The 123,718-nt window shown below is 41.5% G+C and overlaps 1 protein-coding gene and 1 long non-coding RNA gene across 8 annotated transcripts; one reads left to right on the top strand and one right to left on the bottom strand.

The window, feature by feature from the left end:
• Window positions 1-7,538: 7,538 nt before the first annotated feature.
• On the top strand, window positions 7,539-15,709 carry LOC106738760 (uncharacterized). The gene is made up of 3 exons (XR_001371907.3): window positions 7,539-8,468; window positions 8,721-8,848; window positions 12,206-15,709. It is a non-coding gene; the product is annotated as an uncharacterized LOC106738760 (long non-coding RNA).
• Window positions 15,710-36,602: 20,893 nt separating this feature from the next.
• Window positions 36,603-122,977, bottom strand: MARK3 (microtubule affinity regulating kinase 3). 7 transcript variants are annotated; one of them, XM_014596417.2, is made up of 19 exons: window positions 122,490-122,976; window positions 113,994-114,032; window positions 107,517-107,708; window positions 99,625-99,678; window positions 88,731-88,779; window positions 84,081-84,146; window positions 80,951-81,021; window positions 75,726-75,782; window positions 74,935-75,171; window positions 74,705-74,824; window positions 72,865-72,964; window positions 71,692-71,804; window positions 70,045-70,198; window positions 66,275-66,492; window positions 58,640-58,743; window positions 51,537-51,794; window positions 48,953-48,979; window positions 41,530-41,574; window positions 36,603-39,208 (listed from the first exon to the last, which is right to left on the bottom strand). In XM_014596417.2, exons 1-19 carry the CDS (start codon window positions 122,538-122,540, stop codon window positions 38,863-38,865), a joined length of 2,301 nt encoding a protein of 766 aa, XP_014451903.1. In that variant the 5' UTR covers window positions 122,541-122,976; the 3' UTR covers window positions 36,603-38,862. The 7 variants fall into 7 exon arrangements, with proteins under 7 accessions (XP_014451903.1, XP_059579236.1, XP_019337101.1 ...); XM_059723253.1 differs by having other exon boundaries at window positions 74,974-75,171; XM_059723254.1 differs by lacking the exon at window positions 41,530-41,574 and adding an exon at window positions 45,273-45,418 and having other exon boundaries at window positions 39,120-39,208; window positions 122,490-122,977.
• Window positions 122,978-123,718: the final 741 nt, after the last annotated feature.

Below are 123,718 nucleotides of genomic sequence, written 5' to 3'. Positions count from 1 at the left end.
GCTTATTAACCTACCCTCCCACCCCCATTTATAAAAAGCCTCTTCTGTATAGAAGAAGTATGATAAAAGCTGATATACAGATTTGTACATGTTAAGACTTCACTGGGAGCAGCAGGAACCAGTTTGGTATTGGCTTACCTGGCCCAATCTTCCTTCTGCTCTATGGTTTAGAAATGTCATAACCAGCTCCAGTCTCACTTTGTGGATTAAGTTTGACACTCAAATTTTGGTTGGAGGTAAGCTAAATTAGCAATAAATCTTGACAAGGACAGACTGAGTGAGTCCTTGGATGTTATTGCTTTTTTGGAATATTTGGTAAGAATTTAATGAGTGTGGAGAGAATCTTCACAAGAGCTCTTCATCCATTTCATGTGCTAAGTCCAATGTTTAAATAGCTGAGTGAATTAGCACTCAGGAAAGGATTTTTCCTATACCAGGTTTTTTATACCCTTGCCCTGTTTCAATCTACTTTACTGCTTTATATACTTGGGACCCCTCTGACTCTTTCATTATTCCACATGTACTTGGCACGCAGCTGGTATCTCATCTAGTAATCAAGGAGCTTTAATTTAACAGTGGCTGTCATCACCCCACCCAACAGCACTACTCTAATCAGTGCAAATGTAAATCTAGTTATGGCACCTTCATAATAACACTCAGGGCTTATTTCCTGCAGTCTTCTAGATGCTAGGCAGAATCAGTGAGTGGATCAGAATTGTAGGCAAAATAGCAGGATGGTTATTCTTGATACTGTCTAAGAAATTAATTCTCTTTAGCTTTCTTTCCTACCCAGACCATTAGCTCTGTTCTCTTATGTGTGCTATGAAGATTAATAACAGCCTGCTTTTGTTTGAGTCTGTACAGAACAATTAAAAATATTCTAGTGAACAAACCTGTTGTGGCAGAAGGCTGGATAACAGTGACCAAACAGAATTGGTAGGTGCCTAACACCTGTGATCCTGGAATGAAACAAAAGCTATCGCTATGCCACCTTAAAAGCTTTAAAACAAAGTTTTGTTCCTGGCATTATTCTCAGCTAGCCCTTTTCTACCAGATAAAGCTCAGGGGGCCTGATGATTAGCTAGGCCTGAAAATATTGTGATCTTATGAGGCAGGCCAGATGGTAAAGGTGACTAGATAATGTCACAGAGAAGGATGGGATATATAGTCCAAACAGCCAGAGTGTGAGGGAAGCTCATAAGTTGCTAGCGTTGTTAATGTTGTACCAATGCAAAACTGTTACTAATTGATCTGTTAATGCCACTTGGCTCCATTAACAGCAGTGAAGAACTGGTATGGCTTGAAGAAACTGCTAATGTACCATTTATTTTATTCCTGCCTTGTGACCAAAGTGATGTGATTGGTCTTAACAGTTCCTAACAAGCAGGTGTTCCTGTTGGCCACAAGGGTCTCTACAAGCTCCTTTGTTCCCTGGTTCAATTTTTCTTCCTATTTTGATAGCTTTAAACTTTCACCCTAACATTTAACTTTTCTCACCTACATGTTAACAGTTTTGTTTTCTGTGTCCTTACTGGCAGGGTGAACAGCTGACCCAGCTGCCTTTCTAGCATCCCCTTCCATGCCTGGAGATGATTGCCATGTTGCCCCCCAGTTGTGTGCTCCTCCACCTAATGGTATAGGACCTCCTCATCAATTTTTTAAATCTTCTCCGACTAGTCTTTTTTTACAGTGTTCAGCCTCAGTGAGCACAGGACTCATTCAGGGTAACACTGGCACAGCAAAGAACAACAATTGCATGCTGCTCCTATTTAACCCTGGGTATCTAATATGTTTTCCATTTGTGCAAGTACTGCACTGTTGACTCATGTTCAGTGCCTCAGCCCAGTAGAGCTCCAGGCTCTTTACTTGACAAGACCCTTGTTCTATGCTTATTGGCCCAAAATATGCACTAATAGGTTCTGTTCAATAGTTCCTGTTGCAGATTTTTAGGTATCTTGCAACCCCCAAGTTCGGTGCCCAGGGGGAGTGGCAGAAAATAGCATGCTGAGCAGGGAGCTGCCTAAGCTAGCCAATGGGAAATGGAGGGTGTGGCTTAGGTCCTGACCCCTTTAAGGTGACTCATGTATTTAAGGGAGACGAATGAGATGTCTATCTTCACAGACATGATCCTTTCCTGTACTTGGGTACCTCAGACATGTCAGGCTTTTCAAAAGTGCAGAAGTGGTAGCTGTGGCACTGCCCTTAACTGAATAGTTTATTGGTTACACCATTCCTTTGGGGGCATGGGTGTGCGTGCATGTGTGGTGGATGGGTACATTGGCCTATGTGGACTTGGGCCTGTTAGGACACAATGGACACATCTACATGAGACCCGTAATGAGCAGAAGATTAATTCTACTGCGCATGAGCGTGGCAGGCATAGCTTGTGCTACTACACAATAGATTTAGTCTAATGCACAGTAGCATCACAAAAAAACTTCATTTGCACTAATGTGCAGTAGCAGCAATTATAGCGCATTAAGTTAGTACCTGTCATTACAGGTACTAAAAACTTAATGCGCCATAATTACAGCACATTAATGAATGTGTATATGCACCCGCTGTATTCTGGGGCAGGATGTTTCCAGTCTCTCCTGTTGCAGTTGTTTCCTGTTGCGTGGATCAATGGACTATTCACTGGACCCAGATGAGAATGAATGGTTTCCAATGCAGTGGAGAGTGCAGTGGTTAGTGCTCTCAGCTGAGAGAGGGCAGGGCAGGAGCCAGGGATCTAGTCCCTGCTCAGACAGGTATTTGTGTAAGTATTTTATATGAAATGGAATAGGAAAGGTGGAGTGATTCTTCCCTACCCCTTTGCCACCATCTCAGCATATCCTGTAGCCTAGTGGTTAGGTCACCCTTCTGGGATGTAGGGGCCAGTTCAGACACTTCTTCATCTCTTATTTCCTCTTTCTAAGGTAGGCAGCAGCCAAGCCAGTTCTCATGACATCTGTTGTTACTTTACTGTTTTGCCTTCTACTCAACCTCTAGATCTTAGACTTGCTTTTATTTCAGGTTGAAAGGCCTATGCTATCAGCTAATCCATTCATCTGGCAGGGTGGGAGTGCTTCTTACGTATATATCATATGCTTTGTCAAGTTTGGTTTTAAGTGCCTGGAGTGAGGGGGGGTTTTCATCACATCCCTAGGAACACTATTCTGTAGCCTATTATAGTTTACTGCCTGGATAATTTTTCTGATCCAGTTTCTCTTAGTTACTGCATGCCTTCCCTCCCTCTCCCTCAGCTGGCTGACAGAGAGGCAGTGCTGTCCTGGGGACAGAGCACCTGCCTCTGACAGCAGATGTGCATACTATTTCTGGCTCTGACACTGACCTATTGTGTGAACTTGGGCAAGGCACTTCACCTCTGTTTCTTATCTTGTTTCTCAGTTCAGGAGCTCTTGTGACCCATGTACAGTCCCTTACCATGTGTTTGTCTGGGGACCTTCATCTCGGCTGGGGGCCTCACATGCTACTGTAATGGAAATAAACCACAATGATTATTTATCTGCTGTTTGTATAGGGCCTGGCACAAGGGGACTGGTGGTGCCTTTACGTGTTGCAGAGATGCAGACAAGTAGTGCATATTTTTTCTTTGTCCATGTTATTCAGACCCCCTTCTACTTAAAGCCTGCAATTTGATTTTAAACATGTAGCTATTATTCACTAGAGCAGTATTGCAAAGACAGAATCAGTTTTCACCTCCCAGGAAGACTTTTGAGGCTTCAGAATTTCCTTCTGTGCAGAAACAAGCTGAACATTTCACAAAACTTTCATAAACTGAAAATGTGAAAAACAAAACTCAGCTTGGATCCACTGAAATGCTGGAGTTCATGACTCCTTAAAGCATTTGTTTTGGTTTTGACAGGTTTTTAATAATAGCTTGTATTATCATTTAGCCAAATGTCTAAATGAATATTTGGATTTGGGGCTTTTTTTTTTTCCTGTGGGCTGAAATATTTTCTTGAAACATTTTTAAGAAGGGAACTTCCAATACTTTTGCAACTATTTGTAAATAAAAATAAGTCAAGTAATTCATCAAAAGCTATAGCTTCAGTTTCAATTATTTGAGGAAAATGTGTTTTACTGGAAGTTTTCCAACCACCCCTACCTAAAAACATATCACACTGCTATATTTATGTCTGTACCTATCCATGCATCTTGGGTTGCTGTTGTACCTATATAACTAATACGTTTAGTGAAACGGGTTTCTTTACACAGGAAAACATCATAAGGTTTTAGATGCCTGGAGTCTTCTTTATGTTCCTCTTTCTGTGTGAGGAATGCATTTCTTACATGAATAGCAGTTGCCCCCTGCTTTTTGAAGGCTCCTTTCTGTTGCATGAGTGACACAGCCCCAAGACCTAAGAGTCGGCATTTTCCTTCCACAATGTGATTCCAATTGTTAAATTGGCAGCATGCCCACAGACCAGAGTTAACAATTTATGTGGAGAATCTGCACTTAACTGACAAGTTAAAAATAAGCGGAGAGAAACCTCAAAGCCCAACTGGTATCAGGAAACATGCAATTAGCTAAGCAAAGGTATCTGAAAGGCATAGAAATAATTTCAAGGTGTGCAGAGGATCATATTTATCCTCTGAGAGGTAGTGGTGGTTGATAGTGTGAAGCTGATGATTGAAATGGAAAAACAACTTGAAAATGGTCAGTCTGTTAATGATCTCATCCCAGCCCAGAAATAAAAGCACTTTAATTCCATGCTTCCTAACTTATTGGATGAATAACAAATATCGCTCCAACCCCCAGGGTTGAAACCTACTTAGTAACACTGTAGAAAAATCTTCCATCCATCTGTGGATGGAAGCAGAGAGAAACCTCGAAACCTAACTGATATCAGGAAATGTGTCATCAGCTAGAAAAAAGTATCAGAAAGTCACAGAAATAATTTAAAGGTGTATAGAGGATCACATTTATCCCCTGAGAGCATGAGGTGGATTCAATATTCAGGATGACTCTAGTAGCTCCGAACATTTTTTAAATGCAACTTTAAATGGACAGCACGGAGTTACTTCTGATGTAATTTTAAATTCAAGAATCAGAAAATGAATTTGGGAGTGAGGGGCCTATTAGAAAGGTATGCTGACATCCATGTGAAGGAACAGCATTGCCTTTAATACTCACGTTCTGCAGCTTGATGCATAGTTGGGATATATCTATTGTAGTTTGATTGCACATTCTGAATACATTATTTATGATCAGAGTATGAAACGGAGAATATGCCAGACTCGATAAGCAATCAGAAAATATAACCTTTTGCAGAGACTCGTTGCCTGGGGTGTTAAATAGTGGTATCCAAATACAGCAACAGTTTCCTGGGTTACTGGATAATGAATGAGTCTCTGAGGCAAGAATGTCTCTTAACTCAAACAAGGTTGCTTAGGACAATGAGACTAATTTTCAGCCTTGTAAGATTAGAATCCTGAGCACACTGAGGAGTATAGTTCATCCTCTTGAGGCTCACGGTTATACCAAAAAAGAGTTATCCTTGCCTTCAGTATCCTTTAAGTTAACATGCTGCTACTTTGATAAGAAGGGATGTTGTCAGGAAGTTTGGGCCTGAAAGTTAAGCTTTACAAGAGAGAAGTAGGTTTTTACAAAATCTAACAGCAAGAGAAATGTTGTCATGGAAAATAAAAGTGAGGGGAAAATGAAGGTTTTGTTTGGATTTAAACATTTCTCTGTTTGCAATTCAAACATGATGGATGTGTTCCAAGTGCACTGGGACCAGAAAGCAAAACCAACTATGGTTAAAATCATGCTTTAGCAAAGTGGTGCTAAACCTTTTTGCCCAATGAGTCAGAGGAGCAGTGCTGGTCCACCAGTGGGCTGGATCCAGCCAACAGTCCCCATCTGGCACCAAAGGTTGGCACAGCGGGGCTTCATCAGGGGGGGCAGCCCAACCCCAGCCCAGCCCTGTGGGTGAGGAGGGAGCGAGGGTACATGGTTCAACCCCAACGTGGCCCTGTGGGGGAAAGGATAATGACCTGGCCCCAACCAGTCCCCGCAGTGTCGAGGGGGCATGACCCAGCCATGTGGGGCCAAGGGTTTGGGCATTTGACTGTGGGAAAGGGTGGCCATATTAGTTGCTACTGCTCCCCTGCTGCCAAATTTTCCAACTGGGGGTGGGGAGGGGTGGAGCTCCATGGGCTAGCTTTGGCCCGCAGGCCAGAAGTTGAGCACTCCTGCTCTAGTAGAAAGTAGGGTCGATTTACACCTTACAGACTAACTAAAGTAGATCTCTATGTATAGCATGACTGTTCATGAACTGAAACTCAGTTCATCAGATGCTGTGAAAGGAGGGACAGAAAGCAGAGTATAAGGAGAAATTAGAATACAGAAGACAAGGGAGGTGGGGGAGAGCGAGAGGGAGATGGAGGGAAGGGAGCAGTGCGGGGAGAGACAAGCAAACAAGCATTAAACCCATAGGAACAAAGGAGTCACCAAAGTTAACTCAGATAATGGGCTAAGAGCCCACAGTCCCTATCTAAACTACATTTAACAATCCAGTCTGGATGATTTCTTCTTCAGCAAAATCCTGTTCCACAAAAAAGCCAAGCTAACAAGAATGTTGCCACTGACTTAGACAGGGCCAGGATTTCACTATTTTCATTGTTCAAGTGGCACAAAATGCACAGGTAAACTTCTTGGTGGGCTGATAATCTAAGATAAGAAAATTGGTGTTTCAATTAGTACATTGTGCCTCTATTCTACCCCCTGGGCTCTCTCATTTCACACTGAACAACCATTATGAAGTCACCTGCATCGCCAGCAATTACAACCAGGGTTGCCTGCACCTTCAGGCTGTTTCCCAACATGGTTTTGTGCCACTAGGAGAATGAGCGGGTATTTCTCACAATGGAGACCAAAATACTGTTTTATAAGCAGGTTATTGAGCAATTTCAAAGCTGAACAAGAATGTGAACAAGTATGCTTGGGGTCTCCCTTCTAACAGGGAGGCTGAGGCAGGGGAAAGAGGCAAAGACTGCAGGAGTCCACTTGCATGTCATGCTGCAGGATTAGACCACTCTTGGCAAAGGGCAAGTGCATCATCAGCACATGATTGTATCAAGCTGCAGCAGGACAACAATCTCCAAGAAACATCCCCGTTTTATTTGTGCAGGAGCAGCTGATTCCCAATGCGCTAATTGGAATTAGCAGGACAGGAGAACTCCAGATGGTCTCCCAGTCTGTCTTCTGCCTTGTGGATAAAAATGGGCTCATTACACTTCTCTGTTAGTCTCTTTAAAGAAGGCTTTCAAAGGTAAATCATCTCTTGGTGTCATGGGGACATCTTCCTCTTGCCTTTTGCTTGCCTGCCTCTGCTCTGGGACTGTTTGCCATCGCTGGGCAGGTGTCGGAGCTCCTCTCAGAGGCTGTCAGCTCCGTTTCCTGACTGTCTGTGGCTTTTGCTGTTACGTGACAGGAGGTTCTGCCTCCTGATGTACGTGCTGTGGGTACTGCTCTGCTGAGCTGTTAACCTCTTGCTGACCTAGGAAATAAGGGAACTGAAATCAAGAATTGATAGTATTGTGGTTTCAGAGTACACAAAAAGCCCTTTTGTGGAAATGTGAGCACTTCCCCACAGTTCTTCTGAAGGTCAAACACAAAGCAGAAGAGACGTACGAAAGTGAAGCTTGCATGTAGATTGCTGCTGAGCATGAAATTCTGCAGAGCGTCTGCCTACATGCACTGTCCTTGTCCTTTACCTTTAGGTTGTGCTACTGAACTCTCCAGGCAGATCTGAGCTCGTGTGAAGCTCTGAGAGTATCCTGGAGGCTGCTTCTGTCTAAGGATTTCAGAGCTGCTCTTGCATTTGGGTCACTCCAGAAGGTCACAGAGGTCCGGGCTGGGCAAGGACATGCAATGTGCTGTAACTCTGGACTGTAGAAATGGAGAATTGCATGCAGCAGGGAACTGCAACCATTTTCCTGAAGTGCATCACAGCTCAACTCAGAGATTGTCTCCTAGTCCCTCTCCCCTTCTATACGCAACTGGGCAGAACATCTCCCATCACGCTGGTGTTTTTAATATTACCTGGGCAACTGGAACCTTGCTTTACATTGGATTACATTGTATTTTTAGTTTATTTTAATGCAATTTAGCAGCTAGAAACAAAGAGGAGATTTAATATCAGTCAGACCTCTGCAGACTGCTAGTAAGTACTCCATGGACCACAGCATGGGAGACGCATTAATATTGCATTTACTGTATATCATGCCTTGTGTCTGAGAATTTAAAATCCCTTTGCATGCAGTTAAACTAATCACTTCTCATTTCACTAAAGAATATCACTTTGATCACAGCTGATTCGCAATTAAGTGCTGAACCTAAATGAGTGGATGGGGCTGACCTAGGCAAAAGACTTGAAAAGCAAGGAGGGAAGCCCAGCAAAGGGGAGTTTGTGTGGAAGTTGTCCTTGCTGAGAAAAAAAGAAGTCCTTGTTCCTGGGGTAAGGGACATTGTCTTTCTTTTTGTCTGTTGCTTGGTGGCTTGTAAGGTCTGTGGTTTAGTTGGAGCTTGTAGCTTACAGAGTCTGCTTGGGAGTGGGACAGGGGCCTTGAAGTAGATGGACAGTTACCTGGTGAACCTAAATAAGGGGATAGGCTGCCCTAAGTAAAAGCCTTAAGCAGTCAATTAGCCAGCAAACAGTTTTGTGTGGCATTTGGGGGCATTTGTTTTATTTCTCCTTCTTGAATGGTAGAGGCAAAGGAAAGAAGATAATGATGGTGATGGAGGTAGTAGTGCAAGTGAACCCAAGTATGGAAGAGAGCGAAGAAGCAAAAACCTGGAGGATGTACATTATCCTTGTGCAGGAACCTGATGGAGGAGGTATGTATGCAAGGCAAGAAGTGCTGTCTGACACAAGTCATGGATGAGACGATGCAGGGACTTGAGAGAATGTTCTATGGTGATTTGAGGAAATGATGGAGGACAGGGGAGATGAGGCTGCATGGACAGTCCAAGACCCTGCAGAACATGAGGATGGGAAGGGCAGACCCTTGGACAAGGAAAACAGCTTGTGGGAGCATGTGGTTATAAGAACTAGGCTTGTCCTTTACCTTTACCAAAGACTCACTACACTAACAAGAGGTGCTGCTATTTGGGGGATCAGACTTTTGAAAGAACTGGCATATTAAATTGCAGGTGAGGTAGCAAGTATCTTTTATATAGCTATCAAATCAGGCAGAGAGCCTTCTGATTGAAAACAGCAAAGGGAGTATGTATAGTTAAGAAGGGGAGAAAAGTATCCTAGGCAACTGCAGGCTCATGAATCTGATTTAAGTCATGTATAACATTTTAGAACAAAATTTGAAGGGAGGAATAATTAAAGGAGATGGAGGGAAATGGAATTATGGGATAAATGTGCAACCTGAGCTTAGAACAAATAGTTTGTGCCAGACTAAACTGATATCCTTCTTTCATAAGGACTAATTTTTCTAGGCAAAGGAGACACAGTAAATATTGTCTATTTAGACGTGAGTCAAGGATTTAATATGGTGCCAACGGGGTAGTTATTAGTTATGCAAGGGAAGATGTGGATTAGATGAACTGGCAGAATGGGAAGGAAACTGGTAATTGGGATGAGAACACTGGATTATGTTGAAAGATAAAATATAAGCCTGGAAGGAGGTCACTAGTGAAATTGTTCAAGAACTGGTCTGGTGAGTAGTGCTGTTTACCAGTGAGATCTTCATTAGTGATCTTGCTGCAAAAACGAGATGTCTGCTAATAAAATATGCTGGTGGCACAAATTTGGGAGAAATCATGAACACAAAGGAGTCTTGGATTATTATATAGAGAGAACTAGATGACCTTGAGAACTGCAAAAGTAGGAATGTGATGAAATTTAATAGCACAGAGTGGGAAGTCCTGTATTTAGGACACAGATGTGCTGGTTCAGTGGTGCTCAACCTTTCAGCTCCGCAAGCTGGATGACTGGCATCGGATCACTCCATGGGCCAGATCCCTTGAAGATTTGGCATGCAGGATTAAGCCCTGTATACCCAGATTGAACCTCACACCACTTTGGCCCAGCCCTACATGCCCAGAGCAGGCCTCACACCAATCCAGCCCTGTGTGCCTGATCTAGAGTGCAGGGCCACACTATCTGGCCCACCAGACTCCCCATAGCTCTGGCAACTTGGCAGTAGGACAGCAGTGATGAATGTAACCACCATTCCCCCATCACCAAATTTTAAGACCGGTGGGGAGCCCGGCAGGCTGGATGACATCGCCTACGGGCCAGGGGTTCAGCACCTCTGTGCCAGTTGATCACAGAATGACTGGTGCTGTCAGTTGGATGTAGCTATTAGAAATGCAAATGGTGCCCTAGGATGTTTTAATAGAGATGGAGAAAGACGTGGCCCAACTGTTCTTGGAATACTGCATCTGGTCACCCACATTCAAGAAAGATTAATTCTAACAGCAGGTGCAGTGACAGGTAATCGGGAGGATTGCAAGCCTATCTTCTGAGAAAAGACTGGAAAAGCCAACTTTGGTCAGCTTAGCAAAAGGAAGGCTGAGAGGGAATCTGATCACTGTTTATAACTACCATATTTTCTCACGTTCAACTGCCCCTTTTCCAAAAAGCAACTGCTGGTGATTGGAGTGCACGTTACATGTGAGAAATATGGTAAGAACAGTTTCTGCAGCTTGCCAGACAACAGCAAAAGTGAAGGCTGCAAGGATCCACAGGGAACAGGACAGTGAGCAGTCTTGGCTCCTTTTTCCCCTGCTCCTCAGTTACTTACATGGGAAATCGTTTTTCCCTTCATTCTGCCTTTCAAAAAACAAATTGTATATCTCATTTCAGGGCATGTTACATGCACGATAGTACAATGTATCTCTGGGATAACTACCAGCAAGGAAGGCTATTGTTGGCAGAAAAACAAATGGGTTTAAACTAACCAGAGATATAATTTAGGCTAGACCAGCAGAGCACTGAGGATTGGGACAGACTTTGATTGAAGCAACCCCTCATCAGATGGAACTAGATCAGTTTTGTGGAAGGATATCACGACACGGTTACCTGTGCTGTCTGGGGACTGGACTCAGTAGCCCTGGAGTTCCCTTCTGGCTCTATGCTCCTGTCTTCAAAGGACTGCCTAGTTACTTATGGATAAAAGGGCATTGGAGGGCACATTTTTGCCTACTGAGCCAAATCCTTGGATGATCTAAAATGCTGAAACCTTTTTGTAGAGTGATGGCAACAAGACAAGAACTCAGACCAGATATAGCATTAGAGAGACCACAGTGTTGGACCGAGGAGCTTGAAAAACCCTGACAGTTAATGGTAGCAGCTAAAGCAAAACAGCTACCTAGCAACAACGCGTGACAAGGCAAAGATTCCTAGTTGCCTAGTTGACCAGCCATGAAAAAAATCCTAAAGCATAAATGGTAGGAGGACTCATGGTTGGAAATTGTGCTTTGGAAGACACAGAAAACCTGAATTTCCAAGCAGGAAGGTCATGTGATCATGCCTTGTCTGACGTACAGCTTTGGCTGAATCTAAGATGGGTGTACCCAAATGTTTGGCACCCAGAATTTAGGTAAACGTTTCAAAAGAGTTTTGCATCCAGCTTTCCTGTCCTCGGTAAAATCTGACCACCTAACTCCAGTGGCTAAAAGAGTTTTGGAAATCCAGTCTCAGATGCGAGCCTTGAGCCTTCAGGCTGTTGTACCTTTACAAATCTTTTTATGTTGACTGCTGCTTAAGATGAGTTGGTGGTTTTCCCTACTTAATGGTGGTGTGAGACACTGATGCCCAGGACAGATTGAATTTTATTAGCAGATGTTTAGGATTGTGAATCCAAAAAGATGACAAAGCCAGTAGGGAAATACAAATTGCCCAAGCGAGGGACTAACATGAGAGGGATGGGGGTGAGGAGGGGAATGCAACTAGGTTACAGAAAATACAATGTTAGCCAACTAAGCCCAGGGGCTCTACAGGAGCCCCCTGTCCATAGCCAATAGCAAGAATTAGGAGAGTCTCTTAAATAAGTCCTTTTGTCATGCATTCAAATTTTGGGCAACATGACTGTTTAAATGACCCAGACAAGCTTTTATAAGAGTCATATTTAACAGCTAAAAGGGGAAGGAAAAAAAAAAAAAAAGATGAAGAGAAGTGGCCTTCAAGTTCAACTCTTTTTTTCCTTTGTGATTCAACAAGCTCTGTTTCTGTTTCAGGAAACAAAAAGGCAAAAGCCACGAGGGAAGGTTTAACTGTGGATCACTCGGCTCTCAGTAGGTGGCCTTGCCAAACATGAAGATCTTGTTCTGAAGAATGTGAGAGAAGTGGATTCTGCTTGTAAGCATCTCATAGCCTCTTTAAATCAAGTGTTTCTTGTGTCAGCTACCCACCATGTCAAGGAATTGGACATAAGCAGCATTCTTTCCCAGACTGGAAATCTGTGTTCTCTGCTCCCTCTCTCGGGGTGAGCCATGGCTTTTTCAAAAAGCATCTCCTCTGAGCAAGAGGTTCATCTTCATGGTCTATGAAGAGAAAGTATGATTGCTTTGGAGGGCTCTGCACACCTCCAAGGCCTGGTCCCAACATTAATGATTAGAGGAAGGATTCCCTGTGATGTCCACTTAAAACATGCACTGCTGAGACCATCTCAGGGGAGCAGTGTGAAAAGGGATAGGACAGACCTATCTAGTCTTGTTACGGCAAGGAAAAGCTGCTCACCTGTAAGACAAGGAGGAGAGCATGTCCCTCTGATGGAGCAACTCTTCTGGAACATTTCCTGCCTCTTGCACATCCTGTCATGCGTCACCCACAACGACTTTTCATCCCCAGTGAACCAGGCCCTTCAAACCCCTCTTTAAGACCTACTTCCATGAGGCCCATAGAAAGAAATAGCAAAGATATTATTTGAGGAACAAATGCATCTGCCTCTAGACTAATGGCCCTCACCAGAGATCTGCCTTGTTACCTACCAGTGGATAGACAAACTGGTTCAAATCTTTGCTTGAAACTTGAGCTGACAGATCATGGTGCAACGGGGGTTCACGCCTGTGCAGCATCATCCTCAGGGCAGGCAAAACTGAGGTCCCTAAGGGCACTTCCTTTTTCTGTCTCTACAGTGAAAGCTCTGCCAGGCAGCAATTATCTTGAGACTTGCCATGCTAACCTGGTGATTAGAGCACTCTTCTGGGAGCTAGGAGAGGTGGGTTTGAACCCATCTGGCCACAGAGGACCATGAACTCAAGTATTTCATTTCTTGGGCAAGTGTCAGGTACCAAGAGCCTTTTGTCACTATGACTGCCTCACTCCATCTTAAAAGAAAGCAGTGGTGGCCTGATTTATTACCTGGGTTCGGAGAATGCCGACCAGGTGGAACTCCTTGCTTCTGGATCCCTTATGGGGGAACAAAGCGCCATCCTCAGCCCTGTGAGGCAGTTCTGGGCACATGCAGAGATGTGACCCTAGGCACCTGGGGAAATATAGGGCCAAATAGCAAGGTGTTTAGGGGGATTGGGTGCCTCCAGGTTAGCTGGCAGCTGAACAGAGGTTTTCAGGATTGCAGTTCTGAGCTTTGATGTCCAAGAACTCATTAAGTTCCTTATTAGGCACCTGTGTCCTTTTTGGGCTTTGGCCTAAGTGCTGCGGAGTCTTGTAGGTATAAATCAATTTAGTGCTGGGGGTAGCAGTGCTATGTTTAGCCATAGCACAGCATTGCACAGCAACAGAACAAGGTCTGCACGGTGCCCCACCAATCTGCTATGCCTCTCCTTGGGCCATCAGCTCTGTGACTGGCCCCATTCCTCTCCAGAGGCTACTATGGTTAATAGGTCTCCTTGTTCATTCAGTCATTAGCTTTGCTCATGGGTATGCCATCAAGGCTGTCATTCGTGGATGTAGTCGAATGACAGACTCTGCCCCCTAGGAACTACACCAGGTTTACCAGCTCATTTCACAAGGCCCCCAAACAGCCTTCAGACAGCAATTCTGTCAGTCACTACAAGTCTGGGCTGAGGTTGGACCAGTATCACGGGGAGGACAGGCTGTTTTGAGCTATCAGTGCTACAGGAGTTTGACAGTTTCTATATAAAATACATTAACACTTGGACAGAAGAGAAATCAACTCTAAAGATACATTTTTAAGGGGAAGAACTGTCCAACAACCAGCCATTACAGAGAAATAGGACTACAGATGACCAAGTTACCTCCTGAAGATTTTTACACAGTCAACATTAGAACAACAAATATATTTCTGTTTGTTTAATGTGGTGGTTTTTAGCTGCCATTCTCTAGGCCTACTTGTGTATGTCTATTCCTTCTCCAGGGTGATCATTTGAATTTCCTTTGTTGATGTAGTATTGAGATACCTAGGTGATTATTAGTATAAAAGTGAAACCTATGCCAAGAATATGCTCCAATAGTAACCCATCTTCTTCAATGTGATTTGTTTAAAACAACCTTTTCAGTACAATTTTAAGCACCCTATAGTTAAATGCCAGCCCTGAGTGGGTAAGTATTTTGGGGTTTGTTTGTTTTGTTTTTTTATCATCTCTCATCTAGTTTCATAAAGGCAGGTGCCAAGAAGATACAAACCATGGAATATACTGACAAAAATGAGGACAGACAAGATTGAATTAGCATGGAAATAATTAGTTTTTAGAGAGGAATGTAATTCTTTTAGTTAAGATTCTTTTAGCTCGTTCTCAGTGGGAAGACACTAAGAGAAATCTTCCACTGGATACCAGCAAGGAGAAAAGAAGGTGTTATTGATTCCTGGTACTCTTTGTCCCCTGCCACTTTCAAATACAGTCACCATTAGACTTTTTTTTAATCCTTGCTTCTGATTGCAATGTGTGGGTCACTTAGCATTAGCTAATGTTAAGCTTGAGGGACAAATAATAAATAAACCACTAATCTTTGATTTTGGCATATAATTCTCAGTTTGCTAATTCTCTACAAGTTCTTTCTAGTCTTTCTAGCCCACTGAGAAAGAGAAACCTTTAGTCCACACGTAGAGTTAATCGCGGATAGCAGCAATTAGGTTGCTACAGGAGTATGTGGTCAAGCAAGCACAGCACTAAAGTTTGTTAGACTTCTGATACTGGCTCAAAGGAACGGGATATTTTCTTTGGTAAAGTCACTTTACTTTCTTAGGGGTATTTCAGGCCTCAGAAAGGGGTTGCTTTGAAAGTGGTAATCTGAGGCAAAATGTTATCAAGCCAGATGCAGATGGTGGCACCTCTGTGAAAAATGGCTAGAAGGAAAGGATGTGTTTTTCACAGATTCCTTTTTTACTAGAATATTTTTGCCTTGGCTAAAACATTCAATTGGAACATATTTCAAAAGCAGCTCAAACTCAATAGAGCTCCTTTTCCAGGTAGAAAAGGCCACTAGGGCTGGGACAGTTGGTTTGACGGGTGCCACATTTGACAGTTTTATCCCTGTTATGATTATAATGAGACCTCCTTCCCACAAACTCACCAGGATCTCCAAGAAAGGGTGTACTTCTTTTTCTCTTGGGAGCAAAGCTAATTTGGGGCAGTGGCAGCATTTCCTCTTGACACCTCAGTAGAGCATAGAGGGGGAAACTCCACCAGGTTGGATCCTGTCCTTAAATTAAAGCAGAGCATAGAGAAAGTGGTCATGGCTAAGTCTGAAACTCCAGCAGCCCCTAGAAAGAAGTTGCACTTGAACCTCAGACTGGCCATAGTAACAATTGTACTAAGCCTTTGTACAGTGCTTTATATGCGAGCCTAAATTAAATATATTCTTCCATGACTCCTTAAAGCGAAGTACACAAGCCGCGTTGGGAGCAGGGTCCAGAATCCAGGATACTCCCTCAACAGCTAGCTACAGAGACATATTCCTCTATGCATGGTCACCTCCTGGTTCCAGGAGTCTTGCCCTTTTGCCTGCCCAGTTAAGATGCTCTCTTGGAAGATGGGCAGCAGGGTTGAACTCTTCTCAAGGAGAGGAAGACTCAGAGCTTGCATCTCCTACTTCCTGGTGAATATTCCAACCTGATCTTTGAGCTGTTGTTTTAAAAGAAAAGACAGAGCCAGTTGCCTTTGTACAAAGGGACAACTTAGGGTTTTGTCACAGCAGCAGCTTAGCACCGCACTAAGAAGGACCTGAGTACACCCTACCCACTGTGTCCTCAAGCAGGGAGGCTGCTCCGACATGTTGTAATTACAGTGCATCAGAACAGACTTGATTAATTGAGTCTGCTGGAGCGTGGTAATTACTGCACTCTGGCAGACTCTAGCGTCATGTATATCAGTGTCCCTGTGCTGAAAAATGTTCGGTGAGCTTTAGTTAAAGAGCGCCTGCCACCATTTTTCAGCATGTGGACGCTGATACACGATGCTCTGGGTGCTATAATTAGAGTGGCTCTCAGAGCTGCTCTAATTAAAGGATGGGCCCCAGACATCCTCCCCAGTGCACTTTGCTTTGGAACATGTGAGGACTGTACTTGGCCCTCTGTGTTGGTGTCCACCACTGCAACCAGTGGTCACCAACCAGTGGATCTCGATCCACCAGTAGATCTTGGAGCCTCTTGGAGTCAATTTGAGGCTGGGGTGGGGGGCTGAGTGCCTGCATGTATGCATGCGCATGTCCCAACCCAGCAGATCAGTCTGTGGGGGAGGGAAGGGGCAAGGGCTATATTGGGGCCCCCACAGTGAGGGACAGTGCCACAGAGGCAGGAGCAGGGGTAAGTTGTAGGGCTGTGCAAAATTTTGCTGGCAGTTTTGACTCATTTTGAGCTTGAAACAGCAAAATCAAAATGAAATGAAGGGCTTCGAAACAGCCTTGAAACGAAACGAGGGCAGTCGAAACTTTTCTAAGTTTAAAAACGTTTCAAGTTTCGAAGCAGCTGGGCTGAGTTCCCTTCCCCAGCCCAATCGAAACAGCTTTGAAACAGCAAAACGGTTTTGATGAAATGGAACGGAAGTGTTTTCGAATCGAAACAAAGCTCGAAATGAAACACTGTTCCGTTGAAATCTCTGCGGAAGAGGAACACTGCTGTTTTGCACAGCCCTAGTAAGTTGAGCAGGGCCCCGGCCAGGTGGGACTTACCTGCTGGGCAGGCATGCCCCCAAATAATTTTTTCTCCCTCTGCCTCAATCTGCTTGCCCCCTCCCCCGCATTTACCTGCTGGACGGGAGGGCAGGGGGGAGCAGGTGTGGTGGCAGCACATGGTAGATCTTGGGTTGCTTTTAAATGCCAAAGGTGATCTCCTACTTAAAAAGCTTGGAGACCAGTGATATAGACACATCTTCAGGAGGGCCCTTATGCCTTAGAAAGGGATTCTGAACAGTGGGTCCCACACTTACAAAGGCATCTAACTGCAGCTTAAGGCTAGGAGAGCAGCTGGAGTCCACATATTTCCTGTTGGCTAGTTTAGGTGTGTCCTTGCTTAGTGTGCTACATATTGTGAATTTCCATCCTCTGTGCCCAGCAATCTTTATTGGAAGTCCAGGGAATTTGGGCATCTGACCTGGGCTTATGAATCCCACTACTGGAGCTGAGCCCCGTAACTTTGTGGTGTGAGAACACTCAGCATCACCGTGCCTAAGTTCCTTGACACATCTTGCCCCAAGTGCCCCCCAATCGACGCCTGACCCTGCCCTCTGTCTTTCACCCCATCCTGTGCAGGTAAGTTCCTGGAACGTGGAGTGAGGCATTGCCTTGCCGACTCTCCAGAGCCTGGCCACCACAGAAATGCTATGTTAGGAAGTGCTGGGAGACTGTAATACCCTCTAAATGAAAAACAAACCCATGACTGTTCAACAGGCAAAATCCTGCACCTCAGCCTATCACATGCTGTACTGGGCCAGGCTTTTAATTAAGTATTATACCCCTGGATTATGTGGAATTTTTCCCCCTTTGTTTTACTCTGCTCCTTCCTCAAGATTAAAAAACCCCAAATAGAAGGCTTGAGAGAACTCCAGCTCTGCCTTCCCTCTTAGGAACAAAAGGTGCTTTCACTAGCCTCATCTCCCGTACCACAATGTGAAGAACAGCTCTGCATGCCGTGAGCAACCTCAGAGGGCGTTCTTTGGCCCTTTGCCATTCCCGGGGTTTTGCGTGGCTGTCTTGTGCCCACGATATTTCAAACTACTTCTAATCTGAATGGAGAATCTCACATCTCATATCACAACTCCTTGTCATTTCTATTGTGGAAGTGGTGTGTTGCACCATTAAGGTAAATGTAAAGTCACACCCCAAGATACCAGGTTGTCCTTCAGTTGGAGCTGAGGGGGCAGGGATGGGAGGCAAATGCTGTTTTTAAGCCTTCCCAGAGGCATTGGTTGTTGGCTATAGCCAAGACTGGGGACTTTGACTGGGGTGTACCAGTGCACCCCTTTATCTACCTCAAGTACTTCTCTGGTCTCCATCTGACTAGTATCTGAGCTCTTCCCACCAGCCTGCAAGGTAGGGAAATCCTATTACCCCCATTTTATAGACTTCCTGAGGCCCAGAGAGGACAAAGAATATGGGCATAGAGTTCCCGGGGGGTATAAACAGGGGGGGAGAAAGAGGAGGAGGGGAGCTTTTTGGCACATGCACTATTCTGTGGTATCTGCCTGTGTACATACTGTGGTAAGTGGAAGCCAACCCAAGGCAGCTTACTCCTCTTTTGTTGAGGGCCAGTACAGCTTTCCCTCGCTACGGGGTAAGAGCAGGCACATTGCTGTGTGTGCATGGAGAGCACAGAGGAGCTGACACACGGCAAGTCTCCTCGCTTTCTCCACTTTCACTCCATGGTAAATCAGTCGTTCAGCTGTACCCTAAGTCTTTGCAGGGCTGGGGCTGTATTTGGCCAGCACCCAGCACAGTGGGGTACTGATTCTGGTTGGGGTCCGGGTGCTGGCTCCGATACAAGTCTTAGAAACCAGCTCCCTGTGGCGGAGCAGCACTATATCCCTGTAAGCATTATTTGTAGAAACACTCCTAATATAAAACGAATCAGGCCCCTGCAGCTCCCTTGGAAGTTGGATGTGGGGAGGTCCTTATGGGGTGTAATAGCAGAGGAGTCTTAGCATGCAGAAAGCCTGCTGTGGGAAATACAGCAGAGCGGGACTCTGCTCCCAGGCTTTTCTTGGTTCCCATGGAAACAGAAGCAATGCCCTCTAGCTTGCTGTTTTTGCAGCTGATTTTTTAAATATAACTCTTGTTTACATTCACCTGCTAGCAACGAGCCATCTCCACAATACCTTTAATCAAGGCTCTGCCTGATGATCCGAGGGGTCAATACCTTCCCTGCTGTGGGACCCCAGACTAGATTTTAAGGCACAGTGTGATATTCCAAGCCCCAAATGGGGATCTGTGTCTGTGTGTTTGCAAACAGTATCTAATCAGGGAGCTGATGGGAGCTCCATAAATGGAAGCAAAGGCAAGCCCAGGCCCCTGTGTAAGAGAAGCCCTGACAAGTTGGTCATAACTCCCATATCTGCTCTAGTTCAATGTCACTAACTGAGGCCAGAATAGTAAGCTGCCCTCCAACTTTCCATTCTGTGTTAACAAACATTTAATGGCTTTCCCCCCACAAGTGAAAAATGTTTCTGGGCCCGGCTGTGTTTGCAGGAGGTTCAAGAGGATGAATTCCCAATTCAGGCTGGAGTATGCACATCTGTTTGTAGCACTCCACTACTTTTACTGGTGCGCAGGGTTTAAGCTCCTAATGGGGAATACTCTTTCCTCCCCCTGCTACAACTGCTTGTGCATACGTTACTATTAAAGGACACAGCTGAATCCCCCAGGGGCAGGGACCTCTGCTGCCTTTGGGAAATTTGGAAACAGAAATTTTCTGAGGTTAAATGAGGTTGTGACTCTGAGCCAATACCCTCTCCTGCCAGCACAGGGAAGGGTCCTGAGACTCAGCTCCAGCTTCTGCCACCACCAACTGGTCAGGAGGCTTCTTTGCAGCTCTTTCTTAGATGTAACAAGATGACAATTGCTACCACCAGTCCCTGTTCCCATCTCACCCAGGGCATCATGGCAACAAAGTCAGTTCATTTCAAGGAAACAGATGCCTCTGATGGGCTCATCCCTTTGGATAGATTCCTGGTGCTCTTCTGGCTGGACTTAACCCAACTCGTTCCTCTTGTGACTCTTGTTACCCCACTGCCGCTACTCCCTCATACTTCCAGCCTGCCTGCCACTACTCCAGGAACAGATGCGATGGACTTCATCTCTCTGCAAAAGGTAAGAGTCTTTTTTCTTACAGGCTGGCTGATCCTCCTATGTCAGGCTTTAAACGAGGTTCAACAGGGGATGGAGAGGCAGGAGATGGAGAGAATCTAGGACCTACAAACTACGAGACATGCAACAGTACATCCCAGGTAAGTACTAAGGGGCCCAGTGGGCATCAAAATGGGGGAGGGCACCAAAGGCACCATTCAGAGGGCTCAGGTGCCTCTATAATAATGTTAGGAGCATGGGTAACAAGCAGGAAGAACTCGCGCTCCTGCTTGCAGACAATAACTTCGATTTAGTGGGGCTAACAGAAACCTGGTGGGACACTACCCATGACTGGGCAGTATGCATTGAGGGCTATAGGTTGTATAGACAGGACAGAGTAGGGAGAAAAGGGGAGTGAGGGGAGTCAGAGGAAGGGAAAGTTAAGGCACTGTGGGTTAGGATCCATGGAGGTCGAGAGGAAAGGGACTTGGTGGTGGGGGTCTGCTACAGACCACCACACCAGGAGGAAAAGCTAGACTTGGAATTCCTGAGGCATCTCTCAGAGGTCGTACGGTCTAGGGCCGTGGTTGTCACTGGTGACCCTGACATCTGCTGGGAGGAGCAGTCAGCCAAATCCAACCGTTCACGTAGGTTCTTAACCTGCCTGCAGGACCTTCACCTAACGCAGGAGGTATACGGTCCCACTAGGGGGAATGCCTAACTGGACTTGATGTTGGCGATGGGGGAGGACCTAGTAGGGGAGCTGCAGATTCGTGGTCACCTTGGAGACAGTGACCACCAATCAATCAAATTTACCATACGATGCAGGTTAGGTAAGATAACTAGGAGGGTGGAAGTGCTGGACTTTAGGAAGGCTAACTTCAGTGTGCTCAGGAGTCTAGTCAGCGGTGCGCTGCAGGATAGGAGTATTAGCGAGAGGGGAGTCCAGGAAGGGCGGTCATTCCTGAAGGAAGTGATCCTTCGGGCACAGAGAGAGATGATCCCAGTGCAAGGGAAAGGAGCCAAAAAACTTCCTGGGCTAAACAGAGAAATCCAGGGGAGCCTAAGGGCAAAAAAGCAGGGAGAAACTATCAGAGAGGAGTATACCTTCTCGGCCTGCAATTACAGGGAGGCAGTTAGAGAGGCCAAAGCAACTACAGAGCTGAGGCTGGCAACACAAATTTAAGACAACAAAAAGTCTTTTAGGTATGTAGGGAGTAAAAGGAAGGTGCAGGGCAGCATAGGACCCCAACTGAACAAGGAGGAGCAATTAGTGACAGACAGGGGGGGACAAGTCTGAGCTCTTCAGTGAGTTTTTTGCCTTGGTGTTCCTGAACAAGGGTCAAGATAAGTCTCCTCATGGGTTCTTAGGTGGGCATCAGAGGGACACCAGCCCAACAACTGTCGGTGCTGATTTGGTGTAGTCACTTGGATGAACTGGATATGTTTAAATCAGCAGTTCCGGATGAGCTGCATCCGAGAGTACTGAAGGAATTGGTCGGTGTCGCAGCAGAACTATTGGCACAGCTGTTTGAACACTTGGGTCAGGTCTCGGAGGACTGGAAAAGGACCCATGCGGTCCCTATTTTCAAGAAGAAGGAGGAGGATCTGAGTAATTACAGGCCAGTCAGGCTCACCTCCATCCTTGGAAAGGTCTTTGAAAAGATTATTAAGGATAATATTTGTGGGAGTCCAGTGAGAAAAAATAATGCAGCAGGGCAACCAGCATGGATTCATAGCAAGTAGATCATGCCTGACCAATCTGGTTTCATTTTATGACCAGGTCACAAAATGCTTAGATGCGGGAGTAGAGGTGGATATTGTTTACTTGGATTTTAGAAAGGCCCTTGATATGGTATTTCATCCTGTTCTCATAAATAAATTAAGAGGCTGTGACATAGATGTTTATACGGTTCGGTTTATACGGTTTGGCAAATTGGCTTAGTGGTCGCATCCAGAGAGTGGCAGTAGACAGGTTGGTACCAACCTGGAAGGATGCAGGTAGTAGGGTCCCGCAGGGCTTGGTCCTTGGACCTGTACTCTTCAGTGTCTTCATCAGTGACTTGGATGTGGGTGTGACGCGTACTCTGTCCAAGTTTGTGGACGATACTAAATTGTGGGGTGAAGTGCATACTCCAGAGGTTAGGGAACAATTACAGGCAGACCTGGACAGGTTGGAAGAGTGGGCAGAACACAGTAGGATGCAATACAACAAGGACAAATGCAGAGTGCTGCACCTAGGGCGCAAAAATATCCAGCACACCTACTGGCTAGGAAGTGAGCCTCTCAGCAGCACAGAAGCAGAAAGGGATCTTGGAGTCATAGTGGACTCCAAGATGAACATGAGTCATTAATGTGATAAAATCATCAGCAAGGCTAACCGCACTTTATCATCCATCAGCAGATGCATGACAAATAGTACCAAGGAGGGTGATACTTCCCCTCTATGCAGCATTGGCCAGATTGCAGTTGGAGTACTGCATCCAGTTTTGGGCACCGTACTTTAAGAAGCATGTGGATAACCTCAAGAGGGTCCAGAGGAGGGTTAAGGGTTTACAGGCCAAGTCCTATGGAGGAGAGACTGAGGCACCTGGACCTCTTCAGCCTCTGCAAGAGAAGGCTGAGAGGTGTTGCTGTGGCCGCCTACAAATTCATTAAGAGGACGCAGCAAGGAATTGGAGATGCTCTGTTCACCAGGGCGCCTCTTGGGGTAACAAGCAACTATGGTCACAAACTGACAGAGAGCAGATTTAGGCTAGATATCAGGAAAAACTTCACAGTAAAGGTGGCCAAAATTTGGAACTGGCTTCCAAGGGAGGTGGTGCTCTCCCCTACCTTGGGGGTCTTTAAGAGAAGACTGGATAGGCATCTGGCTGGGGTCATCTGACTCCAGCACTCCTTCCTGCCCAGGGCAGGGAGTCAGACTCAACTCTGTTGAGGTCCCTTCTGACCCTGGCCTCTATGAATCTATGACTGCCTCAACTGTGCCCCACCCCAGGGCTCAATCCCAGTCACAGCTCCAAAAGGGGTCCAACAGACCTGCCTTCCCCATGGCATCTAGTGAGTCAGACAAGTGATCCTCCTGTGGCACAGTCATCTGTGTCACCTATCACAGGTCAAACCAAGAGGAACAGTCCTAGGAAACACAAAAGTAGACATGAACTCAAGTTGATGCTGATCAATGTAAGATCTGTTACTAATACACGATATGTGCCCTTTCCAGTATGAAAACACCCAGTGCATTCAGCTTGCTGAGACCCAGCTGGATAGCACCATAAGCAGCATTCTCTCTAAGCTATTTGGCGTGCGCGGCTGCGCAGGCACGCACAGACTGCCCTGCCAGGTGCGGCTGCGCACGCTACACAGCCTAGAGGGAATGCTGACTGTAAGTCTCGTGCTAGTTCACTTGGTTTCTCCCTTTATATTCTGCCCCTCACAGGCCCAGATGGGACAAGATGACATGTGGCACTATGTTCATCTCTGCAAACACCAAATCCAAAAGAGGTGTTTCATAGATGACAGCTTCATTCAAATTCATTGACCTGATAATAGAAACCAGAGCTAAAGCAGACACATACTTTATATTTACAGATCACCACAGATGACAGGGTTCATAAAAGGAGCTTGGTGGTGGAATCCCCCCAGGAGTGTCATCATAGGCATCAACACATATCACCAAGGCTGCAGATGCAACCCTGCTCTCCCCATCCCCAACTCCTCTCACTTCTGCCTCTGGAATTTCCATAGATTGTGCCGGTCACACCCTGACCTTACTCTTTGGCCTAGATGTCACTAGCCGGGACTTTACAGAACGTCAACTAATTAGGAGTGTGGTCAGAGACTTCTCATCCCTAGGCAACAAGAAAAAGCAAAGTTCTTTCTCGACTAGAAAGACTCATGGTCTCCATCAAATTCTAAAGCTTGCTAAAGGACAGCAGCACATTACCCTCCCCCAGGGCAAGTAGTTGAGGATGTGGTAAACTATCATCACCACTGGCCACTAACTTTGACTATTGGCATGCTGGTCAGCAAATGCCCCTTTCTTTCCCAGCTCCTGCACAGATCTTAGTTTTCTGACACCATGTGCTGGCTGGAGACAGAGGTATGATGGTGGAAAATGGAAGCTGATACAGCCATGATGAAATATATGCTTGCAAGCCTTTGCTGAGGCTGTATAACAAGTCTGGAAACCCTTCCCAAGCTGCCAAACTCACCCCCGCTACAAGGAGGTAAACTTTTCCATCAATCCTGAGTGCCCACAGCCCCTAACAGAACTGAGCACCAAGCACTGTGAAGAGCTATCAAATGACTTGACTGAAAAAATCACCCATATTCAGGAAGCCTGTTCAGACAGCATGGATCTACCTCACCAGCATCGACAACAGTCCATTGCATTCCCAAAGTTCAGTACATTCACTCATTCTAAAGCAGTTGTGATCCAAATTTTGGGAATCTGACTTCTGCCCTTCCTGTTTCTAAGAAAAGAAATGAGTAATTAGTGCCACATCTCACTGAAATAGTCACATTTTCTAGAGAATGGGATCTCCTCTTCCTCTTTTGAACATGCAATGGTTTCACCACCACAGAAGAACGCCAGCTGAGATGTGTCAACCAAGGACTGAGGAATACAGAAAGCTCTTAGGGAAGCTGGCCAAAGACCAGGTACAGAGTCATTTAATTTAAGCCAACATGCTAGATGGGGCATGGTCTGGATTTAGTCCAGGACATGGAATTGAGATTGGTGGATAGAATCATAGACTAGTAGCATTGGTAGGGATACCTGGACATCATGTAGGCCAAGTCCCTGCTCAAGGCAAGATTATCCCTGACTAAACTATCCCACTTAACTGTTTGTCTAATGTACTCCACAGCCTCTCTGCATAGTCTGTTCCAATGCTTAACTATTTTCATAATGAAATGGTCTTCCTAATATCCAACTTAGTTGCCCTTGCTTCAATTTAAGACCACACAGCTACAGAGAAAAGTCCATTTCCATCCTCTTCCTAGTTTCCCTTCAGGTATTTGAAGACTGTTACCAATTCCCCCTTTTTCTTTTCTCCAGAGTAAATAATCTGAATTCTTTCAGCCTAATCTAATAAAAGTCACGTTTCCTAGGCTCATATCATTTTTGTCACTCTTTGCTGGCTCTAATTAGTGCATTTTCACCTTTTAGGTCTGAAAGGTAGAGTGCAAGGGGCCTCCTGGTGTGTTTGAAGGCACTGCTGTGGGACACTGTAAATCTGTGGTCAAGGTATGACCTAAGAGGTCCCACGTGCTCTTTGAGGTAGAAGATGACAGGAGTGTTTTGCAGCACATGCTTGCTCTCAGACAGCATTTGTTGGCAAAGTCCTATTGTCTGGGATCTCTCTGGGTCTGGCCCTTTACTGCAGAAGCTCATCCAATATTTGCTTTCAGTTCTGTGGCTGCTTGTCAGCCTAATGTTGACTATCAGTATCAGGATAGTATTTACAGCCAGCCACCAACAGGGATTGGAACCTCATTGAGCCAGGTATTGTACAGACACAGGGTGAAGCAGTCTCTGCCCTGAAGAAATTAAAAAAGACAGATGGACAAAGGAGGAAGAGATGTGAATACAGGTTTTGGGGACACTGTGGGGTGATATCTTGGCTTGCATGATCATAGCCCTGGCTACACTGTGCACTTTAGCTGCAGCAAAAGCTGTATCAAAGCTAGTGGGATGTGAGGGTCTGGGCTCCAGGAACAATCTCCAAGGTGAAGGAGTTTGAGAACTACTGAAAGTTGCTTTTTCACTTTGCCCCATTCTCATTGGCTGCTAGAAGAAAAGCTTACATAGGCAAATATGGATCTGAGGCTGTATAGCAGCTCTGGTACCTCTAGTCCAGAAATCTTGGGTCAGGCAAAGATTAAATTAAGAGTGAGGCCTTCTTCTGTTAAAATTTTTTTTTTAAGGAAGACCCCCTTCCTCTCACCCACAATAACAGGCAATTTCTTGTTTATTATAATCAGACTCTTTGGAGTGCACATCAGGTATTGACAATAAAGTACTGCAAAGCAGTGATATACTCTCAGCTGTGTTATCCCAGGCTTGTTCCTTTTCTGCAAAGACATTATGTCAAGGGCATGGCTGAGACCTTAGCAGACTGTTAGGATCCCACATACTTCCAACTCGACTGGGTATGGGAATTGCCTTACCTCTGTCAAGGTCTGGCTGCTCAAACACACTTCTAGGGTGCAGACTCCCTATCTACCCCTCACCTTGGGATCTGCCCTTGATCCTGAGAACAGTGCTGACCTTCTCAGACAGCATGCACGTTGACTCCAGAGCTCACTGTTACAGACTTCTGGTTCACTGTTCAACTCTTTAGGGTAACAGGTAAATTGAGCACAAGCTTTGCAAAAGCACTTCTCAAAGCACATGCACTTTACTCTTAGTGGCAGAAGAGAAGCACTGATACATAGGGAAGGGACCTTCCTGTAGGCAATTCCCTCCTTAAAGCTCTCATGCCTCAGTCTTTTGGGTTTTCATCAATGTCCATCAGAGGTCAGGTCCATCCTGCCTTCTGTTCTGCTTCTGAGTCTTCTGGTTTAAGACTTTGTTGATCCACCCTCCTCTCCCCCTCCCTTTCAAGAGTCCCTCACTTATAAAAAGTAGGAAAAAGGGCTTGGGACTTGCTTTTTAAAATTTACTTAGATATACTGTACTGGGATTTGCAGTACTTGAAGCCTCCCTTAGAACTGCTGGCAGAGGGTGACACAGCCTGTAGCTCCATCATTAGCGCTCACTATCCCAGCAGGAAAGGTGTATTCAAAGATTATTGGCTGTATTTCTACTCTAGAATGGAAATTCTAACTTATGGTGGTTGTTAAACTGTTCTTGGATGAGACCATTATCTAATAGTCACAATACCAATTTAGGGGATGGCTTTGTTGAGTAGAAAAATATCTACTAGTCAAGCTTGAGCCTTCTGGGTAAAATACTGTCATGACCTGATCAGTATATAGGTCTTAAGAGGTGACTGACCAGGATACACTGGAGTGGGGAAGAAGGGCGCAGTTTCTTAGTCAACAATGGTATCTATTCCTATGATCTGAACAGAGTTAGTCTTTGCTTACACAGAATATTCACACAAGGGTTTCCCCTATTTGCTTTGGCTTCTCAGATCAACCTTACTTTCGCAGGTTAAGAGTAGGTGGAGGAAGATATAATAATGTTCCTGTGCAACTAAATAATCTCTGAATCTGGTTGGGTCCTTTTCCCATTTTATAGTTCAACACAATGACACAAGAAAACTGAAGGGTCTGTCTATGATTTAAATGATGCCAAAATGGGATTGTTTGTAACACTAACAAATTAAGACTTCATTTTTGTTATAGGACATTAAGTTGGAAATCATTTACTTTGGAAAAGGACACCTCTCATTATAGCTGCCTCCTTCAGAGCTTGTAAATTCCCTTCCATTGCCCATCCTAAAAGCCACACTTTAAAAGACAACAGCTGGGGGTAAGAAGCAGCACCACAACTAACAGAACAAAGGGTATCTTCATCCCCTTTAACAGGAGCCAAGCATGGTGACCTAGTCAACATGTAGCATACAATTACAGGTAGCTTTAAGTTTGGTCACTCAGCCATCTCACTGAAAGGGGTAACACAGAAGGGTGGATTTAGTCAGCAGATGATGGCCACAGAGCACCAAACAAAAGTCTCCGCTAGGAAGCCACATATAGCTCTCCTAAGGAATGATGCAGAGATAGGTACGTGGATGAGGAGTTGCACACCTCCATTGCTGCCCAGCACTCCTGGAATCAGAGGGCCCCACATTGTCATGTTCTTACTATAGCTGCGCAGCATCTGAACAGATCTGCCATCCTCCTTTGCTGCTAGTTGGCAGGTGGCTAATCCCAGTAAGACCTATAAATCAGCCAACACACCCAAAATGCCATTTTTTGTATTTGGTGGAAAATAAAGCAGCAGACAGAAGGCAGCCTGGTGCCCTATGAAACCACTTTGCAGGTTACAGACTGACTGTCTTAATTACATTTGTATTAAAAAGTTCTTGCTACCAGACACTATTTGCTTTTGCCTTCAGAACTCTCTGAAGTAATAATGAGTAACTCTGAAAGGATTTACATGAAGTATTGTTTTCATGTTACTGCCATAGAGCGTTCTCTCTCCCAGCATTGAACTGCTGTCTGCACATGAATTCACAGAAAAAGGTCTGATGCGCTGCAAAGTACCATGGAAAGGCCCATAAAGAATTTGTTCCCAGGATGCAGATAAGTACAAAGCCATTATAGATGCAACTACAGAGGCCTAGTGCTGGAAAGGTGCTGCAGTGGCCAATAAGCTTGCCGCAAACAAAATGCAGTTGGTCATCTGAAAACTAGAAATCCAAGGCATCTCACAGGGAGAAAAGAGGTGGGAGTGGAATTTGTGCACTTCCTTTACCCAGTGGCTTAGTGGGAGGATGATGTGATGGCCAAGTCCAGATAGACTTTATCTGCTTGATTCAGAGCAATGCCCATTCTCACATGAGGGTGCTAACCACCATGCTGTTTTGGGGTGGTTCTCTCTGAACCTCTGCTGGAGCGGTTCCATGTTGTATGGAATACTTAGACCTAAAGTGAACAAGATGATATCCTAGCCAGCAATGAAGACTCATTCTCAAATCACCTCTCGGTGGGATTATTTGGCTCCGTTTCCTGCTCCAGTAAAATCCTTCTTTATGCACAGTGGAACAGCATCAAAGCATCACAACACAAACCACTGCAGGATACTCCCGAGATGTGAGAAACATGGGTTAAAATAACTTTGCATCTGAACTTGGGCCTCATCCTGGATTAAAAATATCTTCCCCATGAAATGAGTGTATAGGAGGGGGCAACAGCAGCACCTATTCCCTTTTTCCATGCAAAACTATTTGGCAATAACTGAACCTCATTTTTCTGCAACTAAATTACCTGTGCCAGGACATGTACAACTTCATCTGCAATAGTGTTGCATTAGTCTTTGTGCTGGACTGCTGTAGTGGTATCTCATGGACTGTGGTAGTGTATTTTTCATCTGCTTTTCTTCCTAGTGCCTAAAAATAAGAGGGATGTTTGATATTTCCTTCAGTATTGAATTACAGGTTTGGGGTCTTCCAATCTGTAGAACAGAATATTTTTAGCTTGGTTTAATCCAAAATGGAATTTGCCCATGCCCCAATATAGCAGATAAAATTTTTTTTAGTGCATTTGCTCAGCCCGAATATGCTGAACATTATTGTTCTAGGAACAGAGCATACTCCTAGACACCACTGGCAAAGCAGCTTGTTGGATGAAAAAGGCAGAACAGCTCTTCTTTACTTTTACTTCATCTTGCTTTAGCCTTTCCCATCAAGTGCCTTCATCGCCAGCTCTAGTTTGCTGACCCTGGGGCACATTAGGATTAATGACCTTGAAACCAATTAAGTCACCCAGATGTCAAATCAATCTTTGAAAAGGATCTGGCTAATTTTATGCAACTCTTCTGCTTTTAGCAGATCAAGGAAATAATCCCAGCAAAAGAAGGAAAACTGGATAATGGTCTTCTATATTTAAATTTCCTTGGGCAATTTCTCTCAAAGATCTTCTAAAATAATCAGAATCAGTAGGTGCACAAGCTGGTCTGCATCTGTTTTCTATTACTTTGGGATTTGCATTGATCAGAATCAATTCCGCATGCTTTTAACCCAAAAGTGACTTTGGAAGAATAGCAACTTTTTACCCAACAGACTCTGAGGGTAGTAAAGCACAGAAACAGGCTACCTAGAAAGGTGGCAGAATCTCCATCCTTGGAAATTTTTAAGACCTGTCTAGACAAGGACTTGGCTGGGATGATATAGTTAGGGTTGGTCCTGCTTTGAGCAGGGGACTGGACTAGATGACCTCCTGAGGTCCCTTCCAACCCTAATGTCCTATGATTCTATAGTTCCTGCTGTGCAGTCATTGTTGTTACCGGATACACATAAGAGCAATGTGTTGATAAGCGCTAAATCAGGGTGGAACCAAATAGCTGAGAGGAAACTGGACTCTGTTCCTTACATAGAAACTGCCAAATCATGACCCCATTTCTATCTGTTCCACCCAGCAGATGACATTTAGTCATACCTATGCACTACTACCAAATGTAAGAAGCCAGACTCCTCCCCATCTGTCATAGAGGGTTACCATCTCACCTTGTAAACTTTTTAGGACACGGACTGGCTTTTTTTTTTTTTTTTTTTTTTTTTTTTTTTAGGTGCGTGTGTGTGCGCACACACACATATGTACAGCACCTGGCACAAGGCAGAAATGCTTGATCAGTCATATGGTGGTAGCACATACAAAGTCCTAAATAAGCTAGAAACCATATTAGGAGCAGAAGGGAAATGGGAAAGGTGTGTTATGTCCTCTCATCCTGATCTTGGGGGCTCCTTTAGGTCCAGAACAAGCTAGAGAAGCTTCATGGTTGCTTAAAGTTGTACTAGGTTGGCCAGACCCCCAGAGTACCATGCCCTCACCCCGTCCTGTTCTCTACTGTGGGGCTACAAAGCGGTGGCACGGAGGCTCCACGGCATCCGAGCTTTCCCCCGGCTGAGATGATCTTTGTGGGTAGTTAAACCAGCATCACAGAAGTTTGCACCACTAGAACAGCACAAAAGGGGCTGCAAATTGGGTCAGCACCTAAGAGCAAAAAGATTGCACAAGTGTAAATAAGGACATTATTTGGCCAGCAGGATTGTTTATCATGGGAGGTAAGAGAAGGGACCCAGCAATAGATTTCAAATTCCAGAGAAAGTTTCAGAGGCAACAGTAACATTTTAGACTAAGAAAGTTTCCCATGAAAAGTGCCAGATGAAAGCCATAGTGAGTCAGCTAGTCACATTCTGTTGACTCCTAGATACACTTGTCACAAAAAATAAAGATACTAAATATTTCTACTACATATCCTTCTAAAATAATGCAACAGTTGGCAGAGTTGCACAGTTATAGATGGGTGGGAAGGTAAGCTGCGTAATCATAATTAGGAGGCAAAGTAGCTGCAAGACTCGTAACAAACATGACCACACAACCAAACCAGAGAATGGCTGCAATGGACAGTTTTCAAGTTTTCCTGTTTTCTGAATCCCAACTCCTTTTTATCATCATGCAATTAACTCCGCAGACCCCTAACCCATTAGTTTTTAATACATTAACATTAAAATGTTTTGTTTTTTTCCAAAATAAAACAGAAAACATGATGAATATTTCTCAATCTACTCGAAGATGGAAATGTTTGGTTGAGGGTTACAACACATTCAGGTGTAAACCTTCACACCAATTGTGTGGTGGTGGTGGTGGAATAAAAGAAACTGCTCCTTGCATGCTATAATTACCTTGGTAGCATTTACAACCGTGACAAGAACAGTCATCAAAAGGTACCACCAGCTAGAATCTGAAAAAGGTCAAAGCCAATAATTCCATAACTCACAAAGAAGTTGGAGGTTCTTACTTTCCAGATAGGAAAAAAAAAAGAAGTTTTCATTTGAAATGCTGTTATTGCTCTTCCCAGGAATGATAACTGATGTCTGACAGCACAATACATTCCAAGGAAAGGACAACTGGTTAAAGGTGCAACGTGCACAGATTGAGAAGACAGAGGAAAAGGTCTTCAGACCTACAGTTTGCTTATGGAGGATCCAACATCAATTTACAAAAGGTTTTAATTCTCTAAGCATTAGGATGCAATGATGTTAAACATTACATAACACTAGGCCATTACTCAGCCACAAAAATATGCAAGTTTAATACATTTCTACTAGATTTTCCTGTAATCGCTTTAAAAATAAGTCTGAGTTAATCAACAGCATTCTTTCTCTGTACGTATTAAAATGCTTCCATTGTCTATATTAAAACTGCTGGAGTACTTACTGGATTCCCTTCCACTACCTACCAACTTCATGAAAATAATACAAAATTATAGTGGTTGCTTTTTGTTTCTGAATTTGAGAGACATCATGTGGCCATTACAGTCATTACAACTCCATCTCCTTAACTTATGACCATCAGCATAAGATTCCTTCAAAAACAACCCTCACCCCGGAAAGCACAGAACGTGTAACTGCAGCACTTTTCACTTCCAGGATTTCCAATACTAGCAAAATACAAGGACAGCTTAACGCTGAAGCTTCAGTGTTCTCTCTAGAAATATCACATGCATTTTCATATGTATTTTGCCCATTCTAGCATCACAGGATTGGTACAATTTTAATTTAGGCAGTTTCATTTTTTATCCCAGTTTTCAAATGACTGTAACTTTCTAAGCAGATTAATTATTGGGCTGGTATGTTTCCATGTTTATTCCTTACATTGCGGGAACTATTTTGGAAGTAGCTGGCTAAAATGCCGTTTGGCCAGTTTCGAATGAGGAAAAACAAACAAAATAAATAACTCCCTTTCCATCATCTTATAGTTCCAAGAATACTTGAGCTTTGCACCACTGTTTCATTGTTCAAAAGTTCAAGCTCAACAAGGACAGAGTACTTAGTAAGAAGCATCTCTTACTAAAGTAGAAAAATACAGGTTTAGTGTCAAATGACTGAAAATAAAATAATGTTCATATAGGTGATAGCATTTTCCTTAATGACTTTGTTCACACTGCATTTCCATGTATTTAAGTGCACAGCTGGGGTATTTTAATCAGATACTTGAATATTTGATTACTTGGAGAACAAATGTATGCACCTATTACATTCAATGTAATTTTTAAGTAATACAATAAACCTTTAACTATATGATTATGTCAGTGTTCGTGTTGTGAATTTCAATACATAGAGACATTAAAGGATTATGATTGAGCACTGAAATAACCCAAAGCCAGAAAATTCAATGCTTTTGTTTCTACAGCAACCATAACTAGACCACTTTGCACGAACAGTATATGCACCTGCCTTAACAGAATATACAGCGAAAAACACTCCATCAATGCAAGAGTCAGTTGCTATGGGAACAGCAACAATTGTGTTAAATTTTCATTTGGAATGTTTAACGTTTCGCATTAAAGCATCCTACCTGATGAACCATTACTATTAGTGTGTGCAAATAACATTTATCCAGAACTGTTAATGCAGTAGTTATTTTTTTCACCAGTGTCAAGAGCCTGAAGGCCACCAGGTAGCACTGTAAATGGACACAAGTCAACTATGTGGGACATGGTTTGAACTTGTGCACATGGACATTTGTTGCCATTGTGAAGGCCCTACTGCTATAGGTTTGAGGCAGTGACACTGTCCAGTTAAAAAATAAATAAATAATAAAAAAAAATGGTTGAGAAGTGTCCAATAACAATGTGGCCGGTTAAATCGTGGTTGACTGACTACAGGGTCAGAGATGACGTGGTGATTGGTGCTTGTGTTGACCATTCTTTGTGCAATCCAGTAAGGAAAAGTCAAAGGATTTTGAGAGGGTGGACCATATTGGGTGTCTTGAGGAGAGCCGAGCTAGAGGTGGGTGGAATATGTTTCAGTACACTTGCAGTGTAGGATTATCATGGAGTCTGGCTAGTAAATTTGCTTCAGCATTTGTGTGGAGGAGATGAGGGGGAGCAATGTTACTGAGGACTGGTACTCATTGGGAGTGGAGTGGGGTGCAGCGCAGTGCGTCTGACAAGATGCACTGTAGCATGCAGTTGGGTGTCCACTAATTTGGTTGGGATGAACAAGCCCATACAGGGGCACAGTATTCTGCAACTGAACAACACAGTGCAAGAGCAGATGACTGAAGCATGGAGGCATTGGCACCTCAAGCAGAGTCTGAGAGTTTGGCAAGTAGGTTATTCCTTGTTTTAATTTTTAAAGCAATTTTCTGGAAATGTGATTTATAAAAGTTAAAGTCAGGGCAAGAGTGACCCCAAGATAAACTGGGTGGGTTTTGAATTTGAGAGGCTGACTGTTTACTGACCATTTATGCAATAGTTACTGACTAATTTCATATAGATTGTTACAGGGATCTGCATTGGTAATGTCTACAGCTCGTTTGCTCTCAGTCACTGCTGGGGTGAAGTCTACTGTGTCCAGAAAAGTTTACATTATTTAGTTTTCAGTCAAATTTTACAGACAACTTAAGTGCTGCTAGGGATCTTAATTATTCTTAAGTGGCATTGCTTTCTTCAGTGTCTTGAGTATCAGGATTGCATGTACATTTGCTAGGTGTCAATGTCTAGGAACAGAAAAAGAAAAAAAGAAAGAATGAGACAGGAACCAGTAGGATAGGCCTTGGAGATCTGAATTTGAAACAAAATATTTGTGAGTGAAAATTCTAGCGAAGCAAATCCACTTCCTCTAGTGCAGGATTTGCAAAACATTTTATTATACAACCAAGAAATGGCAGACAGGCACAGCTGATCTGCAGACCACTGTAAAGACCCACTCATCCAGGAGCTTTGAAATATGCCAGGTTACTATACTGCTTCAAAAGAAATTTTTTTTTTGCCCTGGTCCAAGCAAGGTTCTTTACTATCTCTCAAATTTTTACCATGCAAATTTAAGCACCAAAATCCATGGGACTAGTCTCTCATAAATTGACTACAGCTACATTCTTTCCCCTACCTGTCTCTCACACCTATTGGGTACCTCTATTTACATTTTAACTGACTAGTTTTCTTGCATACGTACTAGCTTCTGGCTGCTTTACTACGCCATCCAGGAAGAGCATTAGACCAACTGCAGATGCTTCCTCTGCCTGATGAAGGGTACTTGTACCTAAAAAGCTTGTAAAGAATTTTTCCAGCTATTTGATTTGGTCTTATAAAAGATATTGGATTTACCCAAAGAACCTTGTCTGCCTATGTCCTTAGACCAACATGGCTACAACCTGCACCCCTGAAGTCAAGTAAGGAATTCCAGCTCTTGGCTGGATCGGACCATAGAATCGTGTGGTGAAGCGACTGGACTAGGATACAGGACAGCCTGTAGCCGACTGTGATGGGAATGTACAACTTGTCTGTAATTTTAGAGAACTATTTGATCTACATCTCCATTTTAGAGACAGATAATAGGAGAATTGTTCTTTATTCTGACCTTTGCCTGTTTAAATTGGAGAAGCAGCAACCACCCCCCACCCCATCTTACAATCAGCACAGAGGGGCAGGGCCACTGCAAAACACCTGCAAAATCAGCTCTGCATGCTGCGAGTGAACATTTTTCATGGAACCAAAACCCTCTCACCACGATTCAGGTAGGTCTCTGTGTCTCTGTCTATATATATTGCCAAAGTTAAGAAGGTAACTCCAGAGTCTGTTCTCGACCTCTGCCCCCACCACCACCCTATGAGGTCTATTTCTCTAGGGGTTAACTTCCTTAAAAAAAATTGAAGACTCTCTCTGAAAAAAAGACCTGTGTAACATGCTTAGTTGCATCTGGAGGAACAGCCAGTGCAACCCCAAATTACTTACCTCTCTCTTTCACAACATGGTACAAATTCTTAAGACCTTGCTGGCTGGACAAATGAAACCTCCTTTCTCAAATCTAATCCTGTCACAGTCCTCCATGCCTTCGGGGTCTCTTCCCTGTTTCAAGGAATTGTGAAGTTTAGCTGAGAGAAAAGCCTGGTGGAGATGCTCTGTTCTCACTTGCTGTTAAGTTTTTAACATTCTCTCTCCAACATTTGTATTGAACAAATTACTTGGAAGAAAAAATTCCAAAGCAAAGTCCTTAAAATATACTAAAACAGCCTCCAAAATACATCTCCCGGCCCCTGCCAACTGGAGGCAAGTGGCTCAATTCCAAAATCAGACTTAGGAGTGACTTGGATAGCAAGTAATGCACCGCTTTAGACAAGACCCACCTAAAATGTAAGAGAAGTCACTAAACTCCACGACTCAAATCATGTTGTCACAGAACCACTTACTGGCTGCTGGATGCATACCTCATGAGATGCCCAAGGCCTGCCATTATGAATCGTAACACGCTGACTCTTCAAAGAAACAAGGGTTGGTTTTTTTTAAATGATCTAAGTAAATAACTTGATCTTGATTGTGCAAACTCGAAGCCACACAAGCCCCATAGCCCACACAGAACCCCTCAAAGTATGCGTAATTCAGACCTGTATTCTTGAATTAAGCCTTAGTACAATCTTTGACTGAACTATATTTTGCGATACTTTCAGTGAACTAAAGAATCATAATGCTTCTGAACTATAGGATTGGGAATGAAAGTATATCTCTATGATCAATAAATAAGACATTTTGCAACTGAATTTTACATGGTATGTGGGAAGAACATTGTTAGGAATCTGCTTCTAATGGTAATAAAAAGATCATATGTTGTATTTTAATTCCTCAAATACAGATTAATTCTTAAAGGATCTTTGACTATAGTCTGAGAAGAATAAGTACAAACTTTAAAAAAATATTTAAACTTAAGATACCAGTGCACTTTTTAGAAACACGTATATATGTAACAGGTAAAATAGGAATAAAGTATTGCAGAAGACATTTAATATGAAACCTTTTGGAACGTCCATTGAATACAGATTTACATCAGTAAATGTTATAAATTAGAACAGTGTTTAAAGTGATGACAACAAAGTGCACTCCTGTGTGGAAAACCCCACATCTTATATAGTGACTAATGTAGGAAGGAAGAGGGTAGGTGAATACCCACCTGAGAACTACAACTGCCCTGAAATGTCTTATTGCTATTACAAAATGGAGTTTCCATGGAAAAATCCTACCGAGCAGCATAAGCATGGATACAGCACTGACAGCCAATCAAGCTCCAACTTCACTTTAAGCTCTAAAGACATTTCATGGTGCATAATATACATAGAATTAAAAAAAAAAAAAGTTTGATTTCAGGAATAATTTACTACATTAACAATCATGATTATTCTTTATCATAATAACAATGCTTACGGAAGAGAAAGAGGGGAAGCCTGCTGCCTTTACAGACTATGGACCACAATATGTAAAGCAAAATATTAAGGATTCTGCGTTTTGAGCTTGGATCAAACCTAAATTGTGTACACTAAAATGAACATCATAATAAGTACATCTTTGGTGCTTCACTTGGAATGCAACCAGAAGCCGTAATTTATACACATCAAGTAGATAAAGCAGGGCATTGCTCACACAGTTCCCTAAAGAAAAAAAAAAATCAACTGAGTTTCATAAAAAGAAAAAAAATAAACCCCAGGAGGTAGACTGGATGGGTGAGGGGCATCTCTTGCTTCCAAGTCACAGACCAAATGCAGCCCAGGGCAGTAATGACAGAATGGAACCATCAGATGGCAGTTTTGTGGCCTACAGGAAATGATTTGGCCAGAGGTCATATACAGTAAGTTTCTACTCTGGGTGCTTAACAAAAAAAAGTCCCACAACTGTCTTCCTTCCTCCCTCCTCTTCAGTAATTTTAGCACAGGCCTAAGATCAGTCGCACTCCATGCCAGTTCTATCTTCTCAGTGACAGAAGCAACACGTCCACAAATAGGTTGAAGCACATTGGAAAGGAGTCGGCAGGGAAAGCCTGAACGGGCACTACTTGTGCTGTCCACTGTCATTGGTGCAGTTAATCAGGCATGTTATTATTAAATTATGGCAAATGATCAGTAGTTATTAGATTTCCACTTTTGGACTTCTAACAGAGTGAATGCTCAGAACCCAAAAGGAAAAGACCATCACTTGTGCAGGTGTAAAGAACACTAGCATCCAAGACCTGTGGCAATTCTCACCAGAACACTGTCATTTATGGAGTCCCTTTGTCCTTCTAATGAAACTGGGCTACACTGTACTGCAGGCACTTGGTCTGAAGTTTCCACTAGCTGATTTTCAGCAAGTCTCATTTAACTCATTTATCTTGAGACAAGACATTAAAAGTTAAGTTCCACTAAGCTGTATTATTTACATTCTGTAGGACAATGGCAGAAATTAAGTAATTGAGTGTTCTGAACAGTAATTCACAGTAATAAGCCAGAAAGAACAGAAGATTAATCTTTAGTCATTTAGCATGAACAGAAAAATGGAAACATTTACCCAGGATATAATACACAAATCAACTAGTTTTTAATTTGCTTCAGGCTTAAATAATAAATAGGTGGGCAAAATATAATGCAAGACTTACTGAATAAAAGTGAATTTTTAATTCTTATGAGATCTACTTAAAAAACCCAGGAATAATGTTCACAACCGTAAATCCAAACCCTTCACACTTTTCTTCTTAACACAGCAGTGAACTGTAAACCTGCATTTTACTGGTTAACTATTCAATGGTTTTAAATATTAACTCAAGTGTTTCCTCCTTGGCCATTTCAATTTTTAGCACCAAAATTAGCCCCAGAAGAGGTACTGGTACAGCTCAGATGTTGTAGATGAATTGTTTACATATAATACTTTATATATTATACATACATACTGTACATTCACACATCCACACAAACAGGAGGCATATTTAAATGGGTATATTGTGTTTTTCAGTTTGTCATCAAAGACAGAGCAATGGAAATAAAGCAGAAGGGGTAATATTTTACATAGTAGGCAACTTTAATGCTGTAGTGCACTTATAAAAAAAAAAAATGTCCAACTCTCCCTCCCAGCTCAGCAGCTTGTTTCAATTTTTTTTAATATCATGATTCAGAAGATGCAGAAGTTATTGCCTAAATGTTATTCTATACATTTCCATCGGTGTTCTCAAAAAAACTTGCAATTGATACTCAATTTACAACTTAATTCTTTTTCTTATTACAGCTTTAATTCATTGGCAATTTTGGAAGCAATGTTTTTAAAAGCTATGGATGTTCCCGATATTCGCTTAAAGCGAACTCCATTCAGTGACAGTCTTGGCAGTTTGCACACCTCCATCTCCCATTGTACAAGGTTTTCTGCGTGCCCATCTCCATGGACACAGAAAAGCAAGAAACGCTCTCTTTGTTCATAGTCACAGTTATTGGCATCCAAGACCTTCCGAATCTCCCTCATCATGTCATTAGGATCCATAGAACTGGTGGTTTTCATGCTCCAAGTAAACCGCAGGGAACGGGGCTTAGCTTCCTTGTTTTCATCCTTCTGATCCACAGCTACGTTGCGACTGAAAAATAAAAGATGATTTAATCAGACAGCCAGCATCCTCTTTAATCTTGTGCGAATGTAGCAACTGACATATTCAAAGGGCATTTTGGGGGGAGGGTTACAGCCTAGAGGCTCCAAGTGTGGGCAGGGCCCCATTGTGCTAGGAACTGTACAAACACACAAGATGACTGTTCCTGCCCTACAACTTACATCCTCAGACAAGGCACAACTAGGTGTAACAAGTGAAAAGAACAGGGATGGGAGGATGAAGCAAATGGATGACTACCTGGCTGAAGAAAAGTTTCCACTTCAATGCGATGAACCTTGCCCCATGCGCTGGCCTGTATTTTTGGACCATGAGGGCTGTGGTGCATGGCACTAGGAATGCTCTAGGAATTTCTGGAACATTTAATAAGGTAGCAGTTGGGCGTTACAAGTTTAGGTTTAAATGAAGGCCAAAGGAACCCTAACAGCAGCTGCTTATTGACAGAAACTGTTGGAAAGCTGGAGCAGTGGAATCCTTTGGGATTTTTTTCTCTACTGCAATCCTCAGACCCTGCATTGCAGCAGTCTTCTTTCCAGAGGCTGTAAACACTGGGACACTGAACTAACAAAATGAAGGGTACTAGAGGGTGATTCAATGCACCACCCGTCTTTTGGGGCTGAATATGCTACACCAATGTAGTGCTACGATATCTAACAGTTTAGAGACTGTTTAAACATTTTAGACAGTCAAACTTCTTATGTAGTCCACCTCCTCCAAAGACCTGAAGTAGAGCTCTTTTCCTAGAGCCATAAATATGCAAGCCAAAAGGCAGTATTACTCTCAAGCAAATCTTGTAGTATTTTGGTCCATGTCATGGATTGCTCCAGATGAAGCAAGTAAGATATTTTGCAGCTGCAAGTTACATAACTTCTGAAGTGCCCTTTTCAGACTAAAGTACAGGAAAGTAAGATTTCAGTGATGCAGTAACAACAAAAAAAAAAATCTCACTGTCATAAGGCTAGAAGGTGTAACAGGAAAGGTCACGTTTACTATCAAAATTGTTAGTATGAAGCGCACGGTCATAGGTCCAAAGGTCGGAAGATTCTCTACCCTCAATAGGGGCAAAAAAGGGGGAAGTGGAAAGGAAAAAAGTTCCAGAAATTTCTAGTTTCACATTCTTTTTCTACTTCAGCTAGGGTCCACATAGCTAAAGAACTGGAACAAATGCACTAAAGCCATTACAGAAAAGTAATTGATAACGTTCAGCTAGATGCATTAGATCTGCTTCTGGATAGACACCTCTCTAAAGATTTTTTTTGCTCCAAAATTATAACAGGGACAAAAGAATTCAAGCAACTATACCAACCATCACAATTAACCCCCCCCCCCCCAAACTGTGAAATTCTCTAGCTTAATTCAATTCAAAGCCAGTGGCATGTTCAATTTCATAATTAAAAAATATTTAAATGAATACTAAATACCAAATCAAGTCATTCTTACAGGCAGTTGTAGATTAATTTATATTTACAAGAACTAGTGTCTGCTCTTGTGTTGGTAGGCAATTGTGAAACAATGTGGAAGCACAATTAGGAAGTTAAGCCAATGTATCATAACAGAAGATGACCTACATCACAATTCCATGTGCTATCAGACAAAACTTCTTCAGGACAAACCCTTAGGTTGACTGGGAGAGTTTTAAACTATGCCCTTTAGTCAAGTGGCATCAATAACTAGTTTCTCAGCTTGCTGGAAGTGCATAAAAAAATTCAGTAAATGAAGTAGTAATTCCTTTTAAAAAATTAATTTTCAAATAAAAATGGAGATAAATTTTAGTCAAAACAGTTCAATAACTTTTTAAATGTTTTAAAGTTTTACTTTTCTGGTAAAAGCAATTTGGCAAATTTGACAGGAATTCACAGGCTATTTTTTGGAGACCCTGACTGCGTTTTTCTTTTTTAGATTAAGAACAAGTTTCAGATTAAAGACACTTAACCCTGTTTCTCTCACAATCTCTAGAAGGGTGAAATATCAGTTTAGCACCCTCCAATGGTTGGCTGTAGAGCACCTCTGCAGTCTCCCTAGAGGCTGCTGTCTGGCCAGATGCAAGATGAAACAATTACAGCTACTAAAATGCAAATAAATGTACAGGGAAAAAATAACATGAAAAATGGTTAGAGCCAAGCCAATCAATGCTTTAATAGCTGCTCTGCAGATAGGGAAAAATCATTCTGGTTTATAGTTTCACAGAAATCAGCTAAAAGCCCACTGCTTGGAGCCAGACTGCCACATAATTAAGGGAAAAAAGGTTCAAACTCACCTAAGTAACATTTTAAACAAAAATCATTAACCCTCACCTTGAGCCCTCATATCTCCCGTTCCTCTCATATTCAGTCGGGAGCCTCATTGAAAAGAATGCAGAAGCAAAAGTAAGTGGGAAAGAGAAGACAAATCTTACACTAGCATATACATTTTCTGAACAGCTGCTAAAAGTGATCAGAAATTCTACCATACTTACATACTGTATTATACTAAGCAACAGTAAATGTAATGGGTTTTCTAGATCACAACAATTGTAGAATACATTTTGCCCAACCAAATCAAAATGCATTTGGTAGCTTCAAAGTTTATAGAAACTAAGAATTTTTTATTTTTAAACTGAAGACTATATCGATACTTAAATATTTACTCATAAAAAGCTAATACTGAAGTGGGGGCAATGCTGTACTACAGATACAAAATGTTCATTTTAGTTCAGACAACAATGTGCTGGGAGGAAAAGTATATTTGGAAAAAAACCCTATTTAAAACATAATTATAGCAGCAAGCAGAAGTACAGTTCTTAAATAATATATAGATCATAGATGGAAAGTGTAATTAAGACACAATGTTACAGATAAACATTACACTTAAAAACCCTCCAGGCAAACAGAATCAAGAGGAACAGATCTCCCACGGCTAAACCCTGCTACTTCTCTTCTGCTCACTTTACCTTTACCTACACCTACCTACATAACATTATGTATTATACCCCAGGGAACCTGACAACATTCATTCTGCCCCAGGAAGGCTGGTGTCACCATCTCCCCCCATCAGACCACAAAGTAATGACAGTAGATGAGGATTAGCCAGGTAAAACAGGTATGTGAAGAAGGAAGGGTAAGGAGGCCAGAAACAAACTTTCGGCAAGGAAGTATGTTTCTGTAAGCGAGGGAGAAGACAAGGTGACTTGAGTGGCTTAACCTCATTTTCTTGATTCTGCAGGTTCAAATCTGCTGTGGTGTGTACGGGGCAACCCCAACCATTTTACAGGAAAGTGTTTTTGTGCATCAATATACGTCTATAAAAGGTCAGCGAGGTAGAGACTGCAAGTACTACATTTGTATTGTCCTTGTGAATAAGGTGCTTCAATGCTCCTGTGAAGGGCCTGGCATAAGAATCTGAATGAAATAGGGAACCAAATCCTTAACTGCTTCTGTAATACAAATAAAACTAATAAAGCAGTGAGAGATTTAAGCAACATAAAAATGAAGAGAAGATAAGGCATTACAAGTAGACAAGAATTTTTTTTCACTGTTCAAGTGCTTAAAAATGCTAATCAGAAGCCTACTGAACCAGGCACTGTACACTGCACGTGGAAACATGGTTCCTGCTCTGAAAGTTATCATCTGATTAAAGATACAACAAGTCAGTTTAACAAGTAACAGTAGAAGGAGATATGGAAGATAAATGAGAAATCAAAAATGGACAAAGCTTTCAAACTAGAATTAGCATACATATTTAAATATTAAATGTCACGTCAGTATTTTAGTTACAGTTATATTTTATTATCTAGAAGAGATTGAAAATTTGGCTTCAAGAATTTTCCTGGATTACTAAAAATACTATTCTAGTCATTAGTAGCACAGCTCCTGGCTACTGTTTTGGTCAGGATTGTTAGACCCGGACTCCATGCAGCACCCAAAGATCAGGGAGATGATGATCCAATTGCTCATGGATCCTGTTACTCATTAGCCAGAGCAAGCAGGGAGCAAACACCAGCACACATTGCTTGCAACAGCTTTATTCAGAATGGAGACAGCTTCAGGCCAGGTCCCAAAAAACCAGGGACCTGCACTGAACATTAGTTCTTTTCACACTTTATACACTTTGATTCATGCTCATTAACATTCATTCCACCCACGTCCCCCCTCAGGTTCCACCCATTTGTCCTCCCATCCAAAGCTCTGCCTCTGTTTACTGTTTACTTCATTAGCATGGAATTGCCTATTCATTTCATTTATTTACATGCCTCTGCTAAGAGCGCACACATAAGACTTTGACCTTCGCTTCTTTTGGTCACTCGATGGTTCTTTCTCATTTCTTGCTGACTCCATCTCCAAAGTCTTGCTTCTGCTTTATCTCCTGACGATAGCTGGTGGGCTGCATTTTGTTCTTCTTACACAACAGGCTCTAACACTACAACCTTGTTAGAAAACTGCTTGCCTAAGCATTTGCAAGGTTAGTCTTAATATATTATCCTGCCTTGTGACCAGCAGCTTTTGCTGAGACACAGAAAAAACCTTTATTCAGCTGCAAGTCCAGTGCTGCCTAAGATCTAAAGTGTCACCCTAACAAGGATAACATTTTAAAATATCTCATGGCTATTTAGAATCATGTTGCCTATGTTTTAATAACATGAAACTTGCAATGCAGTAGGAATCCTTTTTGGTTGCTCCCAACATACACCAGTGAATACAAATATGGCTGCTTGAAGTCAGATAGAGAATATAGTCTTTAGGACTATGTTTTATTACATTACATTCCCAACAAATCAATGGATGCAAGTTCAGGCCCTTTAAAAGGAGAATAGTGTCACAACCCAAAGTTGTGATTTTTGTTTTGTGTGCGCTTTGGCAGCACTGAATTATTTCCCGCCAAATTGCAGCTTCTTTGCACGGTGGAGTTTTCTGTTGCAAAGGAGAACCCCGGGTGCAAAAGAAGTACCCGCCGTTTTGTAGCTTTCTTTGCAGGGTGCATTTCTTTGTTGCAGCACAGAAATGCTCGTTGCAAGGAGTTCCCGCCATTCGTATTCAAATTTGTGCCCCACCATTGGCTAGTTCTAAATTATGCACACGTGGCGGCTAGTGATTGGCTTGCTAGCCGTATAAAAAGCTTGAGTGGTTTCCGCCCAAGTTGGAGGACTCCACAAACACCAGGAGGAGGAGACTTCACGCTGTGTGAAGATCTCCAAGCGCTGCGGATCCTCACGGACTCAACGCATTTCAAGCAGGCAACAGAGGTCTGATCAGCCTCTAGCCTCTCCCTGTCACTGAGCGCAATCCCGACGTATCCTTCTTCCCTGCGCGCAAAAAGGATCCACGGAGCCTCGCAAACTTCATGTGAGTGAGTGTATTCAGAGCTCTTTACCGTATGGACTTTCTCCGGTTGGTTCGACGAGCTCGCGGTTTAGAGCCTCCAACTGGATGGGCTAGAAGAGTGTTCACGGGGAGGAACTCTAGTCCGCCTCTCTTCTTTTCTATCTGCAACTATAACTCAAGCAAGTTTTCTGCCTGCACCGCGACCATCTTCGGTGTAAGTAAATAATCTTTTCAATCAACCACTACGCGTTTGTGATTAATTCTAGCTCGCCACCGGTTTTCTCCGACCCCACGTGCCCGGGCTGCTGGCTGCAGCCCGCATGCGCAAAGATGGGCCGCGGATCGCCCCTCCTGACTTGCACTTGGCGGCGGGATTGGGGCCTGGCCCGCACAAATAGTTCTACCGCTCTCTTCATCAACATAGTGAATATTAGCAATAGAACCATTTTAAGCTATGTCACGTATTATTTCATGCCGATCACCTTTCAGTTAGTGAATTCTGGGAGCTGACAAAGATAGATTAAAATATGGGTCATTTAGTAGCACTGTCAAGTTGATATGCTTCTCTGCTCTGGAAAGGTAACAGAAGACAGAAAAGGGAAAAGATCTATGAAGTCTGTGGTTGTCCCTGCCATTCTCTGTAGGAATACTGCTGGGGAAGAAAAGATCTATTAGCTATTGAGGCTGATCAGATACTGAGGTTTCAAAAACAGCTATCCTCTAAAGCAGAGGTTTCCTACCCCTGGGCCACGGTCCAATACTGGGCTGTGAAGGGTGGGCTGGCTGTCAGACCGGAAGTCCAGAAGCGACTGGCATACAGTACGCTGGTCCGCATGGTCCATGGTTACTTCTGGTCCACGGTCCAAAAAGGTTGGGAACCACTGCTCTAAAGAATCATGTGGAAGGCAAGGCAGATGAAGTCAAGTCTGAAGTTATTTCTTAACTCTCAAATGATACACTTTCAAGTACCTGAAGGATGCCAAGGGTTTTGTTTGCTCCTGAGAAGCACAAGGGAACATCTTTGCTTGCTATCACAAGCATTTACAAATCACTTCAGTCCCACAGTCTCTTTAGAGTCTCTCTAGAAATAGGAGTGCAACTAATTACCCTAACAGTAAAAGGTCCAAGAAGTTTCAAGATTGATTTGGTCAAAAAGTTCAGATGCTTTCAGGAAGGTAAAAAACTTACTAGTTTTTTCAGACTTTTTTTAGTTATTGAAACTGAAATTGTGTTAAATCTGGACAATTTCTAAATACTGTCTACTCTACAAATTGAGAGCCCAGACTATCTTAGTAAATAAAACACCTTCCCAAAAATCGGAATTAATAAGTACTATTTTATGCAAGATTTTGTAAGTACTTAATCAGGAACAGAGTTAAAAATTAAAACAAACTAGTTAAAAGAAACCATTTAACGGACTCAAAATTGCTTTGTGATGTGTAACTTGACATACTTGGTGTAATTTTCAAAGGAGCAAAATCATTCTTCCTATTGATGCTCCTTCCCTGTGACTGTCAAAGCACAGCCACATTCTGTAAAACAGCACAAGGGCTTACACAACTAAGTAAAACAGAATAACCCTCATGATGCTTCCAACTGAAGTTGCAGCTTATGCTATAAGCCTTCATGTCAGAAAGAGCCTCTAAGCTTCCAAAATGTCAACCAGTTCTTAGTTTTATAGTAATACAAACTACAGGTTTATAAGAACAGACTACTGAGAAGGAACGTATTAAAGAAATTAGCTTAACTGACAAAATCTATTATTCTTGGGGTAAATTACCCAAACTTCCAGACTTCTTTTAAGTTCACAATGTGATACAATGCCTATATGATCCAATTTGTGTTCTGTCACATGATATACAGAAGGTATTTATCAGCATATATGGTATAATCACCCTAATATTGTTTCCACACATTGGTCATGAATCATCCAATGAGACACAGAAAGAAAAGGTGTTAAGGAAGTTCCACAGCCTCAGGAAAGGCTGTAAGCAGTTTCAGGGGCGGGAGATGGGTCATTAGAAACAAACTGAGATTAGTTCATTTGAAGGACAACAACCGGGTTTCCAAGGTTACCTTTAATTCATGAAGGTTCTAGTGTATGGCACCTTTTTGACAGATAAAAAGGGTAAGAGATGTTTTCCAGTTATGGAAGTGGTAGCTGCACTTAGACAGCTAAAAACCTAATGCCATACAGCAGGCCTGACTTGGAAGGAGGCAAAGACTCTTCCCTCAGATACCGGTGGGAGTCACAAATATACAACTCAGCAGCTCGCAGAATCATAGAAAATTAGGGCTGGGACCTCAGGAGGTCACATCTAGTCCAACCCCCTGCTCAAAGGAAGACCATCCCAGCCAAGGTTCATCTAGCTGGGCCTTAAAAACCTCCAAGGATGGAGCTTCTACCACCCAACTGGGTAACCTGTTCCAGGGCTTCACCACCCTCCTAGAGAAATTTTCTCTCAATATCCAACCTAAACCTCTCTTGCTGCAACTTGAGACCATTGCTCCTTGTTCTGTCATCTGTCACCACTGAGAAAAGTCCAGCTCCATCCTCTTTCAAACCCCACTTCAGAGAGTTAAAAGCTGTTATCAAATCCCCCCTTGGTTTTCTCTTTTGTGGACTAAATGAGCCCAGTTCTCTCAGTCGCTCCTCAGAAGTCATGTGCCCCAGTCCTGTAACAATTTTCACTGCCCTCTGCTGGCCTCTCTCCAACTTGTCCACTTCCTTTCTATAGTGGGGGACCCAAAACTAGACACAATCTGTATGCTGTGTTAAGAGTTTTTGCCTTTACTCAGCATCAAGTGTACAAGAATCTTGACATTTTATTTCTTCTCTGAACCACCTTCCCCTATATGGCAGTCCACTTGTATTCCTCCTCTCAACTTGCACCCAACTAAACTTTGAACTTCAGTAACAATCAGCATATTATAACCACCCTAAAACATGCATGTTTGAGAAAGCCCTGATCACTAAGGACATTTACACACTTACATTAGTCTGCTCAGACGCGCCAGAAATCCAGCACGTCAGAGCAGACTCAAATAATTGAGTCTGTGGAGCATGTGAACCGACGTGCCTGATGCTGCGTCACATGCATTTGTATAAAATGGTGAAATGCACATCAGTGCAGAAAAAAATGGTGGGGCGTGCTTTTGAACTAAAACACCTTTGATGTGTTTTAGTTCAAAAGCATGCTGCCGCCATTTTCTCAGTGCTGATGCGCATTTTGCTGTTTATATAAATGCATGTGTTGTACTGCATCTATATGAGAAATGCCCTAAGATGAGTCTTAAAAATAAAGAAACCAGTCCAAGTCCAGTATGTAAGGTATACTTCACAGCCTGCTTTCCTGATTGAATATGAACTTTAGCAGCTAGAACAGAATGAACTTTATATAAAATCTCCCACTGGACTAATTAATAATTCCTTGCAATTTTAAGTCATTGTGACTGAAAAATAAGTGAAACTACAGAGTAAAACCATAAATGTTGATTTGTATTTTCAAAAGCATGTGCAGACAGAACTCTACTTGTGCAGCGAGGAAAGTCCGTTGGGCCAAAATATTTTTTTGCTACTTACACATTCTTTTAAAAGTTTACACTTGACTGCATCAGCCCAGCACAGCAATGTACTGTGGCATACAGTTTTTTAAATGAACAGTACTAGACAATATAGCTGGATCAAAAAATGAAGAATCATTTCAATTTTGAACCCAAAGTCTTTTCAATGTTTTTATTTTTTACCATCAATGCAACTGCACGGGCTTTACTCTTTAACTACATACTTTATTATTAGAGTGCTTTATTATTAGGGTTTGTCTTTGTGTTGTACAGTATAAAAAGCAACAATTTGCTTCACGTGCTTGACAAATGCTTCCTTTTTCAAAATACCCAATATGCAGTAGCTCATTTTTCCTGCAAACCTCCAAATCTCAAGCAAGATCTATTTTTGATGATTAAATATCTAAACGTATCAATTAATTCAGTGCATGAAGACACTTCAAAAAATTCTTTAATAAAATTAAATAAAAAGAAAAAAACCCCAACATATACCACTTACCTTCATATGCCTGTGACCTTAAATTTAATTTACATTTTTCAGTGTTACTAAATAGCTCATTCTTCAAAACATAAGCATGCTAAGTGTATTAGTATAAAGAATAAAATTATTTTTGATACTAACAACTCTATCAAAGAAAGAAGAATTCACAAGGCATGCTTAGCATCTTGTTATACAGGTGCCACAGATCCTTAAATGTTGTCGTTAGTTAATGAATTTATTTCTATATTTTCCTTTCAAGGAAGAAAAAGTATTTAGTTCTCAGCGGAAAGTTTAGTTTTTAGAAAACCAAGGCTAGAAAGCCAAATCTGAGGTTAATTGCAGAGCGCCACTTTTTTAAATATAAATAAATCCTACCTTTTGATAAACCTGAATGACATGTTTCTAAAAAGAAATTAAGCCAAAACAATAATTAAAAGAAGTTCTGTACAAAGTAAATTGAAAAGCCCATTTAAAAAGTGAAACATGCAATAATGAGATTTCTTATTTAAATGCCCACAGAAATAATGTTTCAAGTTTATTTTGAGGTTAGAAGAATGGGTTTTATTATGGGCAAATTGCTCTCTCTCTCTCTCTTTTTTTTTTTTAAACTTGGGTATAGTTTTCCTCTGAGAAAAATCTGCCAACTACATACCCTGAATTAAAATGTAACTATTGAAAAAAAAATACTTTCAACAACCTAACACTGTATGTGCTGATGAAGGGATGCTTTGGATTTATTCTCCTGTTTGAAATGCATAAACTCCATTATTGCAAAATTAGTAACAGTTAACAGTAGTTTACAGCCCCCGAACTAACTAATTTCTTCATAAACAATTTAGCCAGTTGGTGCCAAGAATTGGGTTAAAGATGCATTAATATTTAATGGAAAAACTTGGAGAATTGCCTTCTCCAGAACATAAGTAATTTATGGATGTAAAAGGAGTACTCCCTATAAAAGAACTGAAGTCAAATATCACGTGAGAAAAAAAGAAACTTGTGTATCAAGTGCTTGGGACAGGAGCTGTCCACCTTCCTATGAGTCTGTACAGCATCTAGCACAATCAGGCCCTGATCCTAAGTGGGATCTGTGAGATACAAGCTGAACATGTAACCTGTAACATGACACGGTGAACTGCTTCATATGTGCGTATTATAAAATAATCCACAGATAATTAAAATCTTATTTACTGTCAAAAGTATTTTAAAGGCGGTCTTAAAAAGCGTCTTATGCTGCAAGGTGAAACACAGAGCTCATGGCAATATAAACTTGATTATAGGATAAATAATTGAGCATGCCAGATGATGTTCCAAGCACAGAGCTTACAGCTGGCATATTCCTAACACACAATTAAGTCCACATCAAGAATGCTATATGGAAATATTAAGGAAAGACCTTATCAAACAAGCAGGAGTAGAGAAAGAGAAAAAGATGCTCCCAAAGGATTTAGTGTCTGACTAGATATAAAGCTTACAAAAGATTTCTAGGTAAAAAAAAAGTTAGACACAAACACAGACTTATTGTCAAGAACTCCACATTCATTTGTCTATACCTTAAATTGAAGAGGGGAAATTAAGTTACAGCCCTTTAAGAAGTGGGGAAAGTTACCTTTACCATTATGCTGCTGAATCTAATTTAAGTAAGCAAAGCTACTTCAGGGGTAAATTACTGCAGTGTAACAGGACACACTGCTTACAGTTTGGCTTCCTTTGCCACAAGCTAGGACAAGCCATATTAAACAGATGAGACCAGCTGACATGAGCTCCGTCCTCCCTCCCTTTACATGATATAAATTAATTGTTCATGTGTATGCCCTTTACATCTCTAAAGTTATTTGTTAAAATAATATGCAGCAGAAATTCAAGTAGGAGCAGAGGCTAAATAAAAAACTTACCGTATGCTGGACTGTGAGCACTGAATTTTTCAATTGCAACATTTTTTAAGAAAGTAAGTTCCCCAAACCAGTATCACTTGTCAGTTAAGTGGAAATATCAGGTTAACTTAGCAAATAGGAGCTTTGAAGGATGGAAACTATGACCGAGACAGTACATTTATGGTTACAAAAAAACATCACTCAGTAGTTAGTGATGCTTGTATGGTATACACCTATAATACAAAATGAGCAGGCAAAGCTTGAAGTGGAGAAGTTTAAGGAGAGAATGGGAAGACAAAAGCTAGTACCCAGAGTCTCACTCCTTTGATGAGAAGCTCAAGGTGAGCATTCAAGTACACATAGCGGTGTATGAACTGTAGGCCATTTTAAATAACTATATAGGGCAAGCATTTTTAAAAAAATAAGCCCTGTAGGAACTGAAGTAACTTAAGGTCCTAGGGGTAACTTCAAGCAAAGCTTTCTGTCCAGGTAAAAGTCCTCTGCTTAAGCTCTGTGGAGAGGCTACACTTCTTGAGGCTTAAGAACTGGGTTTATGCCTATATTGTGCCCCCAAAGAAGGAATAAAATAATTAAGGCATAAAACTTCTGCCTAAGCCCAGCTTCTAGGGTAGACCAATTCTGAGAACTGTGGCAAGCTTTATAGTTCGTTATCCTTAATCCATTATTAAAATTTTAGCCAATCAAATCTCTCCCAGTGACAGATGACACTTATGATAGGCAGTCCCATCACAGTTAAACTGGCAGGCATGAACAAGTCTTTGCAGGATCAGATGTAAAGGATATACATTAAAAAACAAAACAACACCATACTGATCGTGTTTTCTAGAAGATGAACTACTCCAACTTTCACACCATGCGGTAGTAATGAAACCAATTTGACTTGGTAACTTTAAACTGTAAGAACAGCTTTCAAATAACTACAAAAACTGAATAAGATCCCAAATCTAATACACCTATCATTTCAAGATGCAGAAACAATTTTGATCAATGGAAAACAAGAACAGAAAGTGATCAGTGGAAAACAAAAATTCTACAAGTTGGTTTGTTTTTTTAAATAAAAATCTTACCTTCTTGTGAGCTTTGAAGTTAATTTACTAAATAGATTAGTGGAGCCCCTGGTTCGAGTCTGTGAAAGTGGTGTTGCTTCATGCGATAGACTGGGCGAGGCAGGTGGTCCATTATAAGTAGCAGTGCGTCGTTCTCTGAGCTGGCCATGGAAAGTGCTTCGACTGGCAGTTCCTCTAGGGAAACGAATGCGATCAGGTGTAGTTGCACTGCTGATGCTGTGAGTTGAAGCAACTGGAGTTCTTTGATCAGGAATAGTGCTACAGTGGAAAACAAGAACATACTATTATAGTTCCAAACCATCATTTACAGAAACCCAAAGCTTTGTAAGGAATGAAATACCGTAAATTCTATAGTACTTTTTAATTAAAGACATAGTTATATAGGCCAAAACAGAAAACCAAAATTACAGCACATTACAAAAATAAAATATTTTACAAAAAGGTTAAGAGTAAAAAGGCTGCTTAAAACAGAAACCAGTGCATGTAGAAAAAATATTAACATTGAGCAAACTAGTGGAAACCTGGAAGAAATTTTGCAAGGAGATTTTCACTGACAAGGCTGACAAGCAAGAATGGATAAAGCAAAAGCTTCCTTGCAGGCAGGGGAAAAAAGCCACCCAATTATCTCCTGCATTATCCCTGTGCCTGTGAAGAAGCTCGTTAATTTGAACATTTTGTAAAATCTCTATATAAAAGGTAGTCTACTAAAAAAAAAAAAAACCGGATATCCCCAAGCATATATAACAACTAGAACAGACTCTCTTCCCCTCCTCAAAGGTTTGACAACAGAGGGATTTATCATATTCCTAACAGTAAGAAAAAGTTATTTTAATATGGCAGGAATATATATCACAGACAACCTGGAGACACCACAAGACAAGTGTGAACAAAACTAAAAAAACATGGGAAAACACCCTGTAGGCAATATATACTAACAGTCTAGGACTAAAATTCCACAGCACAAAGTTAAGAAGCAGTGGGTACAAGTTAGTTTCACAATGATTTTTGTTTCTTACGCAGGCCTGAAGTTATCTGCGCCATTGTCTATTGGAGGTAACATCATCTTCGTGTGCACAGAGGCTGACATGGACATCGACTTCTGATGTCGCAGCCGAATACTGGAGAAGGCTGTGGTACAAACTGAAGCAGGGCTAGCTGCATAAGCGAACATTTCTGTCAGGCTGTGAGGGGGTTTGGGTTCAGGCAGAGGCAGAAAGAACAGCATGGACCAATGACAAAATACAAACTACTGCAAGGTGAAAAGCAAACACTTTTCCTTCCAAAAAATATCTGATGTGTCAAAGAATATAAGCTTTTCCACTGCTTACATAGGAAATACAGCGCCTAGGTAGTTTAACTTCTTCAAAACTGCCTTTACTGTGGCTTATTGTCATTTACCATCTGCAAAGTGGCTATTTAGGTGTTGTGATAGCATTAGCTTGTGGGCCCATCCTCTTGACTGTGCACACATACAGGAAACTTGGGTCCTATATAGAAATACTTTTTAAATATTAACACTGGGCATATTTTGCTAATGATAATAACCTCCTAGTTACACAGCAAAGTTGCTGCTATAAAGTATTCATATTCTTAAAGAAGAAAAAAAAAAATTAAAAAAAAAAAAAATCACTCCTTAAATGAACCTCAACCTTTATAACAGGTTGAGGACCTCACAGACGTGGCAGGCTTTGAAGGTTTAGATGTTTAACTAGCCTGGAGTAGCACACTAATTACAAATTAACAGATTATCCTAATGATCAATTTGTATTGCTACAGAGGCTGGAGTGGTGTACAGATAAAAGAAAGGCTGAAGACTGCTGGAAAAGCAGCTCAATTATCTCTACAGAAAAACGGAGGGGACTGTTGAAGCATCTCTTGTATTGCCTGACAGTGATTCCCCAGGTTAACGCTCCTGCTCTGAAGGAAGGTGTAGTGAGTCGTCTTAAGCAAAAAGGATATCTGGCTGGCTGACACGTGGTCCTTTACAGGTTATACTCAGGATAAAAAAATATATATATATATTATTTACATCTAAGTAGTTAACACTTGGAGCCTACTGGAGTTCTAAACCTGATGTTCTGCATCAAGAGTATTACACATTATGCTCAGGAAACTTTTGTGACTACAGATATTGGAGACCCAAGATCTGATGTTTGCCATTCAAGTCAGTCCGAAATCCACAACTGCAAGGGTTGTTGGTTCAAGTCAGTATCAGATAGCTACTTGCTGTCAGCACTGATTATTCTTTAGAATGCTTTGAAAAAAGTTTCAGAGCCAAAAATGTCAAACATGACATTAACGGAGATGTTTCTTTTCAAAATAGTGTAATTAAGAAACCAAATAAAAAGCAAACCATACCTAGCAAATCTGATGCATTATTCTATCCAATCTGATGCATTATTCTGTATTTGTTTCCCCAGATAAGCAAGTAACTACTCATAATCACTTGTGAATGTTTTTGTATTTCTCTGTAACAAGAAGTGCAACCTTTTGTCTTGCATTAAAAGGCAATATGAGCAAATTAAGAAACTGCAATTGGATGAACAGAAAGCAAATCAACACCTGACGGCATAAACAAACCTTAAAAAAACCTATCGGCTAAAGTTTCAAACTTCTGTGGCTTGAATTTTTCCCTGTTCATTACACAAGAAGTTGTAATAGTTTTCTTCTTTAAAGAATCATTTTGGTTTTAAGTTCTGCCTACTTCTAGAGGCACAGAGACTTCTGTGGAGGTTGGGTCATATATCTGCTGCAAAACAGATCCTTAGCATTTGAACTTTTCCCTAACCAGACTCTTCTCTACCCCATCTTCCTTGCGTTACCTTTCCAGGGGCACAGCCATGCTTGGGTGAAGTGCACTTAATGGACACACATTAATAAAACTAAGAATAAAAGAGATGCCCACACTAGATCACACCAGATGCCCATCTAGTACAACATTTTAGATTTCACTCTACCACAGAGCAGAGGGTAAGGAGATATCCAAATTTGAGCCTGCTTTATTAACAATGGAAATGATCAGCTCTCATGTCAGATCTTTGGTCATTCTGGTTTCAACAAAAGTTAGGGCCCACCAAAATTTCTATTTCTACTTACAGCAGTGTACCCTGTCATTGTGTTACTAGGATTACTCTCTTGATCTTTAAAAAGCCTGCTGCACATTTCACAGCAATGAAGAAATACTCTAAATGTGGGTTTGCAACGGTTTCTTCTTTTTTTTGTTTTGTTTTTTTTTAGAGAGTTACCGCTCTTTACTACCACTCTGTTACTATGCAAACCTATACCAAAAATATATATATATACTTCTGACTCTTATATGCTAGCTCCATAAAACATGTCCCCAGAAAGAAAAAAAAACCTGTAAAGCAAGCTGGGATGTCATGCAGGATCGGAGACAAGAGTGGCTCTTTGGAAAGGAATTGCATTTGGGATCTATACCAATTGATCATTTTCACTTACAGTGCGAGGTAAAGGCTCTGTCTGATATGTTTAGGGATCCTAGTTGTGTCAGAGCTCAGCATGTAAAAAAGTACCTGTGTGTGGAATATCAAGTACATAGGGATAAACATCTACATTAAATAAAAATCTAATTCTAATGAAACCCTGGAAATACAAGTGAAAACGTGGGTTGTAGTTCAGACTGCTTCATTCAGAGAAAGACACTCCAGGTTTCCTGTGTTCTTTTGCTGACTTGAAAAATAAACAGCAGCACTAGAATAACTAAATGAGCTTAAAAAAAAAAGAAAAAGAAAAAAAGAGCGTTTACCCTAAAAGGTTTATTAATACCATACCTACTTGAGTCAGAAAAGCCAATGCCCATGTATAGCAACTGAGTATACACAGATCATACTCTTTAGACCTAGGCAGTAACAGGCTCTGCCAAGCTAATATACAGTAAAAGCCATGTTAACCCGCATTTTACTAACCAGAATACTCTATTAACTGGAATTCCCAATATCCCCCAATACAAATCCTCGCTTTAGCAACCAGTCTTTGCCAAGTCTATCCAGCATGCGCATCAAGTATTTATGCGGTTTACAGAAAAGGAGGGAAAAGGGATCTGCATGGGGCAGGCTGGGCTGCTCTTGTGGGCTGGGGCCAGGGCAGCGCCAGGCTCTTCCTGGCGGGGGAGACCGTGCTGCACTCCTGACTTCCTTGGTAGGTATAATTCTCAGATAACCAGAATTTTTAGATAACCAGCACCCCCCTTACCTCACTCATGCTGGATAACAAAGCTTTTACTGTACTTTGCTGAATGCATAGTTTAATTAAGTTCCATGCATCACTAAGCATTGGTATTTTTAATGAACATTGATTATTTTTACTAATTACCAAGGTACTTGCATTTATGAAAGCTCATAATTAAATTATACCAAGCATTTCCTTCACAAAAGTGAGTCCAAATCTTTTAAGCAAAAGTTAAATGTGTAGTAAAATGGATGTGAATTTTTTTATACCAAGGTACAGATGAAAAAACATGTTCAGCAAGCTTAAAGATTGGAATAAATTAAATTCAGTGTCGGTACCTTCATTCCACTAACACCTGTAGGAAGTAGGACTGTTCAGTACTTCTGAAAGTGAAGTTACAGAAAATAGTGACCATGAAAGCCAACTGGCCAATAAATTGGTTTGTTTATTGCTATATATTTTAAAAGCACTGAATTTGGACTCCTAAGTAAAACATGACTAACAAGTCTCCTGAGGTACAGGATCATACAAAGAAAAGAAAGACCAGAAGACAAAAACCCAAACAGTTATTAGCAATATAGAATGCAATTGCTCCTAGAAGGCCAGTGAGGATAGATGGGACTGGAATGTCAAATGTCAAGAATAAAGCCTTGTCAAGAATAAAGCACAGCGACCCCAGTGAGGGGTGGCTGGCCCAGGCCGAGGCAGCAGAGGCCTGGGCAGCCCTCCACAAGGCCATGTCAACTCGGAGGTCTGGAAGAGGACCAATACGGCGGGCCAGGCTGGGCAACAGTTCCAGGATGAGGCAAAGCTACCTTTAATTTACAGACTGAATGAAGAAAAAAAATTGTAACTAACTAATTGAGCAATTGAATACTGTGCTTGAAACTGTTCCCCTACTGGAACAATTTCGGTTGCGTGCAGCCTCGTCTTCAAAAATAAGATTTAAAGAAAAAATGTCAGGGTATCCTAATTTAAAGGAAAGGGATGGGGAAAAACAACTTTATTCAAAGACTGGATAACTTTAATGAGGACTAATCAATGAAGGATGAGACACAAAAACACTATAAACAGAGATGTAATTCAGAGTCCAGTCTAATCAAGTGGGACCTGTACTTGACTAAAGGTTCAGATATGACTTAATTCATTATATCTGATTCTTTTCCCAATCCATTAGCCCTTTAGTAAACTGAGAAGGGAAGGAAAGGGAACACAGGTCTGATTCCTTATTCCATTGCTCCAGTGGTTAAGTAGAGGGTCATGTTGATCCTTCATTCAACAGTAGGACTCATCCCTCCTCCTCTACAAGCCGGAGAAGAATTAAAAGAGAAGACAAAACTTGCCACCCCCTCAAGTCAAATCCACTCAGCAGCTCCACTATAAGGCTGGATAGGAGGCATCCTTATTTGGGGTTTAATCAAAGACTCCAAAGAGAGAGAACAATGGAAAGAAAATGATGTAAAGGGGAAAAAAAAAGTAATCCCAGAAGATTAAGCAACGATTTGTAGCAGCAGTTATTTGGGTGTCTTCCAGATAGCAGGCAAAATAGCTAGCACAATCTATTTGATTGGCAATCCCCAAACCTCTCCATTTGAACTCCTCTTGAAGCTTGGCTTTTACCCAATCTAAACAGGTCCCTGTTTGCATGTGAAATGCCATACTCTTGCTTAAAGATAAGTGTTGCTTTTTTGGCAATCCCATTTGTTTAACAATTGGACAATCCTGCTATGCTCCTTTTCAGTAGCAGCAATCTAATTCACTGGGTAGGTTTTATATGAAACTGGTTGTGGTTATAATTCACTTCAATTCCAGGACAAAGAAACAGTTAACTCCCCACCTATCAGGGATGAGTAAAAGCCTGGACAAGACTGTGAAGGGAGGCTTAAAATGGATTCTTGACTAATAATCTAAACAGTAAGGAATTCTCCACAAGGTATTCCCCACAGGTCCTATTTGATAAACTACCTCTAGTTCTGGGGTTACTCCCAGATACATGGATTTTTGTCTGACTTGTATCACTGGCACAGAGGTGGAAGGATTATCTTGTGCTTTGGGTGTTAACTTTAGTCTTGAGAGAGCCATGTTCAATTTCCTGCTCCACTCTCTACATGACCTTGGGAAAGTCAGATCCTCTGCACCTCATTTCCCCATCTGTAAAATATAGATACAACACTTCACTATCTCAGAAGGTAAATATATTAAAAGACTGTGAAGCAATTAGCACTATAGGAGAAAGGATAATGGTGTACCTGGGCCTGCATGCCCAACAGAACAGGGCACACGCCTAGCCTATACATGGACAGACAAGAAAGGTTTTTGGGGGGTTTGTGTTTTTTTTCTTTTAAATGGTGCTTCAGTATGACAGTGAAGACTGCCAACTGGGGGTGGGGGTGGTGTGTGTGTGTGTGTGTGTGTGTGTGTGTGTGTGTGTGTGTGTGTGTGCGCGTGCGCGCGCGCACACGCACGCACGCACGCACGCACGCACGCACGCACGCACGCACGCACGCACAGAGAGCATCTTAGTCTTCACGTAGGTTTGTACTGGAGGCTGAACAAAAACCCCTCATGGCTTCTCTCTGCTTTTCAACAACCGAAAAAGAGCTCTTGCCAAAAGGGAACCTTCCGTTCCTCTGGATGCTTGAACAAGGCAAGGATTACAGAGAAGTTTCACCTCACCTACAACAGCTATCAAACTTTGGAACCCATTTCACGGCTCATACGTTAAAGCCTAGAAATCCTGGGAATCTAACCAAAAGGCTTCCAGTCCACATCATAGAAATAAGTATTTGCAAGTATCCAGGAACTGAGAATTTGTACTTACCTTGGGTAAAAAGGCACAACGATACTGCTTTGCTTTGAATGATGTAACATTTTTCTGAAACATGGAAAACAAGGAAGGTAGTAAAATTTCATACCTGTTCTCCTTGCCATTTTGGATTACTGAATGTCTATCAGCAGTGGTTCTTTCGCTACAAACATACGTATTACGCCGTGTCATTGCTCCAGGTGCAGTATTATTCTACAAAAGGAAGATATGGGGTATGTTAATTTTCACAAGAAGTTAAAAACTTTTGACAAAAATTAATCTGTTGTTGAAGACCTCATTTCACTTACTTCTACTTACGACGACTTGGTCTACAGCTTGCAATAAAAAAACAAAACAAAAAAAAACAACATTTTCTTTCAAATTAGACAAAAACAGAAGTGCTCTTCAATTGGGCTTGCGCTAGTCTATAAATCTCAGTGTGAACAATGTCTGAAGTACAAAATTACATTTTGTTTTAAGTTTCAAATTAAGAGAGCTTAAAAGCTTCTTAAATTTTAATTACAAGTGCTCTCAACTAGACATGTGAACACAAATGAGAATTTTGTAAAAGCTGATCTAGATGTTTTAAACTTCCTCGACAATTTCAGAAACATTAAGATTTATAGTATGAAGATTTTCTCTTTTAAATCGTTTGAGTTACTCCTTAATGTGATAACGTAATTGAGAGGAAAAACATAATTATATCTAAATCCATCAGTGGAGTAAACCACATTTTGATATTAGATGCTATGAAAGAGACTAAAGTTTTAAAAACAAGAGAGGATAAATATGGCAAATCCTGGAAAAAATAATTGCAAGGCATTTTTAAAATATATTTGTAGGCCCAAACATGTAAGTGAAGCACAAAAGAATAATGGGACCACTTAAATAACATCAAACCCTTATGATAGGAAGAGGTAAAGAAATAGGGTTACTTGTTTTACCTCTGTCTATACAAAGAAAGAGCAGAGATGTGCCCAAATCAGTGTATATAAAGCAAAAAAGCAGCCACTGACAAACATAGCAGTCAATTAAAAGCCTTTGCTAGCTGACCTACAGAAATGTCTCTGCTATCTTTACTCAGACAAAATTCCCTTAGACTTTAGTTCAGAGTTAGGGTTTCAAGTGCCCCACCATTCCAAGGCTGCAGAATCTGCCACAGAACCCAACATTTAATTTAGAAGAGTGTACCAGAATTCTAGTTCTCATTTCAACATGGATTTCTAGGCATACTGTTGTAAACTTTAAAATCTGAAAGTGGGTACAGGCTATACAGATGTCATCTGCCTTGGTCTGCTGTCACCCTGACAAACCGCTCCAGATCTGTCACCATTTATCTATAGAGGAAAAGTAACTTCTAAGTTTTAAAACTTAATATTGCTTTAAATTACTGAAGCCCAAATCCAGCTCCATGTTTATGGATAGGAGAGGACCAGGGGTAATAGCAAGATAGGCAATACTCAAACTTCCTCTCAGCCATAAGCTAGCTAGAAGGATTACCCAAGCCAAGTCTTCCTTCACTTTGCAGAGTATCCTTGGGACCAGAGGAAAAGGTGTACAGCAGATCTTTTGACCAAAAGATCAAGAACAATGCCAGGGGAAATACTCTCCTTGGGGAGTGTATTTTGCACAACCAGGCTTGCAAAGCTCTGCAATGAAGTCTGGAACATGACATCACAAAGGTGCAGGAAGCAGAGTGGCCAAGTTCAGCAAGACAAGTCCTTATTCTTCTGGGCAAGCCATTTCAGCTCATGGAGGTGCTTCTTCTATCTATGAAGAAAGTGTTCCTGAAGGTAAGCCCTTGCTAACTCTGAGCCTAAGCTTAGCCCTTCATATTAAGGTCAAGAATAATTTTTCTTTGGGTCCGAGGGACAACCTCCAGAGCAAACAAGATACATTATTGTGTTGAAAAATCTCCAATGCATGCTCTGCAGAAGCTACTTCTGTAAGTCAATTATTTGGACAGGAGAAGACAGATTCCAAGTCTTCATAACTAAGCTGCTACCACTGAAAATACCTTGGTAATAAGCCTTTGGGGTGCATTGGGAGGCTAAACAGGAGGACTCTACCAATCATAATTCTATCCCACTCCAAACCATATGTAGCATCTGTGTGAGGATCTTGGTAATGTAGAAATAGGTGTTCAGTACGATGAGGGATACCCGTCCCCATGGTGTAGAAATGGTTGCCAGTGTTGTAGCCAGTGTCACAGTGAACTTAAGCCCAAAGATGAATCAATTAAGCATCCTAGTCCAGGATAGTCCTCCTTTGCTCCTCAGAACCAAGAAAAGATGGTTGTAAACCCTGCTTTCACCTTGAAACGTGGGCATAGTTTATTACTTTCAACACCAACAAGGAGTTGCCCATCACAAAGGGCATACCATTTTAAAAAACAAGAAACAGATGATTAGACAAATGGGGGAGGCACAGGGAAACAACACAATAACTGGCATGACTGAATTTGCTGATCACTGCCTAAGGGGTAAGAGGCTGAAGTCATGAGGCCTAGATATTAATTCTTGGGTGGGATTTTGACTGAGCAGCACTATTAGGAATTCAAGTTTCAGAAACCTTTCTTCTGGAAGAAAAAAAAAGACTGCTCTCTCAAAAACTGGAATGGCTTTTATACATGTAACCTGAATGGGTAGCAAGAGATTTTGCTCTATTATTTTATCACAAGTCCTAAAATCTTGAAGAAGGAATGCATAAAGTATGGCAAGTCTACAGAGTGATTTATAATTTGCCAGCATTTGTCAGATAGGCTTGTAATGATGCTTTTGTCAGTCTATCATCTCAACGAAGGGATAAAAAATATTCTCACTCATCTTAAATAAGCTAGCATAACAAAGAGTGTAATTTTAAACACTGATAGAAGTAAATTATGTATGTTTTAGGTAGAGCTGAGGAACAATCTGGCACAAAGACAGGTGTGACAGTTGTTTGTGTGAATAGGTGCACATGAAATTCTCTGATGAAGGTAGCTGAGTTTCCATCGATATAATGCTTACCGAAGCCCTTTTTCTGTCTGTGATATCAAAATGTCTGGAGTAGAAACCTTGACCTTTGAATTCCTCTGGCATCTCTTTTTTGGTTCCTACTTCTAACAGGACCTTTGACCTTAACTGCTTGTGAGCAATTTTTCTGAATGCAGACGGAAGAGGGGTTTGAACAGAGGAAGGAAATTTAAGCATCTTTTATCTCCAGGATCCATCTGTCTAAGGTGATGGAATGCTACATGATATAATGGGAAAGTGTGAAGCTGTCCTTTAAAAGGGTTCTTCCCCTGCTCTGGCCCTGAAGGAGGCTGGTAGGATTGACAGTGATGGCTTTGTGAATAAGATGAAAGAGAATATAACTAACTATTTGTAAGACCTAAGGACAGGTCTTAGGATTGGGTGTTTACTAACCAATAAAAATAAAGCCTTCATTTGCTTTACTGTATCTTGACTAACCCAGTGCCTCCAGATGCCAGGTGTTCTAGATACTCAATTTGCCCATGTGAGGAAAGTAAAAAAAAAAAAAAAAAAATCGAGCCTGCCTGTGAAATATGTAATAGTTGCTGCAACGATCTGTGCAGTGAAGATGGATGCTTCTGAAGCTTCAAACTTTAGGCCTGGCTACTGTATCATACCTAGTTTTGCTCTTCACAAAGTCCTTTGGAACACCTAGCTATATTCTCCCATAAAGTCCATCAACAATGCAAAAAGCACAGCCTGGTAAATTTGCCATTCTGAAATCAAGTGGTGAAAATGAAAATGCCTATCTGCTTGAGTTCATCTTCTTTCCCCCCCTGCCAGGAACTGGGAAGTGTTATGGTCTGTCTAAAAAAACAGTGTCACCACCACCAGAAAACCAGGGCCCAAAAGCTTTGATTTCCAGAAATTTTGTCTTGGATGATAGTGTAAAACTCAGGTATAAGTTGACAGGATGCCATATGTAAAGAAACTTACATTGTACCAATGTCAATGATAATTGGCAGGATTTTACTTCTGTATTAAGAATTCACCATATTAGGAATTTAGATTAAAAAGTTTTAGTAACTTTGCATTAATGAAGACTGATTACGAGAATTGTTTACCAAACAATTATAGAAGCAGTAATCAAGCAAGCTACTCTGAAAACAGAGCAAAAAGGTAGATAATATGCTGAAGGGATTAAAACCCAACTACTTAGTGATTTACCAGTTAAGAATCTAGAAGTTACTGTGGGAGTGTTCTGGGGGAGTTACAGAAGTTACTGGGGGACAGTTGAAACAAATCTTCCCATTTTGCACTAAGCAAAATGCAACAGCTAATTTTAAGATTCATAAGTCCCAAAATAAGGCAGTGTGCTTTTAAGCAAAAACTATGCTTATGCCAGTATTTGTCCAAGTACAAAGCTTTTAAAACTACAGCAAATTGGTAGATGTTAATTAGTGGGGAAATGTGTATGATCTAGCACAACCCATACATTTTTTAAACACACATTAATGAATGCCCAATGGAAAGGATAGATTTTTAAAAAAATTTATTAACAGAAGCTGGCAACACCAAGACCAGCGAACAGGCCAGCAAACAGGAATTTGAGTCGAGAGTTTATGTGGACACTTTCTTTCTTACCCTTCCTACACTAAGTGCGATGAGTGGAAGCAGGTAAAAAAAAGAGGAAATTTTTCAGGAAGCACCATCAGAAGAGGAAGGAGCTAGGAGGAAAAAAACTCCACCAAGATGGCTGGAAGACACTGCAATGACAAAGCCTCTGCCACAGTCAACTCTGCCTGTGTGGGCTACTGATCAGAAGCTTCCATCCAGGTTCTGGTCTGGTTTTGCAGGGACTACAGCCTGCATGTCCCAATCTATCTTGCCTTCTATTTGATGTCAGACTAACATGGTTAACTATTTCTCTGCCAGAGACAGCCAGATGGGAGAATGTTTGTGGTCTGAGAGGTGTCTTCTGGAAGAGTCTCAGGAATCACTCTGGGAGCTGCAGAAGCTTGTGGATTGGCCTAGAAGCATCTGAGAGCATGAAGCCTTCACTGACTCAATTCACAGACTGACCTCCCACATCCGGGGCTCTCAATGTGACAGAAGAATGGGAAGTGAAAACAGGAGACCAGCTTGGCTAGAAAATAATCTTTTCAGTGAGTTGAAACTCAAAAAGGAATCCTAAAAAAAAACAAAAAACAACCCCCACCCCCAATATAAAACAAAAAAACCAAACCCAAAACAAAACACCACAGTAGAAACTTGGACATATTACTAGGGAAGAGTACAAGAGAAGTGTACAGGAATGCTGGTAGAAAACTGGGGAGGCCAAGGCATGATCTGAGACGCAACTGGCAAGGGACATAAAATGCAATAAAATGGGATTCTACAAGTGTGTCAAAAGCAGAAGGAAGACCAAAGAAACCACAGATCCCTTATGGAATACTGAAGGCAAACTAGTTACAGGTGATGCAGAGAAGCCCGAGAAGGCCTTTATTATTTCACTGGTAGGGGCAGCTACCAGATGAAGCATGTGACTGGCAGCAAAGATACGGAAGGAGACGAACAGCCTAAAGTAGTGGCAGAACCGGTAAGGGATTACCTTAGGGAAGCCAGTTTTCAACTTGACAGGGCCACATGGGATGCACCCTAGGGTACTGAAAGAACTGACTGAGAAAGAGGATAGCCAATAGCTCCAAAACTGACAACTCTGGAAGTCTGAATAAGGTCCTGGGTGACTGGAAAGGCAAATATAGTGTTCATCTTTATGAAAGGGAAGAAGAAAGATCTGGGAAATTACAGACCAGTAAACCTGACCACAATACCTGGAAAGATCGTGGAGCAGGTCCTCGAGGAATCCAATAAGAAGCACCTAAAGAAGGTGATCAGGTACAGTCAGCATGGATTCACCAAGAGCAAGCCATTCCTGACCAACCCGATTGCTTTCTCTGATAAAGTGACAGGCACTATGGATGGAAGGAGAGTAGTGGATGGGATATACCTTGACTTTAGCAAGGCTTTGGATACAGTCTCCCACAACGTTCTCATTAACAAGCTAAGGAAATGCAGATTAGATGAAAGTATTGTAAGGTATATACATAACTGGTTGGATCATCGTGCTCAACGAGTAGTCATCCATGTCTCAATGTCTAGCTGGGAGGAGGTATCAAGTGGGGATCCCCAGGGGTCTGTCCTGGGTCCAGTATTGTTTAATATCTTCATTAATGATTTGGACGATGGGATCAAGTGCACGCTTGGCAAATTTGCGGATGACACCAAGTTGGGCGGAGTTGCAGACACTCTGGAGGGCAGGGCTAGGATCCAGAATAACCTGGATAGACTGGAAAAATGGTCCACAATCAACCAGATGAAATTCAAGTAGGACAAGTGCCAAGTCCTGTCTTAGGGATAAAATAACTACATGTACAAATACAGACTGGGGAATAACTGGCTAAGCTGCAATGTCACAGAAAAGGACATACGGCTTACAGTTGACCCAAAAGTTGAATTCGTATTAACAGGCATTTCACTTGCATATCAAGCAAAGTGCGATTCTTCTGCTCTGTTCAGCATTGGTGAGTCATCACCTGAAGTACTGTGTCCTGTTTTGGGCCCCACATTTCAAGAAGGATGTGCACAGATGGGAAAGAGTCCAGTTGAGTGCAGCAAAAGTGATTAGGGACCTGGGAGGCAAGACCAATCAGGAAAGGCTGAAAGAATTATGGTTATTTAGTCTGGGGAAGAGAAAACTGAAGGGGAATTTGGTAAGTCTTCAAATAACTTAAGGGTGATTACAAAGAGGAAGGAAACGGGCTTCTCTCTGTGACCGTAGGGGGCAGGTCCCAAGAGCAAGCACTGCTCCCCTACTGCCAAATTTCCAAATCCATGGAGAGCCCATGGGCTGGACAGCATGGCCCCGTGCACTAAATCAGGCTGCATCCACCCAGCCATGCATGCAAGGCCCCTATCCTGGTACACATGTGCATGGGGGCAGCCGAGGCTGCACAGGGCCCCATCTGGATGTGTGGGGCCAAGTAGAGGCAGTGCAGGGACCATTCCAGCCCATGGACTGGCCCTGAACCACTTGTCATGCCCATGGGGTCAAAAGATTGAGCACCACTGATTTATAATTATAAGATGGATAAAAGCAGTGGCAAATTACTTTTCAGAGGATGGTAACAAAATCACCAGTTGCGATTTCAGAATCATGTAGGAATCATAGAAAAGTAAGGCTAGAAGAGACCTCTGGAGGTCATCTCATCTAAACCCCTGCCTGTAGCAGAATCATCCCTATCCAAACCATCCTATACAGATCCAGTTCTAACCTATTTGTAAAACTATACAGGCAACTACACAACCACAAAGCTTAACATGTCACAGGTAAAAGCAGGGAAAAAAATAGTCGCCAGTGTTCTGCTGCTGCAAGGATTGTTAAAAAAATGCTCGACTTATGCAACCTATTCCATAGAACAGACTCCAAATTCCTTTTCTTTCTTTTAAACTGTTTAAGATGCATCTCTAAATCACTGTTTGTCAGGTCATATCTTAAGGGCTATTTCAGAAATGTGAATAATAGGTAAGTGAACTAAGTTACTGGGTAGTTGACTGAAAGAATATAAATGAGTTCATAAGATACCTAAGCTTGTTTTTGGGAATGAAAGGAGAGAAACATTAAAAACCAATACACAGTGACAGGCCACTGGGTGGAATGATTTTTCCCCCCCACCTACTCAATGTGCTTTCTGCTCATACGCTTTAAGGAATAAAATGGTTCTACTTACACTGGGGACAGCAGAACTTTTCTTACGTTCAGGAATATCAGCCTTATTTGGATTGCTGGCATTTCCCAGCATGGGGCTAGCTGGAGCAATTCCTCTTCCTCCAACAGCACTGCTGCTAGATTTCCTTGACTGAATTCCTTCTTCTTTGAGGTCACTGTCTGTAGTGCTAGTTTGGCTTCGTTTTGGATATGCCACTACTGGAGGAATGGATGGTCCAGCTAATGGAGAGAAGAAATCTTTTAAAATCTAGATGCTATTAAAGTTTGTTATTTATTACACAAATACGTTAAAAGTCTAAATAATTCAATCCCAGAGGTTAAAACAGGTGTGGGCAAAATACAGCTTGTGGGCCAGCCCATGGCAGGTCCTTCAGTCCTGCCTAGCCCAGGCACTGTCCGGCTCGTGGCACATCCCACCACCCCTGGGCATGCAGTGGGGCTGGGGCACCTCTGTGGCAGGACTCTTTGTAGGCAGCCCAGGTGGTGGCAGCTCTTTCTGGCTGCTGCGGCAGCTGGCCTCCAGACCCATGGAGACGGATGGGGACTCATGTGCACAGCCCCAGCCCTGTCCTGGCCTAGTCACCACTGGCACTGCAGCTGCCTCCGGCCCACCCAGTGGGGTAACAGAGAGAAGATGCAAGGGCTCTGGGACTGCAGCAAGAACAGCCTGGCAGCAGCAAAGGAAAGGTAGCTGCTTTTCCCCCCATGCCCAGCAGCAGCTTCTGCCTGGCTCACTGTGGGTGGGTTGGTCCAGAGTAGTGGGAGGGTAAGCTGGGGTTGGGGCTGTGTGCACAGGTCCTGGCTGGTCTGGAGCTGGTCCACTCCAACCAGGGCAAGTCTGGAGTGGGTGTGGGGTGGGCCAGGGCTGTACGCTCAGCTGCTGCTGGGTGCTGGTGGGGAGGAGCCGCAGGGTACACAAGCTCTGGGCTATTCATAGAATCATAGAAGTAGGGTTGGAAGGGACCTTGTAGATCTTCAGGACCAACCCCCTGCCTGGGCAGGAAGAAAAACTGGGCTCAAATGACCCCAGCCAGGTAGGCATTAAGCTGCTTCTTAAAGACTCCCAGGGTAGGAGCCAGCACCACTTCCCTTGGAAGTTGGTTCCAGATCCTAGCCACCCTAACTGTGAAGTAGTTCTTACAGCTGTCTAATCTAAACCTACTCTCCAACAACTTGTGGCTGTTATTCCTTGTTATCCCAGGGGGTGCTAGGGGAAACAAGGTCTCCCCCAAACCCTTCTGGTGCCCCCTAGTGAGTTTACAGATGTTCACCAGGTCCCCTGGCGGGGGGCAGGGGGTGCTGACCGGCCTGCGACAGCTCCCCAAAACTGCCTATGTGGCCCATAGACACAAATAATTGCCCGCCCCTGTGTTAAAAGATTAAGAATCATTACTGCAGATTTGGAGTTGCACAATGTGAAAAGTATTTTAAGGTTCCCACCTTGTTTCACTTCATAGACATTAGGGCTGGAAGGGACATTATGAAATCATCAGGTCCAGCCCCCTGCCCAAAGGGCAGGAAGTCAGCTGGGGTCAGATGACCCAAGCAAGATATGCATCCAATGCAACTTGAATGTGTTCAGAGTACGTGCCTGCACCACTTCTCGGGGTAGTCTATTCAAGACTCTGGAGATTTGGAAGGTAAAGAAGTTTTTCCTTATGTTCAATCTAAAACAGTCTTCCAGTAGTTTGTGGCCATCAGACCTTGTCTTCCCTAGGGAAGCCCTGGTGAACAGATGTTCTCCCAGTTCCTGGTGCACACTCTTGACATACTAATAGGCTGCCACCAAGTCCCCTCTGAGCCTATGCTTCTCCAGGCTGAAGAGTCTCGTGCCTCTCAGCCTCCTCTCATACGGCCTGCTCTCTCGACCTCTGATCATGCGTGTGGCTCTCCTCTGGACACTCTCGAGCTTCTCCACATCTTTTTTAAAGTGTGGAGCCCAGAACTGGATGCAGTACTGTAGCTGCGGCCTCACCAAGGCTGAGTAAAGCCTGAGAATGACATCTTGGGACTTGTTTGAGACGCATCAGTAGATGCAAGCCAGAGTTTTAATTTGCTTTGTCGCACTGGTGGCTCATATTCATCTTGTGGTCAATCACGACCCCTAAGTCTCTTTCAGACGTAGTGCTAGCAAGTGAAGCACTGCCGAGCCTATAGGTATGGTGTGGGTTCTTTTCTCCCAAGGTGGAGCACCTTGCATTTCTCAATATTGAAGGTCATCAGGTTTATATCCGCCCACCTTGCAAGCCTGTTCACGTCGGCTTGAATCCTCAGCCTATCCTCCAGTGTAACCACACTTCCCCAGAGTTTGGTGTTAACTGCAAACTTAGTCCGCTTCTGACACACGAATCCAGATCATTAATGAATATATTAAAGAGTACTGGACCCTGAGGGACGCCACTGGTCACCATGCACCATATTGACTTGGTTCCATCGATTATCACTCTCTGGATTATCACAGAGCCAGTTTCCCAGCCATCGGACCGTGAAGTTGTCAAGGCCACAGTTCCCCAATTTTGCTGCGAGGACATCGTGGGAGACCAAGTCAAAGGCTTTTTTGAAATTGAAGTAAATGACATCAACCTCTCCCCCACTGTCCAGGTGATGCATCACCTGGTCATAGAAGGAGATGAGAATAAGATGAAAAAAGCCATTTAACCATTTGTTTAAGTGGTTAAAGGTGTGGGAGACAGTTTTAGGTCACACATTTGTGGTCCCGCTTAATAGACGTAGCATTCCAGAATGCCTGAATTGGTGGAAAGACACCTGCACACAATTACTGTCAGCTTAATTCAGAGCAGCCAGGAAGTGGCTTTGACTTGTGCACTGGGCTCCTGCTGCCATCAGGAATAAAAGGAGGGACAGAAAACTGTTCTAGTTTACCCTCAGACATTAATAGGCGAATGTTTTAATAGACTATCAATTTCTTATTGGCATTAATTCTTTCCTAGGTACTAAACAGGTTTTGGTTCAGAAGAGGTGGCTGGGACAGAAAGAATCAAAACTATGAAGTATTTCAGTTGCTCTCTTCACATAAAATTAATTGACCTGATTGTTCTTTGTGATGCTTTCCCAAATACAGAATGTAAACAATCCCAGGAGACCTGGTGAGAGGAAAGCAACCTCTTTGCTTATAAACAACTCTTGTATATTCAGGTCAAAAGGAGATTCCTTTTGTGAGATAGTGATTAGGCAAGGTGGTTTATAAAATACTTAGTAAGCAGCAAGTAGCTGTTCTGCATATTCATTAGGCAGAAAAGTTAAAGTTTGGCTGGTGTCACTGTTACTTTTTAAAATTAGACTTTTGCAGACACTGAAGTTACTGAAAACTCAGGAAATGGGAAACAAGAAGTAGTTCTGGCAAGCTGACAGTTCTCTGGTTTTTAGACGCAAATTGACCTATTAGCGTCAAAAGGAAACAAAAGCTGCATGGACATATGAAAAGTGAGGGGGAGGGGGTGATGTGCTTTCCAGGGAGAACAAGAGAGCTTGCAAGATGCTGTTTAATGTGTACAACAAAACTTTCTTACAATGGTCATGAAAACAAGAGAAGATACAAGCAGAAACAAGCATTTAGTATACTGTTTAGAAGTAGTTCTGATATAGTTATAAGAACACATGACTAATATAAAACAGTCACTAGATCATTAAATCCTTGGACCACAGGCAATGTGATCTCTCTCCTTATTTAGAAGGTAGAGACAGTACACTAAGAATACATCTTCCCAAAGCAATTACATCGTCACTCTGAAATAGAAATAGATCACCCACCATGATCACTGTACCGTCGCTGTTTTTGGCTGGAAGATATGCTTCTCTGCACTTTGTGGTGAGGAGATTGTCCAGTGCTATTGTTGAGATCACTACTTGGCCTAACTTTAGCGAGTGAAAGATTGCTGCTGGAGCTTGAATCACTAGCATCCAACTACAACAGAAAATTCAAAAAAGGCTTAGTTAAATAGAAAGCATCCTGCAGCGATTCCGAACATAATCTTAAATGAGCAACATTCCAAGAAGTTCTTTTAATGAAGTGATCACAGTAATGAGACCCACTCCAGTGCCAGAAACTAACAGCTTTCCTGTTAGTTTCTCTCTCAGGTGTTTTAAGGTACAGATCCATTCAAAATGCCTACCTATGCTAAGCAGTTCAATTCTGAACACATTTGGAAACTGCTGGTTATAAAAGTTATTTTGCAGAGAAACAAGGATCCTGTGATCCCTTCTAAGGGTAAGGCTGGGGGTAAGACTAGTGTTTTTGAACAAGGCAAGAAAAGCCACATGTGTACCTGCAACTCCTAGGGAGCCTTCCCCCTCAGACACTGTCATTAACATGGACCCCATTCATCCATTTCCCTTCTAGGTTTTCAACAGTGAGTAAAATCATAGGCTGTGGAGTTGAACAGGCTGCTGGTGACAGCATCTGTGGCTTGAGTGACTTCATACTTCAAGCAAGGGAGAGTGAGGCAGCTCCAACAGCTCCTTCAACAGAGGGTCCAGATTTTATCATGCTAACACTGAGGAAGGAGGTCAGGTCACAGAATACATCTTGAAGAACTACAGTACTACAAGTAGCCTTTTTTTTTTTAATCTTCTCTTTGTGCTCTTTCTTCAGAGACCCCTGAGATTTTATCAAACAAGGAAGATGGATCTTTAGATGCAGCTATTTCAGCTCCTCAAGCAGTTGGTAGGGCCAAGCATTCCAACATTAAAGGGGGGGATACAAGGAGCTCTTTAGTAATAAAGATTTTCAAGCAAAGATTCCTTTTTCTAAGCTAACTCAAAACAGTATGTGTAGATAACAAGTTCTGTTATGAGCCCCTAAGCTAGATGCAGCAGTCATTAAGAAGCATTACTGCCGGTACAAAGGACAATTCTTCCTACCTGGAGACGTGCATTCAATTATCACTACTAATTTTGGTACTGAGGTAGACTTCTTTGCTAAATAATCCATTAAAAAATTCTTCCTTGTTGAAAAAGAAAGCATCAAACTAATAAATTGATATGAATCATTAACTGATACATACTACTTATAGGACAACAGGTAAACCAAACAATTATAGAAACACAGATATTATTGCAAGATCTGACCAGTTAAACAAGGGTGGTAAACAACTGAGGGGCAGGTCGAGTCTCAGTGGAATACAGATGGATGTGCAACTGCACTCGAAGCAAGGCCTTCTCCTGCACTGGGAAGGAAGGGACCAGGCATCCATCTGGGGCATGGATGCAGTTCAATGGACACCACTAGCTAAACAAACCTGACTTCCGGTGCACATGACACACATGCACCAACACTGGAATTTATGTGGAGAATTATCTGAAGAACCAGCTTCACTTTGCTGCCCTGAGGGAGGGTTTTTTCCTCCCTGTATTCAACAGAATACATGTATTTTAGCCTATTTCCATCACTATACTTACCTCTGATGATTTCCTCCCTAACAATAAGTACGTAGCTGTGATTTCATCATACTTCATTTTACTAAGCGATTCTTGAATTTCTTCTTGAGAATATCCCATTCCAACCATAATATCTAAAATAAACAAAACAATTTATAAGTAACAATACACTTCGATAAACTGTTCAAGTACTTCCATGTTCGAAGCAAGTGTCTTTATTTCATTGTTAGGGGCAGATATCTAAATGTCAGAAACTAATCTTAATTAGATACTGACAGTAATAAGATTTAGTTACTGTATTTACTCAAATCCAAGACTACTCTGAATTTAAGACAACTCCATTCCAACAGTTAAGAGTCTAGCCATGGAAAAATTTATAAATGTGTTAATAAATTTTCCTTTGTACAGAATTAATAATTAGAGGGTTGTCTTAAATTCGGCCCCCCTACTACTGCAGCAGGGAAAGTAGCGATGGGGGGCAGGCAGGTAGCATACCCCATCCCTTCACCACTTGTGCACCCAGCACCTGCTGCCTCCCCCCCACTACTTGTCCCCCTATGTCTGTATCCCTGGCACCTTCTCCCCTGCTGTCTGACGCCCCACCCCTGCTGTGCATCCCCTGGCTCCAGCCTGGGGCACGGAGTGTACATTTCCTTTGGCCCCAGCCTGACCACACACCAGCAGCAGCAGCTCTGGTTGGGCTGCAGTGCCAGAGCCAGAGCCTGGGCCAGGCTGGAGCTACTGCCACAGCCATTACTGAGATGGGGCTGGGGTCAGAGCAACCCCGTGTTTCATGCTCCATGCCCCAGGCTTGAGCAGGGCCAGAGCCCTGCTGGAGCTGGAGGCTAAGTGGCAACAGTGCTGGGTGGGGGAGCCGAGTGGGAAGAGGGGTAGCTGGGGTAGGGGCAGACTACCAGCAGCCCTGAACCCGAGTCAGGGTCAGAGTTGGAACTGCAGCAGGTGCCTGGCCCCTGACAGCCTTCTACTCAAATCCAAGTCCAGTACCCCCACTCCCTTCCACATTAAAAATGGAGGGAAAAAACCTTGTCTTGGACTTAAGTAAGTATGGTATGTGTTTCAAACTACCTAAACATTCAAATCTGGTACCAAAACAAAGTCTAATTATGCAGTGTATCATGAAGTATTTGTTTGACAGCCTACAAATTGAGAACATCCTGGAAAGTACTAGAATACCTATTCTTTTCTGGTCCGAGATATCCAATTCTGGTTCAACAAAAGGTTTAAGCTCATCCTCCTCATGTCCTGCATTGATCCATCTGTCCTTCATAATTTGCTGCAAAGACAAGTTGCTTATTAGAAACAAATATTTAGCAGCAAACAAAACAAGATGAAGGGTTCAAGTTCTACCCATTATAGTCTTTTGGTAACAAAGAGACAACAAATACACCATGACTGAATCAAAAAACCGAGTACCTTTGTTCTTTTCTGATCCTTCCCACTTTCCTTTTCCAGAACCGTCAATTTTGCAACTGGACTGTCTTATTAATTGGTCCCTTCCTCACCTATCTGAGAGGCAGGTTTCTAATCAGATGTATTCCAGCACATAGTTCAAAGCTGAACACCAGTAGTGGAGAGGCTGGTTGCAGTGTGAGCACAAGGAAGAGACTAATAAAAAAAGTTCCATCTGGGCACCTTTACTGCATCTTGTTCATTAATGCTCTTCAGCCACATGACTCCCTAAAAGGCTCCCCATTCTAAGTATTACTCACCTGGAAACTAGCCAGTTCTCCAAAGTTAAAGCATACAATATTGCCAAGGAATACAAAAGTAAAAGGAACAACAGAGAAAATTAAACACTAGTTTAAAAAGTATCACAATTAAGAAAACACGAGTTGAGCAGTTAACCCTTTTCAAATGTTGACCCGTTTGGTGCCCCACAGTATTAGACTGTACTTGGAAAGAGTTTCACAGAAACATCCTCCTGCCTGGCATGGTGCTCAAGGTTTGAGAACTGTAATTAAATAAACTTCCTTTGATTACCCCATAACTACAGATCTCATCACGCATACTGCATTATTCAACAGCAAATGTCTGCCACAATATAAATCACAAAAGTGTTACCACTGTGCTTTGGTATTGGCTTGTTTTTTTAAAAACAAACTTATATGACAAAGGACCATATTTTCAAATATGCTTGTTTAAGTGCACATGCCCAAAGCATGCTTGCAAATCCCTGATGCACATGCAATGAGGGTTACATGCATTAAACTACAATTTTACATTATGTATCTGCCCACTTAAATCAGGGGCATACAAAAATACACATGTAAGTTGGCACTCATCCTACAACTGGGTTGGGTTGCATATCCATGGAAGAAACTTCCATCACTGAAATGAGAAACTGACTTGAGGGAGTAAGTTACAACTTCATCATATTCATGCCAAAAATTCATGGGGAACGGAATATCCTTACTTAAAAACTAGCACAGGACTACAAACTTACCTAAACTTATTACAGCTACTTATCTAGCTGGCAGAAGAGACTGTACAGGAAAACCAATGCTATCTAACCCCCCACCCCTTGGTATAGCACTTAAGTTTAGTAACATCCCATCAATATCTTGCAACAAGAAGTTTAGAAAATAGCGTGTTGCTTCACCCACCAGTACTAGTCTTCTGCATGACCGTATAAATGCTTACACAAAGCAAGTAGACCAGCCCTCGATAATTACTTTTTAATGAGCCTATGTGCTGAAGTCCAGAAGCGAATGATCCACTAATAAAGGAAATCCAGCAATTTACTGTTGGGAAGAGTTATGTAAACCATGCAACATAATAAGCAAGTCTTAAACTCAAGCCATTCAGCCGGATTAAATAAGAAAATTCCAGAGAGTTTAGCTTCCACCTGCTGGGTAAAAAAGGCAAAGAACCTCAGGGCAGCAAATCCAGCAAGCTGTTTACAAGAAAAATGTTATCCATTGAAGTGCAATACTTGCTACTGAATAAAGGGAAACAATTGACAACACTTCAAGCTTCCCAAATTCTCTCCAACTAACATTTTATTTGTGCTTACCTCTAGTGTGCCTCTTTTAGTTGGGTTTAGCACCAGGAAACGTTTGAGGAGGTTTTCACAGTCTGTTGACATGTAGAAAGGAATCCTGTATTTTCCTCTTAGTACTCTCTCTCGCAGTTCCTTGGGTAAAGAAGGGGGAGAGCAAGCATTAAGTTATAAAAAAACCCAACAGAACAATTCAAAATATTGGGGCTGGACTATATAAGCACTTAGCATTTTTTTTAATGTACCTTTAGGTTCTGCCCATCAAAAGGAAGAGATCCACTCACAAGTGTATAAAGAATAACACCCAGACTCCAAACATCTACTTCAGGTCCATCATATTTCTTTCCTTGGAAGAGCTCTGGAGCAGCATATGGTGGGCTGCCACAAAATGTGTCCAGTTTATTTCCAACTGTAAACTCATTGCTAAAACCAAAGTCTGCTATTTTAATGTTCATATCTGCATCTAGCAAGAGATTTTCAGCCTAGATAGGAAAGGAAAAAAAATGCACTGAAGTTTGAACTTACGATTTTTTTGTTAAAGAAACGTATTGCTTTTTAAATTAATTTTTAAAGGCCAGCAGAAGCTGATATTCAATTTAATTGAAAGTATTTATATAACTATACAAGTCAGTCATTCATGCAGACTGCATTTTAAAATCTCAATGCATTACTTTCAAATTTATGATGGCTGTTATCAGTCACATGCAGCTTCCATCCAAGTATTCCATGGAAACATTCTGTATTACTGTAAACCACAAGTTTCCACGTGAAAACAAGAATGTCTCAAAATCTACACTAGTATCTGGTACAATAGCTTGTAACACAGAATATCTTCGAGGTCTCCATACTCATTTTTAAGAAACTGTTCCATATTTACCATATTTTAACATTTAATACTTGTAAGCAAAGGAAGATATTTTAAAAAAAACCTCTCAAGTCTTAAGGGAACATTCTAAAATGACATATATAACTAAAGCCATTGCACATACATTTTGGTAGGGTTATTTTGGTTTGCTTGTTTGTTTACTATACTCACCTTGAGATCTCTATGAACAATATGCTTTTGGTGGCAGTACTGCACTGCAGATACTATCTGGATAGAAAACAGGCCCAATTATATAAGTGACACCTCAAAGAAACAGATTTGTAATCAGAAATTTCAATATTAGTTGCTAAAATTGACATGTATTTATGCATTCAAAGCCATAAAACCAATACTACAGTGACCACCATATTCAGGATAAAACTGATAAATATTAAATGCAAACTTCTTATTCAACACACTGGCTTCTACTACCTTCTGAAATGTATTGTTGTATCACCACAGCTAATACAGGCGAAGAGGAAGCAATAACTTTTATCAAGGTTGTTTCCACTGTAAAACTGCTCTCCACTTTCTGAAAATTTCACCATTAGACTGAAGTTTTCCAGTCTGCCTGAAAGTGATTTTTTTTTATTTTATTTTTTTTATGTTCAATAGTTGGGGGTGGGGGTAGAGAGAGTTTGGTGAACAAGAGAAACAGCTTGTGTGCATTATACAGTTAAAAGTTACTGACTGGCAAACCTTCAGGGATCTGCACATTACACATTACTTTATTCATCTTAAATTTTATCAGTGTACAGTACAACAACATAAGCTTGAAGGAGACCCGGGCTCAGTGTGCTGCTTTTAGGTCTATTTCTAATCATGTAATTATACAACTACTGTTCTGAAATGGACAACGTTTTCTGCACCTTTGGTGGCCCTTGCAAAGTGCCCAGGGAACAATTTAAAGACCAGGGCATTCACACATTAGTAAAACATCACTACTAGTTGCTACACATGCATCTAAGGCTGTAGAAGAAAAGTATGATCTAGTGTATATTTGACACACAGCATAAAACTTGCATATGCACTAGTCAGATTTAAGATTACAGATTAAACTTTTATTTGTATGGTAACTCAGAAGTCAGGAAGCCTTTTTATTTTATAAATATTAGCAAGTTTCATTTTACAAGGAGCTCCAATAATAAAATGTGAGGTACCGTTATATTTTGTAACATGTTATGTTTTCCAACATAAGAGAGGATTCCTCTGTAACAGGGCACCGGCCACTATGCGTTATATCTATTTAATACAAAGTCCACAAAGAATTCTTTGACTGCATGTCAGAGTACACAGTTTTCACTTCTAGACTGTTATATCCGTTCATATATTAAATCTTAAAAAAACCAGTATTCCATTCTGCAATTTAAGTCAAAATAAATTGTATGCCTGTATGATAGAATTAATGTGTGCATGTCTGACAACAACCTTGAAGAAAGTCCTATGAAAGGATAAACTTACTACACAGCCCTTGGTGGTTTGTTCTTCCTTCACGTTATTATTCCCTTCTTTATTTGGCTCCCCCCCCCCCTTGCAGCTACTGTTCCTTTTTCTATTATATGTATGTATTGTGAGCATTTTCCTTCCCCTCCTCCATGTATGACCGTCCCCCTTGATCTTCCTTCCATCTTTCCCTCTATAACTCTAGCACCCTGATAAATCGCAGGCAGAGATCCACTAGACTTTTTATCTCCCAACACTATCCCTGGGTCTCCAGGATTATCAGCATGACAAGCATTTCCTGAATATAGTCCAAAATGCAGTCCTATTCGATTTTCAACTTTAAGTAAAAATCACTTCTGCTCCCAAATGGCCAGAGAGAGAATGACAAAGCTGATCAAAAACAAGTGTTTTCCTTTGTCAGCTAGTAAAACGGGTAGCAGAGAGGCTGTAACAAGGAGGCAGCAGTTGAGAATAGAAAGGAAAGGGAAAGAAGACAAGAAGAGGAAATGAAAGCAAACCAACAGCATGAAGGAAAAGAAACCAAACTTAATGTAATACTACAAGGAATGTTTTCACATTAGCCTTCTTTGTTTCCCTTGCTGTTTTCCTTCTTTTCCCTTTAAATATGTAAGGTAGTGTCTTCAGTAAGAAACTTTCTGATGCTGAAGTCATCATTAGTAACTCATCTCTTATTTAGTAAATGCTGCACTGAAGGTATGTGGATTTTTTTCCCAGGCCTAAACACGTCATGTAATAACATCTACTCATTCTAAAACAGCACTTAGAGATGATATTAATAAGGGTCGCACTTGTAGTTTCTCCTAGAAGAGATGGGAAGATCAGAGCTAACTGCTAACAAATTCAGCAGGGAGGGGGCATAGGGAAATATCGCTTATTTAACTTGCTTTTACTATGCAAACGCAGAAACTTGTTTCCTCATTTCTACATTAATTCTAATTGACCACATGTCAGATTGGAGAATTTCCTCAAGTCATCAGACGATCAATCCACAAGCCTGTGGTAATGGAATAAGAATCAGATTATCGGAAAAATCCTAAACAGTTTTGGAGTACAAGTTCTTGAAAATGGGTGCACAAAAGAAGGCTGAACCGGACAGCTGCAGAGCATGGCTACAGGTTTTAGTATTTGCATCTTTCCATGTTTTAGTTGTTGAACATGATCGGGTATGAATAATAAATGAGTATTTACTGCAACATAGTCAGTCACAAACAAGTTATTCCAAAGTGGAAAAAACACTTGAATGGCAACGTAAGTACCAAAACTATAGCTCATATCAGTGTCCATCTGCAAGTGACAATGCCATGATAAAAACAATCCATGATGTTGATTTCTATGGGCTGTTATGCAATGAGGTAGATTTTTAAGTACAGCTATTCATTGGTCTGTTTTAGATAGGGTTTGTTTTTTTTTTGGGAAGGGGGTGGGGGGAATGACAAGAAAAATCTAGCGTGGAATTTTCACAACCCATAAGCTTCCAGGCAACCTTTTCCTTGTTGGGCTACCACAAATGACACCACAGAACCAATACACTTCCTAATGAAGGATTTAAGATCCATGCTCCAACTGCCCTTCCTGAGCAATCTTAACATGGGACAGATGTGCACTGATTCTCTTCAGGGACAACTGTATGTTTGATGGAGAAAAGGCACAGTCTGGAGAGAGGGAGGAGGAGTTATGAACTGAGAAAAAAACAAGCCATAGAGGAAGCTAAGCTTAGCATTACAGCTTGGCTAGGATTTCTAGGTCTTGTTTTCCAGCTTTTCTAAAATATAATCATAGTCTCATTGTTAAGCTAGTAAATGGACGGACCAATCCTATATGCTATGAAATGAGAAAGTTCTATAAGCCCCTAGTGTGGAAATACAGAAAGGTAAAAACAAAGGGACTTGGAAAATGGATTTCTGTGTACTTCAGCAAGTTAAAGCTGAATATGTGGCTATCTTCCCAAACTGCATCCAGTTAACTGAATACAGGAACAGTGTGAAGGAAATGCTTAAGCTCATCCTGTTAGGACATGTTCAGCCTGGAGGGCAGCTGATTCAAACTCTTTCAGGAAAGTGGAGAAGTTTAAAAACCAAGACTGTGGGAATAATGAGACATAGCACTGAAATGAAGGAACAAAACATGTACATGCTGAGAGAATATTTCCAAAACAGTAAGAGTGATGGGAAGAAGAGACAATGAAGAATTAGATTTGACTGCTGAAGATTAGTATGGCCATAACAAATCTTCTGATGCATGAGAAAAAAAAAAATAAGTTACTGGATCTGAATAAAAACAACCACCTTTTTGGATTTAGAAATACTGTACAGCGTAACTGCAATAGGAATGTTCCAGAAGCCAAAGAATGATCTTTGAAAAATACCCCCAGGAATGAATAAAGAGCTGAAAGGATTCTCTGAGCTTATGAGTGTGCTTAAGTCATAGAATTGCATCTTCTAGGATATGAAGTCAGGCAGCTTTTGCAAAAAAAGTATAATGCAAAATTTATGAAGTGTGGAGACAAGAAGTGAGAAGGACAGTGCTTTCTGCCACTCTGATATCCATTACATTAACTTAAACTTCCCTTTTGTTTCCTTTTGCAGCAACTGGTCACATTTAAGTGATGTTCTTGTTCATTACACTTCTCTACACAAGCCTGCACAAAACTTCAGAATGAGACAGAATAAATCATTTGCCCCTATGTTTCCACTGCTCCCATAATAGCTTATGATGATGATCCTGAAGAAGAATTAATGTGTGTAAATATTTCTGCTTATGTTAGAAAACATATTTCATACAAAGTTTGGAGACTTTTAAATAGTTTTTTTTGGTGACACATTCGATTTTCCATCAAAATCATGCAACTCCTTTCAGCTACTGTTCCTATTTGTTTTTAAAGAATCAAGTCAGCTCCAGATCCTTTCCTTTTGCATTTTTGTTTGTGAATGGTATATTTCATTAAATTATCAGTAAGAACTGGAAAGTAGTCATTTGGGGAATACCAGCAAAATTTACAAATAAAAATGCTGAGTTACTGTCTATATTCACTGGGTTTTATGCTGTCAGTTAAAAATGTTAATTTACTGTTTAGCATACTCTGAAATAGCAATAATTAAAACTAACAACATGGATTTTTATCCAAGAGGATAGAAATAAAAACTAAATACATAAATAGCTAAATATATTTCTGCATCATTGAACCAGACAAAGAAAGATAAAGCAGATTTTAGCATTTTCACTGACACAACCAAGTCACCTGATTGCGGGATCTGAACTGTAGACTAAGTGGACTGTAGACTAACTGTAGACTAAGTACTAGGAGGCTGAGGATTTGATCTGAATTATTTACAGTATTACTCGTTTTTCTTTAACTTCTCATACTACTGGTTTATTGAATGTGTGGACTTTGCATCTCAAGAATGCTTCTGACCGACTTACATTATTAATGGTAAAATGACAAAATTTGAAATTCTCAGGATTTATTTTTAAAGCATCTGTTTTAAGTTATACTTCGCGTGAAAAGAAAGCCTGTGCTTCTCCTCTTGATTCCTCACATTTTAACCAACTCTGTTTTGATTTAAAGCAGGTGTGCTTGTAGTTGAATGACTAGCAAGAAGGTCCCATCTCTAAAGAGCACTGAAATCTCCATTTAAAGAAATAGACGATACTGGAACTAATAGCCAGAAGACCAAAGTAGTTTTGACATACAAGCACTTTAACTGGATTTCAGGCTGTGCAACTGACCTCTTTGTCTTTAATAGTACTGTATTTTAGCGTTCTAAATTCATTTTCTACAGAGTCTGATTTTTCACTATTATGCTACAAAGGCTGCATCTCAGAGTGCACCTGGAAAACCAACACCGGAGACAAAATGTCTTTGTTCCCTTTATGACTAAAACAAAGGAAAAACTCATGTCAATGTGCTGAAAGTAATAGAGTATCATACATACCTGCCTAAATTTAGCCCTTGCTTCCTTTTCCTTCATTCTACCATGTGCAACGAGATAGTCAAATACTTCACCTGCAATTGAAATGTGAAAGAAAGTGATATCTGTTAACATCAAATATTTTAGAATACTATCTACTTCATTTCAGAAGCTGAGATGGCATGGCAACTCAGCACGTTACCTATTTTATTTATCTAAAATTAGAGCAACTAGATCAAGTGAACTAAAAATTGAGGGCACTTTTACACATGCTCTGGGGGTGGGGGAGGGCAGCACCTTAAACAGACTGGCTCTGAGAATCACTCTGATTAAAGTGCTGCAGCATCTCATGTACTGGTGTCTCCAAGCTTTAAAACGGTGGTGGGGACGCTTGAAATAAAGCTATTTCAACAAGCTTTAGTTCAAGCACCCCCACCACCATTCTGAAGCATGGGGACACTGATACACGGGATGCAAGAGGCAGCTGGAACGTGGTAATTACCACACTCCAGCAGACTCAATTAATTGAGTGAATTATAGTGTGTTGGAGCAGCCTCTGCGCTCATGTAGTTTTCAGTTAATCTGAGAAGTCATTCTAACAAGCGTAATAAGTACTATTTCTCCTTTTTTTCTTTAAATAAAAAAAACTCAATTAGTCTCAGACCAAAAGGGGATTTACTATATCATAATCCCTGATAAAAGAAAGTCTCGTAAATAAAATCAGGTGGATGCCAAAATGAAGGGAAAATGTTTGCTCCTAATTACCTATGGTAAGAAGAAAAGTAGTGTGCCACTCTTCTAAAATCTACTTGTACCCTTTCAGAGATTTTTCACTGGGAAAACATTTGCTATATTGTAATGGTAGATGTTTTAGGTTTCAGGACAAAAATGCTTAAAAACAGCTAGGGAAAAATGGTAGTATACTGTTATAATTCCTGTATCTACATATACAAAACCAATCAACCAACTGAACAAAAAACTGTATAATCAAGACAGAGATCCCCATTTCAATCTGTAGTTAAACTAAAATAGGGTCTCCTTTATAAAACCAATCCCCCACCCCCTCAAACCCCTCCACAACAACCCACCATTTAGGTGAAAAGACTGATAAATCATGGTTTACTTCAACAAGCTCCCCATGTCTGATACTGGGGAAAGACTTTTCAGCACAACAGGTTCCTGGATAACTTCCAAATTCTGAAGGAAAGTGCAATTCAATAAGGCTGGGGATTTTTGAAGGACAATACTGAAGCAATAATGGAAAGTTCTGCATTTTTAAAAAACAGTCAAATAAATGTCATTTTAAAACTCGCTAACTAAACTGAAGTATTCTTCCAGTTGTTCAGATGTTACCACCTAGCCTGTGAAATATTGACTTGTTTGTCACAGCATGGTTTAAGTAGTTTTTTTTAAAACAGAAAAACAGCATTAGATATGGAAGAGGGAATGCCTCCAAATACACAACATCGGTGTTTAGGTACCAATAAATCATTTAATTTAAGTGTCTGAAACGTGATAAGTTTAGAAGCAAGTAAAATAGTTAACAGTTACGAATTTTCAGATAAGAGAAAGCATAGATTATTGCAAAATGACCTCAAAAAGAAAAAAAACCCCTAACTATACATTAGTTTTTAAAAGTCAAATGTGGAATCAGAAATGAAATGGATTTATCTTAAATTTAAGATGCACAATGGACCACAAAACCCCTCACAGGTACAACAGAAAAAAAAATTAGGGGTGCACTGATAAATATTTTCTTGGCTGATACCAATAGCTGATTATTAACCAGCCATACTGGCAGATACCGATCCAACAGCCAATTTACAGGAATGCAGCCCAACAGCTTGGAGAGCAGTGTCCTGCCAGTAAGTCTATGGGAAGGGTGGGGGAAGGGAAGGGGCATGGGGAAGCAGATAGAGGCCCCCAGCATGAGGGAGGGAGTGGGGTAGGGGGGCAGGCACTACCCAGCCTGGGCGAGATTCAGCCCATGGACCTAGTCATCTGGCCCATGGAGTTCCAAGAAGGGTTGGAAACTTGGGGGCAGTACCTGTCATAGAAATCTCAAGTATGGAGCCCCAATGGTGAGAAAGTGTCAATGATGGCCGTTTTAACTGTTGCGGCCACAGCTCACCCTATCATGGTCCAGATCCAGCCCGCAAGAAAGGGCGAGCTAGACAGCCTTATATTAAACCAACATTTCCCACTAGCGTTACTGCATTTGAAAAAAGCTCGTCTATGCATCTAGTGTTTCCAGGACTTCATTTACAACTGTTAAGACAATCTACGCTGGCAGTTATGGAATCTTTATAGAAAGCATGACCCCAAGATGAGCTGCATCTATGAAACATCCACAGGGGAAATAAATACTTAAATTCCGCTCGCCAATTTTAGGAAGGGGGAAAAACTTCCATGCACCTCCACCAAAACTAAAGATAAGCTTTAACTTGTGAAAATTTCACCAGCTAATTTCAAAGTTTAACAACAATGCCACGTTTCAAGCAGACTGCTATTCCTTTTTGACTAACATGGCTCCAGCTGTTTAGGTGAAAGCACTCTATAGAAAGCCCCACTTTTTTTTTTTGGTTCATTAATCAGGAATTAATGATTCAAAGAAGAAAAGAAAAAAAAAAATCAGTGGAGAGATGTAGAAGTGCAAGAAGTCAAAAAGATTTTGGTAGCCGTGGGTCTAATTTTTAATAAACAAAGCATATTCCGTGTGTTGCCAACAACTCAAAAATAATGACCAAAATATTGGTGCTTTAAAACAAAAGGGATAAAGAAACAAAAGTCTGCCATGCTTTTTCATCTGAAAATGAATATATTTTTTCTTCTAAATTTCTACAGCTGAGTATACCCAATTTTACCAAATAAATTACTGGAACCTACTGCCACACAAACTCCTGTGCTTTAATCACCCTTTTATCATTACTACTATGAATAAAATTATCCTACTTCAAAGTTAAGTCTGAACAAGTCAGCAATGGCATTTCACTGTTTAAAACTTGGTGTGGCTTTAAGAACATCTTCTCTAGATCTTAACATTTCACTAGTATGCAATTCATGTTTCCCGCTTTAAAAAAAGTCTTACAAGACAAACAACTTCCACAGAACTTGGCAATTTATGATTTTTTGCATCATAATGGGAAATACTTACCGCCGCTTGCATACTCCATGATTAAGTAAAGAGTTTTTTCGGTTTCAATAACTTCAAATAACTTCACTAGAGAGGAGAAAAGAGCAGATATTTAATGGAAAGATTATGGACAATTATAGTATAATTTTAAGATGACCTTTATGAAGGACTCTACAAAAAGTGATCACACCAATGTTTGACAATATGACAACATTTCTTAAAAAGCAACTTTTGATTTTCTTCCTTTTAAATGAAAACATTAATGCTTTATCAATAGCACAGTCTGGATCCAACTTCACAACCACAAAGTTCTGGCTTGAAACCCACTTGGTTTAGGTCGTAAAACTGCAGTAGGTCATAAAAACAGATTTATAGGTAATAATTTTACTTATTGTAGATGTGAAATACACTGTTAAATTGATATAAAACTGTCACTTTATATACTTTAACATAGGCCTCATACATTTAGTTTCCTCTGGAAGAGTTTTGTGCTCCCAGGAGAAACCATGAGTGAACAGATATTCATGCTCTCTCCGCCCAAAGTAAAAATGGCCACTCCAGCAGAAAAGTAACCTGGAAACAGCCAGGGTTAAATCACTCCCAGGAGAACATCCGTACAGGCTGTGGCTTCTTTCAGAAAAGAACAGTCCTCAGGCATTTCCCTCAGAGATGTGTATATGCTGTTCAGGAAGGACAGGGATGGGAGATGAGGAGGAGGAGTTGTTCTTTATGTAAAAGAATGATTTCTCAGAGCTCCAGTATGAAACTAAAGATAGGCCTGTTGAAAGTCTCTGGGTTACGGTCAGACAGAAGAGCAACAAGGGTGATGCTGCGGTGCGGGTTTGCTACAGACCACCAGCCAAGGAAGATGAGGCTTTCTTCAAACAGTGAGCGCAAGGTTCCACATTGCAGGCCCTGGCTCTCATGGGAGACTTCAAATCGCCTTGACATCTGCTGGGAGGGCAATAGAGCAGTGCACAGGCAATCCAAGAAGTTTCTGGAAAGTGTTGGGTACAACTTCCTGGGGCAACTGCTGTGGAGGCCAACTAGGGGCTGTGCTCTTCTTGACCTGCTGCTCACAAACAAGGGAAGAATCAGTGGGGAATGTAGAAGTGGACAGCAACTTGGACAGTAGCAACCATGATAACTGATTTCAGGATCCTGAGGAAAGGGAAGAAGGAAAGCAGCAGAGTAAGGACCCTGGACTTCAACTCACTCAGGGAACTCCTGCGAGGGAGTTCTTTGAGGGGGAAGGGAGACCAGGAGAGCTGGCTGTACCCTAAAGAAACCTTAGTAAGAACACAAGAACAAAACATCCTGATGTGTAGGAAGACTAGCAAGTATGGCAGCAGACCAGCTTTGGCTTAGAAGGAAACTCTTTAATGAGCTAGCACACAAAGGAAGCTTCTAAGAAGCGGAAACTTGAACAAACTACTAGTTTGAAGTATAAATAGTGCTGTTTGGGCATGCAGGGATGAAATCAGGAAGGCCAATGTGCAACTGGAGTTGCAGCTAGCAAGGAAAGTGAACGGTAGCAAGAAGGGTTTCTACAAGTATGTCAGCAACAAGAGAAGTGAAAGTGTGGGTCCCTTACTGAATGAGGGAGGCAACCCAGTGACAGATTATGTGGACAAGGCTGAGGTACTCTATGCCTTCTTTTACCTCAGTCTTCACTGGCAAGGTTGGCTACCAGACTCCTGCACCTGGCAGCAGTCTGGGGATGAGATCAGCAGCTGACAGTAGTGAAAGAACAGGTTAGGGACTACTTAGAAAAGCTGAATGTGTACAAGTGCATGGGGCTGGATGCGATGCACCCAAGGGTGCTGAGGGAATTGGACTATATAGTTGCAGAGCCCCTATCCATTGTTTGAAAACTCATGTCAATTGGGAGAGGCCCCAGATAACTGGAACAGGGCAAATATAGTGCCTATTGTTAAGGAAGGGAAGGAGGAAGATTCAGGGAATTACTGACTGGACAGCCTCACCTCAGTCCCTGGACAAATTAGGGAATAAGTCCTCAAAGAATCAATTTCTAAGCACTTAGAGAAGGTGGTGATTAAAAACAGTCAGCATTGACTCACTATGGGCAAGTCGTGCCTGACTAGCTTCTATGACAGGGGTCAGCAAACCCCGGCACGCATGCCGAGCATGGCACGCAAGGCCATTTTCCTCGGCACACTTTGGGGCCGGCGATACAGCAGCTGTTTGCAGCCTCCCAGCTGCAGTCGGCCCCAGCTCTGGGTAGCTGCCTCCAGCTGGGAGTCCGGGCTGCTCCCAGCAGGCAGCTGGGATGCTGCAAGCCCTGCTGGGAGCAGCCTGGACTTCGTGGCTATCAGCAGCTACCCAGAGACGGGGCCAGCTGCAAACATCTGCTGCCTCTCCACCCCAGCCCCAGCTGCCTCCCAACTGCAGACCTGACTCGGGGCTTCAGGGAGGCAGCACATACCAGTGATGCTCCCCACTGTGCTGCCCTTGCCGCTTCTGCGACCACCGCCGTGCCCTGCCGCCCCAGGTTCCAGCACTGCTTTGCAGAAGTGGCGAGGGCAGCATAGCGGGGAGCATCGCTGGCATGTGCTGCCACCCCAGAGCCTGGGGCCAGGTTTGGGGCTGGGAGGCAACTGGGGCTGGGGCGGACAGGCAGATGTTAGCAGCTGGCCCAGGTTCTGGGTAGCTGCTGACAGCCACAGAGCCCGGGCTGGGAGACAGGGGCTTTGGGTGGGAGGCAAGGGTCATGAGCAGGGCTGGGGAGCAGGGGCAGCAGGGCTGGGGGGCAGGGGCACAAGCAGTGCATCCTGCCATGTACCCCCTGCCCTCATTTCGTTTTTCTGGCATGCTGGCACTCCAGTACCTTCCAAGGTAGGCATTGTGGGGTTTTTCAGCACTCTGGCCTAAAAATGTTGCCTACCCGTTCTATGATGGGTGGCTGGCTCTGTGGATGTAGGGAAAGGAGCAAATGTGATATACTTTGACTTTAGCAAGGATTTTGATACCATCTCCGACAATATTCTTGCAAGCAAACTAGGGAAGCACGGGTTGGATAAATGGACTGTTAGGTGGACAGAAAATTGTCTGTATCATTGGGCTCAAAAGGGTAGTTAGTAGTCAATGGCTCCATGTCTACTTGGCAGCCTGTATTAAGCGGAGTGCCCCAGGGGCCGATAATGGGGCCAGTTTTGTTCAATATCTTCATCAACAATCTGGAAGATGGGATGGAGTGCACCCAACTGCAGATGACACCAAGACATCTTGGGGGGGGGGGGGGGGGGGGGGATAGTAGATACACTAGAAGGAAGGGCTAGGATTTACAGGGACCTAGGTAAATTGGACCAAAAGAAATCTCACGGGGTTCAATAAGGACAAGTGCAGTGGTACAGATTGGGGACTGAATGGCTAAGCAGCAGCTGTGCTGAAAAAGAACCTGGGGTTAAGCTGAGTAGGAGCCAACAGTGTGCCCTTGTTGCAAAGAAACCTAATAACATGCTGGGTTGCATTAGTAGGAGTGCTGCCAGCAAATTGAGAGAAGTGATTATTCCCCTCTATTTGGCACTTGTAAGGCCACATCTGCAGTACTACGTCCAGTTTTGGGCCCCCCACTACAGAAAGGATGTGGACAAATTGAAGACAGTCCAGTGGAAGCCAAGGAAAATGGTTTGAGGGCAGGGGAATATGACTGATGAAAAGAGACTGAGGGAACTGGGCTTATTTAGTCTGGAGAAGAGAAGGCTGAAAGGGTTTTAATAGCAGCCTTCAACTACATGAAGGGTGGTTCCAGACAGGATGGAGCTAGACTGTTCTCGGTGGTGGCAGATAAGACAACAAGGAGCAATGACTTCAAGTTGCAGCAAGGGAGGTTTAGGTTAGATATTAGGGAAAACCCTCTCACTAGGAGGATCGCACAGCAGTGGAACAAATTATTCAGAAAGGTGGTGGAATCTCCATCCTAGAGATCCCATCAGGTATCTTCCAACCCTCATTTTCTAGGATTCTACGAATAAGAACATGACCCCTTCATAATTTCCACGTTCTGCTACAGAAAAACACAGGCTGACAATAGGCAGTCTGGGTCAGCCAATTAGGGCTGCCCCATGCACTGCTGCTGTCACCAGGAAGACTAAGGGAGCTTGTGGAACATGCTGAGATGTGTGCGCAAACCCCACCTTTGTGGCTCCACAGAAGCGAAACTGCAAGCTCTCCAATCTTAAGGGCTTCAGCACTCGAGTGTCTGTACAGGTGGCTCCGGGTAAGTTTTTTTCTTTTAGAAAAAACATGGGAAAATTCTCCCAGAGTATTTGAACGTGTGTTTGCAGCCACAGCATTCAAAATGCTCTCTCAACCACTAACAAGCTTTTTTTTCCCCCCAAAGAGAGCTTATTGTGGAGCAAAACATGCATCAAACCAAAAAAAAAGTCCAAACTATTTGCAGTAATTTGCATGGCTGCAGAACAACATAAAACAGATTCAGTCAATTCTTTTTTAAATACACTCCTCTACACATTATAAATTCTCAAAGCAAATGAAATGCTCTTCTCACCATTTTTCATTAAGTGGACTTTATGATGTAGAGCCTTTTATTCAACTTCTACATGCATACTTTAACATAAAAAAAACAAGTCATTTTCTACAAAGATCAAAGTTTTGCAGGAAAAAAAACTATTAGGAAACATGAGGTACCTATATTTGGATGATTTAAAATCTTCATTATTCTTACTTCTCTGAAAAGCTGAAAAAAGAAAAATAAAGGATGAATAAGCTAGTGAAGAAAAAAAAATAAATGAAAATTTAACAAATTATTCCAAGAGGCTGTCCTAGTGTTTAAAACTGCATAATTAGTTCAAACCAGAAGTTTAGAGAAAATGTGAGAAGACAGCATTATAACATATTTCAGTTTCAAATGCATGAATTGAACATTTAGTAGACAGGAAGAAGAAAGGTAATTTAGCAGTATATTTTTAAAAGCTGGCACTTAAAGGAGACTGGATAGCTCAGGAGATGTATGGAGGCTTTAATGTCTGGATAATTTGTTTTAGTCCAATTCACCTGAATGCATATCATTAAAAAGAGTCACACTTACCTCTTATTATAGTCACAATTACTGCAAAATGTTCATATACTGGGAATTTAATAGTATATTAAAGGGGTTAATTTATTTAAGATTGTGACTGGTATGTGACATGACAGCTATTTGCTGGTCACAGTCAAGTCAACAACAGCCGTACATTACAGAAAGCACCGCAATTATTTTTTTTTCTGGAGCTGCAACAGGCCATTTTTTAGCCAGTAGTTCTCAACCTTTTTACAATTAGGGCACCCCTCAGAAAATGCCAGCTTAGTTTTCACTTGCTTTTTTGACCAAAGAAAATAGAGCAATTTTTCTCTTGCAATGAAGTCAGAAAGATCCTGACAAGTCTAAATGTTTTAACACTATGGATTCCTATTTGAAATCTCTGTTTTTATCTTGCAAATTGTATAGGTACTTGCATACCCAACAGTTGATAATAAATGTGGCATATTGCAACATGCTTAAAAGAATCTCACAACGCCCCAAGGTACCACAGCACCCTGGCTGAGAACCATTAACCTAAGCCGATCTTGGAAGAATCTCTTGGTCTTAGAAGAATGTCCCTCCAAAGGTAAGGGCTCAGAGAGCTGCAGGGCACATACTGCTTGATTTCCCATTGCCTGTACCATATGAGTTGTGTAGCTAGATTTGGAATGGGACTGTCAAACCAACACTATTGAACATTAAGCCAGCTTGCTAAAAAAAAAATGGCATTTGCCTTCAAGTATTGATTACTGGGAAACAATGCTATTATGAAGCCATGGAAAGCGCTTTACATATAAACCCCAATTTTCTCTGATACTTTCAAAAGAGAGAGGACTCTAGATGATCATATACATCCCAAAATCATACAGGTTAAAAGGGTTTAATTCTTCAGCAATCCATTGTGCAGAGCATGCACTCCTTGGACTCCCATGATGGCATTATTGAATGGCAATTTCTCAAGGAGGAAGTTTGCATCCCACCTGGAGAAAAACGTCTGGTGTTCCCTACAAAAGCATTTCTAAAGTTGTGCCAACTCTCACCACTATACACTATGTCCATAAATGTGTTTTATTAAGGTAAGATGGCTGATTCTCCTTTTTTAAATGCATAGCCAAGGTAAACTGCACATTAAAATGTCATCTTATTACATTTCCTAAAAAAAAAAAAAATTAAACTAACACCTCCCTTGTCTCTGTGCTGTATGCATTTATCTTACGCTGATGGGCAATTTTATAATAATGAAAAACGACATCATGTCACTTTAATATGCATTACTACCTTAATACTGGTGAATTATGAATTCTCTTAACAAAAAGTTCCCCATTCCTCTAACACAGATGACCTAAATATGATAGCCATTACTGTGCAACTACTGAAATACAAATACTATAGTTCTCATAACCCAGTTCATTTTACCACTGTCTGTTCTTGGGAGGTTTGAGGGACGAGGGACAGAGTAATATTTTGTGCCAGTGTGGTACACTGCAATTAACAAACTGTTCTTCCACTTCAAAAGCCCTCATGCTAGCCCAGGACTCCACATGTTCAGAACTCTCAAGTCTTGATCATTTTCTAAAAGCTGCTTTGATTTCAAGAGAGATGGGGAAGTTAAGGTTTCACCTACATTTAAACACTAAGCTACACATCTTCACTGGAAAATGTACATGCCATGGTGTGCCTGAAATGCTCCAAGTAAGTGAAAAGTACAGAGTATCATAAATATGTGGACAAAAATGAGTTAATTGTTCCCAAGCAGTGACAATGGCAAATTAATCCAGTGATAGATGGTAATGCCACACACTCATTCAGTGAAAACATAATAGAGCTGCAGCAAGTTTCCTTTAGATCAGACCAATCAACATCCACCAACCATTTCACCATTTCTTAATGTACCGTCATCTGCACTGGGGTAGGTTACATTGTGGCCTTTGACATGCATTTTTATAGTGCTACAAAGTCTATAGTACTACAGAAAATAAGAGTGCTATGGGTGGGTGCATGTGCCCAGCCTGGTGGCTGAAGGGCAACAAAGTTGCCACAGAAGTATTGGGGGGGGAGGGGGAAAGGGGGAGCAGCACCAAGAAACAGGCAGTGGTGTTAAGGGGCTGCTCCTTAGCTCCCTGTGCTCCCAGGGAAACCCATCAGTGCCTTGTCTGATCAGCTGTTGTTACCACAGAAGGCTTCAGTTTTGGGCTGTCTGCAGATAGGGATCTTTCAAGGGCTGGGGGGCATCCCAAGATCAGAGAGTAATGCTGTTTGCAAGCCCCTGCTGTGGCTGAAGCTCTGTCTCTGTTGCTGCTGGGCACCAACTGGAATAGGTCTGTGCCAGGAAGCTGGTTTTTGCAGGGCACCCCAAAAGTAACCAGTGGGAAGAGAGGGAAGGAGAAGAGAGCGCTGTGGGATAGTCAGGGTCCCTCAGACCTGATCACATGTTAAAAATGTCTCACAATGATAAAGAAGTTGTTGATTCAAACAGCAGCTGGTCTGCCATTTTTGGGACACATTGGCCATCTTTTTTAGCACAACAAACAGCATGAATGTGTGACCAGTTGCTTTTCATCCTGCTAAAACAGCTGATATTGGCAGGACAAATATAGCACATCTAAATCCTAGAACTCCAACTAGAAATAAATGGTGGGGAATAGAACACAAGATGGAACAAAACAGAGAAAGAGCATCCTCTTATAATCTTTTAATAAAGAGGTGAAAAAAAAATACTAAAATTATAGTTACTCTAGTGTCTATTGCTTTCTGCACCCAGTAAAAAAAAGTGTTTGGGAGAGACTTTCTAAGCTTTTCTGAAATCAAGAGTCAAGGTAATGGTCACAAGGGCAAATTCTGCACTTTTTGGACACTTGCCTACATGCTAACAACTCAGTCAGCAAAGTATTTTTTGTTAGCTATGGATTACAGATAAAGTGCAGGTCTGTGACTTGACCCTGTGTTGGATGACAAATATGTAAGTGTGCATTTCTGATATTTTGGTTGCATTTGCTCAAATACAATTAAAATCAGAAACATCAAATGTTGACAAAACAATGCATAATAGCTTAAAAACTAGACAATTGTTTTTCCCCCCGCTCCATGAAACTGTTATGGTACCTATTCACAAACATTTTCAGTTATCCTACATACTGGCTGGAGGGCCGCACCCAGAGAGTGATGGTGGACGGGTCTTATTCAACCTGGAGAGATGTGGGCAGTGGGGTTCCACAGGGCTCGGTCCTCGGGCCCGCACTGTTCAACATCAACAACTTGGACGAGGGGGTAAAAAGCACCCTGTTCAAATTCGCAGATGACACTAAGATGTGGGGGAATTGGGCATGCTACAAGGGAGGCATAGGCTGCAATCAGACCTAGGCATGTTACAGGGGTGGGCGAATGAGAACCCGATGGGTTTCAACACTAACAAGGGCAAGGTACTGAACCTGCAGCATACTTACAGGCTGGGGAACTCCCTTCTCGTCAGTGCAGAGGCAGAAAAGGATCTTGGAGTCATTATTGATGCCAAAATGAACATGGGCCGACAGTGTGGGGACGCAGTCAGGAAGGCCAACCGTACCTTGTCATGCATCCACAGATGCATCTCAAGCTGGTCCAAGGAGGTGATCCTCCCCCTCTATGCGACACGGGTCAGGCCGCAGCTGGAGTACTGCATCCAGTTCTGGGCGCCGCACTTCAGGAGGGAAATGGACAACATGGAGAGGGTACAGAGGGCCACCCACATGATCAGGGGTCAGCAGGGCAGGCCCTACGAGGAGAGGCTAAGGGACCTGAACCTGTTCAGCCTCCACAAGAGAAGGCTGAGGGGGGATCTAGTGGTTGTTTACAAACTAGTCCGGGGGGACCAGCAGGCACTGGGAGAGTCCCTGTTCCCCTGAGTACTACCAGGAGTGACAAGAAATAACTGTCACAAGCTGGCAGAGGGTAGATTCAGACTAGATATCAGGAGGCACTACTTCACTGTCAGGGCAGCTAGGATCTGGAACCAACTTCTAAGAGAAGTGGTGCTGGCTCCTACCCTGGGGGTCTTTAAGAGGAGGCTGGATGAACACCTCACTGAGGTATTTGACCCTAGTACTCTTTCCTGCCCATGGCAGGGGGTCAACTTGATGATCTGCTCAGGTCCCTTCCGACCCTACCAACTATGAAACTATGAATACTGTTGAGAAGTACCTATAAACAGGCTTATTTTTGTGACATGCATACATGCTCTAAATACACTTGGAGAGCACACCACAACTGTTATTTGGTGTCCACATAATATATCCTGAATATTTCATGGATATTTAACTGCAGTATCTTATGTAATGAGAAGTCTCCAGTCAGCTTTCAAAGTCTGAGACACAACAATTTGAGTCCTTTGATGCAAGAGATAAAAATCAATATTCCTGATTCAGTTCTTTTCTAATGAAGCATAAAGGGGACAGATTCATACCAAGTATAATTCCATTATTTTGGAGGTAAAAAAAGACTGCTCTTTCACCAAAAGAATAATACAGAAAAAGACTTAGTACAAACAAAGGGATTATCCAAAAGAAAGATTATGGTTGATGGAGGGGAAAGGGAGAAAAATAAACAGACAACTAAAAATAATACAGAATGGGACACTGAAAAATGGGCTGCAGTCCACAATAACAATGCAAATAGCTATACTCACCTAAACTAATTTCCTAGGTGCAGCTGGTATATCTAAGAACCAGCTACCTCTTCTTCCTCCTCTACTTGTGCTAACTGTCAAAATGCAACACCCAATTAAGTCAGTATGAGTCAGATGCTAAGCACCCCAAAATTACATGTATTCTGGTCAAAAAGTACTACACTGCAGGATTAACAAGACAAAACTCAGAACAGCGTCTACATCCTTCACTTGCTCAAATAAGTAACTACTGACAAGCATTCTAAAAAGTTATATATCTGGCCTAACTGACTGCTGTGTGAAGACTTAAGAAGAAGAAAAAAAGAATACCTACAAGGATAGGGTATGAGTTAGGGTTGACAAGCTGGTCAATTGACTGCATTTTTTGGCTGGTCAAAAATTATAATAGTTTTACCAAAAAACCTACTTTTTGTAGTTTTCTTGACATAAATCTGATTGTTTTGACACATTTCTTAAGGGAAAACCTTTTTCTGTGCATTATTTGGACCCATAAGCAATTTTTTATTTGTTTACAATTTTTGACCTATATTTGATTGGTCAATTGACTGAACTTTATCTGACCAGTCCAATACCCAGCTCAAATACAAATGCCCTATGTTATCAAATATCCAGAAAAAACTGCTGACAATATTTTCTGAAAAAAAATCTTAATACTCCTATATATCCTTACTTAAACAATACTGACATTTAACTTCAACGCACAAAACCTTGACAGACTAACAAAGCAAAGAAGCTTCTTGAAAGACTATTACTTACAACATTTTCTAATCTCCAATATTTACAAGGAAATAAATATAACATGCATCCTTCAGGACTGTATTAATTTTATATTCTGCAGATTATTAATTCTGACCCTCATCACGCATTCAATACTTTCATCCTTACTTCATTTTTTATTCTCTCATAACATGGGACTAGAAGGGGCCAACTGGACTACTGAGTCCAGTTCCCTGCATTCAGAAGAAATTGTTTACCCAAGTATTCTCCAAAATCACCACTTTAACCTCCACAAACAAATACAGGGCACAGTATCCAAAACACCAAGAACATACTAAAACAAGCCATATATAAAAGCAGGGACATAAGAAGCACTGTCAATGCCCTGCCATTGCAACATTCAGATCCAGAAGAAAAATCCTTCTCACCAGATTTGGGAATCAGTATGACACTGAATTTTTTTTTTTTTTTTTAATTCTATTAAAAAAATCTTTGACATAAAATACCAGTCAACTGTTTAAGGAGATACTGTAAACTATTATTTTCTGGTGAGAAATAGGAAGTCATTTTCCCCCCTAATATTTATGAAAGTTCTTTTGTATCAAGTCCCTGTCCATTTATTATTATAAAATAGTCAATTGATGGATTAAGTTTAGTACCTGCTGAACTATTACCTATCACCTCATTAAAAAAACCCCAAACCCCTCTACATAACAAATCTTACTTGCTGAATAACAATCAAACTTCCTGAATAACTAGTATTCACATAGATGGGAACCATGCAAGCATATTTTTGGGCAAGAATGAATCCACCATAATTTGCTTTGTATAATTAATTAGTCATGGGATTTCACTACTGGATTGAGCAGATGAGGAAGAGAGATGTAAGCACAGCTACTCATCTCTGCCACTTATATTTTATGTATGAGAACTGTAGGCCAAATTTATTATCCCACCTACTAAACAAATCAATCTTTTCACTTCTGGTAACTATAGAGAGTTTCGTTCTAAGAGGAAAACAACTGAATTTAAGCAAAATTGTTATTGAAAAGGCTGAGCAGAAAAGGAGGCAAGGAGCACATGCAGGCTCCCTATTACTGCTCCCAAACTGCCACAACCACTTTAAAGCAAGTCCCCAGGAAGGAAGGCTCCCCCACCAAGCCAGCTTCTAAAAATTAAAAGTATTTACAGAACAAAGATAATTGATCAGTGCATTAGCTATTCTCAATGACAACGGGATTGTAAAGAAAAATCTAACCATTTAACCTTTACTATGAAAGATACAAGATATTCTAAAAGTGCTTAGTGATCTAGTTTTAGGCACCAAACAGGTCATAATTCAAGTATAAACCAAGAAAAAGTATTTGCAACAAACACGCAAGCAACATTTCTGGATCTGGGATAGTTAATCCATGTATTAAAAAAGAAAGCATGTCAGAGACAGGATATGGTTTATGGTTAAATATAAATGAAAGGCCTCTATATGAATCAAATATTTGCACAGAGTTCTTCAACCATTTAATATTTTGATCCTTGAAGAAACTGGCAAAATTATTTATACTATAATAGTAATCATGTTCAACACTAAGACAACTGACTGCAAATGCAAAAATAACCCAAAATAAAAGCTGGAAATTAAATTATTTTTCCAGAATAACTTGATTAAATTTAAATTAATTTTAACAACATAGTTATAAACTCTATAAAAAGAGAGGCATTAACAAGATGCACTGCATTTTGCCGAGAATGATGTGAGCAGCTATAATATGAAAACCAATTTTCAAGAAGTCACATGCTTCATCTTGGGGAATAAGAGAACAAGAAGGCTTTTTGGAAAATCTAATTCATACAACCATATGATCATGGAAAAAGCCATAAAAACCAACTTTCTTTCCAACAGAGAAGTATAGCATTAAAGTCTCTCATCTTAATCTGTAGAAGCAGTACAGTAGTAATTAGGCTCCAGAAAGCAAGTCTTTACACATTTTAACTCAAGTCTCACCAGAAACAGGCCAACACATCTGGGTGGCAGATGTAAATATGTAGGAAAATAATAGATTAGGTGGCAGAAAAAAGAAGGATGGACACTAGAGCCTCTCACAATGAATCTTATGCAGTTGAAGCATCAGTGCTTAGTCACACTGCACCATCCCATCCCTTTTGCCATCTCTCATATCCTAAATATTTTATGCTCGCTACTAAAGTTGTTCTACCTTGGCATGTATGCATGAAGCAAACTGTACACCTTCATCTTTCATTCAGAACCGACTATAAATTCTGCCAAACAACCCCAACACTTCTAAAACCTGGGTTAGACTTTCAGTAAGCGGTTTTGCAAGAAATCCACATGACAAAGATCATGGAAGTCTCTTTTCTCTTTAAATCTGGTTGCTTTACAAAAATAAATGTTTTACTGCTCAAATACAAATCTCACTACTATTGTATGTCTTAAGAAACAGATAGCCTGGCATTCATACCACAGAAACGGGCAGCTGCAATTTGCAAAACACAAAATTCAAATCACAAGCAAATTGCAACTAAAGTGAAAACAGAAAAAAAAAGCCATCTACTGGTTTAGGCTATTTGTCCAGGCTGGGGGAAAAAAAAAAAATACAAAATGGGCCAGGGGTTGGAGAGGGGGAGGGGGTCAGTGAGCACATATAGCCTTAGTTTTTGCTGGCTGTTAAATCCCATGACCTGCAAAGTGTTTGTTTTCTGCTTGATGGCCACTAACTCAAGCTAATTCTAAGCACAAGCTTCAGAAAATGCTGATCTTTGAAAGACAGTTTAAGCTGTCACTGATACTGCTTCTCCTCAGATGCTCCATGGACATCTTTCTCTACTCCTCAGAATCCTCTCTGAACCATCCTGCAATCACAACATGCTATTACATCTCTCCTCCAGGTCTTCCTCCCACAAACTGAGCAACTTAAAGCAAATTTTAGTAATGGTCACTCGCAGATTTCCAATATGCATCAATAGAGACCTACTTAAGTCACAATTTCACAGATTTTAAGGAAATCATGAAATCCACAACTGCCTGTAAAAAATTAGAGGTGCACTGATACATCGGTCCAATATCGGATTGGTACCAATATAAAGAAAACTGTCTGTATCAGGTATTGGACTAATAGGGCCGATAATTTGGCCAATGAATGCCTACGCTGCATGTAGCCACAGCACATTATTCAGGCAGCGAGGAGCACAGCCAGCAGTGTGCAGCCAAATTTTGCTGCTGCTCTGCTCCCAGCTCTGCCGCCTCCAGCCACCCAGCGAAATTTGGGGTGGATGCAGCACTCTCCGAGCACTGCTGGCGCCTGGTCTGAGTCCAGCCCCTGCGAGAAGAGCCTGCCCTGCCCTAATCCAGGGGCCACAAGTGGCAACCCCCAGGGTACAAGCAGTGGCAGAAGCTGTCTCCCCACTCCATGAGCCACGGCTCTGGCCCCTCCCTCACTGTGAAGGGCGTTGATCTGCCCTGCACCTCACCCCCCCATGCCCCTTCCCTCCCTCTCCCCCTTCCAGCACACCGGACTTACCAGCTGGAGGCAGCTGTATTGGAAATTGGATCAGTATCAGCCAACATGCCTCCTTAAATATTGGCTATCAGTATTGGCCGGGGGGGGGGGGGGCAGGCAGCAGCCATGAGGGCAGCGGCTCCCCTCTGTGGGCCACACAGGCGCTGCCCGGATGTGGGGGGAGAAGTGGGGTGGAACTCTCATGCGACAGCTGCCCTCACCATCCACCGCCATGCGTGCAAGCACCCCACCTGCTCTGGGTCCAGCTGCCAAGACCCACCCCCACACTGCTGGCGGGGGGAGGAGGTAGCGGCAGCCAGATGCGGTGTATCCAGAAGGGGTACACTCCTTTAAAAAGGTTGCAAACTCCTTATCAAAGCATCCCCAAAATGATCAATTCACAATCCCACACAACTATAAAACATAAAGGGGCCATTACAAATCATTATAACACATAACACAATACAAAAATTAACAAACACTTGTCAGTTTTTGCACTTTTAATTCTTCACTTTGCTGAGCCTTACAAACAAGGAGCTGTGACAGCTGGCTTAAGAATAAGCCCTTTTCTACAGGCTAAAAAGCCATCCACTAATGGCTTTTAGTCGCAACCTACCTGAGCCCATTTAAACAAAAATTACCTACAAATCTGACTGACTGCAACTGACTTCAGCCATAGTCCAGAAGTGTGTGCATTTTTCTTATTTGCTTTTGCTCCATTGAGATTAGAGCACCTATTGAGCTGATCTTCTTATCATGTACATAAATCAAATTACGTATGCTATTCAGTTTATTTAGCTTAATTTTGCTTAAAACCAAATTCCTGGTATTTGCTCTTATCCAAATAGAGTCAGGTCCATGTACTTCCATTAAATTACATAAATAGAAAGCCTGTGATTATTCCTGTTTTATTTTATGTGCTAGAGTTATAAAAGTATCTATATAAAAATGGCACTTAATGTACTCCATGCATGTGCTCTGGATCAGAATGACTGACTTGTGTGATGTGAGTAGCATTTATCACTACTTACTCTTGCTAGCACAGATAGGACAACACAATATAGCAGGGAATGAGATGATCTCTTCACTCACATCTCAGTCAGAAATTACTATGTTTCAATCTATAAAATACTTATTGGCGACAATTATGTGCAAGACAGACATTGCATAACTCTCAGCCTAAAGAGTTTTCAGGGCCAGAAGTCAGGGAAAATGGTTTCTACTTGTCAATTTAGCAAAATGCCTCTGGGAGTAACAGAGACAAATGTGGACACTCATGCATGACCCTTCTACTGAGTTAGATCACACCTGAAAGACAAACTGTCACAGGTGAGATACTGTTCAGTGTATTTCAGTAGCTTAAAGTAAGACTGGCTAAGAACATGCAGATTTCTTAATCTGCAATGTTGTATACATTTCATCTTTAGAGACCGTACTCATGTTGCAGGACTCAAACTGTCCTGAACAGGCCTGTTACTGGGAAAATTATTAAATTTAGCAGTCAAACTTGTGGACATAATTATATGAAGAAAGAGGTAGGTATTGCTTCAGAGACTACAACGTAAGAGGGACGGAGATTGTGAAGGGAACAAGGGGCAGTACAACTGAAAAAAAAATTGAGAGGCTTACCTTCTGTAGACTAGTTGGGTTTAACTGTGTTTTGTCAATTATTTTTATTGCAACCTAAAAGAAAAATTGATTTAAACTTTTTAAAAATGCAAGACAATAAATCAGGTTATAAAGAGAATCTAGCTTTTTGTGCAAATTAAAAAAAATACACACTTTTATTCTATTAACAATTATTTGAAACAAAAGTTTCCTTAGTTCCTCAGCATACCTCAGTTCTATTTACACGCATTGGGCAGATCAGAGATTAAAAGTAGCATTTAGTGCGATTACAGAAGAGAAGCATTCGAATGTTTCTTTTATGTTCACATACATTTATAAAATGTTTTGCAGTGCAACTTAATACTAGACATTTTCCTCTAGATTATAGCCCTCTCAAAATGGTAGCTATAATGTTTTATATTTTTTAAACCTGGGAAGACATTTTAAAAACAAAGTTCTGTGGCAAAGTACAGGCACTGCTAAAACATACTTTTTAATAGCTAAATTGACCTATAACAACTTTAGATTTGCATGCCCAAGTGTTTTACTAACTCATTCACTTTTGGATATGAAGAGAAATATATTCTAGAAAAGAGATGGACTAATTTGAAATACTTTTACTTTTTATTAGGTTTGTTTTTTCCTAGTAAAAACTACAGAAGATTGCTAATAAACTAAAGTATTAATTTAACAAACTGATCAAAAGAGAACTGTGCGCATGGGTAACCACACACACTTATGGTCTGATGAGGTCTTTCCAAACCAAAAATAGCAAGGCAGAGGAGCCTCATTGCAATGCAACTCAGATACAAAGCAAATGCGAGAAACTTTTAAGACACAAAGCACTTTTTCCCAACAATGTGAACCCAGAAGTTACTACACGAAACCCAATTAGTCCAGTTTCAGATACTTTCGGGAAAGGTGCGAGTATCTCATAGCAGACATGTTATACTGATCTACAGTAACATCTAAGTCCCTTTTCTGAGCTGAAACAGTTAAGCATCAAGCATCCATTACTTTCTCTCTCTTTATGGACAATGAACGTCATTCATCTTGGTGTTGTGCATTCAGGGTGTGTCTAAACTTCCCTGCCAGTCCTCTTCGGTATTTATTAACTAAACAGTAATTTTACTACCTCAGAGACCACCCCCTTAGTCATCTTAGTTCTAAGATGACTAAACTTATGTTAAACTTAGTACAGAACCCTAAAATTGACTATTTAATCCTACTTTGTCTCTTTGTCAACTTCCAATATGCTCTAAATCAGTCTCCTTTAACTGCAGTTTTACTGATGCATTAAGAGAACTAAAACAGATTAGCGCAATAATTTTCCTTTGTATAAAGTGTTGGTCAGACCTTTTCATAATCTTCCAGGTAAGTTACTATAGTTCTTAATCATTATTTCAGCCAGCTGCCAGGAACAGATGTATGTATGGCTTACTGTTTTGTTACATCATCTCTAGAACTTATTTCCAAAGGAAGAAGATAAATGTGTCTACTTTCATTGTCCTGATATGTCTACCTTTTAGCTCTTTAATTGTATTGCATTTTTTTTTGTTAACAGTTCTGCCACTTTAGATCTGGCACCTTCAGAAGTCTTGGATGTATACCACTCAAACCTGATGTGACACACAGATTCTTAATCAAATTTATTTCTACTCGTCTTATTTTGACAGCTTAGTCTGAAAAAGTATCTCATTTTTATTCCTAAAAAAAAAAAAAAAAAAAAAAAAAAAAAGCAGCTCCTTCACAGGTATCTTCATAACAATCTTAACAGAGATTATTGAGAAGTTATTTAGCTTCTCTATATCATTTTCATTTTTCTAAATGTAGCCTTTAAGTAGATCACAAACAGGAAACCTTTAAAATAATGTCCTTTTCACTATTTAAGCACATTAAATATATCACCATCATGAAAGCAATGGGTTCTAAGGGAGCTGGACTTCAATAGGCCTTTTCTGTTACAATTCATGTACATTTTTTTTAAGCAGTTCTCAAGGAGAATTTACACGAATGTATATTTAGCAGAAATAAAATGACTGAATATAACATCAATATGATGGATGGTTGTACAATATATTAAGGCTGGATTGACCAGGTGTGTAATTCCACAATCTACCATGCACTAGAACTTAACAGGGAGAACACATGCAGAAACAGGAGACAACAGAACTCTAAGGGGAGGGAAGTGGGGGCGAGGGGAAGAAGTATATTTTAGTTAAAATAGGGAAAGGCCAGTTAGTGATATAGAATGAATGCATTGTTTCCAGGGAAAAAAGTCCAGATTTGTCTTCAAGAGACATCCCATGTAGCAGATACACATCCAATGCACGAAATACCAGTTCCAGTCTTATTGTGAATATTTATTTTCAAATGAAATATTTTCAGCCTTGGTCAAAGATAGTATTCCTACCTTGATAAAAAGTTTGAAGCATAGGACAATGACATTGCTTAGCTGTTTTCTGACTGAAAGACTTTCAAGGAATTGTGAGGTTATGAATCCATTATTCAGGTAAGGGAACTGGGACCCTGAACCCTTGCAAACTTTTTTTTTTTTTTTTTAAAGTTCCCATGACACTTCTCAAAAAGAAGTGGCTGAAGCCCAGTCTTGACCAAATTTTAACTCTGGAAGATAAAATATAGCTTAGGTCAACTGGACAAGGGGTTCTTTGCTTTCTATCTCAAGTCTTTTTACAATGTTATCGAATGCTGTTGAACAGCTGTGACATTTTGCCCCATAGGAGGCCAATATCCTTAGGTATAACTTGTAAAGTGAGTTTGGACTTTCCTTAAAAAGTTCCTCAATAGATTTGTTCATCAAACTGTCAATGGGCCAAAAAGAAGTGATGAAATTTAAGCCTTGGTTTTGGTTAGTACAGGCAAGCCCCAGTTAGCGCTCTTAACTGGTTCCTGAAAAACCGAGCGTTAAGCAAAATGAGAGTTAAGAGAAACCAACAGTATTTGACAACCAAAGATAGCAATCACAATTGTTTTTAATGACCCAAGATGGTGATTGTGAGAGTTATAACAAAACTCGCTGAGCGCTAAATGAAATCAGGTATCAATTTAAAATGAGCGTTATAACGAAGCAGCATTAAGCAGGAGTTGCCTACGCTGAGTAAATTATAGAAAACTAATAGAAAACAACCTCTGATCACAAGTTAGTTCAGCTTATTTTAAACGGAAAAATAAGTAAAACTAGTTTGATAACAACGGTTCAAAAGACTGAATTTTGATAGACTAGGGAAACTCGTTTGTGAAGTTCACTGAAGCTATCAACAGAGCTGGGGTTGACAAAGTAGACCTTCAGATCTGTGGCTTTAACTGCCTACCCCACACCACACTGCACCATAGATAGGAGGCATGGGTTTCTGGGGAAGGGGGGCTCTCCCTGCACCTCCTTTACAGCCAGGCAGCAGGGAGAAGCAGTGGAGGCAGCCAGGTCCTAATGTTTGCTTACCTCGGACCCAAGCTGGGTTTTTCTAGCCCCCCTGCCAAAAAACACTGCTGACCCCCAACAGAGGAGTTCTGGGAAGTTTCGGTACTCTCTGACTGAAAAGATCCGAAATGTATAATCCCAGCACAGGGAAAAACTTGTAGGAAGAGGCAGGCTTAAATGGGTAAATAAACACTTCAAATTCAGTACAAAGAGGGAAACTGCAACTACTGGAAGCAGAACTGAGCAAAGTACTTGTACTTAAGAGGACCATCACAGGCAAAACCTTGCAGTCAAGGATGAAGGTCTTCCGTAACTGTCTTATCTGTGGGTCTGAAGATGGCTCATGAGGCCTATCTGGGATCAGCATACTGTTGCAGCTCAAGCATATGTTTCCATGCAGGGTGGGTCACTCTGGTCTGTTGGTTTGGCCTGCAACATGCTGTTTCTGTTGCTTCCATTTTTCCATCTCCTGTTGTTGTCGTAATATTTCAAAGGACTGAGATCCTTGCAGCAGACTTCCTCCATTTGGAGTGGTCCTGGGCAATAGTCTCCCAGGAGTTGATGTTAATGTTGCATTTTTCCAAGTTGGCCTTGAGGATGTCCTTAAAGTGTTTTCCCTGCCTTTTCTCTTGAAGATATACCGTGATCAAGCTGAGAGAATAAAACTTGCTTTGGGAGTCTAGAGTCAGACATAGCCAGCCCAGCAAAGTTGATGTCAGACGATCATCACCTCAAAGCTCACTGTGTTTGTCTGCAAAAGGATGCTAATGTTCACATGTCTTCCCACTGGATTCGAAACATCTTCTGCAGGCAGCATTAATGGTACTTCTCCAGCAACTTGAGGTGCCTCTCGTACATTGTCCATGTCTCAGTTCCATACAGTAAGGTGGGGATCATGACTGCTTGATAAACCATGAGCTAGGTTTTGGATCTGATGCCATGATCTTCAAATCTTGTTTCCTGAGGCATCTGAAGGCTGCACTTGCACATAAGGTGATGCTGGATTTCTTTGTTGATGTCAGCCTTCTACAAGAGATGGCATCTATGGCACAGGAAATACTCAATGTTCTTTAGAGTTTCAATGTGAATTTGAACTACTGGAGCTAGGGTATGCTCATTAAGAGCTTGTTGATGGAGGACCTTAGTCTGCTAAATGCTAAGCATCAGTCCCACTTTCTTGTACACCTTGGTAAAGATGTCAGTGATTGCCTGAAGATCTGCTTCTGAGTGGGCACATACTACAGCATCAGCGTACTGGAGCTTACTGATTGAGGTGGGGGTTGTCTTGGTTTTGGCTTGGAATCAGCTGAGATTAAACAGCTTACCATCCATTTGGTAGTTTAGCTCCCCTGTGAGTGGAAGTTTGCTGGTGGTCAGATGCAACACTGCAGTAATCATCTTAACCAAGTTTGGCTCCAGCTCACGTTGGATTTCCCTCCTGGGCATGGAGCACAGGGAAACCGTCCTCTGCCTAACCTTCAATGAAAGAGGGGTAAACTATTCCTACTGGTTCATGTACTCCTGCCTGAAATTTGCTGACCAGGGATCCTGGCTTTCTCTGTTAAAAAAATCCAAAATTCTCAATTAAAACCCCCCAAATCCATGTTTTTCTGCAATTAAAGTGAAACACCACTATATCCATATACATCAATGCTGACTCCCCTCTTTTGAACTCAATGTTTTATTGATATATTTAAAATGTAATATTTAAACTTAATATTTAAAAATTGTAAAGCAATTTGGAAGCCTACCAGTGCCTCAATCATTATAATAAAATACATTTTAAATGCATATACATTTTGGCATTTGATTCTGGTTTTTTTAATCATGGAAAATCAAAATTCTCCCTGCCCCCTTCGCTCACCAAGACATGGGCCCAGCTATGGCTGTCCCTCCTGCTGCTTTGCAGTGCTGAGCAGCCCTGATATGCTGGTGCCCCTGACTCCCAAGGCACAACCCCCAAGTCCTACTGGTGCCTCTCACTACCACTGGTAGCCCCCTGTCTACCCCCCAGAGGGGGCCACCAGCTACCCCTTGCCCCCAGGCCCTACTTACCCCAAAGGCTGCAGGAGGCAAAGCAAGTATGAGCCAGGCCTGGCTGGTCTCAGATTCTCAGGCCCTGCTCCTGCCCCTACCACCTGCCAGACAGGGCTTAAGGTTTCACACCCTTTTAGCAAGCAGCTCATTGCAGGCTGGAACTCTGACACCCTGCAGAGAGCTGTTTGCAAAAGGAAAAAAATCCATGTTCTTCTGCAGGAAATGAAAAATCTGGATCCCTGCTGATGACACAAAGTTAGGAGTCAGCATCGATGCAAAGGATCATGGCATATCGTATAAAAATAAGTGGATGAACTCAGGACTGAACTGAAAGAAATGGGATGAAATTTGATACTACAAAATCTTTGGTAATACACTTATATACCAGTAACAAGAATTTTTGGTTTAAACTGTGAATTCATCAGTTGGAAACAACAGAGGAACAGAAAGCTCTGCTGTACTAGCTGATTATAGGATGACTCTGAGCTACCAACAGAATGTAACTAAAAAACCCCCCATAAATATGTTCCTTGGGATATATCAGATGAAGTACTTCCAGAAGGGAAATACTAATTTAATTATGTAAGAGCTGGGTAAGATCTGATGTGAAATATCGTGTTTAACTTTGTTCAAGAAAAATTAATTTAAAATGGAACAGGTGCAGAGGAGGACTAGGACAATCAGGAAAATGACAAGTTTATCATAAGAGAACTTAGATTTTCCTCAGTGCACATCACCTAACACAAACAGTTACCCCCCCCAAACCAAAACAGAACACACTTGCCCTCAAGACTGGTTGATTAGCAGCTATTTCTTGCAAAAAAATAACAAACAAGACAGGTTGGAAAACTCAGACCTAGTATAAAAATGATCATACATGTAACAAGAAGGTAAGCTCTCTTGTTTACATGTCCTTCCTCCAGAAGTGATTCAAAGTACTTCATGTAATTTTTACAAGAATGTACCTGCTTTGTTTCCTAGTTATCTAAAATGAGGAACACTGAACTTCTGTTGAAATAATGTAATTATATAGCTTGAAATCAATGGAAATGTGCTGCCTAAATTGTTTTGTGTACCTGGGCCTAAGTTCCTAGGCTTCCTCACTTTTATTTGCTAGAAGTTTTCATCAGAAATGTGTAAAATCATGAATCTGAGAAAAAACCTATTTACAGCAAAAAGGGGGGGAAAAGCATCCTTTTATTTGGGCCATTTTTATGTACTGCTTTGGGCCATGGCAGAAAACCCCTGAATACATTCTTGTACTACTGCTGTTTACTAGGGAACAAAAGTTTAATGTGGGGAAATTATAAAGTTCATTGAGCATAGAGCAGATTTTAGTCAGACTGCAATTAACTTAATTGGAAACTTGGCAGGAAAAGAACATTATTTTAAAAAGTCCCATAGAGCATTTAAGCAGCACAGCTAGTCAGGTCCTTCTTAAAAAAATATCCACCTCCAATCCAGAAACTGATAACTCCATTACTCCTAATGCAGCATAACCTCATAAATCCAGTTTTCAAAATTCCGGAATTCTCAAAAACCTGGCACTTTTTAAAAATACACTACATCGGGGAGTAGCAGTGGCCGGTCCCAGAGCAGTGGCTGCATACAAAGCGGCATTGCAGGGTAGTGGATGGCAGCAGCATGCATGCTTCCCCCTCAGCATCTGCGGTGGGTGGAGTACCAGTGGCTGGACCTGGAGCAGCGGCTGCACAGTTTAAAAAATTTGGAATTTTCAAATTTCTGGCAGGTGCTCGGAGCCAAGCATGCCGGATTTATGAGGTTATACTGTACCACTTTCTGTATTAACTTAAGAAGGGTAAATACCACTTAACCCACTACATTCAGCCATTAGGTTTTCCTTGTACATCTTGGCTAAACGGGTCTTTCCAACCTCTGTTGAACAAGTTCCACCCAAACCTATCAAATGTAGGTCAAAAAGAAACACTGAGAGGAAAAGTCTTTGCCTTTTAGTAGACAAACTAGCTATTAGTAACAACAGCATAAAACATGAAACACTTTCTACAGTATCTGAATTATCTTTGGAAGAAAAAAAAATACTTACTAGTATGACTACAGCTGCTAAGTGTAGCAAGGAACTGTCACTAGATGTAAATTACAAATTGTAATGTAATGCAGCAGTACCAGAAGCCCGAGTTGTGATCAGGGTTCAGTTGTGCTAGGTATCACACAAACACAAGGCCAGTCTTTGCACCCAAAAGTTTAAATACTATATATCCTGCCTTTGTTTAAAAGCATTTGCCTTTTTATATACATTTCATAAGCATATGTTTGCTGGAATAAAAGGTTATAAGTTTATCCTTTTGCATCTAACCAGAAATGCCAAGTGGTTCTTGGATTCTACGTAACGCTATTTCAAAAGTACTTCTGGAACTATGCATGATACAACAGTGTTTTAAACAGTTAAACATTTTACCTCTCTGCCAGTAAGAATGTGTCTTGCCAGTTTTACTTTTGCAAAATTCCCCTTTCCAATAGTTTTAAGTAGTCTGTAATTTCCAATATGGGGTTGCTCATCTGCACAGGATGCTATAGAATTTCTACAACGAGCTCCAGAGCGCCCAGTTCGAGAGGAAACTTCTTGACGTCCTTCTCCATGAGATGTGTGCTATGATAAAGATACATACAAGCATAAGAGAAATAGTATAAAAGAGTAATAATAAAAAATATTCATCTGAGATTAGCAGCTTCAATTGCAGAAATTTTAATTGTACAGCAATCTAGAGGAATGCATTTTGAAGTGCTTTGGGGATATTCAATTCATTACTCTCCTCCTTTATTAAGTCTTTATGAGGCTTTGATCAACACTTCAGCACTGAATCAACACTGCTCTTTAATGACTAAACTCTAAAGTTCTGAACTCCAACAAACTCAACTAATTAAAACATCAGTTGTACATGCTGAGCACCTTTTTAAGTTCTAGTCATAAATCAGCCTCAGAAAGGATTAAATGCATGAAATAAATGGTTTAATATGCTGCCTTCACATAGTTCCTTTTCATTTTTAATGCACTTAAACTACTCAGAATTAGAAAGTATTCCAATTTTTCATTTTCCCAAATTCTGAATTTTTAAAATGTTTTTAATCAACCTAAAAACCTCAAGAAAACCAATTCTTGATGATATAAGACAGTTTTCAACAGTTGGCTGAACACACAAACTACAAATTATTTTCTGCAGGAAAAAAAAAAACTTTTCCAGTACCAAAGAAATAATTTTAACTCTCAACTCTAACTAAGTACACCTATAACACTACATTTAGAAAGAGAGAACTTCAGTCATCTCTGAAAATGGCCATTAATATCCTAGGAGTAGATTGTCAAATTTGATCATGATGATATTTGTTTTGATGGTTTGGGATTACATGCTTCTTCGTTCAGAATTAACAACATTAATATGCATGTTAAGCCTACATGCTGAAAGAGGATTCATAATGTGAAGAGGCACTTGCCTAAATCACTCTGCTAAATTCAAAGCAATGAAAATTACTGTCTCCATCCTACTGTATAGATCCAAAATTGAAAGGAGGGCCCTAAAATACATTCCTCATAGATAACACCCAAACCAGCAGGCTTTCACTAGAGTTGCCCTCTGCTGTCTGTGGGGGGGAGGAGAGTAGTGGAAGAAGGCTTCTTGTTCCCCTGCCCCCCCCCAAGTTAACTCCTACCATGTGATCCTACTTGGATGCAAACAACAGACCAATGGGTCCTCTTAATACAAAGGCAGCAAACATGTTAGTTAAGAAAGTTTGTTTGTTTGTTTTTTTAATAAGGCTCCAAGGCCTCCTCGTTTTAATTTTTTCTTCATTTGTTTTCCTGATATCCCACTCGTGTCATCTTTGAATCTCAGCTTCAACAGCTGTACCATAAGATGCCTTTCATGCTTGGATATATAAACATTTCCAGCTCCCAAGTCTGCCACCTACTCTGAGTCCCACCTTGTCATTTTACCCTCCCTCCCAACCCGTAACGGTTGTCCCAGCTACTCAACTATTGCTTAAAAAAAATCTTCTTAAGACAACTTGCAGCTTGTGTTACTCTTCTAGCTGGGGTCCAGCACGGATAAGCTAAAAATCAGGGTCAGTGCAACCCTCCATAATCTGAACAAGTTCTTCCAGAACCATCGCTGCAAACTCCAAACTGAGCTGGGGGTGTGAAATCACAACAGTGATGTGAGCAAGGGCTGCAAATGCATTCGTGTTTATTGTAATGCAAGACACTTAACTTCTTTCTTAAACTTAAAACTATAAAGGCTCGTTGCAATCATCTGGTCTAACCCATTGCGTAAGACAGACCAAAAGGACTTCTCTGAATTCATGCGAGAGGTAAGGAATTTTGTGGGCGATATCTTTCGTTGAACCAACTGCATGGTTGGTATAGACTTCAACAAGCTTTTGAGTACCACAGTATCCTTCCTATTGTGACACTCAAAACCTTGTCTAACTCTAGCCTAACCACACAGTTGGTTCAACAAGTTATCACCTACAAAAATGCTTATGTCTCATGTATTTCCTGGCCCATCATGGCTACAACATCACGTCAACACTTCTCTTAATTCACTCAAGTTCAATAGCTGTGCTTGAATCCCACCTACCCCGTCCCAAATCTCAGAAGTGGGGAATCCACCACAACCCTGACCAAACTGTTACAATAGTTAATTATCAACACTTAACAATTAATACTTTACATCTCATTTCAACTCTGGATTTGCCACGTAGTCTTAAAAGCCACCTATTACCAGGCTTCTGTTCCTTACACTGAGGCTTATGCTGTATATCACCTGTTAACCTTCTCTTTGATAAGTATACTGAGCCCCCTAAACTTGTTTTCCAACTCTTCATTTCTGTGGCTCATCTTTTAATGATCTCTGACTTTTCCAATACCCTTCTTTAAATGTTACATTACAACTGGACAGACATCCAACACAGGTCAAATTAGTGCCTAGTACAAAAGTAAGATGATCTCCCTACTTCTACTTGATATTCCTCTGTTTATACATCTCAAGATGGCATTATTCCTTTTAGTCAAAGTAACATATTGAGAGCTTATGCACAGCTGATTCTCCAGAAGAGCCCTCAAATCCTTCTCAAAACCAGTCCTTGCCAGGGAAGCATGCCCCATCCTTTAAGCATGAAAGACATTTGTTGTTCCTGGATATAAAAATGTATGTTGTCATGCACTGCTTTCTTGCACATAGCTTTCCATGCATTCCACATCATCCTGAATCAGTTACCCATCCTCCCCTTTATTCCCTACTCTACCAATCTTTGTCCAATTTGCAAAAAAACCAAACAAAACAACCCCCCTGAAAAAAACTAAAAAAACCCCCCAACCCCTCACCCCACAACAGCAACAATAAAAATTATCACTAATGAGTTTACATTCTCTTCCAGATAATGGATAAAAAATATTAAACAGCACAGCCAAGAACTGATACCTGTGGGGGCCCCAGGAGAAGCATCTGTTTGATGATGATCCTGTATTTACAACTGTATGTTGAGACTTGTGAGTCAGATCAACCTTTATTTTTTTGATGAGATTATAAACTTGGTTGATACACAGTTCCATGTTCTATAAATCAAAATGGACTGGCATTATTTATATTACCCTCCTTTAATTCTAGGTTAATGTAGTCTCATATCAGCTGGTCCATTATATTGCCTGGGACTGATGTTAGACTGACAGGTCTACATCCTGTTTACCCTCTAAATAGGGCCATAATGGTAGCTTTATTCCAGGCCCTGGAATTTCCCTAGTGCTCAAAGACTTATTTAAAAAGCCATCAGCAGCCCAGAGAACTCCTCTGACAGCTCGCTTAAAACTCCTGAGGGCAAGGTATATGAACCTGATGTTACAGATACCAAATTGTAGCAGTTGCTGTTTAAGTTATTGTTTAAATTAATTTATTCATGCTGTACAATGAAATATTTTCCATCTTGCTCCCCACCCAAAAAGACAAATTTTTGTTGGACATTTCTACTTTCCCTGCATTATTATTGGCAATTCTACTGTTTCCATATAGCAACAGGCTAATGTAATTGTTAGCATTCCTTTTGCTAGTACACCTAAAGCACCTCCTATTGCTGTTGACTTTGCTAACCAGTAATTTTTCCTTGGTTCCCTTTGCTTCTATTATTTTTCTACAATTCCTACTTTTTAGTTTATATTCATTGCTATGTCTGTCTTTTCCATGTGTGCTGTTTAGCATGTAGTACAGTGGTTCTACAGTTTCTAACTGACATTTCTGTTTAGTTTTTCCTCCCAGTTCATTTGCCTTATAATTGTTTTTCATTTTTCTGAAACTGGTCCTTTTAAAACACTGAGAGGGAGTGTTACTGATTTCTACTCTATTCTGAGTATAACAAATGTTATCAAGTCCAAAGTAAATTATCACTATGATTACAATAATACAAAATTTTAATTCTGGGATCAAATTCCTTTCTCTGTCAAGATCAGGTTAAATATATTATCATTCTGCACTGGTGCAACACTTGAGTTTGGCAGTTGTCATTTATATGTTTTTATTTTATTTTATGTATTTATTTTTTACACAAATTTAGACACAGAATTTTTTTCTTTAAGGAACTGTTAGAAGAAAAGGATAAAGCCTGAGAACATACAAGGACAAAGCCAAAATCCCTAAAACAGTAATGTCAATTACCAAGGAATTCTGCTGTTATTCATCATTTCATTGTTGCAAAATAATGAAAAAAAATAGTATCCTCCCCCATATGACTTCTGTAACCTTCCACTTTCCCTTTTTCCCCAGAGTACTTGATTTACACTAGCTTTCCTTCTTCCAACAAAGGCAGTTCTCCACATAGCAGCTTAGGCCTTGATTTACATTACACAATTTTGCCAGTGGAACTGGTTCTGTGCATTTATGTTCAGAGATCCCCTGTGGCAGGGATTCCCTTCCTTTTATTCCAGTGACAGAGTAACACAACTCCTCTAACCAAAAAAAAGAAAAGGCTTGTGTCATCATCACTCATGGAAGCCATGTGCAGACACGCTGTACTTCCTGCTGGCTGCAGGGGGCCCTGAAGTACCTGGTGTCTTTCCTGGTGCACTTGGCCTCTGCAGCACAACTGCTGTAGTGGAGCATACAGAACCATAAGCTGTTTAGATGCATAAGCACTCTGCCAGGTTCCCAATGGTAGTTGTTGTCTGCTGCTCAAACTTCTGACAGCAGAACCAGCCTAATGTAGATGAGGCTTTAGATGACCTTACTAAAGTAGATGTAATTTTTAAAGGTCCTGCATTATAACAAGGACAGCAAAGTTACAAAACACCCTTCCAACAAGAGTAAGTATAAATAAAAGTGACTTTCAAGATGACTCTTGATCAGTTTATGAAAGCGACTGTATGACATGAATACTCTGAATAGGGGACTGGACTCTGACCCAAGAAATCCCTTTCCAGTTCCATGTTTCAATATATTACATTGCAATAGTGACACAAGCTATCTGAGGATCCTCACTGCTGCTATCGTTCAAAGCACCATTTCTAAAGAAGACAATGGTTAGTAAGTGTTTGATCTGTGCAGAAGTACTCTCCTTTATAATCAATTAACAAGTTTGATTTTTGAAGCCCCAGTCTTCATTCCTTAACTGAAGGTTGAGGTGCCATGCACCTCTGTCAGTGCATGTGGCACAAGTCAGTGCAAAACAAAATGACACACAGGAAAAGCTGCTCCTGAGAGATGAGGTCTCTGCACATGGAAAAATAAAAAGCAACTCTAACCTGCTCAAGTCCTTCTGCAAGGTGCAGTGTAACTGCTTTTTGGGAAAGCTAGGAAAACAGCAAGCGCAGTGAGGAAGAAGTGTAGATGTAAGCTGCTAAGAGCTACTTCCATAAAATACTTCTGAGCAAGCAGTGGTACCTATCCGGCTGAAAAGAGCTACTACCTTCCCCTGCCTAGCAACATAGCTTCCCTCACCCATTGATATAACTACCCTGCATTACAAGATGATTCTCAGTTCCCCACCCCCAGGAGCAGTAACATTTTTGGGATCATCACATTGCCTATCCTTAGAGAGAAGCACGTGTTTCCAGAGTCCCAACCTAACAGATACCCTGCATCTTTCTGCTCAATTGTTTTGCTTCAGTGAGAGTGTCTGTCATAGTCCAGCCTTCATATATCATTGACCTTCAACAGGAAGGTAAACAGAAAGTCTGGACAGCTTGCATTTAAAAAAAAAAACAAACCAAAAAAACCAAAACTGAAGCAACTAGGGTTTCAGTTGTAATAAGCCTTCGTAATTTTGAAAGCCTGCTGTCATACATGGATATAAACTTTAAAAAAAAGGCGGTCATCTTCAATCTATGGCACTTGCCACAGAACTCAATGCCTGACCCCAATCTGATGATAAAGTAATTCTGCAAGCTAAGGAAGACAAGGGGTTCTTTGGGTAAATCCAATATCTTTTATTAGACCAACTCAAATTCGAGTGGTCTAATAAGAGATATCGGATTTACTCAAAGAACCTTGTCTGCCTATGTCCTTAGACCAACACAGCTACAACCTAAGGAAGGACTTCACCATCCAAGAGACTAAGTTTAACAATAGAGATCATTGGTTTGAAGAGCCAGTATTAAAATCCCATATTCCAGCCCAGTACCATAATCATCAAACAATCCCTTCTTTCCAAGTCTTGACACATGCAGTATTGCAAATTAAAGTCTTTATCTTTAAGGCTTTCATGCACAGGGCTAGTATCTAAAAGGTCAGCTCTCCATTTCCAAGTAAATGTGACATCTTTACATCAGAGATATGCTATTCCTGAAGCTGAGGAAGACTTAGAAACAAAGGGTCTCCAGCTGTGAAACTTCTTACTTCAAGAGCTATAACTGACCCTAAACTTGACTGTATTCAGAACACAATGCAAAACCCACCTTTTCGCAAAAGCCTTCCCCCAAAGGTGAGCCGACATCCTTTCTCATGGCCAGATAATGATTAGCATGAAGAGAAAAGAAAGAAAAGAAAAGAGTAAAAAGCAAATGAAGCATGGAAGAGCTGACAGTTGAGGTACCCTCGGATAATGTTAGATCTACCTTAAATCTTTATATGCAGAATACCACAATGACAGGGACATCAGAAACACTCAAAGGGGCTAGCTAGATTTACCAAATCAGTATGATTCACAACCAAAGTACTTTAGAAGGTGCTAATGCTTCTGGAAGACTGGGAAAATGGAGTTTTTAGACACTTCTTCAAGAACTAAAAATTATCAGGACTTGGAAAATACTTGGTGAGTAGAAAGCTTTCCTTAAGGAGCAGGAAAGGTCTATGACACACACACTCAAATGCACATACACATGCAAGCACACTTTGACTTAAGTCTATTTTGCATAGTTGTGAAAATAATCTTTAAGTTGCCAACCTTGAGAAAACCAATTAATCTTAGTTCTAAAAACTAATACTCAGAACCTTCTGGAAAAAAGGAAGTGACACCATGCCTATGGATTTTGCTAGTTTCACTAAATTTACTACACATTTAATTCAAATGGAAGGGTCTGGTTAAAAAAATACTCATGGTCTTCTTTGTTTATAACCCAAACATTTCAGTATCATACAAATATTTGAGAAACCAAGACAAACTCAAAAACTGGATAATCTTTACATTGTATAAACCCAGAGGTACAGAAAGCAAATATATAGCGAATTAGATTCTGAAAATTTAGCTTCACAGTAATCTTATGGGATTTGTAATGTAGGTCAAGCGGGGGGGGGGGCAACGGGACACCCCACACCTAGAACTGTCCAGTTAACTTAGAAGTCTGGCTATGAAGAGATTGGAAATGGGCCAGGTCCACCTCACATTTACTCATACTAAGTAGTTCTGTTGTTCACATGATCTCAATGACATTCATGGGAATTTACAAAGTCTACTATGGACAGAGATGGACACTGGAATTCCTACAGAACTTAAGAGGTCCACAGAAGTCATTCTTTAAAAATGGGTTTGGCTGTGTGGTCTTTTAAGTCTTTTGTTAAAAGACTAGAAGTAATGTGAGGTATACATGTCTCATGCCATTCTAAACTCCCTTCTTTAAGACCAAAATACTCTCTCACGTGGACAAAAAGGGCACTAATTCATCTGTTCACAAGGCCAGTTTTAACACATTTCAGCCTTGTACAGGCACACTACTGTAGTCAATGTGACTGAATGAAGTATGAGTTCAGTTCGAAGGTAGCCCCAGTAGTGGGAAGAATCTGTCCATCAGAAAGTGAGAGAATAGAATAGAATTTGGAAGTTCACAAGGTGGAGTTCGGTTTTCAAAAAGCTAATACGATATTACCACCTTTCAGCCAGCTATTCTGCTCATTTGTTCAAATGTTGTGACATACAATGAAACCGACTGGCTAGTTTAACTAGGACATACTTGCCAAACAATAATCTGTTTAAAAAGACAACCTGCAGAGCAAGTCTAATCTTTACTAGAAATAGCTTTGACATCACGATACATGCTCCTAAATCTCAACACCCTGAGAAGGAAAAACACAAGAACAAACAAACAGAAATGCCCCATCCCCTTATCAGGTGACTCGGGTAGGTTTGCCTAACAAATGCAACAGGACCGGACATACTGCATTCAGTTACCATGAGGTCTGATAAGACTATAAGGCCAAGAGTGGATGTGTGCCACTGTCCTGTGTGGCAAAGGGATTTCCACCCCACCAATATTTCTGTTAGCTCTGCATTAGAAATACTACTCATTGCATGGGCCAAATGCAAGCAGATACCCTTCTGTCCAGACAACCTATGGACAGAAGTCAAGTGATAAAGCTGGGGACCATAACACTGTAGATGCAGAGCTGTGAATGTGTCAGTTAAGTATGAGCAGTTGTATGTGACCAATTCTTTAAGAACAAACTGCTAGTAAAGTGATGCTACTCTGCCTCACCAAGCCCTTCGGGTGCACTAGTTTTCTTGTACTTTTGTCAGAATAAAACAGAAAATGTGTCCATTAGTATGGTGAACCCACGGAGTGTCTGTACATGAGTGGGGAGGCTGGTCTGATGCTCTGTAATACCAGTGGGTCGGAACAGACTCAATTAATCGAGTCTGCTGAAGTGTGGTCATTACGTCACTCCAGCAGCCCCCGCATCTTGTGCGTCGGTGTCCTCACATTAAAAAATGGTGACAGGCGCACTTGAATCAAACATCACTCAACAAGCTTTAGCTCAAGCACCCTGCTGACATTTTAAGTGCGGGGATGCTGATACACAAGACGCTGCAGCGCTTTAATTAGACCGGCTCTTGGAGTCACTTTAATTAAAGTGCCGCCCCCCCCCCACACCCAGAGCATGTGTAAAAAGTCCATGGGTAGCACCAAGCAAGATTTAGTGTAAAAATCATTTTGGTATGATGCAAAATACAACCAAGCACAGTAACGTTAGCAAAGTCTTTTAAAGCACTTTGTCACTTCACATACCTAGATCTGATATTTATTGTATAATTTCACATCATGATTGCTTTATTTACTGCTACAGCACCAGGGAGTAATAGCCGAAGGAGAGCAAATCGGATACAACACTGTCAACTACTAGCTTGGTTCCAGAAACATCACTGTTAGTGACTACGTATGAAACTAAAAGGACTTATTTAGTTTTCAGAAACCAGGTCTACTGTGTAGTTCAATAAGCCTTATTCCAACTTTTAATTATGCAGGAACAAATTTGACATTAAAGATGAAATACATATGGCTCAGCAAAGGAGAATTATACATATTGGGCCAATATGTATAATTGGGGAACCCTTCCCAAGAGATAGATTTCAGTCACCTTTTAGGTTTACGCCTTACATGCATTCCTCTCTGGTACTGTCAGAGCAGTAGTCATATATCCACTGAATAAGGGTGGGAATTCATGTTAAACAAAACAAGGTAATATTTCCCCATCCCCCATGAAGCTCAATTAGTGCCTTCCATTTTTGTGTTGGCAGACTTCCAGAACAAGGTATTATTTGACCAAGAGTGGGAGGAAGTAGCAAACATGCTAGTTTGTGTATTATGGGAAACAAGATAAATACCTCCAGTCTTTGCCAGGTTTACCTATGCATGAATCACTTTAGACGTTTAGTTCACAGAGTTGTTTGGCTACATGAAAAATTAATACATCTTTCAGCTAGCCCCAAAGGCAGACTATGATCCATGAATGTTATATGTGAATTTTAACATTACTTAGGAAGACAGTCCATGGATTAAATACACGGTATTTTCACTTGCAGCATATATTTCCTTTCAGTATTTTATATAACATAAAACATCTTTTTTTTTTTTTTTTTTAAACAGATGACTGCTTTAAAAAGAAAAAAAATATCAGAATTTAAGTTATCAGTGCATGGTGTAAAATTTTTTTTTAAGCAAGACATTTCCTTAAAAGACTTCTGGGTTGAGGTACTATGTTCTTCTAGTTGTTTGTCTATGGTGCAAGGCAAATCAAATGAGACTTTTTAAAGCCAAAAAACAGTAGCGCTTTGCCTTTATTTTTTAACATAGGTGACACAAAAGAAGCATTGCATAGTGCATTTATTGCTATGACAAAACAGCCAAATTGGGTCAAATGATACAGAATGGATAATTTTGTATGTCTGTTTCTCAGCTGTACTATATGCTTCTCACTTCGACATGCCCATTTACTAATTCTCAATACAGTAAAAGGTCAAGGAAAATAGTCAGGTATATTGTATGTAGATCAATGGAACAGCAGAGCCTAGGAGGTATTCCAGTTACTATAAAAGGCAAGAGCATATTTCACACTTTAATTTAAACTTGTAAAAAGCACAAAATTCACAAAGAGCTTCCCAGATAAAATAAAAAGAAATTAAATATACTGCCCTAAGTTAAAATGTAGGTGGCAATTTAATTTACAAGAATTAACTCAACATTTAAAATAGCTTGTGAAAACATTACAGAGGTGCTAGCTTTCTGATGAGGTAAAACCTCTTTTGGTAATAGGCACATAAGATTTTTGTCCCTAATTCCATATTGCTACAGGCAGCATTTTGATTATATACTTTTGCATTCCTCTTATGAAAGACATGCCTAGTAAACATTACACAGACTAATGTAATCTTCCATGTTGCATGTAAGTACCCTAATTTTACTCAAATACTGTAAATGCACTTTAGGTCTATTTAAAAATAATACTTTCAGAGCCACCCTTCTGATTTTGGGAGGGCTGGTAAGATGAGTTTCTGGGCCCACCCAACTTTCACTCACTCATTTGTAAATAAAAATAAGATAATGAGTTTCCTGCAAAAAGTGGATCCCACCTGCTTGCTTCTGCTTAGGTTTGTGAAAGCATCATTGCCAATACCTTGATATTTTTCAGTGGACTTATTCACATTAGAAATTTTGGTGGCCCAAGCTTTAAAATCCAGAGCACTAGAAATACTAATAAATTTTCAGAGTAGTTGCCTCATTCCTTATTACATAACAGCCATGCACTGGATATATGGAAGCATAAATTAAATAAATGTAACTTGGAAGTCCCTCTCTTTTTATTCCATGTCCTTTTTACATATAAAAGAAAATTCTATGCATTTCTATACCATTTCTATTTCTTCCTTCTTGTCCACTGCTCTGTCATTTTCTCTCACAAGAATGAAATTGTATCCTATTTGCACTATTTCCTGTTCTCCAAAGCCTTTTCCTACCTATCACCTTACCCTATATTTTGCCCCTCCTCTTTTCCCTCATTAGCTCCATTTGTTTTCCAGTCACTCCACTGTCATTCCTTCTCTTTGAGGTCTCATAAACCAGTTATACTCATGAGCCAAGGTTGACTCAACTCCTCTCCCCTCTTCGAGGCTTTCCTATATTGCCTCTTTTCCTCCTCCCCCTTCACTGGGCTTCATTCTTCCTCCAGGCCCATAGGCCTCTTTAAGCTCACAATGTTTCCTCTTCACTCCCTTCCTGAACATCTACTTTTGCAAAAGGTAGAGAAGATTGGGACCCCCTCATCTGCACCAGCAGCCTTCAGCATAGCAGCTGCCTCCAATGAGTTGCTTTACTACCCATGGAGCCAGAAGATATAATGCAAGGTCAAAAGCCAGTTTGTTTACAAATAGGCATCCATCCAGCCAGCTCAGGGAAGTCTTCATACCATCAGTGGAATCCCAGATTGCTCGAAGTCACCCCTGAGTCCCCTTCATCCCAAAAGTATATTCATGAACCCCACAGGCCAGCCCTTGGCACAACTGGAAAGCACAGTAACTAATCGCTTTCAGGGCAAGTCACTGTGACAACAGTTCCACTCTACTAGTTAACAATTTGAAGGGTCCCTCAGTAACAAAGAGAGCTATACACTGCATTTGAAAATCACACAAATTAAGCACTGATGATTAGGCCTTGTCTACACTGCGAGAATTACCAGCTGCTGAACATAGTCGAGTACAAACGTAGACAAGGACAAACATTGTTCAATATAATTTGAGAAAACAAATTTTAGATACTGCACTGAACAGTTTGTCCTTGCTTGTGCTTGCAGTTAAGCCAGGTTCAGCACAAGTTAAGTTGCATCCTTTATCAGCAAAAAAAAAAAGAGAACAAAAAGATCTCTCTCTCTCTCTATTATAATATATATGTATTGAGAAATACTTAAGGGGCCCTATGACCACAACCCAGAGGCAGTCTCTGAAGGTGCTACATTTCTAAGCACCTTTTGTTTAAAGGATCAAAGTGTTTTATGAATATTGGCTAATTAAGTCTCATCTACATGTAAGAGAGTTAAGTAAGGGTTTGTTTCTCTTGCCAATAAAACATAGCCACCTTTTGGGGGGTAAAGAACAGTAAGAATGGACATGAATGATCATACTGTGTTTTATAAATAAAAAAGTGAGTGAAATGTAAATTGTATTCAGTTATAGATGCCAAGGCAATTGGGCAGAATGGGCATTTGTCCATGCTTGCACTGCAGCACCAGGCGCACTGTGGGGCATGGAGTTGTACAAGTGGCGAAGTGTGTCAGCGCTGAGAAAATGGTGGTGGCACACTTCTGAACTAACACACATTAAAGATGTTTTAGTTCAAAAGTGCACTGCCACCATTTTCTGCATGCTGACACGCATTTCACTGCTTATACAACTGCATGTGATGCAGGGTTCCTGTAAACATTTTAGCCACTGATAGTCAGGATACATACCTGAAAGAAGGAACTGTGCACAGTACTGTACTATACTGGGGTTCTGGTTCAGTCTGACCCAAGGAGAAGGATTAAGCTGCTTAAAATCACCAGTACTACCACCAGTACTACTACCTCAGTGGTCACCTAAGCCAGTTTTGCTTAGCTTGCAAGTTCTGCCTTGATCAAAGCATAAGGTAACAGGCCTGCAAGCAACAGACACCAACATATGTTCATTAAGAAAATTACTAAGGACTTTGTTTGTTGAAAAGTAATCCACATATTGAAACCAAACTGAGGTACCCTAAATGGATGAAATGTCAAATGTAGCCTCAAAGTGTCACAACAACTGTGCAAATCAGCATTTCCTTGAGTACAAAGCCCTTTTACAAACAGTTGCATGCTTAAATCTCCATCTATATTAGAATTTGAGCCAAATAACAGAACCAGATTTAAACAGTAACTGAGATAGTTTATTGACTCACCTGGATGGGAGGCAAAATTGGCATTTAAAAATGATGAGCCTCGATGGGATCAGAATAACTGGTCAAAACATTTCAAAGGAATTTGCTTAGACAATCTGCTAGAAGTTCAGATGCCCTGTGGCATATTAAGAGCCACAAAGATTTTCCATGTTAATGCTTTTCTTCTACCGGGCAGCATTTGTCTCTCGGGCTGAGGCCCTCTGAGACTCTACAACCAAATACACTTAGCTGACTTTTTGCTCAATACAGCTCTTAACCTGCAGGTTGGACCAAGAGCTAAAACAAATAAAGATCATAGAAGTTGGAGATGTCTATTATGTCAATAAATTCCAAATCCCTGCCAGTGCAGCAACTGTTCCATGCAGCAATTTTTTAATGCTTTGTCTGGTCTTGTTTTGAAGTGTCTCTAGCAGAAGGCCTCCCCATCTCTACACTTGGACTATTTACTTAGTTGGGTGTTTTCCTGACATTTAGCTTAAAATTTTCTTTTTTATTTCAAACCAAAAAAAAAATGCAGATTTCACCTGTCCCTTTCATTTAGGCCCAACATATTTTGTAAAGGACACCTGGTAGTATTTAAAGGGAAAAAATTATAGAAAGGAAGTTCACTGATAATAAGTTTGATAACTCACCTGCATCATCTCTAATAGACAAAGACCAATTTTTCTTCTAATACTTTTTAGAAGAACCTTTTAAAAGGGTCCCTCTATGGTCAAATAAGTTTGGTCTCATCCTTAAGTAAATACAGTTCCTACATTCAGGAACCCTTGGTAACTTTGGCTTGCTGAAGTTTGGTTTGGGATGATATAAAGTTACTACAATGTATTTGTGCATATTTTAGTATCCAAGGGATGCTTTAATTGTCATGCTAAAATACTGTTGTTTGACCGAGCCTGTTAAAAGCGTGCAGTTGTATTTACCAGTTGAATGTAAATTGTAAAAATGCCACCTTCTAATAATAGGAAACACTAACCAATTAAGATGAGAAATGGACCTTTTAACATCACCTGAACAGGTGAATAGCAAAATAGCATTATTATCACTTAAAATCATAAAAAGACAGAAAAGACCAATTATCTAGGTCAGCTAGTCCATCCCCTGCTGGCACAAGGCTGTTCCCCGCTGTCTATTTACTACTGCTTAATCCACTTGTTTTAGCAATTAGCTTTCACATGTTAACATCCCATGACACTAGACCAGCAGCAGTCTCTTTTCCTTTCCACAGCTTACAGACAAATCCTTAAAACAGGGCAGGGCTTTTTTTTTTGGTTGGAGATGAAGAGGGAGAGGCTGCTGGAAAACGCAACTACTTTTGTCGTCTTCCGAGACGACAAAACGGTAACTTAGGTACGTAACAGCCGGCAGGGACACAGTCCCCCTCAACAGGAGCATCTTCTCACAACTCCTGCAACATCTGCGGAGCCGCCCGGGCAGCGGCGTGAGCAGGGGCTCAGCACGGCTGTCACAAGAGCATGGCCCCCACTCCACAAGGCCAGGCCTTGCTCAGGGGAGGTTCAGGACTAGCCGGACGGAGGGACCTGTCGTGACGTTTGATGGGAGAGGAGTGGGGGTAGGGGACATGTATCCACTGGGGAATCTGAACCCACCCACCCCCTTCCCCCGAGCCCTGCTTGGTGGGGGCACACGCACGCACGCAGTCACATATGCACACACCAGCTCCAGCACTTGACCCCCAGCCCGCCACGGCGCCGACATGCCCGCAGCAGGGCCGTCCAGGCGGGCAGCCCCCCCGCCGGGGTCCCGCGGGATACTCACATTCTCGGTGTCGCGCTCGTTCACGGTGGGCAGGGGGGTCCGCGTGGACATGGTCCTGGGCTCGTGCTGGCGCGCGGCGAGGCGGGACCAAAGAGAAACCCCCGGGGCGCCCCCCGCCCCCCGAGACACCCCCCCTCCCCTGCCCGGCGGCCTCAGCCCCGCAGCGCCGGCGATCGGGCGGGCGGGCAGCGGCGGGCGCGGGCCCGCATGAGCCGGCGGGGAGCGGCCGATCGCAGCCCGGCGGCTCCCGCTCTAGATCCCGACCGCGGGCCGGCCCCGGCGCGGCGCCTGCCCCCCGACCCGAGCGGGGCTCATCCCCCGGCCCGAGCGGGGCTCAGCCGCAGGCGGAGCGCAGGCAGCAGCAGTTCAGGCCGCTCCCGCAACGCCGCTTCGCATGCCGGGCCCGCTCCGGCCTCCCTCCTGCTGCTGCGGCCGCGGCCCCCGCCCCGGATCCTCTCCGCTCCGCCGCCGCCGCCGCCGCTGGGCGATCCAAGATGGCGGCGCGGCTTCCTCCGCCCCCCCTCGGCTCCGGCATGAACCGGAAGCGCCCGCCCCGCGCCCCACGGCCGCTTGTTGCTAGGGCCCGGGGGGCGGGGCATTGAGCGCCCGGGGGCGGGGCAGGACCCCCCCCCTCAGGGCAGTGAGTGTCCTGGGGGGCAGTGAGGTCCCTGCGAGGGCAGGGTGGCCGCGGGCCGCTCTCCTCCGGTGCCCAAGCCGTGCCCTCAGCCCACAGCACTGCGAGGCACCACGGTGTGGCTTGGCTGCGGGGGGCGGCCCTAGCTTCCCTCCCGCAGTGTTGCCACAAGTGCCCCTGCTTGTCCCTTTTTCCCCCCTGCTCAGTGCAGATGATCTCCCAGGTCCCTGAGCCTCACACTCCCTGCCTCACCACCTGTGGGGTGGGCGTCACCATCGCCTCGTGGTCCCTGCCCCACCAGGCCTTGCTCCGCATCCGCACGTGGCCCCTGCCCGGCACCCTCTGCCGCGGGCTCAGGCGGGGCAGGGCACAGGAGCGGTGGGGTCAGCTGCCGGATGGCGCCGCTGGGCTAAGAGCCTGGCTTGGGGCCTCAGCTAGGGTGGCGTCAGTTTTTGGCTACTTTGTCCTCTGTTGATACGAAACCACACGTCTTTATGTCCTCTGGTTTTCTCTCAAGACACCCAACCTTTCACCCCGCAATTGAACTTTGTCTTCATTGGTTAATATATTTGTCATTTAATTAATCCCGTGTTTG

Source organism: Alligator mississippiensis, chromosome 2 (assembly GCF_030867095.1).
Source record: "Alligator mississippiensis isolate rAllMis1 chromosome 2, rAllMis1, whole genome shotgun sequence".
NCBI classification, from domain to species: Eukaryota; Metazoa; Chordata; order Crocodylia; family Alligatoridae; genus Alligator; species Alligator mississippiensis.
This window is presented reverse-complemented; position numbering and strand designations above follow the sequence as displayed.

Bases quoted from the DNA above. Each gene is read 5' to 3' on its own strand.
- MARK3 (XM_014596417.2), bottom strand. From the start codon at position 122,540: ATGTCCACGCGGACCCCCCTGCCCACCGTGAACGAGCGCGACACCGAG. The intron at 74,825-74,934 runs GTACATTAAAAA...TCTTTACCCAAG, and splicing joins TTGATGGGCAGAACCTAAAG to GAACTGCGAGAGAGAGTACT. The intron at 41,575-48,952 runs GTAGGATTTATT...CTTTTCAATGAG, and splicing joins TCATTCAGGTTTATCAAAAG to GCTCCCGACTGAATATGAGA.